This window comes from Amaranthus tricolor, chromosome 10, assembly GCF_026212465.1.
Source record: "Amaranthus tricolor cultivar Red isolate AtriRed21 chromosome 10, ASM2621246v1, whole genome shotgun sequence".
NCBI lineage: Eukaryota > Viridiplantae > Streptophyta > Magnoliopsida > Caryophyllales > Amaranthaceae > Amaranthus > Amaranthus tricolor.
Window position 1 is genome coordinate 8,016,345 of NC_080056.1, and position 138,624 is coordinate 8,154,968.

Genomic DNA, 138,624 nt, shown 5'->3' on the forward strand with positions numbered 1-138,624 from the left:
ATTATAAGCGATAAGTGGAGGAAAATGATGTTAGCTAATTAAACCATGCATAATTATTATGTACATAAATTTATATCTATGACAAAAAGGATGGGAGGTATACCTTCTTAAGTTCATAGAAAGTTTTGATTGAAGGCCTTTGAGACCATGATTGAAGGGTAGAAATAATACAAGGTTGGACTTTGAGCATAACCCAAGCAAGTGCATCTGGGCGAGAGAAGCAATTCACAACCAGACTCTTGATGATATCATGACGTTCACCTTCAATTGATATGACTGAATTACGTCCTACCACTTTATTGGTTGGCCATTCAGCCTTGAAATTTTCGCTTGAGTTCAGAATATGTTTGCAAAGAGAAGGATCACACACTATTATGCTCGGAGATCCGTATAAATGTGTTCTGTAAAGCCCTACATTATTATCTTCTCCATACCTGAATCATCAAATGTTAATTTAAGTAATGTTTAAAAGAATAAATATTGAAAAGATTCAAATTAACAATGTTTCATTTGAAAAAGTCGATCATTTTGGATTGGATGTATAGATGACTCACTTTTCTATTCTTGATTTGATAAAATCATCAGGTCGGCGAATAATATTGAAAAACCATTGAAACGGAAGAGTCTCACCGAGAAAAGGGAGACCCAAGTAGCCAGGTGGTAGGGTGAGTTTGATATCGGAATTAGAACGACGTAATTTAGCAAGAATAGGCCAAACGTACCAAATTTCATTCCACCACCAAATCACCCAACCCACGACTGGCAATAACCCTAAAACAAGTGTTATCATCCACATTGGATCCATCTTCTTATCTTTGTAACTTTTTTAAAAAAAAAAAATTAAGATGAAAGAGTAAAATATTACTTAAGCTAATAGCCTTTTCTTTTTTCCTTTTGTAAGTGTGTTGAAAAATGATAAGTTAGAGGCTTAGAGCAGTGTTATTTATATGGGATAATAACAAGAGTCAGTTAAGAAAAGAACGACCACCAATTATTATATTATTATTAATTATTATTAAGAAGAAAAAAATATGTGAGTAAAGTGAGTCATAGCTTGACTGCCAACCTTATTTGAAAGATCGCGTTAAGTCCGCGCGGAACGAACATAGAAATGCAAATTGTTATGCATGGGAAGACTTAACTTTTATATAATAATAGTGACATACATTGTAAGGACAATATCAAAACAATTTATGCAGGATCGATTATGACATTTTACGGTTTTTGGGCGAAAATTATAATATGGGTTCTAATTATATATAAAATATAGATTAATAAATGTAAAATTATAATACCGAAAAAAGTTACACACCAGCTCATTTTAAGTAGACAATCAATAAGGAATAAAAGGTGTAACTTCTATAATATCTTAAGTACAATCTTTTAATAATTCATTAGCAATCAATCAAATATAATCAATGCATTACAAAAAATAAAAAAAATAAAAAATAAAAAAAAGATAACTACTTGAAAAAAAAAATCATTTAGAGGATTAATCATAAAAAAGTTTAAGCAACAAAAAAATTAGAAGTATTAATTATAATAATATTAAGTCAAGTTTAATAATTGAGTTCTAAGTTATCCACTTTTTTACTTGATAATTGTTCATGCCACTCTTGTGGACTAGAGCCAGCTTTGCTATTGAAAGTAGTTTTTTAATCATATCAGTTTAATAGCAAATGAAATGCTGACGGAAGATTATATTTCGGAAATTTGATACTCCTTTCTATTCATTATTGTTGTCCTATTTGATTTTTTGCCCGTTTGCCTATACACATATACAAATTATAGATATTGCAAATTTTATTATTAAACAATATATAAAATGTTGATGTTAATAAAAATTATTTTGAGGTAAATCAAATTTGATTTCACTTAACTATATCATTATCAAATTTTGAAAAATTAAACAAAATAGTCAAATTTATATTATTGTTAAAATAAAACCGTTCTTTCTATTTTCTAAGGTTGGATTTGAAAGAGGGTCAAATTCACGCTAAATTTTTCAATTTTCTAGGTGAAGTCATTTTAGATTACTAAGTTAAAATTTATAGTAGTAAGTACATTGATGAGAAAAATAAAAGCTATTCTCAAAAGAATTGGAATATGTTTAAAATTTAATAATATGTGAAAATGCAATATAGTAAATTTTATTTGTCATTATCATAGATTCTTCTAATTATAGTTTTACCTCCGTTTCTGTTGGTAATCTTGTTTAAAAAGAAACTCAAAAAAGTGATTGGTTACACTTGTTAAAATTTAATTTGATTCGAAGTTGACTTGAAATCCAATCGAAAATTACTAGGCTATATATAGCTTTGAAGTTTCTGTAACACTAAAATTGACTTGACTCGAAAAAAAATGAAAAAATCAAAAAAATATTGTCAAATCCAACCGAACCTGAACTCTGCCATTTTGACCTGTTTTCAGTTCTACGTTATCATTTTCAGCTATATGTCGTAATTTTAATTCCATGTCATCATTTTTAGTCGGAATTCTCTATATTTAGTCTATTTAAATATTGAGTCATTATTTTTTGCTGTAGCCTTAAAATATGTACTTCATATTGGTTTTTTTATAAGAAAATATTTTCTTTAAAATAAAAAAATAATGAGAAAATATATCTTCTAAAAATCCTTGACCCGCTAATTCAGCCCGTTTTCAAACCGACACGATTCAAAACTAAATTAATTTAAAATTAATCTAATAATCTAACCCACGAGGCCCACAACCCACATGTCCGGCCGTTTTACTATGTCTAGTTCATACTTAATAAAAAAATTAATACGAAAATTGTTCGAACTTCATTAACTATCAATGTTGATTATTGAATAGTCCAATGTTGAATTTATTTTTTTTTTACCTTTTTCCTATTTAGTTCTTTTATATGTTAAATGCGATTGGTTCATCCGTCGCCCTCCTTTCTTGAATTTTGTCAGTGCGAGTGCTGCAGAGTATTTATTTCCTTCGCGTTTTGCTTCGGGTTGTTTGACAATATATGTTATTACACAATTTTAACCTTCGATATAATAAAAGGTTGTTGGTTAAATCAATTAACGCTAGTATTTGGTAAAATAGCTGGTTGAAATAACTTATTATTATAAATAAGTTGTTTTTGAACAAGGTGTTCATAACAACGAGTTTAAAATAAGCATCGGGTTCAAAATCAACTGGTCAAACCAGTTAATAAAATCAGCTGGTCAAATCAACCACTGTAATCAGCTACCAACTATCAGCCGTTTGTCAAAAAAACCCATTATATTTAACATGACTTTTCACTTTATTTTTTTATTTTTTTAATTGTTTTATGTATCAAATTTACAAGTTTATATCATATGGCAAATTTATTTTGACTGCATTCAGTATTGAATTGATTTTTTTCAATCATATGGCTGTGCTTTTAGTTTGAATTCCTATTATATATTAATTGTTTTTTTATAGTTTGTCGTTATAGAAGTATAATTTTTGACCAACTAATTTAATTATAGTATATAATAATTTATTTACTGTAAGTGACTCATTTGCTTCTGCACATTATAAATTTATTAATTTTATCTTTAATATCTCTAATGATAATTTAATATTTATACACTTAACTATTCTCTATCTGTTTAAAATACAATCTTATCAAAATACATCTAACTATAGGTGGTGTTATCAGAATACTACACTTTATTTGAAAATTTTCGTGGCACGCAATTTACGAATATATTTAATGTCGATTTTAACTCGTTATATAATGTTTTCTTTTTTAAAATATCCAACAAAAAGTAATCATTTCGACCAAATTTTTGAGAGACACGTGATTGTGATGTCTATATTCTGATAATATTCTTTACAATGGGTTAAAACGATGTTAAATATTTTTTAATTAGTGTACCAAAAACATAAATAAATAAGAAAGGTAAATACTCAATCTCTCATTTTTCAGTGGCACAAATCAAAAAGTATATTACGCTATTTTAACACATCATAATGGGTTTTGAAAAAATAAACATAGTGATTTCATGTATCTCAAGAAATTGGTTAAAATGAATACTTATCACTTACAAGAGCGATCACATTGATCGTTCTTTCAGTTAAAATGCGTTGAATTAATGTTAATTTAAATAGGAGAGTAAAAACTCATTTGGGTTAAAAATATTTTTCTTGTCTTGATAAAAAAATTTGTATTTATTTTATTTATAAGAGTTGAAAATTAATATAAAAAAGGAATAGGAAAGGTTAAATGAAGAACAAAGTTAACATAAACTTACAGGTAACTAGTCATAAAGTATGTTTAAAGTTAATACACTCTGTATACTTGCGGTAATTAACGATAATAGGGTGTATTTTGAGATGAAGGAAAATAGTTGTGTGTATTAATAATCAATTCTCCTACATCCCTAATTACGTATGAGTAAAAATTATATAAAGTTGATATTAATAAAATTTAATTGAAACGAATCAAACAAGTTGATTTGACTATTTATGTATTCAATGATTATAAAATTAAAGAAAGTAGTGTACCGTTTGAAAAATAAGTCAAATGTGATCTCACATTGGAGAATTGGAGAGATGTGAACTAATATATACATTTGATGGGATATTTCTAGCTCCTAACACCAATTAGTTGTAAGATAGAACCTCATTGAGTTTATGTGCAGTACTTAAATTCTCTATTCATGCGGATCTTAGGATGTACAAGTTCAACCACAAATTTATCACATTATCTAATAATAAAAATGATTTAAATAGGTCCCACAAACCAAAATAACGGTAAACGAGTTATACAAAATAGAGTATTACTTCCTCCATTTTTATTACTTGCACCCAAACACCTTTTTACGCTTTTTTCAATGTTTAATATTTAGAATTATACACAACTAAAAATTATAAAAATTTTATATATATTATAAAAATATAAATTAAGAAAAATAAAATAAAATCTCACATAATTTTGTTTTTTCTCGTTTACTAGATTTGGGTGCTACTAAAAAACGGTGCAAGAATTATTTTGTTATAATTTGCTTGCAGATTACATAACGCAATCCGTCAAACAAGGTTGGCAGTCAACGAAACTTCACATTTTACTTAGTATACTGTTCTAATAAGTACTATAATGTTTGACTAACTGATTTTGGAGTATTGTTATTCTTTGTCTTCCTGAATTGCTTGACTCTCATTGGAAATATAAATAACAGTGCACTTTCTTCCCATTTTCAACAAGTTTACCAAATAACAAACACTGAAGTCTAATTCACCTTCTAAAAACATAATAATTTAAAGATGGATCAAATGTGGATAATAACACTTGTTTTGGGGCTATTGCCGGAGGTGGGTTGGGTGATTTGGTGGTGGAATGAGATTTGATATATTTGGCCTATTCTATCTAACTACGTCGTGCTAATTCTGATACCAAATTCACTTTACCACCTGACTACTTGGGTCTTCTTTTTTTCGACGAGACACTTCTGTTTCAATGGTTTTTCAATATTGTTCCCCGATCCGATGATTTTATCAAATCAAGAATCGAAAAGTAAGTCATTCATCATCATGATCATCAATTATTTTACTTTTTATTCTTTATGTATATGTATTATATAAAAAAAAATCAACGACATTGTTGATTTGAATCGTTTCAATACGTATTCTTATAAAAATTTGAATATAATTAAAACTCGATGGTATATTACAGGTATGGTGGGGTTTACAGAATACATTTATATGGATCTTCGAGTATAATAGTGTGTGATTCTTCTATTTGCAAACATATTCTGAACTTAAACGAGAATTTCAAGGCTGAATGGCCAACCAATAAAGTGTTAGGACGATATCAATCAAAGGGGAACGTCATGATATTGATTGTGAATTGCTTCTCGTGCCCAGATGCACTTGCTTGGGTTATGCTCAAAGTCCAACCTTGTATAATTTCTACCCTTCAATCATGGTCTCAAAGATCTTCAATCAAAACTTTCTATGATCTTAAGAAGGTATACCTCCCATCCTTTTTGTCAGACATAAATTTATGTACATAATAATTATGCATGGTTTAATTAGCTAACATCATTTTCCTCCATCTATAGCTTATAATCAATTACAGGTAACACTTGACTGCACTTTACGATATGTTGTTCGTTTTGAGTATGACACTCATCAAATTAAAGATCTTGTTAAAGCATATGAGGGTTTAAACTTGGATTTTAGGGCCACACCATTACATACATAAGAAGACCATTAATTCCCAGATCATAAAAGAGGACCATTAATTCCCAGTATTAGAAGAAAAGATGCTAATAATAATAATAGCATTGGAAATGGGAAGACTCAACAACAACAATTTCTCAAGGGGAGATGCTGAATTTCTTCATTACCAATAATGCAAGAATCAACTAATTTTAAGTCTTTCTTTCATCGTTTTTTTTAGTTACTTAGTTAGTTAGTTAGTTTCAACAACTTTATAGTTAGTTAGTTAGTTAGTGATGATCAAGTGTTTGATAGGTATTATTTCTTTTTAATAATGCCTGCAAATAAGTAATGATCAATTTACTCAATAATGCATATTAATGCTTGCATACTATCGTTCTTTTTTGTAATAGAATGCAACTCTACCTAATAATAATACAAGTTATTTGATCATCTTTTCATATATTGAATATATTTTGATGATCTTTTGTCATGTGGGATTAGCGATCCATTTTGGGCTATAATTTTTAATTTTGTTATGTAAGTAATTTGTTGCCGATAATTGTTTTTGACGTATGTTGTTGTTGTTAGAGTACATAATATATTCCGAGATCTCAGCCATTAGCTTAAGTTTTTAGTTGAGTTAGTTCTTTTACAGTTAAGTAGATAATTATTGCGTGAGTTAACCAAAACAATTTCTTTAATTTGTTACTACTATATGAGTTAGATAGGTAGCGTACCTCTAAATTTTACATATATATGTATTATAACAACTGATGAATTTATCAATCATTATCGCACAAACCTATTTCATTTGATAAAAAAAACTCTCACTAGCTATTTTGGATAAACTGGATAAAGAACTCAAGAAGTGGGATCAAGAACTATTCGAGTAATGTAATTGTGAATATTCATTTGTACTTGTTGATTTTTCAGTTATATATTATTAATTATATATTTCCTTTGTTTCTTTTCAGTCTCATTTGCTTTTTTGGTACTATTTATCAGTCATTCTTAATTTGTAATTTATTCTTAATCTATAAATTTAAATATAGTCAAATGGGATCTTGTTTGATTTATTTCAACATTAAGTGTGTTGATGATATCTATTTTTTATTATTTTAAATTATTTAAATTATGCATAACTAGAGATAAACATTGAATTAGTATATTAGCTAATGTGCAAAAAGCAAATGAGACGTTTAAAAAGGAACAGAGAGAGTATTATTAGCTTGTTTTTCATTGTGGTTCGGAGTATAATAATAATTTATTGTTTGACTGTTATCAAATCTTCATCACATGCACATTGAAGCCTTTTTCTGGGGTTTGACTCACAAGAGTGTGATAGTTTTGTGGGTGTGAAGTGTGCTGGACATAGCTAGAATTGATCATTTGAGTAATTGGATTAATATTGAGTTAAATATTTTGGGTCGGTTTAAAATCGAGTCTTGAATCCATATTGGTTTTGACATAACTGCTAATCTCTTTTATATATCAGATTAAATCGGATTTGAATATAAGGACCGGTGGACAATTTTGAAAACAAACTCTCTATAATTAGATAGGCTCTATGGAATAAGCTTAAGTTTGAGAGCACTTGCAGATTTTATTATATCTAAACTATGATGAAGGGATGAGTAAGATCCTCAACTTCTAAAAAATTTATGTGAAGTAACCAATCTGTAAAACTTATTGAGTTACTCCTCATGAATATCTTAATGTTACTTCTATGGTATTTGCAATGTAAGGATTTTGGACTTTTTCATGATGAGAAAAGGTGTTGAAGGATGAAGAACAACAGAGTATGCACATACACATGTAAAAAATCAATATAAATAGTGTCTTGAACACCTCCTACTCATAAATAATTGTATTTCATTAACTATTCAACAATCATACAAACTAATTAAAAGAGTTGTCAAATTCCACATTGAACTCTTTTAATTAGTTTGACAGATGTCAGTATTTAAGTGGTGTTTTACTCTCTAGGTGTTATTTGGCAACTGCATGTGTTTCTACAAGTTTTGGCAACTTTAGCAATTTAATTTTGAATTAATATCTTTTCAAAAACTAACACGCTTTTAAATTGATATTGTGTTTGTTGGATCAAGAGCTAATTTCGACAATATTGATGATAACTTGAGCATCTCGTAGCTCATGCCATGTCTTGCACACTTGACAGTGGTGCGAAGTGTGCCATGGGAAGTGGAGTGCTAAGGTTTGGTTTACTTGATCAAGTGTTCGATGATGATGAATTGAGGAGGTTTGTTCAAGGGAAGCATAGCATGGGATGGACAAGCAAGTCACTCGAGAAAAGAGGCCGGAATCTGAGTTGCTCGACAGGTCGAGCATGGTCAGCTCGGTCGAGCTACAAAACAGACTGGTTGAGCTCGAGCTGCTCGATTGAGCGACATTCAGCAAATTATTTTGCGGCTTTTTGTTTTATGTGCGGTTTTTTGTGGGCTTTTAAACCTTTTGTCCTAGTTTATTCTCATGTGTTTTATGACTATATAAGAAGTCTTAGAGCATTATTAGGGTACAATGAGAGGAAAATGCAAGATTGAAAGCTAGGGTTCACACCGTAAGAGCTCTTCATCCTTGTTTATGCATATTGTGTGAGATTGTGTTAAAGGTTCAGTCTTTTGCTTTGAGAGGGTGTTCTTGAAACTTGTAAGGTGAGTCATTAATATATTATTGCGTATATTAATGATAAGATACCTCATTATTGTGTGCTTTGTCTTCTATATTGTTGTACTCTGTTTTTGGTGTTTACTTTGCATTTGTTTGTTGGTTGTTTCTTCACCATTGCCATAGCCCATTCACAATAGTGTTAACATGTGATTTTACGATTTTGGCAACTTTGGTCATTCAGTTCTCAATTAATATTATTTCAAATAACTGACAAGCATTTAAATTGACACTGGGTTAACAGTCTATTTAGAGATATTGGCCTATTCAACATAAAAAATATTACAAACTTCAAATTTTGATACTATCATAAATTGAGCACCTATTTAAAGAAATTATAAATGCAAATTTGATAATAATTGCTGTAATTTTTGATAGTCTTTAAAATAATTGATATAAAAAAGAAGTCAAAGAATATTTCATTATTAGAAAGAAATTATTTGTGAGATAGTAATAATACAGTATAAAATATCTTGAAATTAACAAAGATGAAATCAGAAGAATATTCCAAAATATTTGTCATTGCCTAATTTTTAATAAGAGCAAATTATACATATAAAACTCTTCTTTTCTCAAAAACAGTTGCCAATTCATATACCATTACACATTATGTAACTCTTAGTAAGAATTATGTGGGTTTGAGTTTTTTTGTTAGATTAAATATTCAAAAATGAGTATAAATTATCTAAATGAAATAGATTGAGACACATGGAAAATAAAAGCCAAAGTAACACATATGTGGAATTATATATGAATTTCGGCAAAATCTTTTTTTTTTCATCTTATCCTAACAGATGAAAAGGTATATTATTTTTTGAATTCTTTTCATTTCATTCTTTTCACATAAATGTAATATTTTTTTATAATATTATAAATGTAACAAATGTAATATTTTTCTATAATTTATTAATTATCAAGCAATGCAACCTCAATAATGGCAACCGCTGAAAAAGCCTCACAAACAACACAATGCAACCTCAATAATTTCTATAAAAATTAGCGGAAGCTTATACAACTTTGTGCCATTCACTGATATGATGATAAATTTCTTTGGGTAATTATTAATATTTTCTTAAATTTAGTAATTTACAACAGGCAATAACTTGAAAAATAACAAGTTCTTATATTTTTTAGATATTATTGATGAAATTGTTCACTATAAAGATTATGATCAGAACTCTCAGAAGAAATCAATTTGATGGATCTAGAGTAAGCTTTTTCAATTAAATTAAATATTCATATGTAAAAGCACAAAATTAACAATTTAATAAAATTATACAGAGGCATTAAGATTGATTTTTTTTTCAAATATAGATATTTAAGCTTTATTAATAAATTTTTTTGATTACATATATATGTTTTGCATTATTGTATATTTCTAAATTTTTATTATCAAATTGTTAAATATTGAAATTTGAAATTTGATAACGATAATATATAATTTAATCTTTATTTATAAATCTAAATTTTTATATGTCGACAGTTAAAAATCTGTACATTACACGAGTTTCTATACCAGTTCATTAATATTTTCTCTCACCATTAAAAGCTCACCCACTAAAGCTTCCAACCTCATTCTAGAGTTAAAATATCCCTCTCTAACTTGATTGTTCAAGGCACGTACCCTGTTGCAGCACTATGATAATCACACCACAACTTCACTCTTGCATTCCCGTCATCCTCATCAACGATGTAATTGGCTACGGAACGAGCAGCATTATGATTAAAATCACCTCCAATATTAAGTGATATGTCTCTTACTTTAACGGTAACGGTCCGTTTGGTATGTGGTATCAAACGGTGGGAATGAGAATGAAAATTAGTGTTATCTTGGTTGAAAAATCTCTTGGCTTTCTTAATGGTCATACTTGTCCAACTTCAATCATCTCATTTTCTTCATAAATTCTATTTTAACGCATTAGTATTGGGAGACATGGTATTATGTTAGAATATATAGCATATCTTGGGGCCTACCATCAGCTTAAGCTTTTGGTTGAGTTGTTTCTTTGATATAGTACAGAAGCCAGTGTGACAAGAGGTCAAAGGTTCGAATCTCAACCACCCTTCATTTAAAGTGAAATATTTCGCACCAGATATGAGGAGGGTCTGTGTTGTATTAAGACTTCTTCTCGTGTGAAGGGGAGTGTTAGAGTATATAACATATCTTGGGGTCTTAACCATCCGCTTAAACTTTTGGTTGAGTTGGTTCCTTAACATATTAGGTGGTAATGGAAATTTATAAACAAAAAAACCTTTTTGTGATTAAAGTTTTATTATCATGAGAAGACATAAAATTTTACCTTATAAATTATTCTCATTACCACTAGTTAGTACTATTAACCAAACAAACTATTAGTGTGCAAGTCACAACTAAGCACACATATATCCACAGGTTAAATCCCTCATATATCTTCTACCCACTGTGACATCCCTTCATCATTTGAACATCATAAGATGCCTTCATCGTTTCCTCACCAGTTTTTGTTCCTCCATTGATCTTATTCGCTTTTGTTCAACTTTGAAAACTCATCTTCTTATTATAGGCAAAATGAGCAATAACGACCTTAATGATTGGGCTAGCAACTATTTAATGAATAATTTGTCGAGTAGCAATGACAATAATGACGACAATAACGAAGACAACAGTAACCGAGTTGACGTGAGTAATGAAGATACTCCTAGTGATTCCGTTCAAAATATGGATGAGGACGATGGAGACGATCCACGTCCGAATCTTCCATGGCTACCCGTCATAAACAAGTAAATCTTTTAATTATCTTATTATCATTAATATTTATTCAATATTAAAATTTCAATATTTACTAATTTTCTTAATTATTGTAAGATTTAATCCGATATCCGGAAATACGATTGCATCCAAAATAAGGGCTACCTTCAATCATAGGCAAGATGTCGAAGGTAGTACTTGGAAGGGTGTGACAAAACACACCAAAGATTTTTATTTTAATGAATTTAAGGTAAAATTATTATTTTGTTCTTTATTTTTAGACTTTGTTATGTATAAATTATTTTAAGTAATTTATTTGATGGAATATTTATTTATTTAGAAACAATACAAATGGGATCTTCGTCTCGAACATTTTGTTCGAAGGTCGTGGGAAAAAAAAGCGGCAAAGCGCTATTCGGATATGCTTTTCAAATGGCGTAAGACGTTGAAAAGCAAGCCCGAATTTAAACCTCCTTCCATCGATAATGAGACCTGGGCGCGATGGAAGGCAGATTGGGAACGCCCAGATAATAAAGCCGTTTCGGCTAGAAATTCCTCCAACAGACGTGGAGGAAAAGACAGAGCTGAAGCCACTCATATAGGTGGCTCAATCCCGCACGCCAAAACAATGCGGGATTTGGTAAGTATTTTGTCAATTAAGTATTATTATATTGAATTTTTTTCTTATCTTTTCTTAGTTTTAAGTCGTTTTTTTTTTAATTATTTGAGGAACAATCACAAGGTCAAAGACCCACGCCCTACGAAATATTTACACGAACGCATGGGGTCTTTGACAATGACACAGGAGATTGTTCCCAATGGACAAATAGCAAGTCACAAAAAGTTAATGTAATAATTATTAAACTTGTTGATTTATTTATTTTTAGTATCAATTAATATTTAGTTTATTAGTAATTGATTTATTTTTTTTATTGTAGGATGAATATCGTTCTTTGATGGAGGAGCATCCAACTCGCGACCCAAGTAAAGTTTGGTTGGATGCAATAAAAAACGTAGAAAGCGGGTCAAATAAAAAATACAAAAAAAGCAAAGAGGTTTTTGGGGTTGGTTCCGCCTCTCAGTTTATTTATCCTCCCGAGCCAACGGATATTCCGTCTTCTCAGCCTGCACCACCTGATTATGACGCCATTATACAACAAAGGTTTGCGGACTTAGAAGCCCGGCAAATGGAGTTTAATAATCAATTATGGGAAGCGATTCGAAGAGGAAATGCTCAGACAGCCTATGAGAATCATCAAAGGATGACTGAACAATTAGCACGAGAACGAGAACAATTTACGAAATTCCTTGAATCGCATTTCAATTTAAATCAACCCCCTCCTCCACCTCCTCAATGAATGATTAAAAATATTTGTAATTTTTGTGACTTTGTAAATAAACTTTAGATTTATATATAATATTTTGAGTTTTTTCATTTTAATATTTTTGTTTTATGTGTTTATATTTTTATTTTATAATTATAAATAATATAAAATATATATAATAATATTCATTTTAACAATAATAATAATATTTATAACAATAACAGTAGTAATAATAATAATAATAATAATATTAATAAAAATAATAATAATACTAATAATGATAATAATAATAATAATAATAATAATAATAATAATAATAATAAAAAATTCCAGCACGCAAAGGTAATTAATGCCAGCGACGGCCTAGCGACGGACACGTGGTCGCTAAGCTGTAAAGTCAAACAGATTAGTCTTATCAATGCAGGCAGCAGTGGCGACGGCCCGGTTGGTCGCCCATGTCAGAGCTCCATTGGCGACATCTTGTTTCCTCGCCCTTTCGTCGCTAGCTTATTACATTTTGGGCGATGGAAATATTCGTCGCTCTCTTGTCGCCTTGGAAACCGGCGAGGAAAGGGCGTCCACCTTGGGATTAGCGACGAAGTGAATAGCGACCACCGTATAAGCCGTCGCCCGCTCGTCGCCAACCCTACTTTTTGACCATTTAGCTATTAAATGGCGACGAAAACGTCTGTCGCCAATTTGTTAGTTTTTTGTAGTGCTTCGACATTGAGTTTTCTTACGATAACGCCTGATTTTACACAACACGGGTAGTCTTCATAAATTAAATATCACCCGAGCTCTGTTTCCACATGTTTCTACTAATCTAGATGCATTGTTCACACATGAAAATCAGGTTAGTCTAATGATGCATTAAGTTAATTTTTAATATTTTTAATCATATAAAATAAAAAATATAAAGAGTAAATATTTATTATTTTTGAATTGAGACGACAATAAGATTTAATTTGACTATGTTTTAACTTATACATTAAAAACTAAATACAAACTAATGAGATAAATGAATGATTAAAAAATTCTAACGTTGTAACTATTTGTTTGAGATGAATGATTTGCCTAAATAATGTTGGAAAAATAAAAAATTCTCAATTTGGGATTCACCAATATTTATTTCCAAACTAGTGTTCATTAAGAAAAAAATTAATTTGGGATTTTTTAAATTTGTTTATGCATATATTTGTTTGACAAAACAGCTTTATCCTCTTGCAGGTTTGGAATTACCAAACCAAAAAAATGTAGCTTAGTAAAACTATTTTATTATATATGAACACTATTTTGGGAATTATGTTTTAAAGAATACCAATGCTGAAATTTTTTTATTTTTCAACTCCAATTAGGCTAATCACTCGTTTGAGATAGAAAAAGTATATACTAAATCAATAAACGTAAATTTAATATTTGATTATGAAAGTAAATTGTTTTTGCTAATAACCTAGTTTTTTAAATATCAAAATTATTCTTGATGTTATGATTTGGTTTTGTTTATGACCCGGGTAACTAAACGTCCCTATCATATTTTATTAGTATTAGTATACTAGTCCGTCATTTTTGATTTGCATCAAAGAAGAATTGAGTTATTTTTAAGAAAATGATAATAAATAAAGAGCGATAATGAATTGTATTGATAAAACTAAAAGAGATTTAAAATATATTGATGAGATTAAAAAAAAAGGGGATGAGTTATTGACTAAAAATAAAAATGATTCAAATTAAGTAAGACAGACCAAAATGGAAAATAGTGCAAATTTAATGGGACGGAGAAAGTAATATTTATGAAATTCTTGAGTTTTAGGATAATGTAATTAATATTAGAATAATAATTTTTTATAATAATCAGGCTGAAATTGTTGTCATAAGATTTCAATTTGGAGTGAAATCTGAGATTAATTTTTTGGATTAAGTACACTAATTCTTATCTAATATGATTATTAATATCCACTATTTTTATTTTATGATGATCGATGTTAGTTAAGACTTCTGGTGGATCCCCGAACACCCTAGTTTGTATGAAATCCAGTCTAGTTAGTATACTGGGTTTATCTGCCACCCATTTTATTAAATCTAATTTTGCATAAATATATATTCTCATATTATGGATCGGAAACCATTTTTAGAAGTTTATTGTTTTCAGTGTATGACCTAAATTTACCCTAAGACTAATATTAAAATAATTCAACTTAAAATATTATCTTTAATATATGATCATATAGGATAAAGCGCGATCATAAATATAGCCCAAAATTGAAATTATATAAATAAAACATATTTCTGAAATCTTGTTAAGATTGAAGCCATCTTGAAATTCAATAAAAGATTATAATTTATGTTTCACAAAAGAAAAAAATATTTTTCATTGATATTACTATAATTAGTAATAAATTCAAGGTTATGTATGGTTTAGTGTACACTAAATTAGTGTGTATTAGTTTTAGACTTAGAGAGTATGATTTATTCTATTATTGAGTAGGCTAAAGGAAGGTGATGATAATGTAGAATAGATAACATACCATTTTGAAGTGCGCAGGATAAACTATTCTAATTTAACTCTATTTTAGACTTATCTTTAAAACAAAAGTTGTACGTATTGATCACTTTAATAGGGATGGTCATGCGTTGGGTCTAAATCTAATCCTAACGGATTTAGATTTATTAATTTTTTGTGGACACATATTCAGACTTGGACTTTTAGAATCTGAAAATTTTAATTTAAAACTGAATTTAAAGTCGCCGGAGATGAGTCTAAGGTCCTAAATGGATCTTGATTACCACAATGAGTATAAATTTTACTTAAATATTTTTACATTTTAAAGCTTTATTAATTCTACAATGAATCTATAAATTGTACTCTCTCTGTTTTTATTTGTTCTTCCCATTCACTTTTTACGCCGATCCCAATGCAAATTTAAATTAAAATAATTTTAATTGTGAGTTTTTAAAGTTATAAAAAATTGATATTCAAAAAATATTTATTGAGACCAATCTATCAAGATCCCACATGAATATGTCTTTTTATATAGATCGATTTAAAATTATAATCAAAATAGAACATATAAAAACGAAAGAAATTTATAAATCTAAATTGAATTCAAATAAATATACAAACTATAAGCATATAGATGCTTAAAACACATTAACGTCAAACAAATTTTTTGAAGAAAACATCAAACAAATTAAATACAACTTAAATATTCACTATACGTCTCTTCTTTAGGTTTTCAACATTGTCATTGTCTTTGACAAAAAATCATCAAAATTTACTAGTTTCTGCCTTAAGATATTTTCACGAATTTTAAATAAACTCAACTATTTTATCCATTTTATTTTGTTTGTTAATTTTGAAATTTATAATGTGAGAAATTTTAATATATTTTTTCATTGCTTTATAGAAGTTAAATATCTATTTATACAGTTTTCTTAGATTTTATATATATATATATATATATATATATATATATATATATATATATATATATATATATATATATATATATATAGAGAGAGAGAGAAAATTTTCAATATTTTTTAAGGATATATCATCATCATCCTACTCAATATATCCCGCTCATAGACAACTAAGGCCAGGGTCTGGGGAGGGAAAAACGGCGGCAACTTATACACATAAAGGAGAGCGCGACCAAAGGAGTCCCCGGCTCGAGGAAGATAAAGAGACGTGATTACACATTACGGCTATTGGTACTATTTATCGTTTAGGCTTATTTTATTTGTTGCAACTTGCACCTAATGTATACGCAAAAATATAGTCACGTACGATCTTATTTAAATCGTTTAATCGTATTATATGATGGTTTGACATTTGTGTAAACTCAATTCTTATTTTTCGCCACCCTTTTCATTTTATCGCCATCCTCCCAATGAAATTACAAATTTTCCCCTGGACTTAAAACTTGATTAACAAATGTAAATCGCACTTAATAACACTATTATCACTTTAAAAACATTAAATTTAAAGTTTGAACGTAATCCCGAACATTTTTATCGCGACTCTATACATATTGAATTTTCAGAGGCGTCCTTCTAGTATATATACGAATTCAAACACGGTACTATCTCTCTAAAAACTGTAACATCTCTCTAAAACTCTCTAAAAACACTACGTTAACTTAAACAAGCTAAAAGTGTACATCGAACAACAATGGCATACCAAAATGAGTATGATAATGATTCAGTAAGTAATTAATCGATTCGAAATTTTTCAAAAAAAAAAAAGTTTTCCAAAAGGTCCAGTCGCACAAAATGTGCCACCAGACATGGGTAGAGTCGCACTTTTTGTGCGACTCTACCTAGGTCTGGTCGCACATTTTGTGCGACTGGACCTTCTGGATTTTTTTTTTTGAAAAATTAATTCTTTTTATATATTATAATTATTTTTTAAGTTATTATTATTTATTAAATATTATAATAAATTATTTTATTTACACATATATTTATATATTTTTTGTGTTTACTTAAATTATTTATTTATGATATTTTAATTTATTATATTTTATATATGTATTTTATTACTAAAATTTTTTTATTTCATATTTTTGTATTGATATTGTTAATATATTGAAATTTGAATTATTAAACTAATTGATATTGTTAATAAATTAAATAGTTTAATCTTTTAATTATTATGAATACTTTTATATTTGCAGGACTTTGAAAACTTAGAGGATAATGTAGACTGCTCTGATAGATTCGTTAATGATAGAGAATTTGATTTTGTAGATGATTTACATGCTTGAGCCGATGAGATAGCACTAAGAATTGGTTTTCAATTTACACGTGCTTCATATAAACAAAAGGAAGGACGTTCTAGAATTAATTTTTACTTAAGATGTCACCGCTATGGTAATATAAGGGGTGATTTGCATAACTTAGACAATGCTGCCCGACCTGGTTCCAAAAGTAGGGCTTGTGGGTGTAAATTTATGATTTTAGGAAGTAATCGTAAACCAAGGGAAATACCTTGGACGGTAAGAGTGTTTCCTGGTGAAAAAGGAAGACATAACCACTCGTTCTTGGTGTACAAAGATGGTCAAATAAGAGTAAATAGAATGACTGTCGATATTAGGCAGCACATACGAGATCTCAGTGCAATTGGCATGCAACCAACGTTTATAATGACTTCAATTAGAAGGAATTTTCCTGATTTTTTTGCTAGTATGAATCAAATTTATAATGTAAAACAGTCAATAAGGAAAGAAGAGATGGATGGTAGGACTCTTCTTCAACACTCTCTATTAGAAGGAATTTTCCTGGCTTTTTTCCTAGTATCATCGTCACCTGAGCCAACCGTATCACTGCGCAGGCTAGTCCGGCGCTCAAAGAGACTACGCACATTGTCTAGGGTACTCGAATGTTGGGCCTGACTATGTCTGGCCGCCTGTTCCTGCCTGGCTCGCCTTGCAGACCCCGTAACCCCCCTCTCAGTAATCTTGGCTTAGAACTATTGCCGCTCAATAACCCTCTAAAAAAGCCTTTTCCTTTTCCTTGATTTCCAACCATTACTATAATTTTCATATTTTAATAAACTATTATTAAAAATTAAAAGTATAAAAAAATACATTAAGTTATATTCATTTTAATTATACTTACAATATTAATTTCATTTAAGTAAATTTAATAAACACTTACAATCATATAAATTATTAACAACTAAAATAATACACACATATAAACAAATAAATAATTATTATATTAATAAATAATTAAACAACTAAAATTTAATTAACAACTAAAATATAAAATTTTATTAACAATTATTATATGAAAAATTAATTAACAACGAAATTTTAATTAATATATTATTATTATATTAAAAAATAATTAAACATTTAAATAAATTATTTAAATTTAAAACTAATTATTATAATAACATTATCATAATATAATAATATATTAAAATAACATAATTTATTACAACATTTATTAAATAACAATAACTTAAAAATAAATTAATTAAACAAAATAAATAATATAATTCGAAATTCAAAAAAAAAAAATTTAAAAAAAAATACCAGTCGCACAATGAGTGCGACTGTACCTAGGTCGAGTCGTACAAAAAGTGCGACTCGACCTAGGTACAGTCGCACTTTTTGTGCGACTGGTATTATTTATTTTTTTTTTTGAATTTCGAATTACTATATTATTATTATATTAATAAATAATTAAACATTTAAATATATTATTTAAATTGAAAACTAATTATTATAACAACATTATCATAATATAATAATATATTAAAATAAAATAATTTAATACAACATTTATTAAATAACAATAACTTAAAAAATAAATTAATTAAACAAAAGAAATTTTATAATTTGAAATTCAAAAAAAAAAAATTATCCCTGTCGCACATTGTTCGACTGGTATTATGTGCGACTGGTATTTTTTTTTTTTTTTTTGAATTTCGAATTACTTTAAAATAGAAATTACCTCGAGTTTTTGTTAACGACTTCGATTCCAAAGCTTTAGCTCCGATTAATTTTATGTGTAGATTTTGTGTTTTTGGAAGTGATAAGAGTGTTATTGAGTGAGTTTGAAGCATTTTATAGAGGTTTTAAAATTTTTAAGTCCAAGGGCATTTTCATCATTTTATTAGGGGGTGACGATAATATGAAAAAGGTGACGATATATAATAATACCCTTGTGTAAAATGCAAATATAACTAAATGGAAGGATGGAGTACAATTAGGGTTGTTTAAATCTAACTCGACCCGAAAATCCGACCCGAAATCGAAAATTATTCGACCCGAAAAAATGTTAATTTTTTAGGTTTACCGAACCAGCATTATTCGAACCGATACTGAACTTCGAACCTTTTGATAACTGAAAAGGGAAAATTTGAACTCAAACTGCAGACGAATTTTATAACGGACATATAAACGTTAACCGATATTACCCGAACTCAACAGTGATCGACCCGAGTCAAATCCAACCTGAATTATCCACGTAACCGAATGCAACTTGACTAAAACCGATTAAGATCGAACTGTTTTTAACCCGAACTGATACAAACCCGAACCGATTATTAATCGAACTGTTATAAATTCGAATCAATTTTTCACCTAATTTCAGCAAATTAGGTCCAATTTCAGTTTTTTAATTATGATTTTTTGAATATTTGAAAACTAATTTCTAATATTAAAACATTGTAAACAAGATTATCCATAAATAAATAAGATTCCCCATGATATTGATATCAATTATAAACCAATAAGCACATTACAAAAACCTTAGAAACATACTGAAGTGGAACAATACAAAAACTTAGATGTTTTTTCAACACTTCAATCTAGACTTATCTTGCTTTCTATTGCTTTCTATTTACTCTTATGAGAAAAATAATGAAGGGCTAAGTTGTCCGTAACCGATTACTCGAAAAATAAAGTTCGAACCCGATTTGTGCCCGAAAAAACCGAACTAATGTTAGACCGATGACAACCCGAGCTCGATTGACACGCGACTCGAATTTCAACCGATAACAAACCAGTTTGTACCCGATAATGCGAACAGCCGTTGTTAAACCGACCCGGAACTAACCGATCTGACCCGAGTATGACCCGTTGTTGCATACAACCAAAAATTTACCAATTCGAAATCCGACCGAGCCGAATTACCCCCGTCCGAAACCGACTCGATGACCCAAATGAACACCTCTAACTACAATACATACGGCAAGTCAAGTACTACATTGACAGAATAAGCAATATTCAAACTTAAAAGTTGGAAATTGCCCAATGACATTTAAAGACAATTCGTTCATTGATGAATAGTCAAATTGGAAAAAATGTTGCAACTTGAAATGCCAATAAATTACAAGGCGTGAAAGGGTTGATATAGAATTTTAGCTAATGCTCTGAACCTGTTCTATTTAAGTCTCTCATTAGAAATAATCTGAATATAAAATTACTTATAATAAAAATGAATTTTTTGAAAAATAAATTAAAAATAATCTGAATATAAAATTTAATTCAAAAATAAAATTTAAAAATTTAGAAACAAAAATAAAAAAATCAATCCTTAGGACATGTGTACACCTATATATGAGCAATGGTCATGTGTATAGCCTAAAGTAATATTCTGTTGAATGAAAATTAATTTTAAAGTTCATCCCAAACATATATAGTTGAAGTTCAACGTAATATACTATTTATATCTAAAATTAAATATTAATGTATATAAAGACACTTATATCAAAAATGATGGACAATACATTTCTTGTTGGAGAGGCTAAGGATGAAGAGTAGAGGTCCTACAATAATAACAACAAAGGCTTTTAATATTGTAAGATAATCTCACTTTTGTTTTTTTGTGTATTTAAAGCAGTAATATCTTTAAAACGTGCTTTGACTTATGTTCCATCATATCCTTTGACAATTTGACAATTACTTTTTCCATTCCATTATACTTGCTTGCTATTAAGTGTGACATGTTATGTGAGAAAATATCACTATCAGTAACAAGTATTATGGGTACTTTTACTATCGTTTTTTTACTTTTTAATTAATTTTTAAAATATTTTTTATCTTCAATATGTCTAAATACGCATTATACAAAGTACATAAAATATGTAAATTAGTTATTTAAGACGAACCTAATTAAATTTCACACATATATTATATATATATATATATATATATATATATATATATATATATATATATATATATATATATATGTATATATATATATATCTCAAAAGCCTTAGTCAAAAAATTTTTCTCATAAGTGTAATATAGCTTGTAAATAATGTAAACATCTGGTAAATATTATAGAGTACTCCATCCATTCTTAAAAGATTGTTTATTATGGATTTTTAACGCATATTAAGGAAAGTAAAATCTTTGTAGTAAGCGGGTATTATTTTAATTTAATAGTACTGTGAAGTAATGTTTGTATTGGTATTATGAAAGAGAAAAGACATTTTAATTAAAGATAAAACAAAGAAAAAAGGAAATAATCATTGTCATAAATTTAGAGAGAGAATCGTACATAATTAACAAAACAACAATCTGTTTTGGTTTCAAAGGAGGCTTTCCTATTTCGAAAAGTTTTGGAGGTTAATTCCAAAAAAGGGAGGGAACTACATAAAATCAAGGGAAAAAAAAAAAGCAATTCATTGGGCAATTACAATTAACATGGATTAACAATTTAATGGAAGCTAATGACTGATTACCAAAACAGAAACCAACTGGACTTTACAAATTCTGCTGATGATGTATATAAACACAATAGCTTCATCACAATACCTCCATAACTCTACATTTTATGAGCTTCAAAATACAGGAGTGCTTGAACACAGTAGCTTTAAAAATCAGTCAATGAATAGCTTCAAAACTGGAGTGTTGTTTCAACACAGTAGCTTCAAAAAAACTACATCATTGTCTTATTCATGGCTTTAGGAAGTGAAGACGAAATTGAGGGGGCATGATACTTTGGATCAAGCCAATATGATCCTCAATCAAGCTTAGAATCAGAGCAAGAACCGGCAGTGATGGCAAAGCAACAAGGAGAATAACAAGACAATCATCATAAGCCAAGGCTCAGCAGTGAGATGATGCATTTAATCTTTCAAGAGATGCTCTTATTGAGAACAAGTGATTCACTACCTCATGGGACTTTCAAAAGGATTGCTAAATAATATAGTTATCATCATAGGACCATAAGAAACTCATGGAAAAGGGCAATGCAATCAAAAGAAACAAACAAATCATGCATCACTGATTCAAAATACAAAAATTGTGGAAGGAAGAGAGTTGTGGTGCCTCCAAACATTCTAGAGTCCAAACCAATGGGCGACCGTACATGTATAAGAGATGCTGCAAGTTGTTTAGACTTGGCACCATCGACAGCTTGGAGGTTGATAAAAAGAGGAGAAATAAAGGCACATTCAAATCCACTTCACACGACGTTAACCGATGCTAATAAAAGTGAGAAGGGTGGAGTGAATTTTGAGTCTTATCCAATATACAAGGGAATGTTTGATTTCATTCACATAGATGAGAAATGGTTTTACCTAACCAAAAAAACTCAACGAGTTTACCTTGCACACAAAGAGAAGATCTCGTACAGGGCAGCAAAGTCAATTGAGTTCATACCGAAGGTCATGTTCCTAGGGGTAGTTGCTAGGCCAAGATGGAGTCCACATGGTCAATGCACTTTTGATGAGAAAATAGGTATTTTTCCCTTCATTAACTGGGTGGCGGCCGTGAGGGACTCAAAGAATAAACCCAAGGGGTCAATTTAAATTTAGCCAACAAAATCAGTCACTCAAGATGTTTATAGGAACATGCTCATACAAAATCAACAAGCATCACAAACATTGGCAGAGAATGATGATGTGGCACAGACATCTGATGCAATGCACAAGCCTATGATCAAGCAATTGAAAAGACAAAAGGATGAACCATTGTGTGAACAAAGCCCCTCAGTTGTATTATGATTAATCATCATTATAAATGTTTCTTTAAGAATCTTAGGAGAAACAATTTTGCATAAACATTTTGAAATCAATGGTTAATGTACATGTTTGTTAGTGGCTTCATTTAATTAGTACACTATCAGTAAAAAAAAGCCCCTTGTTTCATCATAGAGGTTGTTAAACCTCTCATATTATAAACAATCATCACACAAGAATGAATGCCATTGAATATGCATATAACACAGTGAATTTAAAAGTTTAACAAAAGCTACTCAACCAAGAATTTAAAGTCACTTTTTCATATTATGAAATTTATAGAAACTCATGAACAAATATCATCATAGGGGCTTAACAAAACAAAAATTACACAGAATGTTCAACAGCAAACAGAAAACATAAACAAAGATCAACAGCAAACAGATTTCAAGCCCATAAGTCTTTTCCTTCCAACATCGAACAGAAAAAAAAAAACAAAGATCAATAGCAAACAAATAGCAAGTCATAAATCAGAAATCCCAAAGTCATACATCAGCAAACAATTTTCATAATTCTTCGAAAGTTCAAATGACATCCTACAGCCCAAAAGTCGAATTGTTCTCATGTAACATCCCTGAATTTTCGACCCTCTATAGGAACCAAAACCGTAAGGAAACGGAGGAATTTCGGGTGTCATATGTAAAATAAAATAAAAATAAAAATAAAGAAAAAGAAAATAAAAAAGGTAAAGTTTGATTGGTTTAATTAAAGGGATCATAGAAAAACTTCCAAACAAAATTGTGCGGAAATTTCGGCAGCATCTGCCTTAAAATCAGACGCACCAAAAGAAAATAAACGTGCACTAAAATATAATCAAAAAGAGGCAACATCGACTTGTAATAAACTATCACGGCGGAATGTTCATTGCCTAATCCTCTTTCGACATGCTAAGCATGGATCGTGGTCCCAAAGTAAACGCTTGAGTTTGAAGAAAGAAAAAGAACGTTAACTATTTACATCATACAAACCAAAAAAAACGCAGCGGAGATAACTTATACAAAAAAGAGGACATGTGCCTCAAACTCAAAACATAAACAACCTGAATGAAAATATACTATAGGTAAAGTCAAAACAATAAGATTATTGCACACTTCAAGACTCTTACTCATTCCCCCCGTATGCAATGCATAGAAGCTCCATCACCTGTAATGTCTATTCATGATGTCCCCGCTGCTCAACTTAAGATCATAGACTAACGCGTCATAGCAAGGCCATCAAAGACGAGCCATCAACTATGAAAACAAAAAATACACGTCAAAAAACTAACAACATGTTATATATGACCAACAATCAATATCCACATAACGAGATAAAGGAGGCATTCCACTATGTAAGTATTAACTCTAACTATTTCTCATTTCGATGAACTTCTCAATGCCTTCACCATTTCCTTCTCTTCTTTGATTTCATATATTCTCTTATGTGACAAGAGGCCACCATATTGGGGTTTGCAAGACCCATATGGCAACACCTCAGCCAAGGACGGTGACGACCATACTGGCGCCCAATGGCAAAGTATGATCATACCCCCGTACAGCGACCATATACAGATTATCCATGCCTCCGGGAACTAAACCAACTGGGGTACCAATCCAGTGGAGTCACAATAAACGACCAACTTAATATCTCATCAATAAAAGACTCATTCCTATTCATAAAACATAATTCAAAACTTATCTATAAGGAATCATTTTCATTCCATCTCATATAATTCAACATTCCACTCTCACGACATCAAAACCCATTCTCTACCATCTCTGCAAACCGATCCATACTTGAAACAATAACTTAATAATGTTTAATAGCAAATCATAGTCAACATAACTCATATAATATTGTTACGCAAAGAAAACATATTTAAGATGCATGCAAGAGTTAGCTACTGCATATACTTACCTGCAACTGCAAGATAATAAGTCGCAAAAATCACTTCGAAGGAGGTTCTTACCCCTCTCTATATGTCAAGTTGCTAGATTGTTGCTACTACATCGCTCTAATTGTTGATGATAAATTTCAAGAAAAAAACCTTTGGATAATATTTGACCTTATTAAGATGGGTTATAAAATGTTAAAACTCACATCGAGTTTTATATAACCATGATAAATATTTGCATGTAACATATATATTATTCAACTTATAAAGGAATAAAAAAAGTATTTTCTCATATAGTATATTGATAACTCCTAAAATAGCATCATAAAATAGCCTTAAGCGAATGAAAAGTGTTCAATTTCTATCAATTAATTAATATACATAGGTCATTCCCCCATATATATATATATATATATATATATATATATATATATATATATATATATATATATATATATATATATATATATATATATATATATATATATATATATTAGAATTTAAAAAGTTTTTGAAAAAATTTATAGGATCAAAATTGTTTTAGTTATATTCATGTTAAATTTTTTTTATGTAAATTGATGCTTAAAATAGTAAATTATTTTATTTTGATGTTGTTAAATGCTAAAAATAATATCGATTGTTCATGAATAATTAAAAATTATGTTTAATAAATTATTTATTCTTTTCAAATAAAAATGCCTGTTTTGAAAAGTTCAACAAGTAAATTGGAGTTGTTTTTACATGAATTTACCTTGAATTGCTTTCATATTGTTTAAATTGTGCACATTTCTCAATCTTATGATTTCATGCTGTTTGAATTGCTTAATACAAGTAAATATTTTATTCTTTTCAAATAAAAATGCCCAATTTGAAAAGTTCAATTGTTTTTGCATGAATTTAACTTGAATTGCCTTCATGTTGTTTGAATTGCGCGTATTTCTCAATCATATGATTCTTATTGCTCAAGTAATCTGAACAAAAGTGTACCCAATTTCATATTTTAAATGTATAAGTTTAATATTTTTATCAATTTGATTAATTAGTATGAAAATTGTGAATTGTTATGATTATCAACTAAAAGCCCATCAACTCATTTTCCTCCCAGGCAAATTCTTAATTAAAACAGTCTCACTATGAGACGACTTAGAACCTGTTCTCTTTAACTTATTTTTTGAACTTATTAATTATTTTTATTGAAATCAAATCAGATCAGATCAATTCAGATCAGATCAAAAAATTTCAGATCAAATCAGACCAGATCAAAAATCAAATCAAATCATGATTACTTAATAATAATAATAATAATAATATTATTATTATTATTATTATTATTATTATTATTATTATTATTATTATTATTTTAGGTTTTATTAATTATTATTTCCAATTAATAATATTAATAATAATAGTAATAGTAATAATAATAATAAATAATACTAACTTATTATTGAATTAATTAATTAATTAAATAATAATAATAATAATAATAATAATAATAATAATTAATATTATTATTATTATTATTATTATTATTATTATTATTATTATTATTATTATTACTACTACTACTACTAGTAGTAGTACTAGTACTAATAATATACTTAATTAATAAAATAATTAATAAATAAATATCTAAATAATAATTTTAATAATATAAACAATGTAATAATATTATTATATTAATTAATTCATTAATTAATAATATTTTTTAATTAGATACTACTACTACTACAACTAATAATAATAATAATAATAATAATAATAATAATAATAATAATAATAACTTTATGAAACCAAATCAGAATAGATCAAATCAGACCAAATCAGAGCAGATCAGAAATATTCAGATCAAATCAGACCAGATCAGATCAGACCTTAATAATTCAGATCAGATCCAATCAGATTAGGCGAAGAGAATAGGCCCTTAATATTGGCTGGCCTAATTTTTATTTTCTTAAAATTTAATAAAAAAACAGCTTTTATTTAGTTAACTATTATGTAAGTTTAATTTTGGATTGCTTGTATGAGCTCGTTTCACAATAAGACGGTCTAATACAAGACAAACTGTTCCCCCAAAATTTCATATGTACAATTACAATCATTAATTAGTTACATATTAATTAATTACTCCTAGTCTAATTTAAAATTAATCAATCATCATTTAATCAATCAAACAATCATCGATACATTTTTTAAAGGTCTATTGATTCAAATAATTAATCAATCAAACAATCATTAATTAGTACATTTAACTCTAAATCTTTATAATTACAAATAAACAATGTCACTTTTGCGAAGCAGAAAAATATCAAATTATTGAGTGTAAAGGTCAAAGTATTCCAAATAAAAAATCAAAAAAGTAAAAATTAAATAAATAATTTAATTATTGAGTGTTCGCAATTGATGATCCATTCAATTCAATTGAATACTAAACTTTAACAAATATTTAAATAAACAACTTAAATTCAAATGTTTTACCCATTTTAATTTAAATAACTAAAATTTCTCATGTTAGGAGCTGGGCATATTTGAAATTTGCGTACTCCATTCTTGTCCTTTGGCACATCCTCCACGTTTCATAGTCCATAATATGACTGACTACATTCCATGACTTTGTATATTCTTATTATGTCAGAACTCAGAACTTAAATAATCGTGAAATGGTAAATCGATTTTGACGGCATTGAATATATTATATTAAGACTTACATTTCTCTCACCCAACCAAAGTTTAGTTAATTAATGGTGGAACTTTAAAGTCTTTAAGATATTTTATTACGACACTTTATGAGAGCCATGACCTTCTCATACACCATATTAAACAATCTATTATTTAAAATAAATAAACAAAAATTTATAATAGCTCTTTTCGCTAAAAGTACAGATTTAATAAATATCTATCTTATATATAATACTAAATATTCCTTTTAAAATGAAGAAAGATACACTATAAAATACGAAGAATATTAGTGACGGCACATAGTATCGGCCTTTAGATGCTAAATCGTCCAGGTGACGACCTTTTGTCGTATCGTTAAATAAGTGAACGCTAAACAAAATATAAAGTTAATAGGTCGTCTAAATGAGCGACTACCCTGGCGACCACCTTTTCCATCACCTTGAATATAGTGCATACTTTTTAATTGTTAATTTATTATTATTGTTATTATAAATATTAATATTATTTATTATGAATATTAATAATATTTATTTTTATTTTCATAATACACATTATGTTTATTATTTATTTTATAATAAATTTTAATATTATTTTTTGATTTATTTATTAATTTATTCTTGAATATTAAATGTTATATTAATTTTATATCTATTCAATTTTAAACATATTTTAATAGTATTTATTATATTTAAATTAATTGATATAAATAATAAAAATTTAAACAAAAATTTTTTCTTTGATTTGTTATTATTTTTAACAATGAATTGTTCTTGAAAAATCCAAAATAAGGAAAATTCTTGAGCGAAAGAAAGATAAATGTTAAAGAATTCAAAATGAGAGATGAGAAATCAGAAATAAAATATGAGAAATCAGAATTAAAGTTGCAAATGGAGAGATGGACTCTTTTTATTGACAATGTTTGGACCTAGTTCGTCATTATTTTTTCAAAAAAAAAATATTTGAAATAAAAAATTTAAAAATACTAAAAAATAACAAAAGATGACGACAACCTGGCTACTGTCAGATCGTCGCCTCTATTGGCGACGGTCTGGAGCCGTAGCCAGATCGTCGCTAATTTAAAAAATGAATAAATAAAATCTTTAAAATTGAGTAACGATTTGCCGGCAGTCGCCAAACCGTCGCCATTTTGACGTTTAGAAGTACAAAACGTTTTGTCGTTGTCATTTTCTAAAAAAAGGCGACTAATATTTGTTAGTCACCTTTTGACCATCACAATTTTAATATTATTTTTAGTGAATGAAATTCAAACTCGTAATTCTTTTGTCACGCGTTGGCCTCCATACCATTTCAAAACCGACTCAAAGTTGTATCAATTACTTATTGCATAAAAAAAACAACTAGTCTCTTGAGAGACCGTCTCTTTGAGAGACGTATCTCAAGCCCAACCCATTAAAAATTAATGTCTACTTACTGTATTCTTAATGCCTACTTACATTATCCTCAAAGCTTACTTACCGTATTTTTAGTGTCTACTTTTAATATCTTAAATATCTACTTAGATCATTCTTAATGCCTACTTACAATATTTTATAAAAATATATAATGGGTTGACTTAATAGAAATGATCTCTTAAAAAGACCATCTCTCACAAGAATTTGTGTAAAACAAAACCACGACTAATTACCGCATCTGTGATCATCGTACACTAATCTTTACTAATTATACTTTTATTCCCACCTAACACATTAATTTCTTCAAAGTTCATCGAGCAGTCAAGCTGGACTTTATCAGTCTTTATTTTACTCCTGTTTAATTAATTGGGGTTAGTACTAACGCAAATGCAGTATATATAGCACCCCAAGGATATTTATTTTTCCATCAAAGCAAACAAATCTTAAGGTTAAATCTTTAGTTTCTGATATTTTGAGGAAACTAAGAAAACCTTAAGATATATCTTTTGCTCTTTCCTGCAATAGGTATACCTTATTCTTCCTCATTCTTGACTAGTCGATATCCATTCAATCCTGACAAAATCCTGACTATAACTTTTATAATCACGGGATATATTGAGCAAGGTTGTTTCTGATCTTAGGCAAAGTAAATATTTGCCTAGGACTCAGAGCTAGAATGAGGCTTAATATCAACAATTTTGTCATGTAGGATGTTGAATACCATTTGTAAAATTGTAGTTTTATTTTTTTTCAAACATCCATTATAAACCGAAATCGACCCTCTATCAAAAGGCTCATTTCTTTCATTTTACTTAGGGCCTGTAAAATATCAAAAACGACACTGATACCAAATATGATCATAAGCGATTATCTAATTATTTGTCTGTGAATTTTATTATTATTATTATTATTATTATTATTTTTTTCTTACGATAAATATTTTTTTTCATGGTTTGTTGTAATGATAACAGGTCAATGGAAAGCATGTTGATGGTAACGTTGGCATTAGGATTATTGCCGGTTGTAGGGTTGTTATTATGGTGGTGGAATGAGATATGGTATGTGTGGCCCATTGAAGCAAGACTACGACGCTCGAAATCCGAGACTGCACTACCACCTGGTTATTTGGGCCTCCCTTTTCTCGGCGAGACTCTTCCATTTCAATGGTTTTTCAACGTCGTTCGTCGACCAGATGATTTTATTAAAAATAAAATAAAAAAGTACGTTATTATACAACATATTTTAATATAATGTTCTTTTTACGTCCTTTAATATGAAACATATGAGAATATTTGGCTATTATGGTCATTCCATATAATAAAATTAATTAATAAAATGCATATTTGTTAAACTTTAGTCTTATGTTTGCGGTTATTTCCATCAAAATATAGAGTAATTACCAAAAGTCAAATGATTGATGAATATGATATAAATTAAAATGATTGATAAATAGTATTAAAAGTTAAATGAAACACTTAGATTTAATAGGAGGTTGTATTATTTAAGAGTGTCATGTATTGTTGATTTCTCATTGTAGGTATGGAGAAAATGTGGGTGTTTACAGAACCCATCTGTATGGAGCTCCAAGCATCATAGTATGTGCTTCGTCTCTATGCAAACATATTCTCAACTCTGGTGAAAATTTCAAGGCGGAATGGCCAACACATAAAGTTGTAGGACGTAATTCAGTTATATCAATTGAAGGCGAACGTCATGATATCATCAAGAGTTTAGTTGTGAATTGCTTCTCTCGCCCAGATGCACTTGCTTGGGTTATGCAAAAAGTTCAACCTTGTATTGTTTCTACTCTTCAAACCTGGTCTCAAAAGCCAAATATCAAATCTTTCTATGAACTTAAGAAGGTGATTTATTTAACTATTAATTAATTACTCTTTTAAATTTTAGAATTTATAACAAATTTTGGGGCCTCAACCATTGGCTTAATTAAGTTTTTGGTTGAGTTGTTTCATTGATATGGTATCAGAGCCATCGTGACAAGAGGTCATAGGTTTGAATCACAACCATGAACCACCTCTTATTAAAAGTGAAATACTTAACGCTGCGTATGAAGAGGATACAATATGTGCTACATCCACATTTCTAGCTTAAAAAGCTTTTGTATGATGGTGCGTGTTAGAGTATATAATATATTTTGAGAACTCAACCATAAAGTTAAAAGCTTTTGGTTTAGTTGGTTTTAATAACATTAAATTTCAGATAAATATATTTTACGTTTTCGTTCAAAAGACCAATCAACACTTATCCACTGTACGTATTTTTTTATCATCACAGGCTACACTTGACTGCACCTTGAGATATGTTGTTGGTTTTGAATATAATGCCAATCAAATAGAAGATCTTGCTAAGGCATATGAGAGTTTGAATTTAGGCTTTAGAGCCACGCCAATACACATCCCCGGGACAACTTATTATCATGCCCTCCAGGTGAATATATAATTCTTTCTTGGTTATTTATTTAACATCAATTTTTTACTTTTATTGTAATAACTCATGAAAATTAAAATTCATATGTACTTTAGTGTCGAAAGAAGATTGTTAAGATCTTCAAGGACGAGATCGATAGGAGAAGGGCAATTGGAAACAACATTGATGGAACGAAAGAAGAAAGTGTTGGTGATTTAATGGATGCATTGATGAAAACCAAGAATATTGAAGGAAAACATTTGAAAGATGAAGAAGTGTTGGACAATGTTGTAAACTCTATCCTTCTTGGTCATATCTCTAGTGCATATGCGGTGACATGGTGCCATTATTTCTTAGCAAAGTCCCCTACTGTTCTTGAAAAACTTCGAGTAATTTACTCTTCCCTTTAAGTTCCTTTCATATCTATATAATAATTCACATGTGATCCGACATTGAATAATTAGAAAGAGATTAACTAACATATAAGCTTGATGGACTACTCCTCTTATAACAAATTGGTTTTAAGATGACTCATCATCAGATTTGTATGCAGTTAACTCTTCTTTTATGTGGGTCTTGATTTACACAGGCCTAATGACAGATTTATTGAGTAAAACAATAATATTTCATGATCTAATTTTTTAAATTTTGATTATTGGTTTATGTATATAGCAAGAAAACAAGGCCCTTTTAGAGGAGAAGAATGGCGAGACAATTACAAATGGAGATATTCAGAAGCTCAAATATACAAACAAGGTTGTCGAAGAAGTACTTAGGATGGCAAATCTTTCTGGATTTCTCTTTAGGAGAGTTATGGAAGATGCTGAATTCAAAGGTATATTTTAAAACATATTCTCCTTGTTTTAATTTTTTGTTACATGCACTTTGACTAAAAAGCTCTAAAATGTTAATTAAAGTGTAACCAATAAATTAAAAGGAGGGAGTAAATATTATAGTCACACGGTTTTAGATTACATGTTTTGCAATACTTCTTGATATTAAGGAAATTAGCATACATATGTATGTGCAGGTTACTTAATCCCCAAAGGTTGGAGGGTAATGGTGTGGCTTAGACAGCTTCATAATGATCCAACAAATTTTGATGATCCAATGTGCTTTAATCCAGATAGATGGGATGTAAGTTCTTTAGTGCATAAGTTACTTTATAACGACTAAACTAATTTTAGAACATCATATTTTCTAAATATGAATATATACAAACCTAAGCATCGGCTATAACTACTTAATATTTTTAATATATAATATAAATATCAATATATATATATATATATATATATATATATATATATATATATATATATATGAAAAACTAATATCTAATGACGCTTCTTATTATTTCTATTTTTTTGCTTCTAATGTGTAATATGAACAGCCTTATAATATGTTTTATACTCTAACATGCTTACGTATATTCGATGTACGTATTTAAAGTTAAAAATATTTTTTTTGTTCAAACACTTAAAAATTGAATATCCTTTTGTAATTGATAAGGATCAAATTTAGCTTTGCGCAGATTTGAAATCACTGCACACCAACCAAATCTAAAAGATTTATATTTTCAATGCCAAATTTTGAATTTTCAACTCCTTGCTCAAAATAATAATAATTATTAATAAAATTTCTACATTGATCTACTCTAATAAACTAATAATTGTCAAAAGTCTGCTTTTGGAAATTCATGCAATATTTCAATTTCTATACTTATCATTATTAATTAATTAATCTTATTTTGTAGACACGTCCTAAGCATGGTACTTACCTTCCATTTGGTGGAGGCTTGAGATTTTGTCCAGGAAGCATGATTATTAGGCTCATCATGGCCCTTTTCATCCATCATTTGGCCATTGGATACAAGTAAGTCCTTTGCGCTAATTAAAAAGCGTAAAAAAAATTTATTCAACTAAAAACTTAAACTTATGATTAAAGTTTTATAATATATACATACTCTGGGCCGGTTTTATAAGAGGGCAAGAGGGATTATGCCCCGAGCCCATCCAAAAAATAGAAAAATGATGCTTTAATATTTAATGGTTAGGGGCCTATAATAGTATATTTAGTAATTAGAGGCCCATAATTAATGTTTCACCCAGGACCTCTCAAATCATAGGGCTCGTTCTATCATCCTCCCTCATACGAAAACCTTTTGTTTCAGAATTGTAGATGCAACATATGTCCTTTTCATACATAATATTAAATATTCCACTGAAATGAGACGTGAATTAGATCATATTCAAACTAATAACCATTTTGTCACGTTAATTTCTAATACCATGTCAAAACACCAACTCAATCAGAAGTGCAAGCTTATGGTTGAAGTTTCAGAATATATTAGCATATCTATCAGAAAGCGATATAATTCATTCTTAATAGCATTATTTCATTGAAATTAATCGTGGACGTTTTGCAGGTGGGAAATGTTGAATCCTAATGTCCCAATCTCTTATCTATCACACCCTCTGCCAGCTGACGGCCTTGAGATTTCGATGAAAAAACTTGAAGCTTGATTATCCAACAATGAAAGTCAATAAATGTATGTGTGCGTGGAAGCAATATGTAGCAAATAAGTAATCTGGGTTTAGTAACAAGTATGTGTCATACATATTAATAAATTGTAATATATATACATTTCGATTATAATAAAATAAATTACGAATCTGTACTTTTATTATATTTAATAATTCCCTCTTGAACTCATTATTATTCATAACTATTACTATTATTTATAAAGAAACCTTGTTAGAATTTCCTATTTACTTTTAAACTATTGATATAATCAACATATTGGTCATTACAAAAATATTTACACCTATTTTTTAAATATGATTTTCTGATATCTACTTTTTTACTTTTTTCATAAAATGTAACTTGTATTTGTCACTTATTACTCCGTCACAGAGAAAATTAATTGTCTGGGAACATGTGAAAAAGAAGATAAAATTGTATTGTTGATGAAATTAAATAAAATTAAAATGTATAAATGCAATAAAATAAAGCGATGGGCCCATTTTTAAATAGGATTATGATGTAGAATTTAGTGATACAATTAAAAGTAGTAAATAAGGTAAATAAAAAATTTATGAAACAGAAGTATACTCAATTGTAATTCTTAAAATAAAATTATTTTGCACCCTTAATTTCTATTTTTTCGCCCCAATTTATTTATTAAAATAAAGTGGAAAAGCTTATGAGCATGTTGGAATGTATCATGTATATTGTATACTACATACTTAAGTAAAGTTAAAAAGATGCAAGGTATTACATATTGTCTTACACGTTCAACAATGACGACAATGGAAAACACAATACAACTTGAACAAAAAACTTGAATCAAAATTAAATAAAATAGGCAAAGCTCTAACGGTTCGCTTGGTTATTGATATTAAAAGATAGTATCGAGAATGACTTGCATGTAAATTATATGAAATGTGTCATGTCGTTACTATGGTAATGAAATTTTGATCATAAAAAAATTGTTTATAATTTTCCATTACTATATAATATCACATGCATTTCTAAATGTTAATTCATATCAGAATGAATTCTGTGAAGAAAATAAGATGATTGAAGGAGAACTAGCATATACCATTAAAACTGTCAAGATATTTTCATATCAAAATTACATTAATTTTTCAATATCATTTTCACCATTGGCGATGATAAAGAGATGGAATGGAGAACAACGAGAGACACTTGGTGCCCCGTAAGTAAGTCTCTATCCTTAAAGGGTATTTGGGGTGTATATCCACTTTGTTCAATACTCAAACATTAACACACCACTCAAATCTATAAACACTTCGCTTACTTATTTGATAAGGATTGGATAACCACCAAAATAACCAAAGAGGAATCGATGTAAAAGATTAATTTTTGATCGAACGAAGAATCATGTAAATAGAAAATCAGATTGTTTTGATTGTACAAAGGAAAATGAGTAGTGATGCTCAATATTAGAGCTGTTCAACTGGCGGCATCGGGGCGGATCGGGTCAGGTAAAAAAAATCCCAAATAATGCCAAAAAGCTAAGCCTAAAGTTAATGACAATAATTAACAATTAATTCTATGAAATTATACATGCATTACCTTTCTAATTTAGTTGTCCACAGCTTAGAGTGTGTTTGGATTGAAAGAAATTGAGGGATGTGAAGAAATGAAGAATCTTATTTAGATAATAAAATGAGAGGGAAGGGATTTGGAGGCGAGGGATTTGGAGGGAAAATATAAAAAAGTTTTATTAAAAATATAATCTCTTTTAAGGGGTCGCTTGGATTGAGTATAAATATTTAAGGGGTAGAAAAAGTTAAACTAGTGAAATAAAGGTAAGTAGAGGTGCAAATGAACTAATTAAAATACTTGTGAAAGATGTAGAAGGAAAGTAAAGTAAAAAAAGATGAATAAAAAAGAATAATGATTCTCTTCATTTGAAGTATAGTATTCCCTCATCCTCCCTAAGGTAAATTTATACTCCTAATATGAGGGAAATAATTGTTGTTTTATCCATTTTTATTACCTTCTAACAAATTCTTCCACATTTCTAATAATCAAATTCTTTTAAACTTCTATCTAATTTACTTTATTTTTCTACTTTGACTTTTATTTATCTCTTAAATATTTACACTTAATTCAAACGACCCCTAAAGCGGAAAGATTTGCAAGGAAAACACCTATTTTTCTTTTTTTCCTTCTCTTCCCTTCTAAACACACAAGATACACTCTCCCTCCTTACTCCTCTCCTTATTTTCTCTTCCTTTTCTTTCTCTTCTAATTTGCTTTTCAAACATAGTAATAATATCTATCCTCATCTTTACGAAGCAAATATAACATAATAGTCGATCAATCAATTTATACATAGTGCAACATAAACATCCAATAGAACAAAAAATAATACAAAATAACGTAAAAAATATTTATAGAAAAATCAAAAACAAATACCTTATATCATCTCATCACATAATCTGAGAAAGACAGATATTTACTCCAACCGAACATAACAATCTAATCAAGTCTCCCTTTGTGAATGGGTCCTCCAAAATCCAGTAAACTTAGAAGCCATCTCATTCTCAAGTCTAACCAAATCCTCATCCATTATTTTACTCCCACCAATCAGAAAAGTTACCTCCTGACCCTCACGAATAATTTTAATAGTTCTTTCTAATTCGGGTATACCCCATTTAAATTTATATTCTTCACTTACTATATTTGTAGGATCATGATGTAAAGGAAACAACCCTTTCTTAGCTAATTCCCTTCTTCTATGTCTCTTTAATGCCTTACGACAAAGCCTTTTAGGCATCTTGAACATGACAAGAGTCAATAAATTTGCAGCCGTGTAAGGAAAACAACACCAAACCGTCGCACAATCTGCGGTTACTCCACCGGCTACCTCCGCAATTCTCTTTGGATTAGATGATCCCATTGAGGATGGTGTTGGGTGGACTATGATTTTTCTTCTATATATCATTGGATCATTAACATTTTCTTTTTTTCCCATTGATTTTTAGTATTTATTTATTTATTTATTTATTTATTGATTAATTTTCCTTTGGAATGTTAAATAAATTAATATAAGAATGATTTAAAAGAAAGTTAAGGATTTTTTTATTGAAAAATATTTAGGTTTTATTAATTTATTTTGTGAAACTAAATAAAATTATATTTATATAAGAATGATAAAAAAGAAAATTAAAGATTTTTTATTGAAAAATATTTAGCTTTCATTCTTTTTTGAGAATTTTATAAGTGGTTTGTTTGTTATTTGAATTTAGAAATAAATTTATAAATTTATGTAAGAATGATGAAAAAGAAAATTAAAGATTTTTTATTGAAATGTTTTTAGGTTTTGTTAATTCTCATTTGAAAATGTAAGTAGTTTGTTTATTTTGAATTTAGGGAAATAAGGAAATATTTCATTAACAAACACTTAATTTACACATCTTTTGAATATTAAGATTAAGATCAAAATTAAGATATCTTTAGATGAAAATTAGTTTATATATTTATTAATTTTTCTTTGTAATACTAAATAAATTTATAGGTGTATAAGAATGAAAAAGAAAATTAAAGATTTTTTATTCAAAAATATTTAGCTTTCTTTTTATTTTGAAAATATAAGGAGTTTGTTTATTTGGAATTTAGAGAAATAAGAAAATATTTCATGAACAAATTAAACAATTAATTTACAAGGGGATCTAAAGGTAGATCCACTTGTAAGTAAGAAAGAAATTAATTAGCTTCTTATGTTAATTAGATAGGGCCATGAGGTTAGGAAAGAAAAAATAGATATGTGCACGGTTGTGTTTGTATGGGTAAATAACTAAATACCAACAACAAAATAGAAAATAAATTAAGAAAAATGAGAAAATGATGGAACAATTATAGTAATTATGGTCTTTTTGGGCAAGTCACCCGTAAATTAAGGATTATCTTTATATTATATTCTTTAGAAAGGTGTTTTCTCTATTTATGGTAATTAATTAACTTAATATATTCGGACATTTTAAAAAAATGATTTTTCTAATTTACACACCAGGTATATATTTTTAGACAATAAAATTGATAATCATTTGGAATTTCATTTAGATATTCTCTAAAATATTATGTCACATTTACCTATTTTAATAGATATATTCAATTAAATTCAAACTAATTACCAAATTTATTGTCTAAATTTATGCACTAGATGCATAAATTAAAAAATTATTAAAAAATTATAATTAGGTTCTAAAAAAAGAAATATTAGTTATTTTTATGCATGAAATAGAAATTATTCTTTGAAAACGTTTGTGATATATACTTGTGTTATGCTAAGTTTTTGAGAAAAATATAATGTGCATAATTTTTTTTAATATTGGTTAATATAATTGGTTATGTAAAATAAAAAATAGATATTTTGAGTCATATTGAAAGCATCATAAACATAATATAAATGACTATTTTATTATACTATTATAAAAAAATAACTATATAGACAGATTGAAATTATTACTCAATTAAATTAAAATAGGATAGTGGTCGCCATTTGTAAAATAAAAGGCAATTGATTGAAATATGTTTCAACATTAATTATTTATGTATAATGTTGTTATTATATGTCTTAATCTTAAATATAATAGGCAGCCATTTTCCTCACTATTAGGCTTGACCCTACGATAATATATGTGAAGTATTATAGTACTACATAATAATTGTCTTTTGTTTATGTAATACTCATATTGAATATATACATTTTAAGTCTCACATTAAAAAAATAGAACTCTAAATTAATTCTTGTATAAAATAATAGTCTTTTGTTATAGGGTTGACTAAGTGAAAATATAACTATATGAGTCTAATCTAACATCCGAAAAAATTGATATTTAAGTACTTTCTCCGCTCTTTTAAGTTTTTCCACCTTACTATAATGAGTAGCTTTATAAGTTTTCTACTTTAGAATACTTTCCATTTTTGGAAAGTTTTTTTCCCACTTTTACCCCTTAAAAACCCCCCTTTCCTCTTTTTGTAACCGGTATTATACTTAAATCTTATTTATTTTTGGGCGTTGTGTAATTCATTATTACACCCTATTAACTACTCCTTTTCCTTTCTCCTTTTACACGGTTTTTTCTCTCTCTTCTGAAAACCATTTCCATGGCTTCAATTGCCCTCATCCCCCTGTTTGTTGTTCATTTTTAGTTCATTTTAACTGCATTAAAATATAGATCGGTTTATTCTCAACATTTTGACGTCCGTTTTGTAATTATTGGCAAAGTTTCAAGATTGCATGCCCCCTGTTCTGGAATCCACCATTATCTTCTTCTTGAACCTTTAATTTTTTGCGATGGAAAACAACGAATCTAAGAGTGATTCTTCAATTCCTTCGTTTCTTTATGATGGTCTCTGTGATTATGGTGAATTTTGTTCTTGTTCTTGTTCCTTTCATGATTGTTCATATTCGTATTCAAATGAAATTTTGAGGTGGTCAAAAAAAGATCTTGAGGCATATCATAACTCTCTTGAAGATGATGCTACATCTATGTATCTTGAATCTCCACCTTCTTCTCCTGCTGTTGAAAAAGAACCACCACTACCAACAACAATTGTTGAATGGATGTTTGATTCTCCATTTGAATTAAATCCCTTAAGTCCACCTAATTCGAAAGAAGATCAACTTGATTTGGTTGTCCATGACACTCCTGAAGATGTTATTGCTTCTAGGGCTAAATTAAACCCTAAAAAACGTGTCTGATGATTGTAAGGTTGTTCTAATTTTCGTTTTTTTGTACTTATACTTGACATTTTGGTGTTGGTTTTATGTGTTGTTGTTTGCTGCTGGTTTATGTTGATCTTTTATTTATGTTTGATGAAATTTGTTGATGTTCTGTTCTTTTGTTTATGTTGATGTTTTGGGGTTTTGTTTATGTTGATATTCGTCTGGTTTATGTTGATGTTCTAGGGTTTTGTTTATGTTGATATTCTTCATGGTTTTTTTGTGTACAAGTCCCTGTGATGTCATTTTATTGAGGATTATTGACCTCTTAATTCTGAAAAATTAACTTTAATTACTTGGTTGAGTAGCATTTGTTAAACCAACACACATCACTTGATTTTTTAGCATGTTTAGTTACTTCATTTGTTGATGAACAATTATAATCTGAGAGGATTCATAACCTCTATGAAGAATCAGGGGGCTTTTTTTTTTGAAATTATGTAAAATAATGAAGTGACTAAGCAAAAACATGCACACTAATCGTTTATGGATTATGGTTGACAAATTGTTGCTCCTAAGTTTTAAAAGTCACAATTGATATGGTTTTAATTATTAATCCATGTTAGTGTAATTTGGCCAATGCAAGGCCTCTAATGGCTGTTCTGGTTTTTGTATGGAGGGATTAAGTTCCCTCCTTTTTTTTGTTGTAGAGCTCCAAACTTTCCCAATTTTAAAAGTTGGTTAATTTCCCTCCATTGTAAGGTTCTCTTTCCTTTTTAATTACTTTAATAAAATCGGTTTTTTTTGTTTTACCTTTATTTATAATTATTTTCTTTCTCATGCTTCCAATACAATCATTACTTCACACTACTATTTAATTAAAATAATACTCACTACAATCAAAGATTCTATCTTTCTTAATGTGTGTGAAAAACCCAAAATTGAAGAACATAAAAGATCGAAGGAAGTATTTACTTCAATTGAGATAAAAATAGATTATGAGTTGTTTTGATGTCTTGACTCGTGTTGCCAATTACCCTCTATATTGCTTTGGGAATGTATATACTTACTCCGTTTTATAATCCTCGCAATATTTTAATAGTGACATTATTCATCTTCAATCTAAGTTTAATAATTTTGATTCATACGTAAGAAATAATATAATCATATGAGATCTTAATCTAATTTGCTTAAAGTCTAGTTTTTCAATATATAATTTTTAAAATTTTTTATTTAGTAATATAAAAATATTTAATATCAAAATAAATAATTGAATTACAAATGTATCAAGGAATAATATATCCCGATTCTTATTTGTCGTCACCTTTTTCATTTTATCGCCACCCCCTCGATTGAAATTACGAATTTGCCCATGAAATTAAAAAAATTACGAAAATGCCACTAACCTTAAAACCTCTTTAAAAACACTTCAAATTCACTCAATAACACTCTCATCACTTCCATAAATTCAAATTCTACACATAAAAGTAATCGGAGCTAAAGCTTTGGAATCGAAGTAGTCAACAAAAATTCGAGGTAATTTTATTTTAATTAATTCGAAGAAAAAAAAAATTATGTTCATCACAGTCGCACAAAAAGTGCGGCTGTACCTAGGTACAGCCGCACTTTTTGTGCGACTGTGATGAACTTAATTTTTTTTTATTAAAAATTTTGAATGAGTTTGTTGTGTTTAATTAATTTATTTTCTTAGTTATTGTTATTTAATAAATGTTGTAATAGATTGTAATATTATAATGTTATTGTAAGAAGTAGTTTTTAATTTAAGTATGAGAAAAATTAAAAAAAATAAATAAATAAAAAATTCAAACCCCAGTCGCACAAACCAGTCTCACAAAAAGTGCGACTGTACCTAGGTGTAGTCGCACTTTTTGTGCGACTGGAAATAATTTTTTTTTTTTTAATTTCGAATCAGAATTTTGAATTAATTTTTTTTTAATTTTTTTTTATTTTTATTTTTTTTAAAAAAATGAATTTATCTTTTGTAATTAATTTATTAAATTTTAGTTGTTTAAATATTTATGAATGTAATAATTTTTTATTTGTTTGTAATTGTGAATTATTTTTGTTGTTACTTGTTTGTAATTTATATGTTTCTAAGTGTTTATTAAATTAACTTTGGAATGTCGTCTTAATTTAAAATATGAAAATTGTAGTAAATGGCTGGAAATCAAGGTAAGGGAAAAGGGTTTCTTAGAGGGTTATTAAGCGGCAATAGATCTAGGCCAACTTTACTGAGAGGGGATCCCCATGAGAAGGGGGTTACGGGATCTGCAAGAAGGCGTGCAAGGCAAGAACAGGCGGCCATACATAGTCAAACCCAACGTTCAAGTACCCTAGAGCAAGTGCGTAGTCGCTTTAAGCGCCAGAATAGCCTACATAGTCATACGGTCGGCTCAGGTGACGATGATACTGATTACGACGAGTCTCTTAGTCGGGAAGAGTCTCTCGGTCAGGATGAGTCTGCATGTCATCCTGTTGATTGGACGATTGTAAGAGGGCATGCTGGTAAGTTCAGGATTAGAGGGCATGGCTCGGGTGGCACTTCTGATCAGGCAGGAGTAAGCCAGGTTGAGGATGCGGCTCCACGGGGGAGGAGGCGCTCGCAGTCGGCGGACACGGACTGGTTGATCACATCACCCCAGCCCGGGGGCCCTGTTGATACCACTTTAATACCCAGCTACGGTGGGCACGTAGCAAAGGTTATATTTGAGGGATCGGAGCGCACCCCTCTGATTTTGAAATGTCGTGCTCGGAAGAAGACGTTGGATTCAATCATCAAACTTCAGGACATGTCTGATGAATTGTACAGGGTGTTACCTGGCAGTCCCCATGGTCGTCTGCCGTATATAATGCACCAGCACATCGACAGTGCTCTCATTACGGCATTTGTGGAAAGGTGGCAGCCTGACACCAACACCTTCCACATGCCGTGGGGGGAGATGACCATAATGTTGCACGACGTGCAACGCATCTTAGGAATTGGCATTGACGGTTCACTTCCCGTGGAACCGTCTGATGGTGACTGGCAGCTTGGCCTGGCCGGCCTTTTTGGGGAGCCATTATCGGAGCTGCGTGGGAAGGGGCACTTCACCAGCGGCAGCATTAATGTTGGTGCACTGTTGCAGCTATGCCACCGTTCTCAGTCTATGGATACTTAAGCTTCTGCCTACTACATGGCTATAGTGAGTTCCACGTTGCTCGTGGATAATACTAGAGTCGGGATGCATCCTCACCCTGTTGTTACTGTCACCGCTGATCAGACTGACATTGCTTGGGGTGCATTGACGCTTGCTCACTTGTATCGCCAACTGGGTATGGCGACAAGGACTGGGTGCAAAACTATTGCTGGTTGTCTGACACTGTTGCAGACATGGATTTACGAGTACTTCCCAGCCTTCCGCCCCCATCTGCGTCAAGCTGACATGCCGAACAAGACAAGGGCAGAGATGTGGTCCCTGCAGAAGCCAATCCGTGAGCTGAGCAGACTGAGAGACTGTAGGAGCATACTGGACGCCATGACAGAGACACAGGTTTTGTACATGACCTCACACATCATTATGCTTATTATTTTAATTTTATGTTATGTTGATTATGTTTGTTTTCGTTGTGAGCAGGTGGAGTGGACTCCGTACATGACTTCTGCTAGGGCTTTATTTAACGAGCACCCACGTACCGCCTATATCGGTGGTATCACCTGTTTCGATATCGTGGAGGTTTATTTGCCTGAGAGGACAGTGAGGCAGCTCGGTTTTGCACAGGACATTCCCCCCGCTCCGCTGAGACCTACCCAAGCTGTGCGACCAGCACAGGGCTCCTACTCAGTGACATTCGCTTCTTCTTGTATGTTTACGGAGATGTGGAGTAGGTTCCCTTACTGTACCCGCGTAGTTGAGCAGGCATTACGTCGGGCATCGGTTCCATCAGAGGCTGCCCCTGATTAAGTTGACTGGTTTAGAGTGTCTTCCCACTGTTTTCTCATCCCAGGTGAAGGACCTGCTGCTGCGTTTGGTGTAGCGGATAACAGAGTCGAATACGTTAGTGTTTCTAATTATCTATTTCATTTTTATGTTTCATAACCGGAATTGACTTTGTAATTTTTTGACAATGCAATTGTCTGGTTTTTACAGTTTGCTGCTGAAATTCCAACTCGACTTGCGCATTGCTCAGGATGCCAGCTATTGCTCAAATGACTCCTCGGGAAAGAGATGCTGCTGCTATGTATTTAGATGATCTTAGAGAGTTGTTTGTCGAATGCCAAGAGTGTAGAGGGCGCAACCCTTAATAGACATTTGCGGATTTTGTAATGAATGAACAAATTTTTTGTTTTATCTATATAGATGTACAACTTTTTGTGTTACGTCTTGCGTTTGAATCACTTACACATTTATTGACTAAATTATTGCAATGCATATGAATTATAAAAATGATAACACTATATGTAAACAGTACAATAAACAGTATGGAGTATCAAAATTGACCGTGTCTTCGGTGGTGTTATTATGGTGTTGTCGTTGTACGCCGCACATTCTATTCCAAAGTGATATCCTGTTACGATACTGTCTTTCCAAATCTGCACATGAATTGTTTGCTGCTGCTCTCCAATTTTGTTGGACTGGCGGCAGTGGAGATGAATCATCGTTCATTAAAAGCTGAACAGAACATCATGATTCTCGTTTACCCAAAGAATATGTATAAGTTTATTTACGCCATGCGTTCCCCCTGGTCTTCTTAAAGGAAGCACTAAACAATTGTACATTGGATGACCATCCGCAGAGCCATAATACGCAATTGCTATGTTTAGAAACGTTGCTACAAAATATAGTGTTGTCATTTCCAACCAGTGAGCGTACAGAGCAGGTCCTTTTTTGTGGGCACCAACTCTGAATATAGCTTCCTCCACCAAATCTGCTGATAGATATACGCGTGCATATTGTTCTCTATGCGTTTCCATTTCCAAACTCATTGCACGTCGTAACAGAGGCCATGCTTCCTCACCCCCTAACTCTGTGGTGGCAATAGCTCTAAATCTACAATTACTGTCACCTATAACATCAATCTAATCAAACAGATATGGCGGAAGAATAAATGGAATGTGATCTGGCCACGAAAAAAGTGAAAAATCACGACCTGCTGCACCATCTGAAAAAATAACAATATATTAATATCATTTAATTGATATAAAACATATAAGATTATATGAAAAGAAATAAGGGTACCAGATAAGTTGAAACTGAAGTTAATTCCAACTGACGATTGATGCGACCGGCTGCTAGATCTACCACTGGATCTCCCGCGTGATGAAGATCTTGATCCGCGACCCCTTAAGGATGATCTATTGTACTCAAACGCATTTTTGTTTCTCCTTAAGGTTCTGCTTGTCATTGGTCTTCCATTCCTCGGTGGACTTGCTTGTGGCTCAGGTATATCGTTACCATCAGGGTATAGTTCATGTTCAAGTACCTGAGACATGCGTCGTACAACTGAGGGGTCGGATTTTAAAACTTCATCCACCAACGATTGAAAGTACTCTTTATCATCGGCGTTTGCGTGCCGTACTTCTTCGTTGGCGTCTTCTTCTACATCTAAGTACTTTAACGTTTTCCAAAATGGATGTATATCGTCCAAGTACAAAGCACCATGAGACCTGATAAACAAGTAACAGTAACACGCGCATGGTAATCCGTGGGTTTTTTGAATGACACAACCGCATTTTTCTAAAAGACAACTGCCCAGGTTTAACATCCGGCTGTGCTCCATCATCAATAGTTCCAAGGCAAATATAGAAACATGACGATACAACGGTCTTAGAAAATTAAGTCGCGACGTCCTTGAAATGGAATTCTTAGATTCCTCAAGAGCTTGTCTTATTCTCGATTGTTGATTCGTTATTTGTGCGTGTGCCCTTTTAAAGAGCGTATCGAATGAGCTATTACCACTACCCAAATAGTACTTAAAGGAAGAGTGTTGGCTTTCAACTCTACTGGTAGTCTGGTTACCCAAGTGCAAACAATCATTCGTCCACGTACGCACAAATTTCTCTTTGTGAGGAATCCATGTTCCAGCCAAATATCGCACGACCCTCCGGTTCCTAGTCGACCAAGTGGACACAATGCCTTCCCATCTGTTTTCAAAATCGGCGATCGTCAGACTGTTAACCAAGGGGTTCCATTTTGTTTGCCTAAATATCTGCCCCTGTTGATTTTTCTTGCCGCCACACAATTTATCGACCATGTTCTCCACGTCATTGCCAATATGCCATACGCATAATAGATGTCGTACATCTACATTAAACATAAATTTAAAATTAATTGAGATATATGTATATATATATATATATATATATATATATATATATATATAATATAGATCGACGATAATTAATAATTAAAACCTGTTTACCTGGAAATACAGCATGAATAACTGCAGACAAACCCTCATCCCGATCCATTACGATTACATCGGGCGTCTGGACGCTGCCGTAAATATCCCTCAACCTCTCTAACACCCAAGAATAAGACACAGCCGCCTCATCTCGCATCAAACACAACGCAACCAAGAAATTATGATTCGTTGGCGTCATTCCAATGATTTCGCAAAGGGGCCACTTTTGCTTATTCGTTTTGTACGTTGTGTCTATCAACACAATATGGGGCCACGAACGTAGCATTTGGATAGGTGTTGGATTCACAATCAATAATCTAGTCAACTGACCCTCACAATCCAAGTCTATCCAAACTACATAATTATGCTCCGTGGCCATATACAGACAGTGTTGAAGAGGAGTCCTACCATCAATCTCTTCTCTCCTGATTGACTGTTTCACATTGTAAATTTGATTCATACTAGCATAAAAACGAGGAAAATTTCTTCTAATTGAAGACATTATAAATGTTGGTTGCATGCCAATTGCACTTAGATCTCGTATGTGCTGCCTGATATCGACAGTCATCCTATTTACTCTTATTTGACCATCTCTGTACATGAAGAACGGGTGGTTATGTCTTGCTTTTTCACCAGGAAACACTCTAACCGTCCAAGGTCTTTCCTCTGGAATACGACTAGTTCCTAAAATCATAAATTTACACCCACAACCCCTATTTTTGGAACCAGGTCGGGCAACATTGTCTAAGTTATGCAAATCACCCCTTCTATTATCGTAGCGGTGACATCTTAAGTACAGACTCACTCTAGAACGTCCTTCTTTTTTTTTATAAGAAGCACGTGTAAATTGAAAACCAATTGTTACTGTTATCTCATTAGCCCAAGCATGTAAATCATCTACAGAATCAAATTCTCTATCGGTAACAAATCTATCAGAATAATCTACATTATCCCCTAAATTTTCAAAGTCTTGCAAATAATAATTATAATAACATTATCATAATATATTAAAATAATAATAACTTCAAAAATAATTATAAAAAATCAGAAGAATTAATTTATCAATAAAATAATTAAAATAAAATAACATTATTATAGCACAATAATACATTAAAATAAAATAATATATTACAACATTTATGAAATAAAAATAACTTAAAAAATAATTCAATTAAACAAAATAAATATTATAATTCGAAGTTCAAACAAATAAAAAAAAATTAAAAAAAATTTAAAAAAAAAAATTCCAGTCGCACAAAAAGTGCGACTCCACCTAGGTCCAGTCGCACTTTTTGTGCGACTGGTTATATTATATATATATATATATATATATATATATATATTAAAATTTTCGAATTTTTAATATTCAACACTACTACACTACTTATTATAATAACATTATCATAATATAATAATTTAAAATATATTAATTAACAACAACTTAAACAATAAATTAATTACATGCAAGTTATTTTAAATTTCGAAATTCAAAAACACAAAAAAAATAAAAAAAATAAAAAAAATTTTTCCAGTCGCACAAACCAGTCGCACAAAACGTGCGACGCAACCTAGGTCCTGTCGCACGTTTTGTGCGACTGCTTCCCAATTTTTTTTTTCAAGACAAAAATCGATCCGGTTAATTACTTACCGAATCGTTATCATGCTCGTCTTGGTATGCCATTGATGTTCGATGTAGAGTTCTAGCTTATTTAAGTTAACGTAGTGTTTTTAGAGAGAAAGTATCGTGTTTGAATTCGAATATACTACAATAACGCCTCTGAAAATTCAATATATATACAGTTCCGATAATAATGTTATTAAGCGATAACAGTGCCATTTACATTTGTCAAACATTTTTTAAGTGAAGTGGCATTTTTATAATTTTTTTAATTTCAGGGATAATATCGTAATTTTATTAGAGGGGTGGCGATAAAATGAAAAAGTTGACGACAAAGATTGCCACAAAACTTGTAGTTGTGGTACTAGTTTACCAGCTTAACTAAAAACTGCCACGTGCTAGTAACCCAATAGATGTTCTGCGACAATTTACCCTCTCCTCTTGTTCTCGTCTCTCCTTCCTTTAACTGAGTCAACTTTCTTCTTTCGCGGCACCACAAAAATCCCTCTTATCCGCCATTGCGGGCCTATCGCTAAACCTTCAATAGAATTTTCCCTGCCACTCACCTCTGCAATACCCAAATTCTGCCTGATTTTACTCCTTTTTATCGCAATTTCTCTCTCCTTTAAATCCGTAGCTCGAGCTCACAGATCTAGGGTTTAATGGATGCTACACTTGATCTCAAAAATTGCATTGAACGACGGCGCATGAGGGATAGAGACAGAGATAGGGAAAGAGAGTTGGGATTAGCTGCTTCCGGTCGTTCCAGAGAACATCAGGCATGAATTTAACGGCGCTTTGTTTTTTCTTTGATTCGTCTTTCATTGCACTAGCTTGAATCGCTTCAATTAACTTAAAAGAGTGTTGTTGCGCTTCAATGACTGATTAATACTACCTTTTTTTTTGTCCCTGTGTTGGTGATATTCAGTTCCTTTCTTAATTAAGCAATTTTGGCGTGTTTGGCATTAGCTTTTGGTGTAGTTTTTAGTATTTTCGTGAAGTAGGGGTACTTTTAAGGCTTTGGGATTTTTGTTACTACTTTTGCACATAAAATCTATGGTAACTCAATAAGTCGATAACATTGTCTTGTGTATGCAAAAGAAATAAAAACGAAAACAAAGACAAAGGTAAAGAAAGAAAACATCACACTTAAATTAACACTTAAAATCTAAATCAGAATCATACGTCGATTAGTGAAGATGGTGACACTCCAACGTTATTTTTTCTCTTTTGTTTCTCGCTCCATATTTTTGCGCTAGGGCAAGAAAGGGGATGTACTTTTGCTTTCCTTTCAATAAACAACTAGGAATTAGGGCTATTTTAGTAACATTAGGCAAAAGCATGTTATTTATCAAAAGTCACATTTGGCAATCACGTGGCGCATTAGGTGCAAAAAGGCGCGCCTTTGAAGAGCCTCCAGTATTGCGCTGCGACTAGACTTAAGGAGGAATGCGCTTCTAAAACACAAGTACTATTGTGGTTTACTTAGCTACTATGATTGTTGACCGGTGATTGTGTGGAAGAATTGTAATTATAAATGTTATAATCAGTTGAGGATCCAAAATCTGAAATCACGGATAGCACCAACAGATAAAAGAAATATTAAGGAAATATTATAGAAATTTCGATATAATTTGTTTGTAAAATTTATAACGAATCAAAGAATTTTCATTATTCCACACCTGACATTGAAAGCGCAAGCCTCAAAGAGGTTCAACAAAGAAAAACAAATGAAAAAATATAATGCAAAATGAGAACACAAGTGTTTATGAGGTATCTTGAATACCTCCCCCTCAAATGTAGTTTATTATAATGAATTCAACAATTACAAGTATAATAAACTCCCTTATCTTGAGAACAATCTCTCAAAATCACAAATACTAAAGCAAAGTAAGAACACTCTCAAGTTTCTAACAATGCAATAGCCCTCTCAACTATATGTGTGTTTGTGGTGTATGTTACTATGGGTGATGAATCCTATTTATAGGCAAGGCATTCATCACCCTTAGTATTCCCTCATAAATCACCATAAACCACAATTAACATCCTAATTAACTATGACAATTAACCATAGTAATAAACATCACAATAAACATTACATTAAACCAGCAAGTAATGCACCTATTCAATGACTACACAAACATTCTGACGAAATCAGAATCCAATGTAGCCCTCTGAACTTCCGCTCGACCCGAGCCACTACCTCGCTCGGTCGAGCGAGCTTCCAGAGAAGCTACTGACTTGTTCTGCACACATTGCTCGACCGAGCCACCCCCGCTCGACCGGTCGAGCCACTCTTTGCTCGACCGAGTGGTTGGTCGAGCCTTACACAGTCAGCCTCTCTTCTTGTTGCTTTGATCAAACAACTCTCATCAACCGTTCCAAACCTTAAACCACCCATATTCGACACATCTTTATCGACCCTCTCTAAAGTACAAGACAAAGCATGTTCGACTATATGTTTAAAGTAAACGTCATCACTAAGATTATTGGCACTTGCTTTAACAGACATGTATTAGCATAATATTACAATATTAGTTCCAAGGACAACGCTAGTTATACGCCATTTACACCTCAAATGGTGGCAACCCAAAAAATAAGTAAAAGACTCAAAAGGTTCAACTTGCCCTAATTAACCTAATTATTCACATGTTTTGCATAAACTAGCAATACTCTCTTGTTTTTTCTTAATGATTTTGATTTCTAAAATAGAAATATGTAATTTGAATGCATTTAGTTAAACTCTAGTCTCTAATTAAAACAAAGAGTCTCTCAATTAAACAATAACATATAATTATAATTGAAAATTAAAATTGAAAATGGAAAATAATTTCCAATAATACCAATTAAACAATGCACGATAATTAAAATACAATGCACAAGTTGAAGTAGGTAGAAATTGAACAAAGTAACACAATATTTTAGATGAAAATTACATTATTACAATAGAACCTAGTTATTTTCATCCCAATTTGATAGAAAAATTGACCTTGATTGTAAACTACATTCTTACAGTAATACTTCTATATTAGTATGATAGTATGTATCAAATTAGAGCACATCAAATTAAAGAGTAAGACATTCAAGGAAGTTTATGATGTTGCTTTAAGGATATATTTCCGAATCCACAAGATCTATGAGAATAAAAAACCCAAAATTTGAAAGGGAAAATTTTCTTACGTAGGTGAAATGTTGTGAAGGATCTATCACTATTAGCAACTAAAACTTCAATAAATTAACAAACATTAAAATGCTATTTAATTGCAATTACAAAAAATAGGTTACCAAAAGCTTTCATTTTTATCTTAATTACAACACTTATTGCTAATTTCCTGTAATATTATTCATCTCAAAAGAAGGCAAGAATGAGAGTTTTAGAAAAAAACTAACACACTGCACCAAGCCATCAATGATTACTATCTTAGGTTGAAAATCAAGATGCTTTAGAGATATACATCAACATGTCGAATTTATTAACGACCACAGTTGAAGAAGACCTCAATCAAAGAGTGAGCAATTTCTTATGAAGGGAGAGAAGGACTTTCTTGCAACAGTTGTGAACGGGGAGAGAAGTAGACAACCAAACATAATTTTAAGGGTGGTAGTGAGAAGATAGAACTTTTTTTAAGGGTTTCTAGTGTAGCACTGCCACCCTAGGTTGCTATATGGATTCGCCTATGGTTACAATACCAATTAACTATCATGACACTAGACAATTTTGTCGAGTATAGGTTGAAGTACCCCGACTAGATGGTGGCGGATGATCTAGTAAATTTTTTTGTTCGTCAAAAGGGAATTGTAAAAATTTAGTGGGGTTGAACGGTAACATCCATAAAAGTTATGAACATTTCTTAAATGTATTAGAGGAATTTTTCATAATTTTGAGTTTTAAGTGGGCCAAATGACCCTAATCTGACAAGGTTGCTTTGCCATCGAATTAGGTATTGGCTAATCTAGAAAATATGTTTGGTGGTCAAAATGCAATTATAATAATTTAGTGGAGTCTAACGGCCATATATATAAATGTCTTGAATTTATTAAGGGAAATTTTCAAAATTATGAGTATTATGGGTCCAATGACCCTAAACTTTTAAGGTGGTTCCACCCCTAATACTAGGCGATATTGTTGTGTGGAGCTGCAGTATGGTTTTAAGGATATTTGAAAATTGTTTGTTACCTATTGGTTGGTTCAACTTGCTTGTTTGACCAACTAGTAGCATTGCATCCTTTTGTTAGGCATTAAGGCATATGTCTATGTCTTCTGTTATAGAGATACTTGGTAAAAAAAAAAAGTAGGTAGTTTAATAAAGAAAAATGGGTCAAAAAGCCAATAAAAAAGATACATTAGTAGTTTTTTTATTTTGACTTAAAAGCCAGCTTTTTAGTTTGCTTGAAAGCCATTTACCAAACTTTTTTTAGGTTGTTTTGACCAACTTAAAAACCAAAAAAAAAAAAAAAACCAAAAGCCAACCAAAAATTCAACTAAAAACCATATCCGTTTGGCTAAAAAACCAACTAGAAAATTGAGGAAAAGCCATTCGTCAAATTCACCTATTAAATAATGTCATAATTCGCGTTGGTCGTGCCTTTGAATACATTCGCGTAATGCAAAAATGCATTAACAATCATGGTCTCGGTACGAATACGATGATTTGGCGATGAGAATGATGTGGTTATCGTAACACATGCGAAAGCAGCCCAAAACGCCTTTTGTGCATTTTACAACGCGAAAATGTTGGTTCTCTTTTTTTAAGGAAAACCTTAGAATGTATTCAATGCGACCTTATATTTGTGTTACGCACTTTCGTGCCTTGTGATGGGTTGTGCCTCGATCAGTGCCGACAAAATGTCAAATCATCAAATAATCATAATTTTATATTTTTTTGGTTCTTCATCAGTTGTGTGCATTAGTTTTGGATTGGTTCTTTGTGATTTTTATATCCTTTTTACAATGTCTTGGAGTGTTAATTTCGAATTATCAATGTTTGTCCCTTCAGCGAGTCAAAGTCTATCGTCTAAACGAGGATGGCAAGTGGGAAGATCTGGGAACTGGACATGTTACTGTTGATTATGTGGAGGTTTGCCATATTCTCTATTTATTGACATTCCTGAAATCTAAGGGAATTGTGTATCTATATCAGTTAACATAAGTATTGCATGCAGAAGTCAGAAGAGCTTGGTCTGTTTGTCATTGATGAGGAGGATAATGAAACCTTGTTGTTGCACCGAATCACCCTAGATGACATCTATCAAAAACAAGAAGGTATTATCACAGGCATATTGGTCTAATATGTATTTAGTTCTAATTTATTCTCTCAGCTTATTAACCTTGTGCTGTTTTAGATACAATTATATCCTGGAGAGATTCTGAATATTCCACTGAATTAGCTTTGAGCTTCCAGGAACCTGCTGGTTGTTCTTATATATGGTAATGAAAACTTCTTGTATACTAAAGTTTCTTTCAAAATTTTAATTGCAGTGCTTGGCTCCAGCCCTTATATGTTTGTTTGTATTATGCAGGGACCATATTTGTAATGTGCAGAGGAATCTACATTTTAGTAATCTTAACCGTAAGTCTTTTTTTCAGATGTATACAAATGGTTTTGAAGTACTTATAGAAACTAAAGCAAGCATGTAGTAAAATTTTGAATTAATCAAGATTTGATATGTATAGATGATAGACTTCATTTCAAGGTGAAATGTTGTCACATTACTTATAACATAAAGAAGTCTAACAAAATTATTGACAGTGCTGCAAATAAGGATTGATGATGTCAGCATCAATCCTAATTTCCTAGAAAGATGATATTTTGTTGAATTAAATTTCGTAAAAAGGGCTATCCATATGAGCCAATATATAAGGAGGGAATAAGAGAAGAAATATCATCAAAACATAGCTGTATTGAGAGGGATTTGGACAATGCAAGCCTCTCAAAAGTTTGTGATTATCTTTAGATTTCTGCCATTAATACTACTATTTTCACATTTTCCCCATCCTTTCTCCATTCACAATAAAATGGCTTACCAGCTGCCTTGGGCTTCACTGTTCTTTTTAATGTTTTTGTTTCAAACATGAGTTGCATTTATCTGATTTTTTCTGTGTGCATCTTTTGTTGATTTTAGAGTGGTAATCACTTGAGGTCTGAGATTTATTATCACATGGAAATCTTGAGCTGTATAACTGTCTCAACTCTAAAACACATTTACTGTGCTTACCAGCTTGCATCTAATAGAGTTTGAGATTGTCATGGCGCCAGATATGTCTTTTAGATCTGCTTACGAGCTTTGAGCATTGTAAAGATGTTAAAAAACCGGTCTTACTGTATTACCGTGTTCGTTTCAAGCGATATTTCATGGTTTAGGCCTATATTTGGTGGTATGATAATCGCATCACCTCAATACCGTATTACCGTGTTCGTTACAACAATCCCGACCGTTATTGCATTTTTTATTTTTGCACTATTGTTTTCACTCTTCAAATTGTTAACTATGGATGATATCCATTGCATAGTTAACTAGTCATTCCTTGAAGCTCGTTAATAATGTGCGATACTAAAAATTAATATGATAGGCTTTCATTTGGGAGCACTTTGCTTTAAATAATCTTGACATTGTGCTGTGAGATAATTTGTAGTGCAAGACTTTGCATAGTTTGTATCCATATGAGTATCAACTAGTAGATTGTGGATGTTTTATGGCGTTTTTCAATTTTCTTGACACTCTTTTATAGTATTCTGATAATTTTTTTTTCTGTGAATTCCAGATGATACATTCCATAGTGTGAATAGCGAGTTGCGGGAGCTGCCACATGTAGAGCTATCTACACTTCCTTTAATATTGAAGGTCATTTTTGTGGCTTCTTTCCATATTTATGTTCTTGTAATACTTTGCTCTTAAATTGCCTGTAGTACTAGATCTTTTATTTGCAATTTTGCATCCTTTTCTTTGGTGTAAACGCATGTGTTAATTATGTAATCAATGAAGTTCCATTTTTTTTAGATTCTTTTGCAAGCTAGAACTAACATGGAAAAAAACGCGGTCGCAGTGTCGCGAAAAACGGTTATAACATAGTAATAACACGAATCAGAACTGATGTAGTGTGAATTTTGAAAATAAATCACATATGGGGAGTTTTGTACTTGTAATTGCATTTTTGTTGTTGAACTATTATTATTCTTCAATAATATGCCCATAGCTATTATGATTGCACTATATAAGGTACTTTTAGTGGATAATTAATAAACTTATTGGTTAATAATATTGTTTAATGATTAAAATTATGAATAACTATAATTTAAGTGATCTTTAATAATTACGTCAAAGGATATTAAATGAAATTTTGATGGGGAGATGTTATAAGAGCTTTTTCAAGATGTTAGAAAATTTTTTTCTATTACCTCTTCTCGAAAATTACGTTATAACGGTGAAATATCAAGCATTATACATTACGTAATGGTAAACGTGGTGAAAACTCATGTGCTGTTATATAATGGGATTAAACGTTGCTGCAACTCTTAAACAGGTTACATACGGCCATGCGAGTTTTTATTCCATGAGAACTAGTATTTCATTGCATGGCATTTGAAAAACTATTCACCACTCGTCAGTTATAAGAATTACATTTTTTATTCAGCCTTTTTGAACAAAATCCCAGTTTCTCAAATCTTTGTTTTGCAGTTTTGTCCTTTGATTGACAGATGCATGGTTTCATCACTCACATCCTATATTTTACACCAAGGATGTCCTTCATCTTGTCAAGTCAGTCTCGCATATCATATCCATATGTGTTTACACTTCAATGGCTTTGATGTAACATCGCAACACCGCGATTATCCATGTCATCATGACCATTACTGCAATCGTGACGACATCTGCGATTTTTTTCTATGTTAGCAACAGCATAGTTATTTCTTTCATTGTGCAATGTATTGTCTGCATCACTGCATCACTGCATCACAACCGCATTGTAAAGGTTTTGAGCTTTCCGCGATGGCTTGAGACTATGGCAATACCATGTGCATTGACCATGAAAGTTATTCAACCGTAGCTGCGACCTCATTCGAGATAATGGACTATCACTATGTATAGTCATTTTAGAATTCGGACAAAAGAAATTTTGTATTTCACTTGAGAGCTTGCACTCATGTAGGAAAGGTTGATGACATCCAGAATTACTTAGTCAGGGACTACATGTGATGTTCTATTGTTGGTCTCTGTCGTGCATTGCCACTAGTTGTGAGGAGATTAAGTTTAATTTTTTTTAGGGGGTGAGGGTTTGTGAAAAGTTTGGACAATTAGATTGTATACAGAAATTAAAACTACTGATAATTAAACAATATGCGCTAGTTGGCAGAAGGCTAGCTAGAAGCATAGTAAATTGTTAGACATGGCTAAAACTCAGAAGTGGATCTGTAATTTTTGGTTTTAAGATAATCCTACTTGGTCCATTATTTTTGCAGGTATATTTTTGGCCTCTTGACAGTAGTCTTCCTTTTGCTAGAGTTGATTACATGATTTGATATTTGGGCCTTCCTTGACCTCTGCTTATGGTGGTAGTTGTATTGGATTGTTTCGAAGGAAAAGTACCGCCTTCTTAGCACCTCCTCTCAATAATTGGAAAACTTGTCATGTACTTCGGGATCATAAACTTCCTCTTTGGACGTCTATGGAGCTTGTCATGGGTGGTTTATTTGATAAGTGCATGTTCCCTGATAGAGTAGCCCTTGGTTTGTTTGATAAGTGCATCAATATATGATCTCTGCAAAATAAAGCACTTGTATAATTTCCAAGGCCTTAGAGAAAGATTCTTACATCTTGATATGGCATGTCATTTCTCTATTAAAAAACTCTTGCACAATATTTGAAATGAATTTGGACTGTCAGAGTGAGATGAAGGTTGCTTGGCATCTAGTGCCTAGGCTGGTTGAATGAATGCAGGTTATGCTGTTTGATATTAAATTTTAATTATAATGTCCTGTGCTCACTTAGAATGGAGTTATGAGCTAGATTGATCCTGTTGAATCTCTTGCTATCTTTTTATGCTGACTTTTGTGTTTTTGGGAATTGAAGTGATGGTGGGGATACTGGGTTTAGTGTGTTTGAAAAAATGGTGAGAGTGACAGAAATGAATCATATAGAACGGTCACTTGTACCCTTATCTTATTTTTCCTCATTTTCTGCTATGCGATTCTGTATTACTGACTTGCTTTTTTAAAAATTATTATTAGCAGATCGTGTTAGAGAGTGGTGTAACAGATCAAATGCGAGTGTCAGAACTTATATTGCATGATGTAAGTTTGGAATCTCCTCCAGGTTCATTTCACTACTCTTTTTCATTTTACATGTTTATTTCTACACTGTTGGGTTGATGTTTTTTAAAATTAGTTTTTTATTTATATTTGGATTTTCACGTTTTCCCTTGTATTTCCATGTGTAGATAGAAATTTTAGTCGCTTATAAAATGTCATTTTTCTCTATCATGGAGTATAATTTGAAATTAGCCTCTTTAGTTGGTGTTGCTTACTGATGTCTTGGTAAAAGTATGTGGTGAGATTCTGATTATTCTACTCCTAGTAAACATGTAAACTTCCACCATCCTTGAATAGTTACAACATTTCCTAGATATGCGCTACCAGTGAACTATATTTATCATTAATATCTTCACTGATGCAAATTAAAATTATAAAGAGTTTTTATTATGGAAGTATACACTATGACGAATCTTGGTGAGAGAACATGAGATAAAAGTAAACAGATGAATAGAACACAATGTAAAAGTATACCAGATTGTTTCATCTTTAAAACCATTTGTCTGGCCTGTGTAGTAAGTCTAATAATGATTTGTTCAAATTCTTATTGAACATTTACTGCAATATTGAACTAACCAGAATGTTTTATCTTGTCAAGCTCCTCTTTATGTGCCTGTCTTCGCATTCTAATCTCATCTAACCTCAAAATTTCCTTTTTGTTCAAACTCTAATCTATTAATGCGTGAAACGCAAAACTATACCTTCGAACTGTTCATACCGAAATGGTATGGAAACACAAATCAAAACACTAAATTAACGTTTTCTGTTTCTCACTTGCATCAATACGTCCTTTTTGTTATGGTTCTATTATGTTCTACATTTGAGATAAGGACTTTTGATTTATGATTAGTGCTGTTTTTATATTACCTACTTTTAATAAATGTATTTGGACAGGAGCATGATACATTTCTATCTTAGCTTCTATTGGATGAAAATTCGTGTCATGTGTTCTTGAAACACTTGATTAATGTTTCTCATTTTGAATCGAATTTCATTTCGTTTAACATTTCTGTAATCATTGCAAAAGGCGTCTGATTAGGATAGTAATATTGGAACTGACATCGATCACATCTCCAGAACACTTACAGCTTCTGCAGTCTCAAATCCTCTTTGAACGCAAATGTTAGTCATCGTGTCAGTCCAACAGAATACTGGGTTATATGGGGTAGGACTTGGGAGTTAGGAGGTAAATCGGGAATAATTAATTTTCATAAATCTAAAATATAAAAATAATTAGAAGTTGGAATAAAGAAATGTATTGGAAAGGATAATATGAACAACAAAAAAGGAACAAATAAAGTAAATAGTTAACTTTTAACAAATAAATGCTAACTGCCAAAGATGACAAGTTTGATCTTTGAATTGGGAATAGGCTAGACTGCTCATATGGCAGCATCGACCCATGGCAACATGTTTATCTATCTGCTTTTTTACCTGGATCTAAAATTCAACCTTTAGGATTTCTTGTGTGATGAGCTGTTTTGTCATCAAAAGTTACTTGAGAACCTTGTATAGTTGTATACTTTGAATAGAAGAAATATTCTATAAATGAATATTGAAAGCATTTTCAAGCTTAAGGTGTTTTGACTGGATAATGTAAAGCGATCGTAGTCTTATGCATCAAAGATTGAATGTGGCCCAGTTTTTTGCATTCAATGTTGATTTCACGTAGCGCTATTCCTGTGGTGTATTTTGTTTTCCTGTTCTACCATTTGGTTTCTTAAGCTCCATCCTTGTGGTTTATTACAGCAAGAGTTTTTCAGGAAGCTGATGAATCTGTTTAGGATTTCTGAGGACCTTGAAAATCTTGACAGCCTTCATATTATTTATAAAATCGTGAAAGGGATCTGTAAGTATTCTGTAGCTCTAAGAATTAAAGAGGTTCTTCATTTCTTTATTTTCTACCTTACATTTTTTTATTGTTCAGTTACATTGCATGCTTTTATTTTGTAATTGTGTGCTCTCTGTATGCAGTAATGCTCAATAATCCACAGATTTTTGAAAAGGTGTTCGGAGATGAGTTCATCATGGATGTCATTGGATGTCTTGAGTGTAGGTTTTCTGAGCACTGTGATTCCATTGCGTGAATGGCTGACCATCCTTCTTTGGGGCCTTAAATTGAGCAAAGAGGCACTTGTCTCATTGAAAGCTCATCCTGCTGTCAGTTGTTTGTATTTGTGCTTTCATGGCATCAAAGTTCAATCATTAAATGTTAGGGGGATTACTTCCAACATTTGGAATTTTGTTTTTAGTTTCTGAAAGTGCTTAACATGTTAGATATAACATTGGTTTTGTTTTGTTTTAATACTTTACTGGAGCTGTCGCGCTAAAAATTCTGTCCTGCTTTTGCTTGTGATTCAGTGCTTACTTCTGTAGGGACCTTTTATTTCTATCTGATTGCCTGATTAATATTCTCCTTTGCATACTGATGGGAAACCAGTTTGAGATTTGAGGATATGGTTTTGTTTCATCTCCGCCTTTTTTTTTTTTGCAATAGATGACAATGGCACTCACTTGGTGTATATCTGATATATCACATTGTTTGTCCAACACAAGACATTCCTGCTGGTTCTGCATCTCTGTTCAAGTCTCCAGGATTATATCGTACCTTTCTTCGTTTAAGTATTGTCTCTCTCTGTTTGTCTAAATTTATCTTTGCTGGTTTGCCATTTTAGTTCCCTTTGCTAATGTAGATCTTGTTATTAGATTTTTTTTAATGGTTTTTGATTGTGCTTCACTAAATATCTTGAATTCTAGTGATGCACTCTACTTTGACCTTTGGTGTATGTTTCCTTTTTCTTTGTGTACCAGTTGATTATATAGCCCCTCATTGTAAATTATAATTTTTTGAAAAAGAAAGAGATAACTACATGGACAACCATGCTGTACAAAATTTTTATTCCGTCTCTATAGCAAGAAAACTATCATATATGCTAGACAAGAGCCTCCATGTTCAATCAGAGATAGACTGATCCTTGAAAAATATTTTTTTGGGCTTTCATAGATGATCCTGATGTCTCTCATGTTCTACACCGTGATTTTTTGAAGGAGCACGTATTTTTTAAGGAGGTTAGTTGAACCATCTTAAGTTTTTTTTCCTCTTTTAAATTTGATGAAGGTGTGTGAGGTTACAAACATTTATATTAGATTTCTTGAATGCATTTTGTCAATTTGAACTTTGAAGTTTGAACGATTTGATGGTTGATTCTGATATTTATGTGCTTGTTTTCTTAGGCCATACCTATTAAAGATCCCATGGTCTTGTCAAAGATACATCAAACATATAGAATCAGTTACTTGAAGGTTTGCTTTTCAATTATTTTTGGTTGCTTGTGTGCTTTCAATTTCTCCAAAACTGTTGTAATTGTAGTTTGGTAAAATTCTGTTAGGACATGGTTTTGCCGAGAGTATTGGATGACACAACTGTCGCAAGTCTGAATTCTATAGTGCATACAAATAATGGTGTTGTAAGTTAAACGCCCACTTTTGTCCAAAATTAGTAGTTTTTGACTTTGCCTAAGGTTGAAATTCTGGCTTGTAGGTAGTTTCGTTGTTGAAGGAAGACAGTACTTTCATCCAGGAACTGTTCTCGAGGTTGAGATCACCCAGCACCTCAGTAGAGTCCAAGAAAAATTTGGTATTTTGTTAGACGCTTCAAATTTATGCAAATATTTCTGTGTATATATTTGCCCCTTGTAAACACCCTCCCTGCAGTATAAATTTATTTATTCTTAGTCAATTTCAAAATATGGTTTGATTTTCTTTTCAATCATGAATCGGTATTGTATATACTTAGGATGGCAGGCTATGCAATAAAAATATATACCCTTTGATTTCTAAATAAATTTCTAAATTTATTAGCAATTGGCAGAGAATGTAGTTGGTTATATGCGTCTTCAGCTTATAGATGTCACATCTTTGATTAAAAATATGATTGAGCTGGTGTAACTGTGTGATTATGTTTCCATGACACCCAAGTGAAGGACGTCTTTGCCTATTTCCGTTTTGCAACATGAAACAGTGCAACATTCTGATTATATGAGTTGGTTTTGTACTCTGTGGTTAAGTATTTGTGTGTGTAGTTGCTGAATATGTTCTTGTATTTAGACTACTTTGGAGGCAAAAAAGCTATGCACTCTTCTGTCCCTTAGTTTAAAAGGCACGGGGCGGTCTAAGACGCTAAGGGTTCGCAGAGCCTAGGCTCTAGGCACGGGACGAAGGCACTTGCTTTTGGTTTGAGACGACTCATAATCCAGTAAAAAAAATTCCAGAAAATAAGGGAATTAAAAACAAAAAAGAAGATAAGAGAAACAAAGAAGAGAAATTTTACGTGATTGGTATTCGTATCAAGTAATCTTTAGATGCTAAGACCAGAGAGCTCTCTAAGGTGCTTTCCTTTAAGCGCTAAAAGGCGCTTTCCTAGCTCTATAAAGGCCCTCAATCCAAGACGCCCAATCAATCACCCCATCCAAGGCCCTTGCCTTAGGCGTACCTAGGCGGGCTTTTCTAAGCTAAGTAATTTATCCCCTTGATTTAGCCCTAATTATCTTTTTGAGAAGCTCCTTTGATATTACACTGATTGTTTTGCAAGTTGGGACCACATCTTCTGAGATTTAAAGGAACTAACATAAAATGACACAAAAATGAGAATGAAAGGAAAGAAAAATGAAAAAAGAAAACCGCAAGCAATTTGAGAAAAATAAAGGCGAGGGAGGGTGTATTCTTTTGAGTATGGCGTGTTTTATTATAGCGATGCGCTTTGACAATTACTATTGATGGGATAATTATTTAAGGTAGAACCACATTTTTGCATACCTTGTTTCTGAATTCTGATTAAAGCCTTTTCTTTTTATCGAACTCCCAATTTACTATCATGGGCTGGAGTTTATTCACTTATAAAGGGGGCTGTTTGGCTCACCTTTTTATGGTATCTGGTATGGTTATGCATTTTGCTATGGACTAAATTTATACTTGTGATTTTGATTCACAAAATTTTCAGAAACTAAAACCTACTACCCATACATTAAACCCCGGGTGGGTAGGTTCCCTTGCACGTTGCAAGGTGGTTGTCTTCATAACCACTACCTTTACAAGCATATTATTGATAATAAAAACAGTGAAACACTAAATGTTTGCAATTGCTGTAGTTTTCCTCTCTATTGTACTGCCATCAATAGAAATTGAGTTACCAGCTCTAATATTTTTCTTATAGAGTAGTTGCATCAAGCTTAAAATCAATTAAAAAACTTGATATTTAGGCATTGTGATTTCTTTCATCACTATTACTTTATATCTTTTGTGGTAACATAAAAGCTGCTGCTAGTGTCCTATCTCTCTGCAATTAACATTGCAGAGTATGGTTATCCTTCTTGCCTTTTGATCATATTCAATGGTGCAGGTTTATTTTTTGAATGAATTCTGCACTTTAAGCAAGAGTTTACAGATTGTTCAGCAGCTTCGGCTTTTTAGGTACGTATCTTTTACTTTTTGTATTGTTCTGGCAATATTCTTGGTTGTTAGATTCACTCTGTAGTTCTGTGTGATTTGGTTGTGTTTGATTTGTTAGGTTGATAGCTAGTGTCTTTGAATAGGGTATTTTGTTAAGTGTTCCATGTGTGTGTAACATGTCCTCTCCTGGTCCTGATAGTTTTGTTACCTAATGGTGTATATGTTTGTGTGCTTTCTTTAAAATTTAGTCACCTTTGCTAAGTAGTCGGTTAATGTTAGGTGAAACATTATAAATGTCATCACTCTCAAAACAATGAAGGTTAAATTGGCTAGAGGAATATAAAGTTTGGGTTGTCTTCCCTGATTTCTACGGGGCCAAAAATTTATAGTTCTTTGTTTTTGGATTATAATGGGCTATAGTAAAATAGCTCATTAAATCATGTACACTTCTTATTTACTTAAAGTTGTTGTTGATGTTTGCTATCAAGGGTTAATCAGATTTAACCTCTTTGTTATCACTAACTAGGTATAACAAGGCTAAGATTACGTACATTCGACCCCCCAAACCTTAGCCTAGGTGGGAGCCACTAATGGCATTGGGGTTATGGAGTGTTGTTGTCTTTCCGTAGTAATTTCCAAGTGTAAAAATCTCAATTTTTGGGGTAGTTTTTCCATATTGGTCCCATGTCTTGTTACCTGGTGAATTGACGGAAGTCTTGTCGCTCACATCTTCATCACCTTAAATTTAGAGCCTTATTCCGCCCTTTGGCTAATGTGTAAGATGTTGCTAGGACTCTCGGATCCATTTCAGACATGGCTAGGTGTTCCAGTATTGGGCTTTGCTATATAATATGGAAAATATTTCAATGACTTCTGTCTCAAATGAAGTGCCCAAGTGTCATGACCAATTTTCGACATATGAGTTTTGACGATCTTGAAGACTGAAACAAATATTTTAAGTAAAATGAAGGGTCAAAAGAGCTTAGACCTTATCTCACCAAACACTCGCATTACCCAAAGCTTCCTTATCTTCCCCTTTGCATTTGTCCTGCCTTGAACAATGCCTATTAGGTCATAACTTACCTCTCTGACTTCCCCACATCTTTTCACTTTTGTGTTTGTAAAATCTGGTTGTAGGTCCTTTTGGAATTATGCTCATACAAACAAATTAATCTATTTTCCATGTAGATCAAAGTTGTGCCAAATAGACGTCACCTGTAGTGCCAAAATGTGGTAATGGTTGCGACCTTTGTAACGGACACAGTGATGTGGTAACGAGAGTAGTGTCTAGTGCGGGTGTCTTGATGCGAAATATCAGCCGAAAGCATGAGATATCTCTCGAACAAAATGTGATTTTGTACACCTTTACAACATGCGAAATGTTGGTTTGATTTTTCGTAAACCTTTACAATGCGGTCATGTGATGCTGTCTTGTTTTTGCACTTTAACTCAGACTCAAATTCTAACTCTCAATCTAACTAATTGTAAGTTGTAACCCAATAGTTAACCGAAAACGTAATTCAAAGCGAGCTATTTGACCCAAAATGATGTTCTTATAAAGAATATATGAACCCAAAAGATTTAGTGTTCTGATAATTGAAACCGATTTAAATCATAGTAATTGTAACTTGAATTATGTCCAAAGTTAATCAAAATGGATCTAATTTGGACTTATGGTTGAAACTTGTATCTAAGTTATTATGGGTCCTACTATGTATCAACTTGGAGTTAAATTGATCCATTGAATAACCAACTCGAATGAAAATCGAACTCGATGTAAAATTTAGTAGGAAAAAAAAATGAAATCGCAACAATATTTTGACCAACTCTATTTTGATTTTAACTAATTGTTAGTAATTCATCAATCTTGAACTTAATGACACAACTTGTAACTACATCTAATTGGACTCGAATTTGATGATAATTCATAAGTGAATCGCTTTAAGCCCGTCGTCAAGTGGTGATCAACTTATTATATACATAATCAAAACTAATTGTTCAATCCTTTTGCAACGTGTTATCTGTTAATTGTTATGTATGTGCTCTATTGCTCATATTTCTTTTATTTGACTATATCTATCAACCAAACCCATTGTTTGACTTAAGCAAGTACACTCAAATCCACTACCACAAGCCTGTTCTTAATCAAACCTCCCGACTTGATCGGTTGATCCTACAAGTTTGTTAATTGACTTAGACTCTGAATTCTTGACTTTGACGCAAACTGACTCCAATGGAACATGAAGTTCAACCAACCAGAACCTCAATAATTTGAATTGCAATTATAAATGAATCCCCTGAAGAATGGGTTTCAAATCGCCCTCTGTTTCTCCATTCTTGATGAATTTCTTGTGTATTCAAATGATGACTGGAACTTTGTCTTTCTTCAAGATCGAGTGTTGACAGTTAAACTTTTTCTAGTAATTTTGCCCCTCTAGCAACATGGCCAGTGCCTTCTCCGTGTTTGCCAAGGATCTTTCGTTACTATCATGCTTCTTGTTAAATCGTTCTTCTAAAGTAACCACTTCAGAGTGAACTTGCGCAGAAAATAATCCTTTCATTCTCTCCAATTCTTGTTCTATCCGATCAAAGCGTTGCTCATTGGTGGGATTCACCATCAGATCAATGGTTGTGATACCAGTTGTGATATACCACCTCTTCTTGCTGTTAATCGAGACAATTCTACATAAGGAAACAGAAGATAATATTAGGACAGAATTCTATTTCTCCACAATCCCCCTTCAATCTGTTATATTATGAGTATTTATAGATCTGGCCTAAAAACCAAGCTACCCCTAACAATACAAAATGACTCTTAACTAACTTAACAAACTTTACAGCTAAAGATTATCCTAACAGAATTCAGTTATGACATAACAGCTGTCAAGTAGATTTCTTATTATTATTTTTTTCCTTTGTCGTGCCTTTTGTAGGTAATTAACTGAATCTTCCTCCTTGCTGGCTTTATTGATGAAGGATAAGAAAGTAGTATTGCTCTCTGTAAGAACACAGTAAATAAACAAAGAAACTAAACCGACTTACTCACTTGGATCGCAGATTTATTATTCTAAATCTCTCTAATTTTGACATCAGCTTTAGTTACTCTCTAGATTTATTCTTTCTAAACTTCTTAATCATTGTGTAGTGGACATCAGCTTTAGTTACTTTTCAAAGTGAAACCCAACAGCAACTTTACTTTATTGTCCTTGTGTTTAACACTATTTGTCATGCCCAGTTTAGATGCGATGTAGCTTATTTAAAATAAACTGTTTGTGTTACAAATCATGACTGATAAATGCAGCATCTCATGCACATGAAATCAAATGTGTCTTTTAATGTTTTTGCTGTCTAGCTCACTTGCATGATCCTGTTTATACAAAATTAGTAATTGACATTTATATATATTGTCCAGCTCTCTTTTAGGATCCTCTTACCATTTATGTACTAGATGCCGCTTTGACTTTTTGAAAACCAAGATAAATCAACCCACCCCATGACTGCTCTAAAATGATTTCGTTTATTGTAAAACTTTGTATGCAGATGGAGTGCCATTTTAGGAAAGTACTTGATGTATGTTTTCTTTTCCGTAACTTTTTTGTAGGGATCTTGTAAATGAAGGCCTTTTTGATATCATCAGTGACATTTTGCAGAGTGAAGACAAACGACTTGTCTTGACCGGGTAAAGAATATTTGTATTTTTCTTGCTTGTTGCTTTTGAATGGACCATGACTAGAGAGCTTTTGGCATGGATAACTAGTTGAAGTATCGATAAAAAAACTGAACTTTAAAATAGTGGCTATGCTAAATATTTCCCGTATGTATTTTATAGTACAACGTTTGTGGTCAGGCTGGCTTTAATTTTTTCTGTCATTTCTTACAAGGTGCCTTGAGAAAATTTAAAAATGTTTAATTATATGCTTATCTGTTTTTACTGTCAACAATTAATAATTGCATGTTGTTTGATGGATACAGGACAGATATCCTTGTATTTCTTTTGAATCAGGATCCAAATCTTTTGCGTGGTTATGTTGTTCGACCTGAAGGAACTCCTCTTCTTGGTCTTCTGGTATACAGTTTAGTTCAAGGCATTTTTTATGTCTTAAGTCATTTAACCTCTTTTTTTACTAAACCAAGTTCCCTTTTTATCATATATTTGGATTATAACTATGAACTTATTATGCTCAGTGCGTCTAGGAAGGTGTAACTCTGAATACTGAAATCATAAATGATTTGTTTCATTTCAATAGGTGATATAAAGGCTTACTCACCATCTTGTTTGGGTGACATTTGTTATTGTTTTTCCTTGATCATTAGGATATACGTCTTCGTAGAAAGATGTTAGACAAAGCATTGTCTATACCAAATTGTTTATTGTGGAAAAGCTTTTGTTTGATATTCTAGCCTAGAAACTGAAAAGTATACGGTTTCAAGGATGCTTTAGTTGAGAAAAGCTTTTCATAGTTTTTGACTTGAAACGACTTTGTGAGTGACTAGTGAAACTTTTTTGAGGGGCTCAGAGGGTTTGGGAAGGCATATGTGCATGTATATGGTTAGCTATATCCAGCCAAACTAAGTGGAATATGCATGGAGGCAGACACTTCTTCAATTCTTATTCTTTTACCTAGCGCAGCTGGACCAACCTGGACTTGAACATGGGACTTCGCTCATGAAGCAATTCATTAAACCTACTATCCGTACAACTTATTTGGAGAGAATCAATGGATACCTATTCAAGAGTGATTCATTCTTCTTAAGTGTCGCTTTGTTGTAATGGTATTCAACTATTAGGGATATCTATGTTAGTGCAGGACTTATTTGTAAATACTAAATCCAACATTAGACGCAAATATAAAGCATTATTGCTGATGTATGGCTTCATGTTTTTCTTAATGTTCAATAAGCCAAAGTCTTATACACAACAATATGGGGTTGACCAAAATAAATCAATGTGAGATCATCTTTGATAAATATCATACCTTACTCGACGTTGTCTAATATTGATTCACCACCAAGAACGTCAATTCCAATGATCTTTTTCATACGTTCTCCTCCGTTCAGTTTTACCTATTGGCATATGCTCATGCAAATCCCAATTCTTCATGTCATTCCTCATCCATTGGTGACTAAAATTTTTGTTTGTGCAGATTGTGACATTTACATTATATTATGTTTACTCATATCATACCTTTTATATTTAAATCTTTTAACCGATGTTTGATGTTATGATAACGACATCAAGCCAGTTACCACATCATCGTTACTTAACCGCAATAATGACCATTACTTTATTTTTGCGCTTACTGAGCTATTATTTGAATCTTTAAGTTGTCATTCAAAGCGGCCCGAGAAGTTTCCAAATTTGTTTGAAAAAATATATGGAGTCTTGGCCATGGTGCAAAAATACAAAGTTTAACTCATGAGTCTCGTTGGATATCAAAAACTTTCAACTCATGACTAGTTCAAAATTTTAACTCATGAAGATAGAATCTCAAAGGTTAAAGATGTTTATGCCAATTCAATTTTCAATCTATAAATTTTGATGCCTACTTTTTGTGGTGAATTTATTTTATTTTATTTTATTTTTTTGGTCGTGTTTTTAGTTTTTGCAATGTCATTACTGGTGTTATTAATTGCTATGAGTAGCTGTGTAACCCCCAATTGATGACAAGGGAATAATATCAAAGTTTTTTTGGTTCAATGCTCCGATTATGCAATATTGCAGATTTTGAATATGGTTCAAGGCTGATTTTGTCAAACCCAAAGCCATTACTTGACCTAACTCTGTCCTCAATTCATTTTACTAGTTTATGGGATATGTTGGTTATTCTTTGATTTTGTTTATTTTTTCCCTGATCGTCAACATCTACTTTGTCCTACTCAATTTGCTACATTGTAATTTTGATTTGAGAGCTTTTCAATCTAAATTTATCAAATTGAGTGGGATAGAGGAGTATGTTAAAAGCAAGATTAAAAAGTATAGATGGTTCATTATTCTAATTGAGCAAAGTGACTTAGAAGTACAAATTTTGTAAAATTCTGTTCAGGTCCAAGGTATGCTTACCGATTTTGGGGATGATATGCATTGCCAGTTTCTTGAAGTCCTCCGCACTTTGTTAGATTCATACACATTGCCGGGTTCACAGGTTCGTGTGTTTCTTATGAATTCATTACCATGATTTATTTAGTTCTACTTGCATCTCTATAAGACATTACAATTTAATTGATTACTTTTCTTAGATGATAATTTTTTATATATATATCAACTTAGTAATCCATAAGCATTCTCGCTACCTCTACATTGACCAATTTAATCTTGTTTTTGTTTTATGGATGGTCATCCTAAATGATTGCTTGATTATACCTAGAGGTAGGGATGCTCATGGGTCTAGGCCCCTATTGGATCCGCCTTTGGCGGCCCCTATTTTTAGGGTCCGAGTCTTATTTTTTGAGATCTCATGGGTTCAGGTCGGGTGTGGATCTAAAAATGGAAAACGGGTCCGAGTCTGGGTCCGGGTCTAGACATACCAACCTAGAACCGGATTTGACCTATAGGCTTAGACCCGAGACCCACCTGGACCTAGACTCGTAAAATTAGAGTTACTATTTCCTTTAAAACCCTAAAGCTCGCCTTTTGTTTTGTGCTCTAAAGCCCAATGTTAAAATTTAGTGATTTCTTTCTAAAGAGTTACTCATGTCGGTTTCTTTCATATGTCTCTAATCCCTCTTTCATCTTCTCAGTTCTCTCAAAACCCTAAACTCTAAAGGCCTCCTATCTCCATTTTTCCTATTCTTTGCTCAGTCCACGTCCTCAATTGCAACTTCATATTCTTCACTCACTCTACTGTTGACTTTCTCTATTTTTTACTCTAGATTTTGTATTTTGTTTTGGTTTTTCTCTATTTTTATAATTGCATCTATGTTTGTTTATTGTTAATTTTTACATTGGTTTTAATTCTGCCCATAATTCTTCATTTACTCTTGGTACCCATTCTCTGTATTTGCTTGCTTGATGAATTTGGATCGTTGTATTTGTAAACTGTTGGGCAGTTATTCTTTCTTATCCTATTAATAATGAGTTTATTCTTCATTTATTGCGAAGAATAATATATTATTGCAAGAAGCAAATTTATTGATAGTCTTTATTAAAGTTAGTTTTAAGAGGCGCAACGAGGCGCAAAAGATCTTTTTTTTCGAGGCGCAAGGCGAAGGAGCGGGCTTTTCATATGCGAGGCGCACAATTTAGCTAAAACACTCCAAAGTCAATTTTAAAACATATGTAACAGTTAAAAACTAAATGAAATTGATATTATTATAATACACAAGTTACATATACACTACCTTAGCACATAAAGTTTGATTATGTTCTCTTGAAGGATCTAACGGCCCGTTTGGTGGTAATAAACAGTAGTAATGGGAATGAAAAATTAGTGTAATTTTGGTTGAAAATCTCTTGGTTACCTTAATGGTCATACTTGTCAAACTTTAATCATCTCATTTTCTTCATAAAATTCATTCCAATGCATTACCATCGGGAAAGGTAGTATTAGGTGCTAATGGAATTTGTAAACAAAAAAACTTTTTTGTGATCAAAATTTCATTACCATGGGAATGATATGGAACTTTTAATGAAATTTTATACTATAAATCATTCCCATTACCACCATTTAATACCATTAACCAAGCGGACCGTAAAGGGTATGAAGATGTAGCAGAAGTTAATGAAATCATTGTTCAAATAAAGGGGCTTTTTCCTCTTTTAAATTCAAATAAATAGTTTTTTTTAAGGTATTCCAGTAAATCAAGCGAAGGTAACATACACGAGGCGCACGAGGCACGCGTTTCTCTCTGGCCAGTTGTACAGCGCTACGCCTTGAGTCTCTGAGGTGTTTTTCTGGTAGCCTTGGTGCGCCTCACGCCTAGGCACACCTTAGGCGCGCTTGTTAAAACCAACTTATTAAATGATGCTAACTTGTAGAAGTTAGTGATAAGTTGATTATGGAAAGTTGGTTTAAAGAAAGCTGTAAAAGTTATGAAGGAAAAAACAGAAGTAACGTAAAAGTCACAAACTTTGGTTTACAATCAAGCACTAGGATCTATGAAAAATTAATCGGTTTGGGTTTGTGTCTGACTAGACCCGACCCATGACCATCCCTACAGTGGCTAAAGGTCCTAGTCATACAAGCATTTTGTTGAGCTTTCATTAATTGAATTTTCTAGCAACAAATCAATTCATGTGGTTTAATTTTATTGAAAATTAATTGACTTAGTGGTATCCTTGGTTTTACATGCCATACTTATCAACTAACGATGTATTGCATGTTTTGTCCGTCCAAGAAGTTCGTATCACTCACCATTAAATGTCTCTTTGGAAAAAAGCAATTTTCCCCCTTCCCCGTTTTAGATGCATTTTGATTACTTTGGCTCTAGTTGTTGGCTTGTGGGAGGGTGTGAATGTATATATACGGGGAATGATTTGGGGACCCTGGGGTTATAAAGTACTAATCTGAGAAGTCCGGTAATAAACTCTAATCTGTTAGTTCTTTGCTGTTAAACTTTTTCTGTTGGTTCAGTTCTAATTTTTCTGTAACTTATCATGGGATTATGTCTTGATGTTATAATATACCCAGTTAGATTATTGAATTTTTCTGTGGAATTGTTGATGTTGTCTTGTCTTGTTTGTTTTCATAATATAATCTGACTCTTAAGGAAGCTGCTCAATTTATTAGTATAATCATTTGTTAATTGTGATAAATATTTTCTTTTTTATACACAAATGGAGTCTGCGACCAGGTTGAATTTGCATGTGCAGGTGTGACATAGTGATTGTTGATTTTTATTTAGAATGTTAGTGCTGAATTTTGCGAAAATACTTTGTCCCTCAAATTTTCTTGTAAGACTTAATTTCTTTTTCATGTTTCTCGTCTCATTTCATAATGTGATGTTGTACATGTCACAAAACACCACTTGTCCTGTTGTCTATCTTGTATTGCAGAGAGATTCTATCATCGAGATTTTCTATGAAAGGCATTTTGGGCAGCTGATTGATGTCATAACATCTTCATGTTCCGGGGTGGGCAAGTGGATAGCTACAGCTCCTATGGAAAATTTTGTTAAACCCAGCTACACAAAGCCAGAGATTTTATTAAGCATCTGCGAGTTATTGTGTTTTTGTGTTGTGCACCATCCACACCGGATAAAGTAAATTTTAATTTGACTTTTTTCTAATCATCCTTTGATTTACCCTGGTATCATATTTTTGACGTGTCTCTTTTTGTGCAGGTGTAATTTCCTTCTTAATAACTCAATGGACAAAGTTCTGTATTTGACAAGGAGAAGAGAGAAGTATCTAGTAGCTGCTGCTGTGAGATTTTTCCGCACGGTTGTTGCTCGCAATGTAAGTCAACAATATGCTCAAGTATGAGGGTTAATATGCTGTGAGTTGTGCGGGCACTGTTGGTCCCTGTTCTGTACATCATTTTTGAGTGTATTCTTTTTGATTTATTCATGCACATGTTTTTTGTCTAGTTGAAGCACCTGAGGTCCAGCTTCTTTAGTTAGGATAAGTTTTTTGCAAGCTGTCTAATGAATTTTAGTTTTAAAGTCGTTTTCTCCGTTGTTTGACAAAGACTACAAAGTTTTTAATGCTTTGATTGCATACCTCTTTATAAGTGGCTCCAGTTACTTGTTAAGTTGCAATGTCAGCCATTAGATGTGATTCAATACGCCTGAATTGTCAATCTCCATCAAGGTTTGGACCACACATTAAAGTTCTGAGTAAGAAATAAGTTGAGGGATCAATTTTTTCATGGGCTTGTTGGGTTTCTGCGTAAGCATGGTTTGTCTTTTCGAGGGTTTGGTGGAGAGGCCTGGAATCTGAATCTCATAATGCCTCATAACACCTGTCTCCAAGTTATACTCATCGTTAACGTCTCAGTTGTGCATTCCTCAGTGATTGGAGGCTACTGACCTCTTTACTGCTCTCCAGAACACCCATCCTTGGAGACTTTTTTGGATACCAGACTTACAGCTGATGAACCATGCCTTCAAGCCATATCTCAAACCGAGTTTATGTGTACCCGTGCAAATAACCTCTTGTGCTGCTGGACTTTGTTCTTTTTATTTATTTATTTATTTAGTCGAGGGTACTAAGGTTATCTATGGCAGGGTTGGCAGGTTGGGAAATGAGGATTTTTTTTTTCTAAGATATTTGCTTTCCGTTGGCACCGTTTAGTAATTCAGTTTGCAGATATAGAAAAGAACAATCTCATCCTTTGGGTCTGATAACTCAAACAATTATGCCTTTTGATTACTAAATGAATTTCTACATTATTCCAGGGCTCTATAAAGCCCCTTCTTTGATGGGATAAAGGTGTCTGATGTATATAGCTCTATTCTTTACCCTTCCAGACGCAAGAACTTGAATCTGAAAGATAATGAATTGATATATATGAATCGAGGCAGTTAAGTGTGATTTTGATGTAGTCCATTGTAATGCAAAAGCCTATGAATAGGTTCTTTGATACACTGGAATTTGATTGAACAATTTGCTACCTTGCAGGATGAAAATATTAATAATTATATTATAACGCAAAACCTTCTCAAACCCATTGTGGATGCCTTTGTCGCTAATGGTATACGATACAACTTGCTCAATTCTGCTGTTTTGGAGCTCTTTGAGTACATTCACAAGGTTTTTGTTGCAGCTGTTCCTTCTATTTTGGTTCTGTAGTCTTTGTTTTCCCCTTTTTTTTGAATTATGGCCTTCTGCAGGAAGCAAACATGAATCTGTTTAAATATTTGGTGGTGTCTTTTTGGAGTCAGCTAAGCAAGTTTGAAAATTTGGCTTCTATTCATTCTTTGAAAGTGAGATATGCACAGGTATTCCATTAGATATTTGTTGAGTTATTGTTCTATCTTCTGAGATGCAATTATCTGATTTGAGAGTTTACAGTACCTGGAGACTGTTGGAACAAAATCTGTTGTTACAGATTTGAAGAAACGAGTTGAAGAGCGTGTGATGGAGAAAGAAAAGGAGGACTACTTCAATGATGACAGGTATCTGTTATAGCTCTGTCCTTTATCTCAGAAGTGGTACTTGGCTTTTCATTCTAAATCCGCGCTTTAATGACAGTGACGAGGAAGACACAGCATCAGCTTCAATGTTGCACAATCAAAGGGCACAAGTTCATCCTGTTTCATCTAATGGTTCTGCTCCTAGCACAACGTTAAGGTAACTTGCTTTTGCAGTTGGGATGCTGGATTTATTGGGTACCTTTTTCTGTCTTCTGTAATTATAATTTTGTTCATATGATAGCTGTGTGTGTTTTTTCTTGTAGCTCCAAACCCCCTGGAGTAGTAGATTACGATGATGATGAGGATGATGAAGATTGCAAACCTCCACCTAGAAGACAGACAGGTGCTTCTGATGGGGATGTAAGTACTCTAGAGCTTTCAAGTGTAAAAAGGAAGGTAGCTGCTGAGGAGGAGCCAGGATTAATCAAGAAGCAGCGGCTTGACAAAAACTCTAAACTAAAAGAAAACATTTTTGCTGCCCCATGTTCAACAATTAGCCAAGCTGTTCTTCCAAACAAAGACGCTGCAAGTATAGTGCATAATTCTTCCCACAGCGCAAGTACAAAAACGACTAACTGTAATCACCAGCAAGATAACGAAGCCGACTTAGCTAGAGATCACATTGTTCAGAACAGTTCAGATGATGAGAACAGAAGTGAACAGAATATTGTACCTCAAAACAATTCTGATACATTACAGAAACGTCAAGAAAATGGACAGTTAAAAGGGGAAGAGCATCCACATGTACCAGCAAATACCTCATCGGAGATGGCAGTAAATGGATCTTAATATTATGATGGGATGCTCGATTTCTGGTGATACTACCTCATTAAAGTTGCTCTATTTATTGCTAGCTGAATAGCTATTTTATCCTTAATCATAAACGAGAATCACACCCCTACAGGAAGAGTGGATATATTAAAGCGACTTAAGTGAATCTGTTGGCTCATGTACAAACGAATATATTGATGGGGTGATTTGTACAGCGCTACATCGAAGACCTCCAAATCACAATGCATTATTTTCTCAAGCTTTCGCCTTCTGGTATGTGTTTTGAGCGTCTACAAGTTACCTAATACTTTTGCATTGATATTCCGTCACCGTGAGTATAGAAAAAGAGGGTTCTGTAAAACTCATTTCAGTCCAATTTTTTGGTTTTTAGTAATCTCTTGTATCTTCCACTGTCCTGCCATTGCCAATCACATAGGTTTGCTTATTAGTGTTGCAATTTTGGTGTGATCTCTGTAATCTAGGGGTATTTGTTCTATTTGCTTTGATTCTGGACATTGTTCTATTTGCTCTATAAATTTGTACATTATTCCTAGAATACTAAGCCTTTCATCAAGGCCAACCTTGCTTAAATTGTTTTGTTTTTGCTTTTTTTATTCTGGGGTAGGCTTGAGATTTCCTAGAGGCAAGGGAATAAAAACCGCAAATTGAAACAGTCCAAACAAAATAATAAATATGGTTTGGCTTTTTTTTTTTTTTAATTTTAAATTTGGATTGGGTTTTGATTGAAAGTCGAATGCCAAATTTGTAAGATTTGGACTCTATTTTAATTTCAAGACCGAAAGCCGAATTGGAGACCAAAATTAATATAGGGTTTCTATGCATCTTTCACTATTCAGGTTGAAATTGCATTAGATAAAAGATCTAGCACAAATTCATGTATGAGTCGGTCTCTTTTCATTCTTCAATCTCTAAGTCAAGATGAGTTATCAGAGTTTCAGTACTGTTTGACGAATTAGGTTTTTTTTTGTTATATTGATCGGAAATCATTTTATAAATGTCGTTTTTCGTTTTTGTTCTTACAAATTTGTATTGTTCATATTGTGTATTTTGTTCTGTATTTATACAAATGAGCCTACTTTCATCTGTTAAGTTGAGAATTAAATGCTTATCACAAGGCTGAAAGAAAAAGGACTTAACCATTACGCTAATTCATTTTTATCCTAATTAAAATTACTCATTAATAGACAATAACATACAACAATAGCATATTCTTAATCTCAAAAGATTATTGCTGACTATATAAATCAATATATTTTTCAATGGTTGTTCACATTAATTTTTCTTTCTATGCATCTCGATTTTCTACCATCTTAATATTATAATTTGTAATTAGTTGATTACATCAACATCATTCAAGTATATATTACTATAAAAATAACTACATCTCGAAATATCTTGGTAACGACCTATTTTTTTAAAGAAAAACTATATTTTTTGGTCATAGCATAGTTTGTGGTCTGTTCTGATCTGAAACAATAAAAAAAAGTACTAGATCGAAAAACTGTAATTTTTTTTTGAAAAAACATACTAACCTATGTATACTGTGGACCAAACCAAATATTAAAATTATGGTTTTGTCCGATTTGATTTGCGGAGTTGAAGTACTTCCATCTTTTTTTAGTTGCACACAAGTACAAAAACAAATGCACAAATTCTTAATTAATCACGGTAATTTGTAAATACCATGAAAAGACAAAAATAATAATAGTAAAATAAAAAAATTCAAGAAAGGTAAATTAAAATTACAAAATCCTCCGCCCTATCAAATTCTACTACATATGAGTGATTTGTTAACTTTATAAATCACGTTATTAACTATGACTTCCTCCCTTAACCATTAAAAGTTATATCAAACAATAATGTGAAAACTGATATACAAAGATACCAGTGTATGACATAAATTAATATATTATTTTCAAAAAAAAGTAAAGAAATTAAAAAAATTTTAGCTCAGAGATACAAATCGTGGCTTATTTCTCTTATTTTGAAGTTGTGTAGTTTATTAATTAAACACACTAATTATACGTAGCTGAATCCAATATAGATGGTTTGGCCGAATTTTCCTACCTAATATTCCTTCGCTTTCCAGACTTTGTTTAAATTGTAGAACCTCATTTGTTGAATGTTTGCTTCTCCGTTCCGAGACGTGCAGCTGCTAATAAAGAACGAGAGTGTTCCTAGTTTAGGGCAAAATTTCATCTCCCTTACTTACTTCTCCATCATTATCCTTGCAATTTCAAGCTATTCAAGATGAGTACCATGAAGTTTTGTCGCGAATGGTCAGTTTTCTCATCTTCTTCCGCCAAAACTAACACTTATCTTCTACTAACATTCATCTTTTTTCGATTTGTGTTGTTACATTAGTTATTAGTTCAATAATAATTTTTGCAATTTTTTGCTTGATTTTGACATTTGCTGAAACTTGTATTTGAACAGCAACAATATTCTGTACCCGAAAGAGGAAAGGGAACAAAAGATCCTCCTTTACGCTTGCCGTAATTGTGATCACCAGGTTTCATCTCTTTTCATTCGACGGCATTATTATTTAGGGTTTAGCTTAATTTTTTTTTTGTTCATTTCTGAATGTGAATTATTTAGGTTATAGCAATTTTTGGTTTTCAATTAATTATAACAGTTGCTTTTTGCATGCGAAAAGAAATTTGTCTTTTGAATTACATTTACTGTTTTTATGATTTCCCATTCGATAACATTGAGGGGGGAGGGGAGTTGTTCTCCTTGAGATAGCATTGATGATGGAGTTGTGAATTGATTACAAAACCCAAGAATATTTAACTGTTAATATCTTTAGTGTTTTCACCTTAGTGTGTTATGTGGAGTAACTCACTTCAATTTTGCTTGTGAAGAACCATAGACCGAGCTAGGAGTTAGAGGAGGGGAGGCTAAATACTCCCATATCAACTTCACTAAAAGAACTTAGGTGAGTGAGGGTCGAATTGAAATTGTTAGGATTTTAGGAATTTATGCAGTTTGGTTCATGTTGACAGTGGGAATATCATGTCTTAAATGTAGAGTTGAAATAATCAGTAAGCTAGAAATCCCATATATATTACAGTTTCACTAATTTTTTAGGGTGGGCCATGATCAACCTTCATTTATACATAGCTCTGACCTTTTAGTTTGTAAAATAAATTAACGAATACATAAGCATATTCGACTATACTGCTTCTGAGTTATACTCTTTTTTTTGTGCACATATATTGGAAATGAAGAGCAGCTTTGATTTCTTGTGGTGGATCTCTCTTGTCAATGCTACACTGCGTGGTAGTGGCACTAGTTTGATGTTTCGTCTCATTGATGATCTGTTATCTTATACTCCTACATGTGTATCAGCTCTTCAATAAGAATTTCTAGACTCTGGAAAGCCAAGATAGGCTGGTTAGGAGAATGTTTGTACTGGCTCTTATGTTTCTCAAACATACTGAGAGGTTAGTGATGCCTCATTATGAAATCATGAGCGAACAAGTCTCTGATTGAGCTTCTGCATGAATTGATTTAAGAATTTTGGATTACTATCTCCTTTGCTTTACAGTTAAGAGCTTGCTAAACTACTGACCTTTGCCATGAGTAGTGTATGACTAATTCACCTTGTGAATGCTAACTAAGACTATGCTTTGAATGAACGAAATTATTTTAGGCTTCAACCTTAGGTTTAAAAGGCACGTCTCGCTTTGCGCCTTGTGCGCCTCCTTATTGGGTTGGGTAATTACTTATCCTTGTTTGTTCGAAAAAGAAGTAAAACTCAAAACTCAAATTTACTTGAATATGAAGTTCGAAAAACCGTTCCTTCTTTAAGAAAAACAAAAGGCATGCGAAGAAGAAAATAACTTTGGGAATTCTTCGTATTCTCATTATAATAGTTTTGTGCTAAAGTGGTGTTTGACGCAAGAATAATAAATGTTTTCAAGTTTTTTGATACTAAAATATGAATATCATGTTGTTTGAAGGATTATATATGTATTAAAGTTGAATTTTAATCTTTAGCGAAAAAGTGCGCCTCGTATACAAAAAGCTTGCGCCTTCGCCCTGCGCTTTGCGCCTAGGCTATAAGGGCCTTTAGTGCCTAGTGCGCCTCATGCTTTTTAAAACTAAGGGTTCAGCACGTTAAGAGTTTAATTATGTTTGGATCTTAATAGTGAGGTAGTAGGAGTAGAGATAGTGGTGCTTAAAGGAAGAGATTGAAGTGAGTGAATTGCTTCCCTTATTTTGGTGATTGTTTTTCCAATGGAAGAGTGCACAAAGGATAATATGTCTCTTCCTTCCTTCTTTTCCATCTACGAACTATAAATGACATCCGGGAAGGATTTGTTCCCGAGTCCTGCCCTACCAAGCTCTTATATAAAAATGAAAATGTTTTGGTAGTATGCCAACTGCTTTCTGAATCAATAACTTACTCGTCATTTAACTGATTCCTTTCTTGTGGGTTCACTTACCTATGAACTTTGTTTTCCATGTAGGAGATTGCTGATAACAATTGTGTATACAGAAATGAGATACATCACTCTGTTGGAGAGCGTACACAGGTGCTACAAGATGTTGCCGCTGATCCAACTCTTCCCCGTACTAAGTCTGTTCGCTGTACTCAATGCAATCATGGAGAAGCTGTCTTTTTCCAGGTTAATTTTGAATGTCACTTAAATTTGTTTCAAATAAATCTGCAAATGTCACTCTTACTAACACACATTATCTTTGATATAAATTCTAGCCACTCATAATATGAAATACTTAATATGGTGATGTGCTAATTATGCTGATCTCTTTACCATTCTTTAATTCTTTTTTTATTTGCTAAAATAGAAAAATGTAAATTTACTACTACACTAACGGAAAAAATGAAAAAGATATTTGGACTTGACCGATTTTTCAAACTTTCTAAGACACAAGGTTTTATATTATGTTACTCGCAAAACAGCTAAGTGCATGGTTTGCCTAGCTCTTAAAAATGCTTCTTAATAAAAATAAATAAAATAAAATTAGGCCAAACAATTTTTGAAAGAGCTAAAAGGGAATTGGGAAGATTTAAATTGAGAAACTACAAATTATAGCTTCTCATTCTAACATCTGTGGGAGCTACTATCTATCATTTAATGAAAATTCTGCCAGTCAAGATTGCCTTAAATATTCAGAATGGCCCAACATATCCATCCTTTCTAATAAAATATCTTATTTTCTCTCTCTCCGAAATCATTAATCACATTTTCATTCTTTTTTCTCAACCTCTTCTCTGGGCTGTGGAACTGGTAATGTACATTTAAAATACATTTAAAAGGTTGTGGACTGAAGGTTAGACTTTACGCAGTGTCCCCATCAAAGGCGATTGCTTTAAGGCAAGAAAATAGACCTACTTCATCTTCTTCATCCTTTTCAACTTCCTTCTCAACCTGAATTGCTACGTAAAGTGGATCAAGAGATGTTTCCGAGTTTCAGTTTTTTGTCCAGACGAAACTACAGTAACCTTGCTGTGGAGTTTCAACTCAGGGGCGACAAGCTGACAACTGCAATCATGATCATAATTTATCAATTTTTCAAAGGGGTCACTGAGTATGATTAAATCTAGAATTAGTCCTATGCTCTACCGACATTCCCTAACTCTTCGTCCTTCCCTCTCCATTTTTTAAATCCAGAATAAGTCAGCCACATTTCTCCTTCTCTTTGTCATTGTCAATCAACAATCAATTTTTTTCGTTCCTCTAATTAATTTTTGCTCTTTTATTTGTCTCCCATTGCAAATTCGGACATTACCCTTAGAACCACCAATACAGTATCAAGAACAAATTGTAATTAGCTGAAAATTAGGAATCTTTAAGAGCATCAACATTATGTGGTCCTCATTTCCTTCTACAACTAGACTTGCAAAAGTATCAGATAATGTATAAAATCGAATTTCTTGCAAGCTAGAGCAAAAGTAAGGATTGAGTTAATGGGTAAAAAGAAAAAGGATAGAAAAAAGATTATCTTGAACTAAACTGCTAACTAGGTTTTCATTGTTCCCAGATTCTTTAGAAACTATTCTATTTTAAGAAACAAAAGTTTTCAAAACTTATGCCAACCAAACCCAAAATTTTCCAGGATACTGTTTTGTTTTAAACTTGCTGTCTTTAAATAATTGTTACATCTTGACTTTTGATTTCAAATACCACAGACGCTAACCTATTAATATCTTCTAATGTATAGGATAATGCCATCCATAAGTAAGAGTTATGTACAAGACTAAAATGGGAAATAGTGAGCCCTAGCAACATTGATTGATGCGTGATATTTTTCTTAAATTCTTGACTTAAGTTACATTTTGGACTATATTTAATGCTTAGACCTATTAACTAAAGCTACATACGTTATATCATAACACAAAATGAAATAAAACATTTCATGAAAATTCTATTGGGTTCATCCCAATGTATATTTCAAAAAGTAATCAGCTTTTCATATTTCTAACCACTGGGTTATGACTTATGATATCACCTATGTTCCATTTTGCTACAATGTGGGTTTACTACTTTTTTTTTGGTTAGTTTGTATTGAGAGAATGAGAAAAAATGAAGTAATAACAACATCAATGTTTTAATCCCAAAAGATTGGGATCGACTACATGAACAAATATATTAGTTTCAATGGTCGTTCACATGGATTCTTTTTTTCTAAATATTTCGATTTTCTGCCATCTCAATTTATAAGTCTTGATCCTTCATATTCTTTTTCACTTCTGTCTCCAAGTCATCTTCGGCCTTCCTCGCTCTCCTTCTAAGTCTCCTAAGTTGTAATTTTCTTTTTTTCTTATCGGTTCATTAATACTCCGTCTTTGCACATACCCAAACCATCTTAAACGATTCTTTTTCATCTTTTTCTCAATATTTAGAGCTTCTAAATCGATTCTTATATCTTTGTTTTCAAATTATATCCCTCGTATACCCACTCATCCATAGAAGCATTTTTTGCATTTCCGCTACACCCATCTTTTTACTATGATCCTAACATTCTGATCTATATAGTATCGCTGGTCTAATAGCTGTTCGATAAAACATGCCCTTTAACTTTAATGACACACCTCAATCGCATAATATTCTAGTAGACGCTCTCCAATTTGTCACCCACACACACTTAATTCTATGAGTTACATCCTATTGGATGTGCTCACTAGTCTGAAATATAGACCCAAGGTATTTGAAATTCGAAGAGAAAATGAGGTATCATAGAAAAAAATTAAACTGTGGCAAAATTGCTGAAACAACCACGAAAGAAAATTGTAGCAAGTTGAGTGGGATGGAGGAAATGTTGATAAATTCAAGAAGATTTTACATGATGTTTTTTTTTTTATATATTTGTAAAAAAGAATGCAGTGAAGATGCTTGTTACTGTTGAAGATGGTAATTGCATCTTTACCTTGGTTCACCACCTATCAGCAACTAAATATCAGATGCAGTCGTGTGTTTAGTTCGGTATTGGATGTTTTACAGATGAGAAACGTCGTTTCATCTAACTTTATAAAATCATTGTATGCCGGACAAATTTTCAGGCAACATCTAGAGGAGAGGAAGGTATGACATTGTTCTTTGTATGCTGCAATCCAAGCTGTGGACATCGATGGAGAGACTGATTTACCCTTCAATATGCTAATGCATCTGCGCTGACCAATTTTCCTGATTCTATGTCTATCTGAGAACCAAAAACGGGCCATATTTTGGTGGTTTCATGATTAAGCAACATGAAGTTGCAAACACGTATGTTTTTCTTGACCTAGTTCATGTAATTGAATCATTTGAAACCATTCTGTAATGAATTTGTTAACTTGAGCCTGTGGTAGGACTAAACTGTTCTGATCCATCATCCAAGTTTCAGCCTATGCAATCATACTGTTAATGCCATGTTTGATCAGGAAACAGTTCCCTTTATCTTTACCAGTTTCTGTACTTCAATCCTGGAAGTTTTGCCTTCATTTATGGTATTTTTTTTTCCAAAATAATTACCCCAAGACAAAATAATTTGCCAACATCCAAACACAGAGCAAATATGAGTGTTCCACATTGATCGTTAGTAAATTATAAGTGGCAATAAGAGGTATGGATTTCCCCCTATTTATGAACACAAATTGCTGTGAGAGACGGTCTCTCTGAGAGACATATTAGATATATGGGCTAATAGTCCAATTGATACAAATTAAAGAGAAAATAAAAATATGGGATTTTTATTTTGAGGTTGTCTCTTTGAGAGACAGACTCTCACAAGAGTAGCTGATTAATGAAATATGAATGTGTTAGCTTGTTTACTGAATAATGATCTTTTTGTTATAAGTATTTTAGCCACATTAAATCACTAGGGGCTACATAAACTTCTACTTCAGTCACATTCATAGAATGAGGTTTTTATTCTTTTCCCGCAAGCATGACTCTCAACAAAAAAAAGGATTTTATTATTTTATCTATTTTTAGTGTAGGCTAAAGAAAGCAGAGAATAAGGTGAAGATAGAACTTAAGATCTTATCAAAAAATTGACGTTAAGATAATTATATTAGATAACAATAACAATATGACTTCAATTATAAAATTTGATGATGAAAGCTTCATTTGTTCTATTGAAAAGCGAGTAGCCTTATCATAATGACTGTAATTGCCCTAGCTAGTGCTGGATGGGATCGACCTAGGAAAAATATTCAATAGGTAAAATATAAACCTTTTTTTTTTTTGATTTATTTGATTGTTGAATAGTTACAAAATTCAGTAATCAATTGAAGTTTTAACCTTTTTAGTCAAATATTAAATTACTTTTTATTTGAAATAAATAATTTAATGAGTCTTTTTTTCAATTTTTCACTATATGGCTACGTTTTCTTTGATTAACATTTAATATTTAATTTTACCAAATAACTCAATTAGCAATTGGTTTAGTTTGCATTATGTTACATCACCCCATTACTATTAGGTGGCTTATTAAGGCATCGAATATACACAACTTTTCTTGTTTGTGATAACACAGAAAAATTGTTTTCAATTAAACCATATTAGTGTATATCGTGTACAACTTTATTTAAATAAAAACATATAATTTAATAAGTTATTTTAATATATATTTTAAAATTAAAATATTATAAATTTTTTGAACGAAACTAAATTAGAAGATGATAAAGTTTGACTTTTTAAAAAGCACTTGCTTTTGTAAAAATAACGAGAACAGTTTTGTTCGCACTTATTACAACCAATTTAAAAAGTTAGTGTCAGCTTGTCGTTAAAATTTTTGTGTGTGACCAGCTTATTTAATTTGTCTATTTTTTTAATTGACTGTTTTTAAAATTATAGGTAATTACTTTAAGATTATTAGTGATTATTATAAGGTCATAAAAAATGTTCACCTTAAAATAGTAAGTGTTATTAAATTTAAATCGGTTCAATAAAGATGATCTCACAATAAAATTGTCTCGTGTTAAAATTTGAATAAAATAAAAAGATGCTTCAAATTTTTATGGAATATTTAAGAAGGACCCAAAATCTAGAACATCTATCATTCAAGGGAACTTTTGGCCAAAAATGCAACTTAGGTGATGAAGGAATCGCACAAACTTGAAACTTCATTTGCAAAAAATGAAGTAACGGATTAAAATAAAAATATTAGGAAAACTCATGGGAGGAGAGGGAATATTCAATAAATGGAGTTGACATTAGCAACTTGTACGACTTTTTCTTGAGCGATAGTGCTGAACAAAATTTCGTCTAAATTATAAATTAAATTAGATTAAATTATAATTTTAGTATTTGGTAGGCCACGTTATTTAATCATTAACATACTGATATAAAAAACTGTGAGATGGATGGAGTTTTTAGCATTGATATATATAAAAAATGATTTTGTAAAAAATATGCAAATACATCTTATCCCTATTAACTATGAAGTTAATTTCCATTGAAATATAGTAAATAAATGATACAATAATAATAGAATTGTTTGATAACATATTATATAATAGAAGTAATATTTTTTTTCCCCTTAAAATGTTTTAAACGAGATAATAGGAAATATTTTTCTAGGCTATGAACAATATAATTGATGACCTGCTGCCTTAAAACACATTTCATGTAAACTCGATTCAGCTAGTAATTACGTTCCATGTGATAAACCTATGTGAGGATGTTATTTAGAAATTTTCAATCTTTTTATTATATTATATATATGATATGATTTAATGATATTATGGTATGATATTAATCTAATTACTCAGTGTATATAATTAATTAAAATTACAACTAACAATTATGATTGTCAGTCAAGTTCAACTCATGAGTTGGTGTCATAGAAAAAATAATAGGAAGTATGTTATAAATGAGCAATTTATTTTACTACAATATTAAGCAAACCAAACTTTTTTTAGGTGATTTTTTTTCTATATAGACAGACATATGTAAATTTTGCCTTTCTAGTATAATTCATTGATAATGATGATGATATATCATATGTAAATTTTGCTTTTTCTGGTTTATTTATGAGTGTTTTATTTATTTATATGTTTTTGGTTATTGAGGTTTTTTCTGTAGATTTATCTGTAAATTTTTCTCGAGTCGAGGAACTCTTTGATTGTACTTTCCTTTATGGTATGAGTTGTCGCATTCCTTCTCTTTTCAAATTTTGATTATATTTCCTATAAGTAAGATACACTGAGTATGATGATAATCTAATGATAAGAATTTTTTGGTATTGCTAATAATGGTCTTAGGCTATACAATTATTACAATTAAGTTATATTTATTTTCACTTTACCTTTTAACTTAAACGATTGCATTGGTGTTAATTATTTCATGTACTTTTTACGTTTTTAACTTAGAAGGTACTGCATATTAAGTCTATGAGTGGGAAAAATTATGGATATAGAGGTGCGTCAAGGAGTTAACTCAAAAAAAAAGTTAAACTAATATTCATTAAAAGTCCATAATATATTATATAGTATACGTTTTTTACATAAGAGCTATTTTGGCCAGAATTTTGGATGCAACATATGTCCTATTCATATATAATGCTTAATACTCCACTTGTTATTATAAGAGGTAAATAAGCATCGAACTTGTGACTTTTTGTCATGTAACTAGGTTTTTGATACCATATAAAAAAACCAATTCGACTAAAAATCAAATCTTATCTCAGTAAGAGCAAATACTTATTTCCCCAAGGTGTTAGATTTGTTTCTCACATAGTCATCAATTTTTCTCAGTTTACCCTATAATAAAAAAAAATTAAACCAAAAGCTTTAGCTTATAACAAAAACTCTGATACTATAAAATTGAATGGTTTATTTATACAACAAACTTATGACCTAGGATTAGCAGTATTTACGTAAAATGCTAAACCAAATTTACATATTTACTTATATTCTATCAAAATCATAAAATAAATATGTAATTTATGAACACAAAAGATAAATTAGTGAAGAAGAGAATATAGCAAAGAATCGATGATTTTTGGATTGTGCTTATCTTATCATCTTGGTATATTCGTGGAATATAGACGCTTATAGATGATGTATACTTGTATATATAATAATAATAATAATAATAATAATAATAAAGGGTTCAGATAAGAGGATATTTTAAAGTATAATATTTTATTCAATTATCTTGAAACACTAGTGTAAATTAATCATAAGCACAAACGATTTTCAAATTCATGATTGGTTAAGCTTACGCCATTGTTAATGATAAGAATATAGTTTGCTTTATGTAATTGTTTTGTGGTGAAACGTAATTATAATTGTAATATTTCAATATTCACTAATTAATTTTAATTTAAAATTAGTTTTTAATTTATAAATTATAACATAGTTAAGTGAGATTTTCTTTGATTCATCTCAATACAAAAATTATTATATTAAATATTTATAATTTTTTATTATAAAAGTACATAATTAAAGATAATAAAAATTGAATTATACGACTAAAAAATGAGCAGTTAGGCTGCGTTGTGCAGCCAGTGCACAACAGTTTGGCTGCGTTGTGCAGCTTGTGGACAGCAGCTAGGCTGCGTTGGGCCCTTCAATCACCTACAACAGCCTCGGTTCACCACCACCACAACCTTAACTTACCCTCTTCACCATTTTTGCTAGTTTTAACATTGTGAGCCATCTCCTCTTTTCTCTAATTTATTTTTCTAGCTTTTAATTGGAGTTTTATTAAGTGTATTGAGTTTGAGGTTGGTTGTGTTAATTTCATTGAATTTTTTTGTGAGTAAGAATTTGATTGATGAATTAAACATGTTTATAACTTAGGGTTTGAAGTGTGATTTGAAATTATGGGTGAAGTGTTAGTTTTGTATTAGTTTCTTTGAATCTTAGTATGGGTACTAATTAAATATGTTATCTTTGAACACGAAATGACTAGGGTTTGAATTTAGAAATGAAATTACAAATGATGTGTGTTTTATGTTATATTTTGGTGATGATTGATTAAATAACCTTAAAAGTTGTTTTAAGATTTGGTCGATTGGTTATTGTTGTGAATAATTAGTAATGGTGATGATGTTAGTTGACTATGAAAGTGATTTTGATTGATTAAATTGCAAATAATAGTTACTAATTGTTGTGGTTTGATTGTTGTAAATTACAAATACCCTTATTAGGTTGTTATTGAAGTTATAGACACATAATATTACTAAGCCAAGAGCATAATGTCAACTTATCGTCGATGGTTGCTGAAGTTATTTGTCGTGTTGTTTTGACTATAGTTCTTAATAGCTTTGGAGAATTTAACAAATGATATCCCGATACGATAACTCTAAGATTTGTCTTATCGTTATATTAATATTATATTAAAATTGTAAGATTTAGTTGTGATTAGTTATTTTCGGGTAATGCGAGCCGATATGCTCAAAATTAGTTAATGTAAAGAAACGATTCACACATACTTCTACTTTAAATTGATGGAAAGACTTATGTTGCGTTGAGTTAATGATTTTGGCTTGTATTGCATGAGGTGTGTGCGTACTAGAGTAATCGGAAACTCATGTTGAATGGGTGATAGCGGTTACTTTGGTATTTAGTTTGGTATGGCAAAGTAGTTAAGGGAACTTATTAGTTCTACTCATAACTTATATAGGTGCCCGTTTCGTAAGAGGAAAGTAGAGCCTAAGTTGGGTGATTTTGTGACTTTCGATCGTGCAGTGACGCTTACATGTACGTATACGCAGTAACTAACCCTTATATGCAGTTTGCTTTAAGATATTATTGTTTATTGTGATAATATACATTGCATTGAAACTATGAGATACTAGTGAGTACACTTTGTATGAAGAACTATCGATTATGAAATCCTTGTGCTTAGAATAGCTATAGAGAATGAAAGTGTTAGTAGGAGGCGGGGACCACTCCCTTATTTATCTAAGAATTGGATTATGCCTTACTTGGAGTTAGAATGACTCCTTTAGAGGTGAATTTCATATTTTGTTGAGTGGCTCAGTGGGTTTTGGCGTGCTACTATCCCAAGGCGCTCATTAATAGTCGAAAGTGGAAGTTATTCTCATATGATAAAGTATTAGATTATGTTTAGCTGGCGTGACTCAACTGGATTATGTCCGGTTGATTTAGTAGTCCCCTAGGTGAGGTTCGACGGGACCACCGCAAAGGGGGTATGAGCATGTAACAACCCGACTTACCGTTGACTGGGTAAACAGGGTCATCACTGGGTTCGTTTCCCAAGAAACTGAAATCACACTTCCAAAACTCAAGCAAAGAGGTCACAAGCTCTTCAGCGTGACTAACTCAGCTAAATCACAAAACCAACATTTAACTAATACATAAGATAATCATACAATTCTCTACAAGTCCGATATAACCAGCACAACCAAAATAAATATACATTTATCCAAAAACCTAATACAAAACTACAAATTCCTAAGTGCTCAGCTCAATATACATCCTTGGAACGCTATTCAAGCACTGCTAACCCATCGTTCCCGACCGGTTCCGATCTGTAGTCAAACTAAAAGATGGAAACAACAGGGGGATCAGATTAAACTGAATGAGAAGTAACAATCCAAAACAACAAAACACAATAATTCAAATCATAGGTTTAAAAGTAACATCAGTTCCCTAGATCTATGTGCGCACAGGGAGTCTCGTTTGAGAGGTGCCCCATAGCTCTACGGCTATGTCGCTCTCGGGTTAAGCTAGTCAATATCTCAATGACAATTCGCTTCAAAAACAGGGAGTAGGGAACAATGTTCCTCAACTCCGTCAATGACCAGCTCGCAAGCCCGATCCATTGACCATATCATAATATCAGCATAAACATTCACAACAACATTTGTCTCAACAATTTTCAATTCAAAAGAGCTTTTGTAAAAAGTTTATTTTCAAGAAGTAGTCTGATCAGACCCTTTAAGGGACTGCTACTACTCACCAAAGACGACGCTTCAAAGAGCCGTGATCGATTCGCAGCTATCAACTAGAAAGAGCGCGCAGAGAAATCGTTTCCTGAAGAATAACAAGATCATAACATCACTCAAGAGCGTTCGATACAACTTTACTAACACATAACTTATTACATCTCCTCCTATGACTATAGATAAAACTAAGGTCATATTTTAGAATTCCTATTTATCTCAACAGTACATGTTCTAATCCTCAATACATTATAATAAAGTAAAGTTTATAACCATATCTAGATTTTTCAACATTCTAGGTTTACCACATCCATAATCCTCCATTAATTCATCTAATTAACACCATGTTAAACATTCAACTCCTCAATCAACAAGATTCAAAAGAAACATCCAAGAATACTAAACTAATGAAAATTAAATCATTAGAGTAGTCTTCTACTAAAATTATAATCCACAATAAGTTCTCATCTTCACATTGATCTATATTTATCAAAAACAAATGTTTCTTAACCAATCTTAAATCTCCATATCCATTAATCTAATCTCAACCCACAAGTCCATCTAATTCAATATGGACAAGCATACCCATACTAATTCTTGAAATTTTCATATCACTTTCATGAGGCTACAAGATCTTGATGAGCACTAATAATAGGTATCATAATGAAATAAAATTCACAAGAATCAGAAGCAAAATAAGGATTTTGGTGCACAATTAAAAACAGAAGCAAAATTGAATTCGGTTTCATCATTTTTGGCAGAATTCAGAGGCAACATAAATTGATTTTGGTTTTCCCTTATTTTCGGCAAAATTCGAAGACAATGGGATCGAAATTTTGAAATCCCACCCAAGATGCTGATTACCGCCTGTTTTGAGAAGCAACTCGAAAGGTTTGTGTTGTTTAGGGTCTTTCGAAAGTCATGGGAATGAATAAGGAAGGAGATTGCACCTGTTGTGACTGTTTTGAAAAGACACCAAAGAACAGATAATTGATGTTGCTTCGAATTTCAGAGGAAGTAACAATAGGCGTTTTTAATCACTCGAAATAATTCAAGAAACAAGAAATTGGATGAATTACCTTTGAAAAAAAATCAAGGAAAGCAGAAGAGAATCAAGAAGGAATCAGAGGAGTGGCGCCATTGTTGAGGTTCGAAGGACTTTCAGTCCGCCATTTTTTTTTGGGATTCGATGGGAAGCTTCAAAGAATGAGGATTGGGGTTTGGCTGAGTTCAATGTCGTGAGAGAGAGAAAGAAATTTTGGGTATTTTAATCAAAATAAAACAAAAGGAAAAGAGGGAAGAAATGAAGAAGATGATGAATAGAGGAATTCGTGAAACTGGTTTCTATTATTTTTTTATTTTTTTATTTTTTTTAAAGAAAAGGAAAAGAAGAGAAATTAAATTGAGGATATTTTATGTCATGTGTATTCAAGATCATTCTCACACTGATAATTCTCTTAAACTTACTCGTCTTAAAATATTAATTTCCCAAATGTTACAGAGCATGCTTGGGCCACTGGGCGCCGGATGGCTGATACCGCCCCTTGACCGAGGTGTTACCATGTAGGCCTTTTAAACCCCAACATGGTGGCCTCTTCACTGGTTTAGTACCCCAGTGTGTTAGTTTTTCCCGAAGTTAGGACCCGAGAGGGTCAACTGGAGGGGGCATGAGCTCATACTTTGCCATAGGCGCCAGATGGCCGATAAAGCCTTTGGCCGTGTCACTATGCCAGGAAGTAGAGAAAGATCCACTGATAGAAAGTTATTCAGTGATAGAAAATTTATTCATTGATCGAAAGTTATTTAATGATAGAAGGTTCATTCTTTGATAGAAAGCTTACACATTGATAAAACGTTTACTCTTTGATAGAATATTTACTCATTGATAGAATATCTACTCATTGATAGAATATCTACTTATTGATAGAATAGTTTATGCTAGTGAGAAGTGTGCCTAAGTTAAGTTACCTTAAGGGTATTACAGACTTTGATCACACTTACCTTAAGATAGACAAGCTCTATAAGGTCATGTATTAGGTATTCTGTTAATGCCTTGGTCGAGTTGATACTATACGTGTTTTGCAAGAGTTTATAGTTGAAAAGAGGAGCGTGAAGACCTGCATTCTACCCAAGAACACACAGTTCGGGTTGGAAAACACGTAGTGAAATTAAGAAGTATAAATGGCCGATAAACGGTTACTAGCTGTGCTTGCGTCTTATGAAATCATATTATGTTTTTTTATAATATAATGTTATCTAATAGTTCGCCTTATTATATTTGATGCTAGTTACTGACGTGTACGTGTTTGTGTTTATATTTGATTGTTGATGACTTTCTATGATTGTCCTGCTATGACACATTGGCCTTTGGTCTAATGTCGAGCAGCAGGAGAGTGATGAGAGTGAAGCATAACCTGTGTCATACCGCTATCTTTCGATTTTGTAGCTCTTGTTATCTTTTGTAAACTTTGGTTATATATGTTTTGTTATGAGGTCTGGTGTCCTCCCTTGTATATTTGTATTTCCGCTGCGTAGTTTATAACTCTGTATGGTTTTAAGGAGTTAAGTCTTTTTAAATGCAAACGTCGACACTGGAACCACGATCCATGCTTGGCATGTTGATTTAAGAAGCCGACGACGAATCATTCCGCAATGGTGTGAGATTTTAAAGGCAATAATGTCATAGATTAGTTTAATGTTTTATTATGTTGATTGATCTACCACATGTGCGATTTTTAGAAGAGATGCTGCCGAAATTTTCACTCACCCTTTTAAAGTTAATGTTTAACATTTATCTAATTCTCTTTCTTTTCTTTTATGTAACACCCAAATATCCTCCCGTCCTTTACGGTTTTGGTTTAGGGGTCGAAAATTTAAGGGTGTTAAACAATATGTCCAATTTTGTTACCTTAACTAGAGTTTTTGAGGGTATTTGTATGTATATGCTTTTTGTCTATTTTGAAAATGTAAAACTATTTTGTGAACCGATAATTGTGATTCAAATTGGGAATGATTGTAATCAGAGTTGACCTTCTCTTTGTACTAAGTCTTTGACTTATAATTGGACTGATTAAGACTTGTGCTTTGGGTCCAAAACATTAGCACTATACGCTGGAATAAAAATTTCAAAATGAACTTCAATGGTTGTATAACCTTATGTGGAAAATTTGTATAAAATTAAATTTTGTATAGATTTAGTTCGTATTATTTTAGTGTGCATTAACCAAATAATAGATAACCATATCTCAATATTTATACTTAATTGTACTTATCAAGTAAAAATACTAACTATTTTGATATCTTTTAAGATTAATCTACATTAAAATAGTAATGTGCCCTAAATCTATACAAGAATTTTTAAAAATTTAGAGGCTTTTTGTCCAAATCATTATCCAATCTAGTTTGGAGCATACCCTATGTCTTAATTAAAGGCTAGATTTATTCTTTAGATAGTAATACAAAATAATTTACATATATGGACACTACTAAAACTCATGTGTATCGTTGATGATACCTCTTATGTTGTTGCTCAATGATGAAGAAGGTTATAGTAATTTGAATGAGGCAGTAAAGAGGGTGAGTAGGAGCAAAAGAGAATGAGAGTAAAAGACTTTATTACTTAATTTTTTTGGAAAAAAATAGAGTAAAGTGATTACCTTAACCGGTTAAGGGTAAAAAGAGAGTCCGATGGGAAAATGAGATCAAACTTTGTATTCATCATCATCATCATCCAACCCAGTATATCTCGCTCTTAGAAAGCTAAGGCCAGGGTCTGGGGAGGGAAGGACGGCGGCAACTCATACCCATAAAGGAGAGCACGGCCAAAGGAGTACCCGACTCGAGAAAGATAAAGAGACGCGAAAAGCACGATTAAGACAACTTGAAGGCCCATAGACAGAAGGACCACTACAAAAGTGAACAAAAAACTAAAAAGAAAGGAAATGGTAAGGGTAAGGGGTTGAGGGTACTAAGAGGTCAAAGGACGGACATCAGTAGTCTAAGACGTGGATATGACGTCTCCAACTGCTCCTATCCCTAGTCAGGTCCGCAGAGAGGTTTAACTCGTGCAAGTCTACTCTTATTTGCTCATCCCAAGTTCGCTTTGGTCTACCTCAACTCCTCTTACCCTCTATTATAATGCTTTCTACCCTCCACACAGGGTAGTCGAAAGTCTTCCTCTGCACATGACCAAACCACCTTAATCTTTTCTCTCGCATTTTTCTAGATATAGGGGCTACCCCTAGTTTGTCCCTAAACTCTTGGTTCCTAATTCTATCCATCAAAGTGTGCCCACACATCCACCTCAGCATACGCATTTCTGTAGCTTCCATTTTATGTTCGAAAATCTTCTTTACAGGCCAACATTCGGTCCCATATAGCAAAGCAGGTCTAATTGCCGTTCGGTAGAATTTTTCTTTTAACTTGCTTGGGAAATTCCTATCACATAACACTGCGGTGGCTGCTCGCCACTTAAGCCAACCCGCCTGTATATGGTGCTTTATATCCCCGTCAATCTCCCTATCCCTTTGAATGATCGATCCCAAATATTTGTACCTGGTTGTACTCTTAACTACTGTATCATCAATAGACACCTCTATTTCATCTACCGGTGATGTCCCACTAAAGTCACATCGCAAATACTCGGTTTTCGTACGGCTGCCTTTACCTTTTAAAGCTTCCCTCCACTCATCCAATTTGTTACTAACCTCCTCTCTGGTTTCTGCTACCAGCATTATGTCGTCCGCAAAAATCATTCACCACGGCACCGTCTCCCAAATAGATTTAGAAATCTCTTCCATTATGACAGTAAAGATGAAAAGGCTTAGAGCCTATCCTTGATGTAGTCCTACTTTAACTGGAAACGGCTCTGTTATCCCTGCCGGTGTTTGAATGCTAGTCGAAACGCTGTCATACATATCCTGTATGACCTCAATATACACTGGAGAAATACCTCTAGCTTTGAGGCTATCCCAGATAACACGTCGTGGTATGCTATCATACGCTTTCTCCAAGTTAATGAACACCATATGCAGATCTTTCTTTCGCTCCCTATATTTCTCCATCAGTCTCCTCAAAAGATGGATTGTCTCAGTGGTTGACCTTCCTGGCATAAAACCAAATTGGTGCTCTCTAATCAACGTTTCCTGTCTAAGCTCCCCCCTATCACTCTTTCCCACAATTTCATTGTGTGGCTTAGAAGTTTGATACCTCTGTAGTTGACGCATACTTGCGCATCGCCTTTGTTCTTAAATAGAGGTACTAGTGTGCTATTCCTCCATTCCTCTGACATCTTATGTGTCCTCAAAATAGCATTAAAAAGGTTAGTCAACCAACGGATGCCCTCCTCTCCTAAACCCTTCCATACCTCAATCGGGATGTTATCTGGTCCGACTGCCTTTGTTCTCCCCATCTTTTTGAGTGCTTATCTTACTTCTCCCGTTGTAATATCCCTCACTGGTTCATATTCCAGTTGTCTTTGGACGTCAAAAAACTAATTATCCGCCTCCTTTGGTCCCCTCGACTTATTGAGCAGCTGGGATAAGTACTGGAGCCATCTCGTTTTGATCCCCTCTTGGCTCAGGAGAACTCATCCCTCCTCATCCTTGATGTATTTCACTGCCTCTAAGTCCTGCCGCTGTTTAGCCCTAGTCCTCGCCAACTTAAAAATTTGCTTCTCCCCCTCTTTGGTATCAAGCTTCCGGTATAAATCCTCATAACCACGATTTTTTTCCTCCGTTATCGCTTTCTTGGCCGCCCACTTTGCTTCTTTATAACTCACTCTCTTTTCAATCCTATCCTCCTCTTCCGTGCATATCATAAGTTCCTTAAATCTTTTGTTTTTATCCTTTATCTTCTTTTCCATCTCGTCGTTCCACCACCATGACTCTTTGAACACTTTTGGTTTACCCGACTCTATCCCCAAGGTCTCTTTTGCTACTTTTCTTGTAGTTTTTGCCATGTTCATCCACATCTCATTCGCATCCTCTGACTGGTTTGAAAAGCCCACAAAACTTATCTCGCTTGCTAAAGTTGTGACCTTATCTCCTTTAAGTCTCCTCCACATGATCTTTCCCTTGGACTTGACCTTCTTTTCTGTTATTTTCTTCCTCATCCTGAAAACCAGTACTAGAAGCCTGTGTTGGGTAGGCATCTCTGTACCCAACACCACCTTACAATCCAAGCATGAGGCCCGATCTCCCTTGCGCACTAAGAAATAATAAACTTGGGTTGCATGGCCACCGCTCTTATAAGTGGTCAAATGCTCCTCTTTCTTTCTAAAGATCGAGTTTGCTATGACCAAATCTTTTGCTAGCGCAAACTCCAGTAAATTCTCCCCACTCTCGTTCCTTGCCCCCAAACTAAACTCTCCATGAGCCGAGTTAAAGTTGCCTGCATCTCTGCCTATGTGTCTATTAAAGTCTCCTCCTAGAAAAACTTTCTTATCATCCGGGATAGTTCTCATGAGGTCTCCTAGGTTATCCCAGAACTCGCACTTCTCCTGCTCATCGAGCCCAACTTGGGGCCCGTACGCACTGACAACGGCTATAATCTCTTCCCCCACTACTATCCTAACTAACATAATCTTGTCACTACACCTCCTTACTTCAACCAATTGCTTTAGGATATCATTCGACACTAAGATGCCAACCTCGTTATGTTTGTCGTCCAAGCCTGTATACCACAACTTATATCCCTTTATACCTTTTGCTTTTTGCCCCTTCCACCTAGTCTCTTGAACACATGCTACATGGATTCTGTATTTAGAAAGTTCATTTGCCAACTCCAATGACTTGGCTTCCAGGGTACCTATGTTCCAAGTTCCCACTCTTAATTCTAGGTCCTGCTTACGCTGCCCCCCTTGACCCCCTCCCCTTGGACCTGACTTCAGGTGACCATGATGTCTTCCTAGTTCTATATTCAGTTACTACAGACTAATATAAAAGGTTACAAGCAAGTCATCAGCATAGAACAACACAGAAGACAGATAGCTAAAAGGAAAACTGAAAATAGATAAACAAAATGATGTAAGAGAGCTAGAACACTGGGGAACAGACCTTACGAAAGGTGTGAGGACACAAAACAAACAAAGACAGATCTTCCAACCCCAGCACACCAAACGGCATGCAAAGCAGCTAAATAAAACACTGAAGCAAGAGATGCACAAAGAAAACTTAAAGATGTAATATACGAGAGGTTAAAGGGGGGTATCACCTGCGCCTCGATATGATGGTTACCGATGTAGTAACGCCTACGATGTTTTCACCTTTACAGTGTTTGCTTTGCCTGACTTCCTCTTGCTCCTTCCTCTGTAAAATTACAGTAGTTGGAGAAGTGAGAATCACGTGGGAATCGCAGAGAAAATCGCCTGAAACTCGCTGAAGGATCGCGAAGAAAACACCTGAAAAACGCCTGAAAATCACGAAGAAATCGCCTGCAAGTCACCTGAAAAACGCAACGGTTATCTTGAAAAACGCTTGAACCTGCAAAAACCAAACAGGAAAAAAACAAAAATGGCAAAAACGAAGGTAGGCGACGAAGAAATCGCCTGAAGAAATCGTGAAGAAATCGCCTGAAATCGCCTGATTGAAAATAATTATTTTTTTACTTGAATCATCATCATCAAACTTTGTATTGTTCAGGGTTAATCGAAAGTTTGTATTATTGCAGAAAAATCGGTAGAATTTTGTATTATTCACGGTAATTTTTCCTTAAAAAAATAAAATTTTCAGAATAACATGCTAATTTATCATGTACTTTTTGATTTCATTGATTTAACAAAATTATAGTTTTCAAAAACGTAATAAATAATGTACTATAATTTCCACTTTTTTAATGAAATGAATTAATATAGTATAAGTATTTGTGCTAAAAAGACATATATATCAAATTATAGGGAAAGATTTTCATGATAAAATGACATCTGTACATTTTTAAGAGTGAATAATATAAGCATATTTTTTAATTAATAGTTAATTATAGATTATATAGATAATCATCATCATAATATCCATAGAAAAATATTAGGAGGGTATGAGGAGATAAATATAGATAATACTTTAATTTATATTATTTGATGATCATCATTGACAATTGAGTTACATACATAATTACATAATACTCCCTCCAATTCAGCACGTCTCATTTACTTTATACATTCTATTCAATGCACTTATTCAATCCTTAATATCTCTAATTATGCATTATTAAAAATTATGAAAAGTTGAAATGAATAATCCTTGCATTGAGACGAATCAAACAAGATCCCACATGACTATGTTTTAACTTGTAGATTAATAATAAAATACAAATTAAAAGTAAGAGATGAATAGTGTCCAAAAAACAAATAAAACGTTAGTGCTAAATTGAAGGTAGTATATATTAGCTTTACAATGTCGATAATTTGAATAATTTAATGTTATTTTTCCTCAATCCATTTCTTATTAATAGTTCATTTCTCATTATTATGTTTAGTTTACATTATTTAAAAGTCTAAAATTGAAAATAATTAAAACAAAAAAAAAAAGAAATTCCACGGGTAATCCTAGGGTGTTGGTTTTCCCACGTGGTAACCAAAATATTTTACAAATCCACGCGGTATTCCCGAAGTTTATCAAATTCTTTCTCCGTGACCTTTTTACACAGAAAATGTTTGTAAACGTCAATTACAAAGTTTAAATCTTGTTGTGCGCCTATTTATTCGTTTCACCAAATAAAATTGCATCATTTTCATAATTTGATAGTGGAAGAGAATTGAAAAAAAGTAGGGTTTGAATTTGGGGAAAAAAAGGTAATTTGGAAGAAAGATGATAGAGTTACGGTTAATGTTTTAGGGGAAATTTATGAAACTGATACAATTTGATATAGTGAAACGAATAAATAGACGTACGACAAGGTTTAAGCTTTGTAATTAACGTTTTCAAACGTTTTCTATGTAAAAAGGTCACGGAGAAAGAATTTGGTAAACCACAGGGTTACCGCGTGAATTTTTAAAAAGTTTTGGTTGCCACGTGAAAAACACAATACCTCAAGATTACCAAATAAAATAAAATAAAATAAAATAAAATAAAATAAAAATAATAGTTTACATTATTTGACAAGGAATAACGTATCAAAATTGGCAAGCAACTTCAAATAGGTTACTCTACTGTCTATCTGATCAAGCAGTTACAATTGAATAAGACAAAATTTGTCACAACTTACATGCACAAAAACTCATTAATCTATTTAATTATTAATTATTAATTATTAATTATTAATTATTAATTATTAATTATTAATTATTAATTATTTTGCACAAAGACAAGGTCTCTCTAATCATTATTCATATTTTTCTTAAACTCACTATCGACCTTTATTTTGTAAGACATGGAAAATCACTTATTATTACTTGTTCTGTCTTTTTTATTTAACAAAATATTACTCCATCTGTTTTGTTTTTCTTCTCGATTAATTTTTTCACAGTTTTTAAAGTAAATTTTAAGACTTAATATCTATAAATATCCATCATAAAAAATTATAAAAATATATAATAAAAAATATATATTAAGACAATCTAATGAGATATCACATGGACATATTTTATTATCTATCACTACAAAAAAAGACAACTTACCGACTAAAACCCACCGACTAACCCCAAACAGTTGAAAATTTCAACCTGTTTTTCCGATTGACATCGTTAGTCGGAATTTCCGACTAAATTGCTACTGAAAACAATTTTTGGTCGGAATTGTAAATTATAAAAAGGAAATTTATCACTTGTTATTTTCCAACGAAATTTCAACTGAATTTAGTCGGAAAATTACCGACCATTTTCCCACTAAAGTTCAGTCGGATTTGTAGTCGATAAACCAAAACTCCAGTTTTGCCTTTCCTGTATTGGGTTTTGTCGGTTTGCTCTTTCATTCATTTCCTTAATACTTAGTTGACCAAATTAATTTAGTTATAAGTATTCTTGTTTTTTGAAGTGTAGTTATAAGTTATGTATTGAGTTATAAGTTTACCAAATTTTCATTTTCTAAAAAGATCTTCATTTCCAAATACAAGTAATTAATTTTCATTTCCAAATTTTATCTAATTAATAGATGTAATTGATAGTTGATTTTTAAAAAATTTTAAAATTAAAGAAAATACAAATAATGAACATACTAATACTACTAATACATACTAATAATGCACAAATACGATACGACTAATAATAATAATAATAATAATAATAATGAGTAAAAATAAACAAATACGAATATTTATTTTATACTAATACAACTAATAATACGCTAATACGAGTAATAATATACAATGAACTAACAATATAATAATACAACTAATACTATACTAATTATATACTAATACGACTAATTACATACTAATACTACTAATAATACACTGATACGACTAATACTACACTAATACAACTAATATTATACTAATGGTACACTAATATGACTAATAATGCACTAATACGAGTAATAATATACTCCACTAATACTACACTATGACGACTAATACTGCACTACTACGACTAATGATATTGTAACACCCCGGCCCAACGTACCACTAGTTACTACTCATAGAGACTGAAGACTAGCCCCACAGACCAACACAAGTCTTTCCGGCGCACTTTGACCTCACTCATGCGCACTCGGGAAAACTTTCCAGGAGGTCACCCATCCTAAGATTGCTCCCCACCAACCACACTTAACTGTGGAGTTCCTAGTACATGGGCTCCCTAGAAAATAAGATGCACCTTGTTGATATGAGTAGTATATCAATCATTTTCAAATCATAATCTGGGGTATCACACTCACCCCTACTTAGGAATACAACATCTTCGTTGGACCGTAGTTGTAAGATCTTTTCCCTCGCTAGGTGCACTGAACACACAATCAGCCAAGGTCGCAGGGTTACTCTGATACCATTTGTAACACTCTAGCACAACGTACCACTAGTGACTACTCATGGAGACTGTAGACTGGCCCCACATATCAACATAAGTCTTTCCGGCGCACTTTAACCTCACTCATGCGCACCCGGGAAAACTTCCCAAGAGGTCATCCATCCTAAGATTGCTCCCCACCAGGCACGCTTAATTATGGAGTTCTTAGTACTTGGGCTCCCTAGAAAAGAAGATGCACTTTGTTAATATGAGTAGTCTATCAATCATTTTCAAATCTCAATCTGGGGTATCACAAATATACTAATACTACACTAATATGACTAAATATACATTAATACAACTAATAATATTTTAATACTACAATAATACAACAACTAATAATAATAATAACAATAATAATAATAATAATAATAATAATAATAATAATAATAATAATAATAATAATAATAATAATAATAATACACTAATGCGACTAATCCATACTAATAACATACTAATGATACACTAAAGCGATTAATAATAATAATAATATTAATAATAATAATAATAATAATTACGACTAATTACACTAATACAACTACTACGACTAATTACATTCTAATAATATATTAGTACTACACTAACACGACTTTTTTTTGAGTAAACATTAATACGACTAATAATGCACTAATACGAGTAGTAATATACTTATACAATTAATAATATAATAAAGATACACAAATACAACTAATATATTAACAAAGTGCATCTTCTTTTCTAGGGAGCCCATGCACCCTAAAGTTCGAGCTTTTAAAAAATAAATGAAAGTTCAAACCTTTAAAAGCAAATGAGCTAAAGTTCGTACCTTTAAAATCAAATTTTCCTTTACTAAATGTTTACAGTTTTTACTTTTCTTCCATCAAATTTATTAAAAATATTTAATAAAATAATATATTTACTATCGAAAATATCAATTTTTTTAATTTCCTTAAATATTCTTTTAGTAAACTTCATTAATGAATAGTGAATAGTGAAAGTAAGAGATTATTAAGCCGTCTCATTTTGAGACGGTGTTAATACAAAACTTGTGTTATAATAATGTGCTGGTGACTTATGTTGACGTAGATAAATCCGTCCATACAAAATATAAATTTTAAAAATGGGCAAATACATATCCTCTTGTGTTCTATCCATTGCAGTTGGCAATACCCACTTCGTCCTATTTATACCCCTTTTTGGATAACGTTTTTCGACTCCCATTTTTCCTTCTTTCTCTCTTTTGTCAAAACATTTTTCTCACTGAAACCCAGAAAATCAAACCTTTTTCTGCAATTCTAACCAATTCTTTAATTGTTTCAATTCAAAATCATCTAATGAAATCCAACCAGATTCTACAGAAAACCTCAAGTTTTTCTTTATGAAACACATTCGGCTGTTACGCCGTGTTCGTCTTGCTCAATCATTCTCTGTTGTTTTTCTTTACTGGTTTTACGTTTTCTCGTGAATTTACTAAACCCTAATTTCTAACCTTTTGTCAATTTATACCAAGTATTTAAAAATGTCGCAATCAAATGATACATACGATGTCAAAAACGTCGTCGTCCGACCAACAAAAAGCTCAGGAACATCTGAAGGAAGTAGCGATTTCGTAATGGATGAGAAAAAACGTCGGAGAATGGAATCGAATCGTGAATCGGCAAGAAGATCGAGGCAAAGGAAGCAACAACACCTTGACGAATTGTTGAAACAGGTGAGTGCATTAACGAGAGAAAACGAAGATATTGGGAAGAAAATCGATGAAGTTTCTGGAATTCTTTCGAAATTTGAAGCACAAAATAAGGTGTTGAATTCGGCTAAAGATGGTTTAGCTGCTAAATTGGATTCTCTTGAATCGTTGATTGAGGTTGGTAAGATTGTTGGAGGATCATCTAGTGGGGGTAATTATGATGATGTTAATTCTGATCCAATGATGAAGCCATGGCAATTACCTTGCCCCCCTTCTATGCCTATCTATGCTTCAACAAGCCTTGACAGATTCAAATTCTGATGAAGCTCTTGTATTTAGGATTAGTTTTAGGGTTTAATTATGTTATAATCTATGCAGGGTGCTGTTTTGTGCCGTTTTATGTTTGTTATCTTTAATGTATGTATTGAAGTAAAATGCTAATTGAAAGCTTTATGAGACGTTTATTTTTTCCTTTGGAAAATTCAAAATTAATAAATTTATTTTCTTTCCCAATCAAAATACAACTAATTATCAATTAAGTCAATATATATCTAAGTGTTAGAATTGGACTTTATAAATGAACCACAATTGAAAAATTCTTAAAAGCGATAATAGGGTGATTGTGGTTCATCATTTTTAGAATATTACTTTTATATCATTGATTAATGGAAAAATTCCTCCGAATAATTTAATATTTTAACTTTTTTACTAAAATAATTTTTTCTTCGTTTCAAATTACTTGCAACATTTTTCGTTTTTGGATGTTTTATATTGCTTGCAACATTATACTTTTTTGGAAAAAGCAAGTATATATTTCTCTATTTTTTCCCTACTTTATTCCATTCCTCACATATTAGTATCAACTTTAACCATGTGAAATGGGTAAAATCATCATTTTGCTTTGAAAAAAGTGTTTTTTTAAATATTGTGCAAAGTTGCTATATTGCAACTAAAACAGAACAGAGAAATTATTAACTATCGATTAATAATGAATAATACGATTTTTAAGAGATATTTGCTTATGAGTATGACATCCTTTGATTTGTTGGTAACTTGTAATTACATTAATTATTAAAAACAATTTTCGCCTTTTCCATGTGGTAGACAAACTTTTTTTAAATTCAAGTGGTGACTTTGACTTTCAAACTTTTCCATGCGGTAGACAAAAAAGTTTTTTTTTTTGTAAATTTTATGTTATTTTTATCCAACTTAATGACATTTTTTTAATAAAAAAAAAAACAAACTTCGTGAATTAACTTGTGATCACCTTAATTGACAATATATTTCGAAATTCAATTGAAATAAATACTTAATTTAACCAAAAATTTAACATTTTCCTAAATTTTTAAAAACAATTGTAAAAAGTTCGAAAAAATTCAAAGTCACGAAATGAATTACCCTAAAATTTATAAAACGTATTAAAAATAAAAAATATAGTGTGAGCGAGGAAGTTACAAAATTTTCAAAGTTGTACTTTTGATTAGATGATTTAAACAGGAATGTACGATAAATGAGGTGTGCGTTATTGATTAATTGGGTGTCACACCAAGGTTGGAAACTCACAGGTGAAGACGCCAGAGTTGGGTTGTCAAACAAAATGTTGGTACGCGGTGATTCGTTTCTAGACTTGATTTGGAAGTTGGATAACATCATTCAGAAAAGGAAAGGAGGGATAAGATTGAACTATTTTTAATTCTAACTGAATATAACAGTGGCCAATTTATTATTATTACTTTCTTCAACTTTTGACCTTGCAAATTGAATATTAATCCTATTTCATATTTTTAAAATATCTATTTAGATAATTTAGCAAGACTCACATTTTATTATTTTGAATTTTACTTTAATAGATATAGTCAAAATTTGAAAACCGAACTTAAATGAAAACTAACAGTAAAAATACTTTATCTGATTTAATTTGTTTGTTAAATTTTAACACATAATGCTTAAGGGTTGTAACAAAAAAAAAGTAATATTTTTGATTAAACAAATGGACGAGATATATTTTCTTTGTTCCATTAAATTTATTATATTTGACTTTTTATGCAATTTAATATGTTATTTTGTTCATTTATATGTTGAATTATACATATTTAAAAATTACAAAAAATTTAATATTATGAAAGTATAATATTAGACAATTCAAACAAGATTCCACTTGACTATATTTTTACTTATACAATAGCCGCAATATATAAAATAAGCTTAAACGATGAATAATGCACATAACCAAAATATAGCACGTATTTGAGAATGGAAAAAATAAGAAACAGTGCACAATTCACAATGTTAGATGAGTTCTCGTGAAACTCTCTAACTCCTGTGATTTCTCATTGCTTGTTGTGGCCTTGTGGGTGATTTGCTTGTTACTCCATCGATCTATCGAATTTGATCTATTGTTTATATTAGTCTGTCCTATAAAATTTATAAAATTTTTACATTTGATCATAATATTTAATTTTTCTTTGATATCCTTAAGTTTATCTTACTTTTCATCACATCCACACGTTTCTTCCACTTCTCCATAAAATATACTTTTCACCGCCTTTTTCTCTCTTGCCTTGATTTGCTTATAAAATATTTGATGGGACAGAGGGAGGAATTCAATGGGGAAATATAGCAGGCAATGCCATGTCTAGAAGCAGAAGGAACTAATTAATGATTAATGAAACTAATGACAGAAGCAGCGATAGGTTGGGCTAATGTGCTCACTGCTCAGAGCCAGCCATAAGCAGGAGCAGCCGGAGCTCCTGCTCAGGGCCTCTGATTTTCTGTTTATAATGTAGTAATGCAATTATAGATAATTAGTAGTGTCCCAATGGCAAAGCTAATAACATGTTGTATATATATTTTTAATTTCCTCTTATCTACATTTCTTTTCCTTTTCTTAGCTAGTCTTTTACATACTAAATATTAATATTTTTGGTCAATTTCTATTTATAATTTTAATATTTTTTTCATTTGTTTCAATTCTAGCCCAATTATTAGTGTTAAGTTTTTTTAGCTAATGTTTAGGACTCGATTTTAGAAAGCTCTTAATTTTTTATGAGGTCATAATTTTTGTTTATGTATACAAAGTACCCATTTTTTTTATATTCTTGTAAATTTAAGCAATAGAAAATAATTTAATTACTTCACTTGATTATTTGTTATTCTCGATATATCTTAGATTTTTTTTGTCCAATTGTAGGATTAAATTACATACTTGAGTAGTTTATCGCTTTTTGCTAATGTTTCGGTTGTTGGTGGCTACTTGTTTTCTAATCTTTCTTAAAGTTATGGCTGGTAGGGCGATAGTATACTAGTGAATATTGTACAACATTTTTTATATTTTCAAGTGAGAAACATTTAATATAAGTATCGGATAATTAGTGTTGTCGTTTTTTTTGTATATTTCTCTATTAACTAGTTTACTTGTACAAATTAGAACTGTCCTTTGAAAAATATAATATATTATTAACTATCACTAAAAAAAATAATCAGACACATGTTCATCTTTTAAGGGCCCACAAATTAATTTCACACAAAGGCCGCTAAAATGTCCAAAACGGCCCAGGCCCTGCTCTAACAAAATGTGCAACATCATGTAGAGTTCTTTTTTTCTTCTTAGAGGGCATTGTTGTAAACTGAAACTACTTAATTCTAGGTACTCCTAAATTGTATTCAATTAAGCTTAACCAAGGTTTCCCAAATCCATTTCAAAGCTAAAATTAGTTTTGAATTCATATAAAATCTATGAAGTTCAATGATATAAGTTCCATATGATTAAATAGGAAAGTCAAATTTGTGTCATTTTTATACTTTTAAATATAAGTATTTAGTAAAAATTAATTTTAATAAGAATCGGCAAAAATAGTTACAATCAGTAAAAACTAGTTCCATTAAGTACAAATTAGTTACAGTCAATACAACTCAATTATACTTCATAATTAAAAATTAGTTTCAATCAATAAAAATCAATTGAATTCGAAAAATTCAAGTGAACTTAACAGGTCCTTAGTGCACACTAATTTTATTATGCATGACTCCTCACTCTCCACTCTAGCAACTAACCTACACCCTTTTCTCACCACTGACATAACTATACTCCTTACATTCCAGTCTACTAACCTACACCAAATCCATACAAGAATTTCTGGTTATGTTTATATATCTGTAGTTCATGGACCTTAAAATGTTGTATTTACGTGTGTAAAGAAAATTTTAACGGTCCGTTTGGTTAGTGGTAGTAAATGGCGGTAATGAAAATGATTTATAGTGTAAAATTTCATCAAAAGTTCTAAATCATTCCCATAGTAATGAAACTTTGATCACAAAAAAATTTTTTTGTTCACAAATTTTCATTACCACCTAATATCACATTTCCCAATGGTAATGCATTGGACTGAAATTTATGAAGAAAAATAAGATGATTGAAGTTGGACAAGCATGGGCATCAAAATAGCAATAGATTTTTCAACCAAAATTACACTAATTTTTATTCCTATTACTACCCTTTAATACCACCTACCAAACAGGTCATAAGAGTAATGATATTCATATTCCTCTTTTTAACTTTTGTGGGAATTGTCTATTGGAGTATCACTTGTACAAGAGAATCATATATTGAGCACGTACAGGTACATACGTACTTCAGTAAAGAAACGTTGGATCTAAATACTGATCTCTATATATGAATAATTTGGTGCAGTTGCTAACTGCTTATATCCTCAAAATTTTCTCAGTAAAATCCTATATGACTAATGACACGGGTGAAATGTACACCTCATGTAACAGGTATCTAAGCCATAATGGGTATACCAGCTAGCCATAGTGGGTGGGGATGAATTTGAATGTATACATGGGTGAACAGTCATGGATATGAAAATTTTACCCGCCATGGCGTCATGGGAGATGGGTAGGTGGTGTGTGGAATTTTAGGTGGGAAACGGAATGGAGGGCATATTGCATCCATCTGCCCATTTTGTCATCCCTACAGGTATCTTCAAAGAAAGTAGTGAGCGACTACCGTGTTGACGATTTCTACAACATATCTTAAACCCAAAATCTTTTGCAATGCGACATTTTAACCATCTAGCATCATACCTCTTAATCATTAAACACAACGTATTTCACTCGATGAACATTTAACACAATTACACAATTCTGTCAACCCGATAACGTATGTTAAGTTAAAAGATTTTAACACTTTCCAACATTCAAGAATAGAGGAAAAGAAAAAGAACAAAAACTAGCATACATTAGTACACAATATGTATAAGCTTCTAATTGATCCGTCCCTCACTCATATTCCAAAACTCGACTTCTAATTCGAGAACTCGTAAAAGCATTGCCTCGGTTTTGACGAGCACATCATCTGACGCCTTTGACAAACATCGGTTAGCAATCTTCCGAAGGGAGTCACAGTACAGTCCAAACCCTTCATTACCCCATCTCTCACAAGCCTGTCGGAATTCTGAAGCAGTTTTCGCATCAGCTTCAAGACAGTGAGCAAAGCTAAGCTGATAAACAGCTTCTATTGCCCAGAAGGCTGTGATTGCCACTGTGTAGTCGATATCTGGTTGCATCAGGCTTTCCAAAAACCTGAACATTGAGCAAATTACGTCTAATTATAAAGATGCAAAGCAACTCGAAATTAGAGGTGTTCAACGGGGCGGATCGGGTTGGTGGGGGTTATGTCAAATTTAAACGGGTTGGGATGGGTCAAAGCCCATCTAAACTTAACCCACTTTGACCCGTTTTTAAAAAGTTCATATAATAGTTTTTTTCTACTTTATAGCCTGTTGAGTCGACCCACTTATGTATGTAATAATATAATATAAAATATTGTCCCAACCATTTCCTATAATTATCCGACCCAGCGTTTTACACCAAGGCACGTTAATGGCCCGACCAGTTATTGACCCTACCCGCTAATGACCCATCAAAATGTGACCTGAACCTTAACCCGTTGGGTCGACCTGCGCCCGCTAAACACCTCTATTCGAAATGTAAATCTTCTCATGATTGCATCTTAAACATAGAACTAAACAATTCTATCGTTCTGAATCAGTGTAACATAATTCGTTAACTAAATTGCCTTTTGAATTCGTGATTCGCTCAAGTTTGTCTAAGAATAGTCCAAAACCGACCATAATTCCCTTTTTCGGATTCGCAATTCGCGAAGAGATTAGCGAATGATGTGACATTGTTCTGAATGTCACGAGAAATCTCAATTCATTGACTAGTTTCGGTACAGAAACCTTTACAAGTTTACCTGCAGTAGTGCTGATTTGTTTTCTGAGGAGCGATGGCAGGAAGCTCGACATCCCATTTCGCAGCTTCTTTTTTGAACCAATCAATTTCATCATTCAGAGAAGCCATGCCAGCCAGAATTACCTCCATATCTGATTCATCATCTGATTCCTTACAAGCTTTTTGCAGCACACTTGCAACAAATGGAACAAATCTTCTTACAAATATGTAATCCTGACCCTGTATTTGTACCAAAGAAAGTAGCAAAGATTACCATTGTTTGTGTTATAGCATAAACACAGATCCACCACTGTAGTCCATAAAACTTGGCAATAAAAATTGGTGAAAGAAGTGTGACTTGAGTCTTGTGTTAATTAGTCATATGTTTGATGACAATTAAAGTGTAAAAGAATTATGACTTAAAGGTTAGAAGTAACAAAGTGATTATTAGACCTTAAGCATAGATGATTGGTAAAGCATACTCCAAGTCATGAAGAAGTACACACTCCCATTGTGTGCATAAAACAAGAGTATGGAGTATTTCACATGGGTTGCCATTGATAAATAAGGCAATATAGTACACACACAATCTAGATGAAGCTATGGGAGACCATAGGGGACCTCGGAGACCGTGCAACAGCCGGAAAAAGGGGCATTAGAAGGCTGCAGCTTGTTGTCCTGTACATTTTGCATGCTGCTGTTTTGTTTTATGTTCTGACCAATGCTGCCCCATTTGTCTCTCCTTGCCTATTTATATGTGTAATGTTGTATGTATTATGTAGAGAGCCAAGCTACAAGGTCAATCGTATTTATGTGAAGTTACGAATAATATTAGCTACTCAAGGTTAATCGTAAACAACCTTTATGTTATCACAAAGATCATGCTTGTATTGGAGTAAATATTTACGAGAGAAATAAAAAACTAAGAAAATAAAGCTATTAGAGTCAAAAATTAAGCTAATATAGTTGTTGTTGAGGGTAAGAAAAGGTTGTAAAGTGATGAAGAAGATGGAACAGAGAAATTAGTCCCCTCATTTCAGGTTAATTATTTAACCTAGTGAGATGAAGGTGATTCCCTCCTTCTCCCCCAAAATAAGGATAAGCATCTCCCTTTTCCTTCATCTTTCTCATACCATTATATTTTCTATTATTTACCTTATTCCTTCATCTTTCTCATACCATTATATTTTCTATTCTTTACCTTACCTTTAAAACTCACTTCTACTAACATGCAATTCTATAGCTTGACTTGTATTTCCCCTTAAATATTTATTCCAATACAAGCATAGCATAGAAAAGATAACAAGGTGTTTGGCAAAATGGCTTATTAAACAAGTTTAGCTTATTTTGAAACAAATAGAGGGTTGAGTGGTCAAACCAATCAATGCTAATGTTTGGTAAACTAACTGGTTGAAATAGCTTATTCATATGAATAAACTGTTTTTGAATAAGCTGTTTTTTGAATAAGCTGTTTATAGTAGTGGGTTCAAAATCTGCTGGTCAAACCAACTAGTCAAATCAACCACTGTAATCAGTTATCAGCAAAACAGTATTAGCCGTTGCCAAATACCCCCAACATTGAATACATCCAACCCCACAAATCTAGGAGTCATTTACTGGTTCGGGGTAATGAAACGTTATTGTTTTACTATAGCCCAATGGTGAATCTTCCACTAAAATTTCAAGGAGACCATCTAATGGGATTGCATCAAAATTCAAAGGGGCTTCACTACATGAGTTACTCTCAAAGGTTATTTTTTCAACATATTTTATGTTCAAAAATAAACAAGATTACACCCATCATCACAAATAAATAAATAAATAAATAAATAAATAATGATCAACTTTCCTATGATGTTGACACATTCTTAATTAACAAGATTACACCCATCATCAAATACATAGCAAATTCAAATTTCAACAGAATGTCTGATAATAACAAATAGTGCCAAATTTTTATAAGATTAAACCAATTAAAACCCAATATAGCTCCCAAAAAACTACGATCATATCAATTTTAATCATAACCGTCATTAACCCCATTAATGCGATTAGAAGAAAGGAGAAATTACCAGCCAGCGCTTGAAAGAGGAGAAATCAACAGTACCCTCACGAATGGATTGAATAAAGGCGTGACGAATTGCTGCTTGGTAAACTGAATCGTGGTTTTTGAGCCATGTTTCTATGGTTTTCATCTTATCTTTCGATTCATCCATTTGACTTTTTCTTTCTCTGCTCTTCCTTCAACTCTGAATCCGAGCATATGAATATGATGTTTTTAATTTTTAGCCGACTTGTTTGAGGGTTTACAAATATAATGTTTTCGTTTCCATCAAAAACACAATACCCTTCCATTCGAATGTCTTAGCTTTGTTTTATTTGGGCACAAAGTTTAAGGGTGTTTGGTTCATACTTTTGGCTAAGTTTTTTGTTGACTTTTGGCTTTTGATTTTTAATTTGTTGGTTAGTTAAACAGCAAAAAAAATTGTTTGGTCGATGATTTTTAAAGCAGCTGAAAAGCTAGCTTTTAAGCCAAAATGAAATTGTTGTTCCAACAAGCTTTTTTGGTTGATTTTTTTTGCTTGTTGGCCCACTTTTTCTCTAATAAACAGCTAACAACTAATATTTAAATTTACCAAATATTTCCACAAACGATTGGCTTTTTCAGCTAACTTAAAAGCTAACAAAAAATAGCCAACATTTACAGCTGATTAAACAAGCCAACAAAAAAGTCACTCGCCAACAACTATTTGCCAAACACCCCCTAAGAAAGCGAAGAGTGTCACTGTAAAGGAATACATAATTTGCTAAATTATCAGTAAATGACAAAAAAAAAGTAGAGGAGATCACTTTAATAAGGTAAAATAAGGATAATATTGTAAAAAACCTAACAAATAAGAAAATGGTACAAAATAAATGAAATAGACAAATAAAAAAATAGGACAAAGTTATTGAAATGGAGAGAATATAAGATTTTTGTTAAATTTTTAGTTGATCGGACAATTCAAATATTTATGAAAATATTTGGTAAATTATGTATTGGTTGTTGACGGTTTATTATAAATTAATTTTTCAAAAAGTCAACTTTCAACAAATTGAAAAGTCATTTATCAACAAGATTTCTGGCTTTTTGAACGACAAATAGTCCAAGATCAACCATAATGGCAACCAAAAGGCCTTTGCCACACACTCCTATATCTATTTAATGAACTGGTAATTAATACTAAATTTTAGTTTGTCGATTTTATGAAGGAAAGAATTGTTATGTACAATCTATCTATAATCTATATCTATAAAGACTACTAATGAAGAAACGAGATTGACACATGTTAGACTCTTATTCAATATTTTTCCGCTCAATTATGCTGACATGGCAGCTGCTTATTTATTGAAAATCATTTCCTAAAATACTAGAATTTATTTAAGGTGCAGAATAAGATTTGGACAACTTTATTATTTTCCAATATGATTCCTATATTATTTTCCAATATGATTCCTATATTATTTTCAAAATAAAAGAAAATAATATTTTAATATAGCAAAATTATATTCCAAATTTGTTTAATAACTGTAGAATAATATTGTTCCTAAATTCATAGACCAGTGTAAATTTTTGAATAATATTGTGAAATCTGTAGAATAATGTAACTAAAATGTTAATCAATACTCCCTTCGTTCTTTTTTTATCTTCCATTTTGGGTTTTTCACACATATCAAGGAAGATAGAATCTTTGGGTTGTAGTGGGTATCATTTTAATTAAATAGTAGTGTGAAATAATAATTATATTGGAAGTATGAGGTTGTAGTGGGTATTATTTTAATTAAATAGTAGTGTGAAGTAATGATTGTATTGAAAGTATGAGAGAGAAAATAATTATAAATAAAAGAAAAAGGGGTACATTAAAAGAAAATTGGGGGTTTTAAGGGGTAAAAGTGGGATAAAAACTTTCTAAAAATAGAAAGTATTCTAAAGTGGAAGAACTTATGAAATTACCCGTTATAGTAAGGTGGAAGAACTTAAAAGAACGGAGGGAGTATCATTAATTTGGTTAGTATGTTAAAAATGATACATGATACAATATACTGATAAAGAGACGATTATGACACATATCGACTTTATAATAAAAATTTTCTCACTCTTTTCGTTTTGTTATTAGGAAAATATTTTTTAACATATCATGTAATATCTTTCTGATTAAATTTGTTTGATTGATTAATTACAAAAGATTTTAAAACTTTACCTTCTTTACTACTAATTTTTTGGCATATACAATCATCTAAAATATGTAATATCTTTTAATTACAATGGATAATTATCGAATAACATATTAATTATTAATGAAAATTTTTAATTTTCATTAAAATAAATTTGTAATAAATTAAGAAAAGAAAATAATTTTTTAACTTTTTCATAGATAATCTTGTATATTACTTACATGGCTATATTAAAAAACTGCACAAATTAAATAAATTACACATTAATTATTTAAGTAAATAATAATTAATAATTAGGATAAGATATCGGTGAAATAAATTTCAAATGATAAATTTCAAATGATAATAATTAACATAAATACTTGAATTAAGTTATATGTTAATTATTATAGTAAAAAATATGTTCTTTAGGCTTAAAATATATTTTAAGATTTTACAAAGACATTGAACATTTAAATTATTTTTATAATATTTTTTACGTGTAGGAATTTTCTATTATTTTATGTAATTACTTATAAAATATACTCTCTCTTATTCATCTTAAGTGTCTCATTTCCTAATTTGGTCAATTCACCTTAAATGCCTTATTTCTATTTTGGGTATGTTACCTTTACTATTTTACCCCTACTAAACTTAGCATTTTCACACCTTTACACCCACTAACCCCACTCTACCTCTATAAAAATTTAAAAACACTATACTTTTTTCTTTCACATGTGGTCTCATTTGACCACCTTAAATTATTCTTAATTAAAAATTATAAAAAGTTGATATTAATAGATCCCACATGACTATATTTTAACTTATAGATTAAGAGTAAAATACAAATTAAGAGTGATAAGTAAATAGTGCTAAAAATTAAATGAGACATTTAGACTGAATAGGAGGTAGTATTATATACTATATTTTTACATCAATCAATGCATAATCATATAAATCAGAATAATATTCTAGAATGGAAAGCTGATAATTTATTATTTACCATATAATACATCAATCAAGAACTAATAATAGAAATTAGTAGTTCATCAATATATTAAAATCCTAATCAATATTTATTGCTTAATTTAGAGTGTATGATTGCTTAATTTAGTGCAAAATTAAACAGATTGGAAAAAATATCGCCAAGTTGGTATACATATCCAATAAAATCAATCCATTTGGTCAGATTATTGTGATAATGACATTTGTCTTTTACAAACTTTTTAATAGGTTGTATAATGATTAGAAAAAATGTCGCCAAGTAGGTATACATATCTAATAAAATCAATTCATTTGGCAGGATTATTCTGAGAATGACATTTATTATTTTACAGTCTTTTCAATAGGTTGTATATGATGATATGATAGACAATTCTTGTGGGTTGTATTTTTTTAAGCTTATAAAAGTTTAGTACAAATAGAGCACCAAAGAAAGGAAATACACTTTACGAACTTTATATATATAGATAAACATTCATTGCTATATGAGAGTCAGGGTGCAAGTACCGCACTTTCTCCAAATAAGATACAAAATTCAATTCTTATTTAACTTTTTTTTTTTCTCAGTCTACCATATGATTACATAAAGTTCTCCATTTCATTAGGTATACTATAAGGTATCCAAACAAGATCATTTGATGGAAGAAAATGACAAATAGGAGAATCCCCTGGCTTAAACCCTAAAACATGAAACCCAACATAATTAGGATCCCAATTAGAAGTATTCATATGACAATTTGCAATGGCATCCACATATGCTCCATCTTCACCCAATAATGATATTTTAAACACTTGATCCTTTGACTTTTGTACATGACATTTAAATACTGCATAAGGATATATTAACATGTGACATGGTACCATTTTAGGACTTGGTACTTGCTTAGGTTGTTTCACTATGACATAATTTTGCAATAGTTTGGATGATTTTGGTAGTGAGCTTGTACTCAACACCTTAAAAAATCGGTCATTATTATTACTGTTACTATTACTATTACTATTATTAAAGATTTTACGAACGAAATCAAGCATAGACTCTTTGGACGTAATACATATGTTAAATTCTCCTTCTGCTTTCATTTCACATAGTTTTAACGTGTATTCCATTGCTTTAGCTTGTCGAGATTCTAGAGGGATGTCGAAAAACTCGAGAAGAAACTCGAGTTTTTGAGACGAGAAAGGGATTAAATCTGCCTTTGCCTTAGGAAGAAATTGTGGGATTTGTGAAGGAAATGCACCTCCAAAGTAAATTGGCATCTTTTTCCCAAGTTTGAGATCATTGTAATGGAAGAAAACTTGGTCTGCTTCCTCCAACTGAATTGATGTTGATAAAGACTTCTCTGCTTTAGCATTCATCATGAACTGCATGCAAGAACGTTATTTCCTTTAAATTTATCAAATTCTCAATAAAATCTACAACATTTGATAAAGTAATGGAAAGTGTCGAAAATAATCTAATATTTCGCCTATCATCTGCGAATAATCATACTTTTGAATTATTATCTAATAATTCAATCTTTGTTATATATTTACTCTCAGCATACCTAGTAATCTGATTAGAATGACTGAATCATCGATGATAGCACCACCTCTTGAACTACCACAACCCCACTCCTCCCCTTCCATACCGAATATGCTAGAAGCAAATGCTGTGAAAGTTTGGATTATTGTCGAAGTTTTATAAAAGTAATTTAATTATTATTTATTAATTAATTACATGCTAAGTATAATATAATTTTACCAATAGTTTGAAATTATAATACTACTTAATTTTACTCATTGAAAAATAAAATGAGAAGAGGGTAAGGATAGAATTACCATTAAAAGCAAGAGGTGAAAAGCCAAACATGGAAACCCAGATTTTAGTAGCATTTTGAAGTTGGTTGAAATCTGCTAAGTTGCTTCATTTAAGTTTTTATTATAACTTAGAAGGCATGCATCATCATTATCTAATAGTGTCCCACATTGAATAGTGTAGTAGACAATATTGCCTTAAAGGGTCCATTAAATGATAAAAACAAAGGATTTAAAGCAAATAATGAATTAGTATGATTTTTTATTGAAATTTAAAGGATCAATAATTTTTTTGTTGATTTTTATGATATATAAGTGATATATGGTGTGGTCATTTCATAATTTTGGAAGTTTCTTTGATGAATTTTCCATTATTGGGGGAGGCTATCAACCATAGTATTAATTCATTTGGATGTTTGGGCGGATTTTAGATATAATATTTTAAATTAAATTAATCTTAATTTTTAAGTATATGTAATATCTTAAAAATCTGATTTTGATTTTTATATATAAATTATTTTAGGTCGGATCTTACTTCACAACTTTTAAAAATCGCCACCCTTTTTTTAAATAAAATTACTAAATGCCCTTAAATCTATTTTTAATTATAAAATCATCCATTATTATTATTAAACTAAAATTATTAATAATAGTTGAATTAAAATAAAAAATATTAATGTTAAAAAAGAAAATAATTTTCAAAAATCGGAAAATAAACCTAGTCGCACGTTTTGTGCTGAAATTTGATACAGTTTCACTCTTTTGGCAATAAAATTTGATGGAAAATCACATTAATGCAATATTTGCGGCATTAAAACCTAGACCTCTAGATCTTTCTAATCACATATTATATGTCTAATGACATATTATAGTGAATGTTTGCAAACCTATACATCTTATCACTAAGACATTCAAAAGAGACATATCAATGTTACACGTTTTTTATTTTAGGATTTACTTCACATTACTCAAATAATGTAGTATACATTATTGCGTTTAGGGGTCCATAAAATGAGAAAAACAAAGGATTTAAAACAAATAATGGATCAACTTATGTATTTATAAAATTTTAAAGGACCAATTATTTTTTGATAATTAGAATGATAAGTGAAACTAGTGTAGAAATGAAGACAAACCTACATTTCAATGGTCATTTCATATTTTTGGATGATTTGATGAATTAATTTGGGGTCATTTGTTTCGAATCATAAATATTACTTTAAATTTATTTGAAATGTATATCTTTGATTCGTATTTTAAAGATGGTGTTGAAATATAGTGACTCGAACAAGTTGCCAGACAGAGGAAGGTCTGCGGGGTGCGGAGAATCTGCTGTCCCGGTCCGCAGGGCGCGGAGTGTATTCTGCCTCTGTTTCGCGGCTCGCGTAGTTTTACATGGCTCGCGTAATGGCGGTTTCTTGGCACGTTTTTGGCCGGTTACTCTTAGTATTTGACGGTTTTTTGTATTTTCTTAACCTAATTCCTTTTTATTATGAGGTATACTATATAAAGGCCCCATGTAATTAGAATTAGAATGAGATGCAATGAAAAACAAAAAGTGAGGAAAACTAAGAGAGAAAAAGCTTGGAGAGCCATTGTTGTGGTTTTTCGTGTTCATCTTGTAATCTCCCGATTTATAGTGAAAAGTTTATTCTCGGTGCCGGTAGATGTAGCTATCACGTTGATAGTGAACCACGTTAATTTCTCGGTGTGATTTTCTTTATTGTTTGTTTAAATCTTTATTGTTTCATTATTGTTTTCGATCTTTGCTTCCGCTGTCGCACAACAGATGGTGACTTGTTTTTACAAAATAAATAATAAACATGAAGAGGAATATTTCGATGGTCGACAATTCGTCGAGTTGAGTGTCATTGGATCATTGAGCACGCAATTTTTAAAGTTTTTTTTCCTTGATGCGTTTTCTTCTGTTTGTGCTAATTATATAAAGGGTTATAATATTGTAATCTAACAGCAACATTTAAATATTTTATAAATTTACAAGTTAAATGTGATACTAAGGTTAAAATTGATGACTACTTAAAAAAAAGTTTGAAATATATTGATGATAGATCATTTCTATTCAGCCTACTAATCTTATTTACTTTTTTTATAATTATCGAGACAATATTTTCATTCTTAATATTTTTAATTGTTCATAATTAAAAATTATGAAAAAAATTAATATTAATAATCTTTTTATTAAGACGAATTATATAAAATTCCACTTGATTATATTTTAACTTATAAATTAAGAGTAAAATACAAACTAATACTGATAAGTAAATAATGAGAAAAAGTAAATGTAACTAGTAAACATAACTGGAAGAAGTGATATATATTTATTTGATGTTAAATATTTTTATTCTCATGATTTTTTTTGAGGTGAATTTTATTCTCATGATTTATACTACACTCAAATTGTGTTACCAACAATATTAATTTAAAGTCCATAAAATGATAAAAATAAGGAAAAATTATTGTGAATAATACAATATTTTGTTAATTTTCCTACAATAATACTAACTATTGATTAACCATGAATAATACCAACTTAGGGGAGTATTTTTTTAGAATAATACCAACTTTAGTTTATTAACTAATTTACCAATTTTTTTTATCTTATAATCACCTATAGTTTGATTTTTAACATGTTAGGGATTTTCTAGGAAAACACCTCTTTAAGTTGGTATTATTCATGGTTAATTAATAGTTGGTATTATTATAGGGAAATTACCAAAAATTGTATTATTCACAGTAATTTTTCCTAAAATAAAATATTTAAAGCAAATAATGACTCAATTTAATTGATTGTTTGTAGAATATTAAAGGACCAATAATTTTTCTGTTTCATTGAAAAATAAGTGAAATATATGGTATAGAAATGAAGACAACACACTTTTCAAAGGTCATTTCACATTTTTGGATAGCTTTTATAAATTTCTATAGTCCATCAACTATTTTTGTTTCGGGAATCAAACATTTTTAACATGTCATTCGCATTTGTGAAACAGTTTTTGTAAATCATAAAGATTACTATAAAATTTTTGAGATGTGTGACTTTTGATTCCCATTATAAAGATTATGACTTATTTTTATAAAATAAAGAATAAAAATGAAAGAGGAAAATTTCTAAGGCTTAACGATTTATTGTGCTGGAGATTAACAAAAATCGTCAAACGTGCGAATAGAGTTTTTTCAGTTTTCTATTTTGACGTTATTTTCATTATTTAGCTCCATAATTGTAAAATATTGAAGAATTAAACACTTTAAGAGCTATTCTTGAGAGTTTTTGGTATATCAAATACAAATACTTTATTTATCATCATGTTTCTATACTTCCTTTAATAGCAACGATTATTCTTGGGTATTGTGAGCATTTCTATTACATTAATAGTAAATCACGTAAATATATATATGTCTATCTTATATCCAATTTTTCGGTCAAGCCATCCCTCCCCTTATGTGCACCTTTTGACTTGACTTGAACCTTAGAGGAATTTTTAGGGCATTCACCTTCGGGGCAGTGTCCCTTGTGATTGCAAGAATCATGTGTATCTCGAGTACTTTGATATCAAAAGCTGCGGTCAATACTTCATCATACGAATCTTTGCTATTTTAAGACTTTACTATGATAGGTTAAAATACGATAACGCATAAATATATTTTAGGGAAATTTTATATGGTAACCTCGAATTTTCAGCTTTTCTACGTGGTAGACAATCCTTTTTTTATTCCACACGGTAACCTTGACCTTTTAATTTTTTCATGTGGTAGACAAAAGGAAGTTTTTTTTGTTAACTTTACGCTATTTTTACCCACGTAATGATTTTTTTTTCCAAAAACAAACGTCGTGATCACTCAAATTAATCACCTTATTTCGAAATTTAGTCGAAATAATTACTTAGTTTAACCAAAAACATAATATTTTATCTGCACATGAAAAAGTTAAAAGTTTAAGGTCACCACGTAAATTTAAAAAAACATTTGTAGAAAAGCCAAAAATTCAGGATTGCTATGTAGAAATTCCCTATATTGTATACATAACATATATGTTTTAAAAAATTTATTTAAATTAATTTCTTCTAAGTGTAATATTTTGAAGTAGAAAAACAAAAGAAAACAAAGAGTAGAATTCCTCTATATAAAGCAAATAAGAAGGATCCTAGAGCCACAAGTCATACAACTTGGAAAGCTAAGCGAAGTGTTTTTTTTCCCTATTATCTGAAAATATGAGGCTTTTCATCACTCTTCTCCTTGCTGTTTTCTTGGTAAGCATCAGCTCATCAATTATCTACTTCAAACCTATTAAGTAATTCCTGCGCAAAATTACGTTTTGTGCAAGTATTTTGGTAAGAAGTATATATATATATATATATATATATATATATATATATATATATATATATATATCTGTAATTGTTTTACCATAAAAAATAAAGTTAAAGTAGAAATGCCCAAATATAATTTTTATGGTAATCATGTGAAAGCGGTCTATAGTAGAGAACCTTATAATAAGAGGGCCTAAAAAGACAGTTTTATACTTATTTTATTTATCGTTTCGATTACTGTAAACACATATATGCTATTTTGCAATAAAGTAATTAAGCAATAAAGAGGAAAATATTATTAATTATTTTAGAATCTGTGAACTAATAAAAAAAAAAAAAGCTAATAACTTGTGTTATGTTATTTTTTTGAAAAGTCTCTCTTCCACACCTTCCATTTTGATCTGCTCCCCTTAAAGGGAGATGTGAAGTTGTGGGCATGGTGGATTCACAAAGTGGATTAAAAGGTTAATGAACTTCTCATTTAAATTTATACTCATTTTGTTAGTATGAAATTGAGTGCTTAACTCAAGTTTACACTATAAGTTTGATTTCACTATAAAAGTATTTAAAAAAATATCATATTTTTTAAAATTGCACAGGCCCTTTAAAAAATTTGTCAATTTTTACTCCGCCTATAATTAGCTTTATAGCTCTGCCTAGGAATATAGGTTTATGTGCTTTTCTTTATTTGATGAAAAAATTGCTACACTATTACAGGATTACCCTAATTAATGTATTGTGTAGCATGTCAGCTCAACGAATGGCCGCAAAGACGCCGGAGAGTATTGGGGAGAGAAAGCAATTGAAGCCCTTGGAATGAACCTAGAGTTAAATGAAGAAGGGAATCCTTTAATGAAAAAACCAATAAGCATTTCTTTGGTTAAGGATTTTGGGCCTCGTCATAATCCTATTGTATTAATGCATGATGGTAAGGCTATTTCGACCATGGAAAATAATGGTTTATTGACTGGCCAATCTTTTGTAATGGACTTTGGCCCTCGTTATAATCCTATTGTGTTAACGCATGATGACAAGGCTACTTCGACCAAGGAAAATAATGGTGTACTGACTAGCCAATCTTTTGTAAAGAACTTTGGGCCTCGTCATAACCCTATAGTGTTAACGCATGATGGTAAGGCTATTTCGACCATGAAAAATAATGATTTATTGACTGACCAATCTTTTGTAAAGGATTTTAGACCTCGTCATAATCCTATTGTGTTAACGCATGATGGTAAGGCTACTTCGACCAAGGAAAATAATGGTTTATTTACTAGCCAATCTTTTGTAAAGGACTTTGCGCCTCATCATAATCCTATTGTGTTAACGCATAAACGTAAGGATATTTCCACTAAGGAAGACAATGGTTTATCAATTACCCAATCTTTTGTTAAAGACTTTAAATCTCGTTATAATCCTATTGTGTTAACTCATAATCGCAAGGTTATTTTCACCAAGGAAAACAATGGTTTATCGACTAGTCAATCTTTGTGAACTACTTTGGTCCTACGCCCAACCCTATTCCCTGGAAGCATTACTATTTATGTTAATTAATTATAATTATGAAAATAATTATATGAGCCATTTGGCAGCATTATGTTGAATTATTTAGTATCTGTTGATGTAATGGGTTTGTAAAATTTCGTTTATGTTTAATGTAATATATATAATAAAGTTTATTGATGTAAATTAACATGGTTAACAATAGTGTCAACAACTTAGGAGATAAATGTCATTTGAAGAGTTTGAACACACATATTTAGCAAGAATATCTTTTGGTCGGACTCTAAACAAGTACAAGTATCTAGTGTAACATGACCAAATAATATTGAGGAAAAATTATCATGAATAATATTATTCATTAATTTTTCAATAATAATACTAATTTTTGATTAACCATTAATAATACTATTTTAGGGGGTTTCTTCTTAGAATAATATTAACTTTAGTTTATTAACTAATTTACCAATTGTTTTTGTCATATAATTTTCTATAGTTTGATTTTTAACATGTTAAGGATATTCTCGAGAAATACCCTTTAAGTTAGTATTATTCATGGTTAATCAAAAATTGGTATTATCGTAGGAAAATAAGAAAAAGGTTGTATTATTCTTAGTAATTTTTTCTAATATTAAGGGAAAATTGTAAAAAATTAATCCATTTTTATTCAATCCGCTGAAAATGAACTCAATTATTTTTTATTTTTAAATAAATCCATTTATATTCACTATAATTGCTGAAAATAAACTCAACTATTGTTTATTCATAATTCTTGACTTACAAATAAGCTTTGAAGAATGTTATAAACAATAGGTTGGTTTATTTAACAAATATATTCAATAGGTGAATTTATTTAAAAATAAATAATAAATAGGTTTATTTTTAGCGGATCAAGCGAATGTTGGTTTTTTTAAAAAAAAAGAGAAGCAAAGGTTGATTTATTATTAACAATTTACACTACAAATAAGTATCGAAATAGCGATGAAAAAATAGCGAGGGGGCGGGTTGGTCGCCCGTGGCGACGGAAAGGCGACGGCGGGGATCGTGGCAAAAAGGGAAAGCAAATTGGCGACGGGAAAAGTCATCGCCCATCCTTCGCCACGCGCATTTAATTTTTTTATTTTTTATAAAATATTTAGCGACGGGGTTGTCGGTCGCCAAGTACTCGCCTCGAAGACAGTATTTTTATAAATTTTTTTTATATATGGCGACGGGCTTGTTGGTCGCTAAGTAGTCGCTAGTTTGATTTTTTCGTTTTTTTTTTTCGTTGGTGACATTTCCTCGCCAATGTTTTATCAATTTGAATTTCAAAATGTGGCGATGGATTTGTGATCGCCGTTTTGTCGCCATATAGAAGAGGTTAGTGATTTTCTTATTCTATTATCTAGCTTGTTTTTTATCTTTACGTGAGTTGTTTTATTTATTGTTATTGTTTATATTTAATTTTTATTGTCGTTAATTTGATTATTTTTTTTATTTAATTAGTACATATTTTATTTCGTTTGTTATTTACTTGAGTTTTTTATATTTTTTTATTGTTTTATATTTTATTTTGATTGTCGTTAATTTTATTTTAATGAATTGTTTTATATATTTTTATTGTCATTAACTTACTTTACTAATCAGTTGAATAATTATATTATTATATTATATTTAGGTGTTAAAAATGAATTCTAGGCAAGAAAGAAGTTGGATGTACAACCGACGAAAAAATGGAAAGTTTAGTTTAAGATTTATGAGAGGGTTGGAAGAGTTTTTAGATTTTGCTCGTACACAAAGCATGAGTTCTGAGATTAGATGTCATTGTAAAAAGTGTAAAAATTGTTGCTATAAGGAACCAGATGAAATAAGAGAACATCTAATGAGAAGGGGGTTTGTTGAAAATTACTATGAGTGGGAAAATCATCAAAACACAGAGATAGGAACAACATCTGATGATGTAGCGGTAGTGGGAGAGCAATCGTCAAACAATCCAAATCCATACTCACAGATGGTGCATGATGTAGTAGCTAGTGTGTTTCCAGACAATTACCATCACTTTCTTCCCTCACCGTATGATGTAGTGTCAGTAGATAATGAACCACCGGTACACGTTGACGAATATCCAAGATGTCTATTATTGGTCGACTGACAAACCTGAAGACAGACCATCGTCTCACTGAGAGGTGTTACGACGATATTTGCGGTATTGTGAACGAAGTGTTACCAGAAGAGAATACGATGGTAAACAACTTCTACGAAACGAAAAAGATTTTTACGGGCAACTGCTTGAAATTGTAGAGATTGAATACCCGGGGATACCTATCAAAAGAGTAACGTTGTTCAAATGTCATTGGTATGACCCAACTACTACTGGAAATAGCCACGGAACCAAAATTCATAAACGATATAAGTTAGTAGACATACATCAGGGTCGCTCGTATCGTTTATATGATCCATTTGTGTTGGCAAGTCAAGCATGTCAAGTATATTATCTTCCATATCCGAGCTAGTACTAGACAAAATTTAAAAGATTGGAGAGCGGTTTGCAAAGTCAAACAAAATAAATTTGACAAAGAAATAGAACAGGAATCCAAAGATGCTGCTTTCCAAGAAGAAATTAGGGACCGTATTGAAATTAAAGAAGAAGATGTTTCCCACAACGAAGAATCCGAAGATGAAGATGTTGAGAACGACGACTATTTTAGTGATGAAGAGTAATTTAAATATTTATATGTAATTATTCAATATTTTGTAATATTTAATATTTAATACAATTTTATTATATTCCTCCGAAATTATTAATACTTTATAGTAATAATAATAATAAAAATAACAACAACAATAATATATATATATAACAACAATAATATATGTATAACAACAATAATGATAATAACAATACTAATAATACAAAAAAAACAGTAATAATAATAACAATAACAATAATAATAATAATAATAATAATAATATTAATAATAATAATAATAATAATAATAATATTAATATTAATATTAATAATATTAATAATAATAATAATAATAATAATAATAATAATAATATTAAAAATATTATTAATAATAATAATAATAATAATAATAATATTAATAATATTAATAATAATAATAATAATAATAATAATAATAATAATGATAATAATAATAATAATAATAATAATAATAATAATAATAATAATAATAATAATAAAATGTAGAAAGCTGATATCCTATCAGCCAATTTTTTGCTTACTGCAACACGCAAAACTTTTCTCATTTCCGAGGCGAGCGACGAACCAGCGACCAGAGAGTCGGTTGCCAACCTTGAAAAGTCAAACGTCCTGTTCAATCGTTGCATCTGGCGACGATCCAGAGACCAAAGATGCGGTCGCCAAATCCACATTAAAATACCAGTACTTTGAGCTAGTTTCTCATTTTGTAAAAATCTATCTTCATTTAACCACGGCTGAAAAAACTATACGCCTCATTATCTTCCAACTCTAAATTTTCTTTCTTTTCCTCCATTAATCTCATTCTCTATTAACTTTTTTTTTCTCTAAATCTCGTCCTCATCTTCTTGTGGTTACTACTCATCTTCAACTCTAAAATTCTCATCTTCTTATTAAAAGGTTAGTGTTTATTGTTTATTTTTTTGAATTTTTTCAATGTTCTTGATGATTATGATGATAAATTATGTTTGAATGTTTAATGTTATTTTTATGTATTTTTCGAATTATGGATATTCCGTCTTCTCAACCTGCACAACCTGATTATGACGCCATTATTTAGCAAAGGTTTGCGGATTTAGAAGCATGGCAAATGGAGTTTAATAATCAATTATGGGAAGCAGTACGAATGGAAAATGCTCAGACTGCCTACTGACTGAACAAATTCAAAGAGAACGAGAACTCTTTTTGAAATTCATTCAATCCCATCTCAATTTGTATCAACCCCTCCTCCACCTCCTCTCCAAATGAATGATTAAATATATATACATTTTGTGACTTTGTAGATAAACTTTAATTTTATATATAACATTTCCAATTCTTTTATTTTTTTTAATTGTTTTATTGTTATATATTTTGATCTAAATATTACACTTAATATAAAATATATAAATATATATATATATATATATATATATATATATATATATATATATATATATGTATGTATATATATATATGTATATATACATACATATATATATATATATATATATATATATATATATGTATATATATATATATATGTATATATATATATATATGTATATATATATATATATGTATATATATATATATATATATGTATATATATATATATATATATATGTATATATATATATATATATATGTATATATATATATATATATATATATATATATATATATATATATATATATATATATATATATATGTGTATATATATATATATGTGTATATGTATATATATATATATATATATATATATATATATATATATATATATATATATATATATATATGTATATATATATATATATGTATATATATATATATATATGTATGTATATATATATATATGTATGTATGTATGTATATATATATATATGTATGTATATATATATATATGTATGTATATATATATATATGTATGTATATATATATATATATATATGTATATATATATATATATATGTATATATATATATATATATGTATATATATATGTATATATATATATATATACATGGGGACAATATAACAACGAAACGTGGTCGCGTATAGGGCGACGAATAGGCTACGAAAGTTGGTCGCCATGGTGGCCCGTATTGGCGAGAAGCTGGCGAGGAGGGCGTTCGTTGCCATGTCAGACGTTCTTGGCGATGGTCGTGTTCGTCGCTAAGTGGTCGCAATATGTCATGAGAAATAGGCGAGGAAATGGCAACACAAAGTGTAAAAACAAGATTGCATTAAATTGCATTTATCTTGTTGTAAAGGTTTTTATATAACCCACATTGTAAAGGTATATCAAAGCCTCATTTTGGACCATATCATATATATCTTATAATTTGACGCATTACAATAACCACATCACTTTTATCATCGCATTATCATTTCATGTCGCAATTGCGACCGCTACACACTTATTCTCTAAAAAAATATAAAAACTTATTTTTATTTTACGAATATATATGTTAAAAGCATTATTTAGGCCCTTTTTAAAGTGTTGGAAACTTTGGCCTCCTGAAAATATTTTAAAAATCACTCTCCATGAGTAATGATTTCCTGACCTTATTACTAAAAAGATTAGCAGTACTAAAGAAAGAAACTGTTCTCATAATGAATTGGTAGTTAAGGATTTGAGTATGTGGTGAAGAGACATTAAAGTTTAGCTACAATTATGACTTATGAAAAAAAAAATAAACACAAAATCGTTGTGAGAGACGGTCTCTTCGAGAGACAAATAAGAGAGAAAATAAAAATGTAAGCTTTTTGTTTTAAAGTTGTCTCTTTGAGAAACGGTCAAATAAATAATAAAGAGATGCAAATTCCCCAACACGGTGGTCACTAATGTCTACGTTCTCACAAAATTACCACAGTTATATATTGCACAAATATTAAATAATTGTATCAAATTAAAAAGAAAATTGTGACAATCAGATAATTAATTTTTTATTTGAAATTGTTGATGATACCTGTTGTCTGTGGGTGAAATAAACTGTGATCAATCATCATGGATTTTGTTCAGGTAGTCAAAAGTAGTGACTTTACACTTTACAGCACCACAAATTGATATACTTCCTATACTGGAGTTGAGAATATGGTTACCTTGATTCTGGCACCAATGGAGACTTGGTAAGACACATAGGCAAAGTCAGAATTTTAAGGTTGTTAGGATGTTTCTGTCTAAGATTGGGGTTTCTAATTCTAGATAGAAAATAATTAATGAAATATTATGATGAGGGGTATCTTGGTGTAGGGTGATATTAGTGGTGAGATTGCTGGTGAGATTTGAGATTGCTATCAAGTCCATGCCTCTGAAGTCTCCATAAAGCTCTTTAAAATAGGTCAAAGAGGGGTCTCTGGTAGGCTTATCCGAGGTGGTAGGCTAGTGATCTTCGAGATCCTGCAAGAAACACCGTCACCCCTGGGTGGTCCCAATGGGGTGTCTCCAACGCCCAAATAAGTACCATAATATAGCACAAATGTGTTTAGTTTAGAAAGAGAAGGTTTGTGTTTGATTTTGGTAAATATAGTCAAAAATCATTTACTTACAAATGACCCTAAGGGATGTATATATATATAGAGAGAACATGAGAGAGGCTTACCGTAACCGTAACCCTAACCCTAATGGGCTTTGGTGCGCTATTATATTTAGACATAGACCTTAATAATAAAACATAAAATAAGAGGCATATTTTGTAGCCACCAATGCAAACTTGATACGACACATAGACAAAGTATTAATTTTTTAAGGTTGTTAGAGTATTTCAATAATTTTGATAGTTAAGAAGGAGACAAATGAAAATTGTGACTCAAACAACAATACAATAATATCTGAATTTTAATCTCACTTAAATTAGTATTATTTTTTAATGGTTGTTCACATGTATTCTACTACTCTATTCATTTCGATTTTATATTATCTCAATTTATAAGCCTAAGTTATTCATATTATTTTTCACTCATGTCCTTCAAGTCTTCATTGTCTTCCACGTCCTCTTTTCAAGTCTCATCTTTCGACTTTAATGCTTTTTAAAGACTAACATTCAGATCCATACAATAGTGGTGGTCTAATAGTCATTCTGTTAATATTTACTATTTAATTTTAATGGCACACCTCGATCACATAATATTCAATAACCACTTTTCATTTTTGTCACCCACACTTAATTCTATGAGTTACATCTTGTTGAACGTCTCCACCACTCTGAACATGAATCCAAGGTACTTAAAGCAATTCTAACTTTCTAGATTTATATAGTATCTCTCGTTATCTCGTTCGTGCTAAAATTACTCTTAATATACTTTGGCTATGCCATTTTGGATCAAAGTGAGGACATTCCTTGTGTGGTTCGTGCAAAAATGCCCCATCACATTTGTACTAACCACTGTTTATTGTACTATACAACTCGCTTACTGTATAACAATTAAAGTTAAGGATGCTCAAGCTTTAGAATGCGTTTGATGGATGATTTTTGTTAAAGTATCAATCTTTCTAAAGTTAAAAAATTTGATCGAACGGCTCCCTTCCTTTCCCTATCCTAAACATAATGTTAATGGATTAGTACAATTGCTTCAATAGAGAGCTCAAATGTTCTGTGTATATAAAAAAGTACTTTATTATCATTTACAGACAAGAGATAGACAGCAAGAGCATAAGTTTAAATAAACAATGTAAGCAATAATATCAGCCACTAATTTCATCTCTATATTTCTTCACTATCTTCATTCAATTGATGGCTCATATTTACATTCTCCAAATAGAAACATAGACTACATGACCAAGCAATATTAACTATTTTTAATACGGGATAGATTAAAAAATCACTACAAACAACAGAAAAGACGAATTCAATTCTTCATGTAGATGGTGAAGTGAAAATACAACCTGCCCTCAACCGCCAGACTAACGCTTAGCGCTATTGACCATTGATTCACAGATAACTTGTATAATGCCAGAACTCTGCCAGGTTTTCTAATCATTTTGATTTGGTCATAAGAATGTACCACAAATATGATTTAACATTCCTACAAAAAGGACTGATTCTGAGTCATTGTAAGAGCAGAAATGTACCAAAATCCTTGGTTACACTAGTCCAGATTACCCCCAACAACTGGTAGAAACTGTACAAAGCCAGTACATGACCCAAACATCATTGTCATTTTCAGATTTCTGACATTTCCAGCCACTTCTAACATTTTTGTTATGCCTTTTTTTAAACCCTTTTCAGCAAACATGGTAACCAATATAGACATGTAGAGATTCATTGAAATCGTGTCTTGTCATACCGTCCATGTCCAATTGTTTGTAATCATTGTTTTGGAGTACAGGGTAGGCTAAAGGAAGGGAAGAGGCATTGAGATTCGATCCCAAAACGATACCGAAAGAGAGTGGACTGTGACGAGACCTGATTCTCAAATCATCCTTCTTGAGACTTATTAGATTCTTTCGATTACTTTCCTCTATTACCCATGTTGATTTTGATACCTATTTTAAAATTAAAAATAAAATCTCAAAATCTTCATATTTTCCTCCATTGGGAAGAGGATCCTAACTCCTTGAGATGACTCTTTGAATTCAGAATTTTGCCTGATTATGACTTCATTTGGACATGCATCCTCAATCTCAAGTAAGATTTGAATTGCTTAACTGATTATAATCTCCAAAACAAATACCCAATTTATATCAAAATTGCGAGATTTAAGTGTAAGTCCTTCAATCACAAGTTCACAATCTTCAAAATTTGGGTAATTTATGAATTTATAAGCCCACCAACATGAAGTTCAATCAATCCCCAGATTCTTAAATGGCCACAAAATGCGGCAAACAATAGCATAAAAATAACAATGGCGTACCGTTTCTCAATCAAAGGACTTTAAAATGGAAACTAAAGGATTTAAAATCCAGTACCCAGTACAAAACACTAAAAGATAAAGAAAACCCACCATTAAAATCTTAAATTAAGCATGCACTGGACCCGGAGAAGACCCAACTACCGGATTCAGGGGAGTGAATATGGGCGGAGGAGCAGACCCGATTACAGGCAATGGAAGATCAGCAGGCGGCGGTGGTGGTGATAGAACTACTTCCGGAGATGAAGGTGGAGGTGGCATTACTGGGTTGGACTCTGGACTCGGGGGAGGATACGGATTCGGGTTAGGAGGTGGGTATGTATTTGGAATCGGGTTGGGAGGTGGATTTGTACTTGGATTCGAACTGGGAGGTTGGTTAGGGTTAGAGGATGATCTTGGATTGGTATTTGGATTAGAGCTAATCAATGGAGTTGGATTTTGGTTGGGAAATTGGTTTAGAGTGGTAGCACAAGATGGATCATTAATGGAGTCGGATTGAGAACAGTTATGGGATTTGTGGGTACCATGTTTTAAGAGAGTAAAACCAAGAAGAAGACCAGTAACAGCAAGAACAATGACAATGAAGATGAAGATTTTGGTAGCTTTGCCTACATAACACATTTTTTGGGTTTCTATTTTTAGCAAAATTTGAAGATGTGTTAAAAGAAAAAGGGTTGAGGAAGAGGAAATGTGGATGGAAATAGATAATGGAGGTATTTTGAAGTGAAAATAGATAGTGGTTAGAGTATTATGTTTAGGAATGAGGTGTGATACAGTGATTGAGTAGTGAGTACTATCTAAAAGGGACGACATTGAAGAAGATGAACGCGATTTGGTAAATAGTTGGTAGTGATCAATTGATTTTATTAATTGGTTTGACAAGCTGATGTTGAATCTGCTATTATAAGCAGCTTTTTAAAAAAAATTTATTTTATATCAACAAGTTGTTTCTATTAGCTAATTTATCGTTTAACCATCCAATTTTGTACTTGTGTTAAAATAAGCTAAAATTGCCCAGTACCCTCTCTGCCATAGTTTTTGTATCATTTTTCATATTAGTTCGTTCCACTTAATTTACATCATTTCTATTTTTAGATAATGGCGGATTATATATTTAATTTTATTCACACATTTTAACTCTCTATAAATTTTAGGAAAAATTACCCTGAATAATACGAACTTTCACTGATTTTCCTACAATAATACGAACTTTCAATTAACCATGAATAATACGAACTTTAATACATATTTCCCGCTAGCATACCTAACCGGTTCTTTACCTGGAGAAACGGTAAATTTCTCATTTCTTCATTATGCTAGCGGGTAATATGTATCGAAGTTCGTATTTTATTTATAGTTAATTGAAAGTTCGTATTATTGTAGGAAAATCATGAAAGTTCGTATTATTCAGGGTAATTTTTCTTACTTAGTTTTATTAGCCAAAATTTTTTTTTAAAGGAATGAGTAAGTTTACCGGTAACAGGTAAAATGGTATGCCAGTGGGAAATATGTATCAAAGTTCGTATTATTCATGGTTAATTGAAAGTTCGTATTATTGTAGGAAAATCAGTGAAAGTTCGTATTATTCAGTGTAATTTTTCCTAAATTTTATTCATAATTTATTTTTTAGTTTATTTATTACACTTTCTTGAAATTACACCCCCTATTTTGCCACATATCCCCAAATTAAAAAAGCAATTCTGAAAAGTGGAAATTGGAAAGTGGTCTCGTGATGAACAGTGATTGGTATACATTTTGGTGGTGAGCGAGTGCATTTTGGTTTTGGTTGTATTCCGATTATATTATTATTTATTATTAATAATTACAATTAAATTAAATCATAAGGAGATAGTGTGACACGTGACTGCCATTCTAATAAGTGTTGAGACAACACGTGATCTAACAGCTCAGCACTATTAGTCTTTATTGCTCTACGGCTATGACCTAAAGGGTAGATGTAATCCTTGGCGGATTTAGGCGGGTAACAGAGTGGATATGTTGATAAAAATTTGTCCGGAGATTGAATTTTCAAAAGTCTTCTCGCTATAGGGGAACTAATTATTTAGCAGTTAGCACTATTTGGTTTTTTTTTTCTTAAAGAGCGAGACTTATAGACAAACTAACATAATAATATAAAAATTAGAAATATAATTTGAAAAATCTAAACAAATATTTCACACAAAAAATAAAATTAAAATACAAAAAACTAAAGAAAGTTTTAATATCTATTAAAACAATATAATATATTGTTAAAAATACTTCAAATAAATAAATAATTTTAAATGATGAGGTAATTGACGATGTTGAACAGGTACATAAGGGAGTGAAGCAAAAACCATAAAGTCCACCCTATTGGACAATTAAAATAATTAGATTTTGGACTCATGTAATATTGTATCATCTCATATATTTTTAAATTTAAAATTTTTTTAAATTGTATATGTAAAAATTAAGTGGGTGGACATGTTTATTAGCGAGTATTATTTTATGTCATCACCCGCCCATTTATCTTAGCGAAGGAATTTTACCCTAAATTTTTATTTTTTTAATGTTGTCCAGGTTCATTCATTTTTCGAGTCGGGTGGGTCGACTCTAGTGGGGAGCTCGCCCATAAACAACTCTACTGTGGCCTAAGGGCTATGACATGATTTTCTACAAATAGTAAATACACAGGGTACTTCTTTTATTGTGGTTTTTTACCATATGTTGTAAGTCTAAATCTTTTATATCCTTTTTATTCTTGCTCATAAATTTATCTTTGATGTTCCTCGCTCTCTTTTTAACTCTCCAAGTTCTAACTTTTTATCTCTTCCTTATATCTCATCTTTGAACATACTTAGATCATCTTGAACAATTCACTGTCAACTTTTCCTTGTTATTTGCGACTTCTAAACCTTTTGCTATATCTTCATTTCGAATTATTTCTGGCAAGGTAAGTTTACTCATCCATCAAAGCATTTACATCTCCGCTATTCCCATCTTTGGACTATCATCCATTTTAAAGGTACAACGTTCTAATCAATGTATTAACGCCGACGTTAGATATATAATATATCTTAGGGCTTTATTCATAAGTTTCAGCTTTTGGTTGAGTTAGTTCTTTGACATGATTACAGAGCTAGCCTGATAAGTAGTCATATGTTTTAATCTCAACCACCTCTAGTTTAAAGTGGCATATTCGGTGTCATGTATGAAGAGGGTTGTGTTGTATCCACACTTCTAACCTAAAGGGATCTCATGTGAAGGGGCGTGTCAAAGTATATAATATATCCTGAGCCCTTAACCATAAGGTTAAGCTTTTGGTTGAGTTGATTCCTTGACAACTAACCTAGTGGTTGTTCGACATAATTCTCCCTCAATCTTTGACGGCACACCTCGATCACATAATAAATCAATCGTCGCTCTCCATTTTCTCCATCTATACATAACTCTATGGTCACGTATTTTTTGGACATCCACATTACTGTGAAATATAGATCCAAGGTATTTGAAACATTCGCTTGAAGCGATTTCTTTTTCTTTTAACTTTATAGTGTTTCTATTTATCTCATTTGTGCTAAAGTGGCACTACATGTACTTTTCTTACTCCGAGTTAATTTAAAATCTCTTGACTTCAAGTCTTATCTCCGTCGTTTGAACTTAGCGTTTAACCCTGTGCACTCTTATCCAACAAAACAATGTCATAGCAAACAACATGCGCCAATGCTGATCTTCCCAGAATGATTGAATTATCTCATCTAGGATAGCTGCAAAAAGAAAAAGGCTTAGAGTGATACCTTGGTGAAGGCAAATAGTTATAGGTTGTTCTTGTATTGCCCTCACTAAATGTCCTACCATTTTGTCTTCACTTCTTGATACATATCTTGCATTAATAATAATGTATTTCTTTGGAATATCCTATAGCTTTGGTATTGCCTACCAAATTATTTGTCAAATGAGATAAATTGTATTTATGGTACATCTTTCAGACATACACCCCATTTGGTTCTCTGATATACTGCTATATTTCCTCATATGTTTTTTATTCCAATACCTTCATAGTATTGCTCATTAGTTATATTTTTCACTAGTTGAAGGAATCTTAAACATCTCCTTTGTTCTTATAGATGAGTATTAGAGTACTTTTTCTTCATACCTCAATAGTTATACCATTTGATCCTACCACGTTCTTTAGCTTATTATTTAAATGCCCGGTAAACCTCTAATTTCCTTATTCTTTGCGTAAATGCTTTGATTTCTTGCTCAAGAGCAATGGTAATATCTTTAACACCATTTTCTTCTTCTCCCTTAAATAATCGTTAAATTTCTCTCCCTCTATCATTCCTTAACGTCCCCTTGATGTTACTTCTATTATATAATAGCATGTGTCAAAAGAACATAAGAAATTTTAAGCTTTAAAAATATTAATAATTTGTAGGAACTTTTAAATTTAGATTTTTTTTTGGATGCTTTAAAACAATAAGTATTAGGTATATCAAACTTTTCATAGTTAATTTGAAATTTTGTTAATTGTTTCAATTTTAAATATTTGGTTTAACTAAATCTATTTTACAATTTAAATTTTAATTGTTTCAATTTTAAAAATCTACCCGTGGGCTCAAATATTCAAAAGGCATATTTTGTTGTATTTACCCGCCCATATTTTAAGCGAGCAGGCCCCGTGGGAGGCGGCTATTGCTTATATAAAAATTAAAATACAAATTATAAAGTTAAATTTTAGGCGGGTATGCGGGTATTTCTTATATTTAAATTGTAACACCCCATTAATAAACCATATAAATAAATAATTATTTAATATATTTTAGTCAAGTAAAATATATAAACACGTACATTTTAATTCGTATACCATATAAATAAATAATTATTTAATATATTTTAGTCGATTAAAATATATAAACACGTACATTTTAATTCGTCATCGTATAAGTTTTCGTGGTGGACGTGTTTCATCACTTAAAAATTTTATCGCATAACAATTTTTATCGTCTTACAAATTAATTGAACAATTTAATCAAATATTATTATTAAATAAAAAAATTACTAAGGGGAAAGGGAAGGGGTGGTTGGTTTCTAGAAGGTTGATGTAACTCATCCCCTTAATGTCATTCATGGGGACATTTAAGCTTATGAATTAATCCCTTTCTTAATCATGCCTTAACCCTTTTATATGGATGCCTAGTTATAGAACCAAAATCAAAAATTTTTGCGCCATTTCCTCCATTCCATTCAAATAAAGAGAGAAAAAGAGAGAAAAAAGATTTAAGGCTTGGTTCTGGGTATTCAAGTGTCTTGATTCAAGTCTTTTAATCTTTGATTGGTAAGTCTTCATACTTCTTATTTTAATTTTTTTAAAGAAACATGTTCATACTTTTTATTTGAAATACATAGAAAAAATAGATTAGTGATAAAAACATGTTATTAGAAGTATTCTTTATATTTTGTTTCATGACTTTATATGATGATAAGATTATGTATATATGTGTATATATCACTAATTTATAAATAGTTTTTTTTCATGAGTAGAAATTTTAAAGAAAATGTGTGATGGGTTGATTTAGAACACAAGGTTAATTGTGTACAAGATATAAGATTGATAATTAACATTGAAACAATTTAAATGTGTTTGATTTTTAAGGATTTTGGTTGATATGTATATATATTACTATGAAAAATGAGTTTTTAAATGAGAATATGAAAATGGAGTTAGATTTATATATTTTCTATTTTTATAAAATTATTTATAATTTTGGTTGATTTAATTATTTTGGTAAAAGGGTGATTCGTTATGTTGTTGTGTTACGGTTTTTGTATCGTGGTTGAAATTCGTTGAATTGAGGAATGAGATAAAAAGAATTAATTTAAAAAAAATAAATAAATAATAATAATAATAATAATAATAATAATAATAATAATAATAATAATAATAATAATAATAATAATGTCGGACATAGTATTAACTGTCACGGGAGGTGCGCCTTATGCTTTTATAGTTCGGGTGCGTTTTGTTCGTTGTTTCACCGTCGATTGAATTATAAGTCTCTTAAACGCTAAAATCGATTAAAAATAGTAAACAGGCGTTAAAAATTAGGAAAATTGGTACCCAAGGTAATTGATGTCTTTCAGATGCAGCGCTGAAGTCGGATTTTCAATTTGAAAATTTCCAAAAAGGGTTGTAAAGTTACTGGTTGTTTTTAAAATTAAGAAATATTGGGTTTTATGATTTAATCATTTAATATTATGAAGTATAGTGATGCCTTGATGGCATAGAGTGGATTCGATGTGTGAACACGTACTAATACGTGATTTTTGTATGTGTGTTTATGTTTAGGACCTCGATTCATAAGAGGTTGAGATACCATACGTGAGGTGATTGTGTTGGATTGTCGTGCTACTAAGGTATACACTTAGACCATACTTTTATAATTGGTTATGTAAAGTACTGTGTATTCATTCTATGATGTGATGTTGTATATCACTTAAGTCTTAGACACCTCAAATAATCTAAAATGAGTTTAACTTGAAAATTGAGGATGATTGTGTTTATTACCTCTATGGGATTATTTATCACTTAAGTCTTACACCTCAAAAAATCTAAAAGGAGTTGTGGATCGTTACGGTCACCATGGCGGTATGCATACTTTACCTTTGACGACCTGAACAGGATAGGCAACGACTTAGGTCGGAGGTTGCCTTGGGATTAGCTCTCCCATGTGTATTCCTTCAAATTTTGGTAACACTCTGGGGACTCGAACAGGACGGGCAACAACATGAGTTGGAAAATTGAAAAGTCGAATATGAATTAAAAATGTTAGTGCCTTTGCATGTTAGGATAAACTCATTGTTTGTATGTAACCTATATAATGAACTGTATAAAGTCTCTGATGTGTACTTGTTTATGTTCTTTGGAACGTACAATGATGTTGTCATTCGACAACTAGCAGGTTAATTGCTAGTGGGATTGCACGAGTGAGAATTAGACATTAGAACCTGTAGTTGAGCAATCCGATACACTTGATTATTGTTATATGTGTAATGAACATTAATTTATTTTTCAATCGCAAGTACTTTTACCTTATAGACAATAATTGATTTGATGAGGCCAAAAGGTTCTCGGGTTGTAAACTTTTAAGACATCCGCTGATTTATTTATTATTGTTGTCGTTTATTTATTCCTTTGTCACTAGAAAGTCATCGGTCCTAGAATCCGGTTTAACTTAAATGTCCGATATGTAACTCGGAATTCATATTTACATGTGAATATCTGGTTCATTTAACTTGGACGATTACATAAAATATTGTACTCTGTAAAAAAAATCATTTATGTTTTACTAAATCGACGTATTCTAACACACTAATACCAGGGCTGTCTCCGACATTTCAAAGGCCCTGAGCAAAATCTGAATTATGGGCCCCTAAAATCTAAAATTACATTATATTACATTTTGGTATTTGTAAGTTTGTTTATTAATACTTTGATTAGTACAATAATTTTTTTATCAATATATTAAAATATTGCTAAATTTTTATAATTACATGGAACCAACAACTCTTGATCATAAATTCAAATAGCCATTCCTTTTAAGTTTAAAGTTTATACCACTATTGTCACTTATCTTAATTGAACTAATAATAAAAGCAGTAAATTAAAAATCATCAAGAGAGATTATATTACTCACCTACAATAATCTATACTAGTATATCTTAATCATTCAATACAAGTTGATAATACAAATAATTTATTAGCCAATTTATATAATTATCTTTTAAAAATAGATTGAATGTGAATATATTGAACTTTAAAATTCTCTCTATCCATTTAATTTTGCTACACAATATACAAAAACCTTTATTTTAATTTTAACTATATAGCAAAAATATGAAGCCCCCTATAAATCGGGGCCCTGAGCAGTAGCTCATGGTGTTCCCCCCTAATAGCCGGCCCTGACTAATACTTCAACAAATTCACAAATTCTTGAGAGACCGTCTCTCATTACGCTAGCCCATTATGTATTTTTTGAAATATTGTAAGTAGACATTAAAAATAATGTAAGTAAACATTTAAGATATTGTAAATAAGCATTGAGGATATGATAAGTAGACATTAAGAATAATATAAGTAGGCATTAAAATTACGATAAGTAGGTATTAATTTTTAATGGGTTACGCCAAATAGACGTCTCTTAAAAGACTAGCTCCAACAAATTCAACTACAAACTTAAATCTAACATCTAAGTAACTTGGGTAATGAGTATGAGACATGTGTAGCAGACTTGTATAATAAAGTTTGTGGGTAGTAATACTAGTTTAATAAAATTATTCATTTAATAATTAATATATTAAATTAAGTGGGTAGAGAGATATACCCGCGGATATTTTTTTTGTGTCCATACCCGCCCATTTATCTTGACGGGCATGTATTATCTGTCTAAATTTTAAATTTTTTAAAAATATTATCCAAATCCTTCAATTTTTCAAGTGAGATGGGTCGAGCCTGAGGAGTAACCGCTTATAAACAACTCTAGGTAGAACCCACCTTGTATATGTCGATTTGTGAAAATTTAAACTAAATAAGTAAAATATATATAAAAAAGTCAAACAATAAGCACTGTTTTAAAATATTTTTCAAAGTAAACACTTTTCCCCAGAGTTAAAGTTTGAATGAACAAAAAAGACTGATAAAAAAAAATCAAATTTTTTATTCGCTATTAATAACAAATAAAATAAAATTCATCAAATAAAAGTCAATCTCAAATAATAGTGGAAAAATTTAACAAAAATATATATATATAACAGGTTCGCCGTTTATAACAGCAAACTCGTAGCTTCAACATTTCACCTCCGTAAATATTAGACATATACAAAATATTACTGCAATTATCTCCATGAATACTATGGTTCATATATCACTGACTCATTGCCATCACATTAGGATTCATCATCACTATCATCTCCCTTCATTGTCATCACCATCATCATTCATCATCACTATCATCTCCTGATCTCCTCTCCTTTATCATCTTCATCGTTAGCATCATCTCCACGCACCATTTTCATCATTATACCATATCTCGATCAACACCATCAAAATTCGTCACCATCGTCTCTCTATCATTAATCATCATCATGATGATTAATTAAGAGATAACGTTAATGATGAAAATGGTGCAGAGATGATGATAATTAATGAACGATGATTATGATATGTTCTTCAGTGGAAAAAAAAAAAAACAAAACAACAAGAGAGTTCAGCAAGTACAAGCAGTTTTTGCAATCAATGATCATAAGATAGTAATGTTGAAAATGGTGTGGAGATGATGGCCGGAGACGATGCTCGATCATGATGATGACAATGATGAACCTAATTAGCCTTAAAAAGTGATATTAACAAAGATGGAAAAATTTTATTTTTTTTTTTTAATTTCTCCACCATTATTGAGAT

The 138,624-nt window shown here is 31.4% G+C and overlaps 9 protein-coding genes and 1 long non-coding RNA gene across 14 annotated transcripts in view; 6 read left to right on the forward strand and 4 right to left on the reverse strand.

Moving 5' to 3' along the window:
- Positions 1-914, reverse strand: part of LOC130825199 (abscisic acid 8'-hydroxylase 3-like) — a 2,702-nt gene extending 1,788 nt beyond the window's left edge. Inside the window, exons 1-2 of the mRNA XM_057690312.1 lie at positions 555-914; positions 104-434 (exon numbers count right to left, since the gene is read on the reverse strand). Coding sequence (XP_057546295.1) covers positions 104-434; positions 555-805 — 582 coding nt within the window. The 5' untranslated portion in view covers positions 806-914. The remainder of the gene's footprint in view (positions 1-103; positions 435-554) is intronic.
- A 4,298-nt stretch (positions 915-5,212) lies between these two features.
- On the forward strand, positions 5,213-6,601 carry LOC130825200 (uncharacterized). Its single transcript, XR_009046859.1, has 3 exons — positions 5,213-5,518; positions 5,678-5,972; positions 6,066-6,601. It is a non-coding gene; the product is annotated as an uncharacterized LOC130825200 (long non-coding RNA).
- Positions 6,602-29,767: 23,166 nt separating this feature from the next.
- Positions 29,768-34,543, forward strand: LOC130825201 (ent-kaurenoic acid oxidase 1-like). The gene is made up of 9 exons (XM_057690313.1): positions 29,768-29,881; positions 30,328-30,576; positions 30,894-31,218; positions 31,649-31,801; positions 31,897-32,169; positions 32,453-32,615; positions 32,811-32,917; positions 33,537-33,655; positions 34,209-34,543. The coding sequence occupies exons 2-9, from the start codon at positions 30,332-30,334 to the stop codon at positions 34,303-34,305; spliced, it is 1,482 nt and encodes a 493-aa protein (XP_057546296.1). The 5' UTR covers positions 29,768-29,881; positions 30,328-30,331; the 3' UTR covers positions 34,306-34,543.
- Positions 34,544-36,797: 2,254 nt separating this feature from the next.
- On the reverse strand, positions 36,798-37,214 carry LOC130824796 (uncharacterized). The gene has a single exon (XM_057689812.1). It carries the CDS (start codon positions 37,212-37,214, stop codon positions 36,798-36,800), a length of 417 nt encoding a protein of 138 aa, XP_057545795.1.
- An 11,204-nt stretch (positions 37,215-48,418) lies between these two features.
- On the forward strand, positions 48,419-75,194 carry LOC130825202 (uncharacterized). 5 transcript variants are annotated; one of them, XM_057690315.1, is made up of 24 exons: positions 48,419-48,782; positions 53,001-53,081; positions 53,170-53,266; positions 53,347-53,431; positions 53,524-53,573; positions 54,767-54,882; positions 57,231-57,293; positions 59,061-59,160; positions 59,286-59,363; positions 60,316-60,380; positions 60,546-60,614; positions 60,701-60,778; positions 60,853-60,948; positions 62,710-62,780; positions 66,361-66,438; positions 66,732-66,825; positions 68,804-68,902; positions 71,752-71,957; positions 72,039-72,153; positions 73,318-73,449; positions 73,530-73,637; positions 73,711-73,814; positions 73,891-73,989; positions 74,096-75,194. In XM_057690315.1, the coding sequence occupies exons 1-24, from the start codon at positions 48,666-48,668 to the stop codon at positions 74,619-74,621; spliced, it is 2,727 nt and encodes a 908-aa protein (XP_057546298.1). In that variant the 5' UTR covers positions 48,419-48,665; the 3' UTR covers positions 74,622-75,194. The 5 variants fall into 5 exon arrangements, with proteins under 5 accessions (XP_057546298.1, XP_057546297.1, XP_057546299.1 ...); XM_057690314.1 differs by having other exon boundaries at positions 48,420-48,782; positions 53,167-53,266; XM_057690316.1 differs by having other exon boundaries at positions 48,420-48,782; positions 53,167-53,266; positions 54,767-54,846.
- Positions 75,195-76,637: 1,443 nt separating this feature from the next.
- LOC130825204 (DNA-directed RNA polymerases II, IV and V subunit 9A) lies at positions 76,638-82,584 on the forward strand. Its single transcript, XM_057690319.1, has 4 exons — positions 76,638-76,903; positions 77,061-77,136; positions 79,100-79,258; positions 82,156-82,584. The coding sequence occupies exons 1-4, from the start codon at positions 76,875-76,877 to the stop codon at positions 82,234-82,236; spliced, it is 345 nt and encodes a 114-aa protein (XP_057546302.1). The 5' UTR covers positions 76,638-76,874; the 3' UTR covers positions 82,237-82,584.
- Positions 82,585-101,082: 18,498 nt separating this feature from the next.
- LOC130825205 (bZIP transcription factor 53-like) lies at positions 101,083-102,109 on the forward strand. The gene has a single exon (XM_057690321.1). It carries the CDS (start codon positions 101,429-101,431, stop codon positions 101,915-101,917), a length of 489 nt encoding a protein of 162 aa, XP_057546304.1. The 5' UTR covers positions 101,083-101,428; the 3' UTR covers positions 101,918-102,109.
- A 4,300-nt stretch (positions 102,110-106,409) lies between these two features.
- Positions 106,410-110,172, reverse strand: LOC130825206 (bifunctional TENA-E protein). The gene is made up of 3 exons (XM_057690322.1): positions 109,903-110,172; positions 107,853-108,070; positions 106,410-107,179 (listed from the first exon to the last, which is right to left on the reverse strand). The coding sequence occupies exons 1-3, from the start codon at positions 110,044-110,046 to the stop codon at positions 106,861-106,863; spliced, it is 681 nt and encodes a 226-aa protein (XP_057546305.1). The 5' UTR covers positions 110,047-110,172; the 3' UTR covers positions 106,410-106,860.
- Positions 110,173-113,410: 3,238 nt separating this feature from the next.
- On the reverse strand, positions 113,411-114,905 carry LOC130825207 (BURP domain-containing protein BNM2A-like). The gene is made up of 2 exons (XM_057690323.1): positions 114,845-114,905; positions 113,411-114,388 (listed from the first exon to the last, which is right to left on the reverse strand). Exons 1-2 carry the CDS (start codon positions 114,896-114,898, stop codon positions 113,606-113,608), a joined length of 837 nt encoding a protein of 278 aa, XP_057546306.1. The 5' UTR covers positions 114,899-114,905; the 3' UTR covers positions 113,411-113,605.
- Positions 114,906-118,967: 4,062 nt separating this feature from the next.
- LOC130825208 (uncharacterized) lies at positions 118,968-120,914 on the forward strand. The gene is made up of 2 exons (XM_057690324.1): positions 118,968-119,088; positions 119,893-120,914. The coding sequence occupies exons 1-2, from the start codon at positions 119,050-119,052 to the stop codon at positions 120,640-120,642; spliced, it is 789 nt and encodes a 262-aa protein (XP_057546307.1). The 5' UTR covers positions 118,968-119,049; the 3' UTR covers positions 120,643-120,914.
- The last annotated feature ends 17,710 nt before the right edge of the window (positions 120,915-138,624 follow it).

What these genes read in the sequence shown, in the direction of transcription:
- LOC130825201 (XM_057690313.1), top strand. Translation starts at nt 30,332, where the DNA reads ATGGAAAGCATGTTGATGGTAACGTTGGCATTAGGATTATTGCCGGTT. An exon ending in CTTATTATCATGCCCTCCAG is followed by an intron (nt 31,802 to 31,896) that starts GTGAATATATAA and finishes TATGTACTTTAG; the next exon opens with TGTCGAAAGAAGATTGTTAA. An exon ending in GGAAGATGCTGAATTCAAAG is followed by an intron (nt 32,616 to 32,810) that starts GTATATTTTAAA and finishes ATGTATGTGCAG; the next exon opens with GTTACTTAATCCCCAAAGGT.
- LOC130824796 (XM_057689812.1), bottom strand. Translation starts at nt 37,214, where the DNA reads ATGGGATCATCTAATCCAAAGAGAATTGCGGAGGTAGCCGGTGGAGTA.
- LOC130825202 (XM_057690314.1), top strand. Translation starts at nt 48,666, where the DNA reads ATGGATGCTACACTTGATCTCAAAAATTGCATTGAACGACGGCGCATG. An exon ending in GCTGGTTGTTCTTATATATG is followed by an intron (nt 53,432 to 53,523) that starts GTAATGAAAACT and finishes TGTATTATGCAG; the next exon opens with GGACCATATTTGTAATGTGC. An exon ending in TAGAGTCCAAGAAAAATTTG is followed by an intron (nt 60,949 to 62,709) that starts GTATTTTGTTAG and finishes TCAATGGTGCAG; the next exon opens with GTTTATTTTTTGAATGAATT.
- LOC130825204 (XM_057690319.1), top strand. Translation starts at nt 76,875, where the DNA reads ATGAGTACCATGAAGTTTTGTCGCGAATG. An exon ending in ATGAAGTTTTGTCGCGAATG is followed by an intron (nt 76,904 to 77,060) that starts GTCAGTTTTCTC and finishes GTATTTGAACAG; the next exon opens with CAACAATATTCTGTACCCGA. An exon ending in GCCGTAATTGTGATCACCAG is followed by an intron (nt 77,137 to 79,099) that starts GTTTCATCTCTT and finishes TTTTCCATGTAG; the next exon opens with GAGATTGCTGATAACAATTG.
- LOC130825205 (XM_057690321.1), top strand. Translation starts at nt 101,429, where the DNA reads ATGTCGCAATCAAATGATACATACGATGTCAAAAACGTCGTCGTCCGA.
- LOC130825206 (XM_057690322.1), bottom strand. Translation starts at nt 110,046, where the DNA reads ATGGATGAATCGAAAGATAAGATGAAAACCATAGAAACATGGCTCAAA. An exon ending in CCTCTTTCAAGCGCTGGCTG is followed by an intron (nt 108,071 to 109,902) that starts GTAATTTCTCCT and finishes GTACAAATACAG; the next exon opens with GGTCAGGATTACATATTTGT. An exon ending in ACAAATCAGCACTACTGCAG is followed by an intron (nt 107,180 to 107,852) that starts GTAAACTTGTAA and finishes CTCAATGTTCAG; the next exon opens with GTTTTTGGAAAGCCTGATGC.
- LOC130825207 (XM_057690323.1), bottom strand. Translation starts at nt 114,898, where the DNA reads ATGCTACTAAAATCTGGGTTTCCATGTTTGGCTTTTCACCTCTTGCTT. An exon ending in TTCACCTCTTGCTTTTAATG is followed by an intron (nt 114,389 to 114,844) that starts GTAATTCTATCC and finishes TCTTGCATGCAG; the next exon opens with TTCATGATGAATGCTAAAGC.
- LOC130825208 (XM_057690324.1), top strand. Translation starts at nt 119,050, where the DNA reads ATGAGGCTTTTCATCACTCTTCTCCTTGCTGTTTTCTTG. An exon ending in TTCTCCTTGCTGTTTTCTTG is followed by an intron (nt 119,089 to 119,892) that starts GTAAGCATCAGC and finishes TGTATTGTGTAG; the next exon opens with CATGTCAGCTCAACGAATGG.